The following is a 123,691-nucleotide window of genomic DNA, read 5'->3' on the forward strand; positions in this document are numbered from 1 at the left end:
TTGGGAAAACTGGACAGCTAAGGTAAAAGGATCATCCTGGACTACTTTCTTACACCATATAAAAAAGCAAACTCAAAATGGATTAACAACTTAAATTAATCCATAAAATGCCTAGAAGAAAACATAGGCAGTACATCATTTGACATGGGTCTTAGCATAATTTTTTTGGATATGTCTCCTCAGGGAAGGGGAAAGAAAGCAAAAACAACTGGGACTACATCAAACTAAAAAGCTTTTTCAAAGGAAAAGAAACTATCACCCAAACAAAAAGGCCACCTACTGAATGGGAGAAGATATTTGCAAATGATATACCTGATAAAAGGTTAATACAAAAAATATACAAAGAACACATACAACTCAATAGAAGAACAACAAAGAACCCAATTAAAAAATGGGCAGAGGACCTGAATAGACATTTTTCCAAAGAAGACATACAGATGGTCAACAGGTACATGAAATCTGCTCAACATCACTAATTATCAGGGAAATGAAAATCCAAACCAGAATGAGATATCACCTCACAACTATTTGAATGGCTATTATCCAAAAAAGAACAGATAACAAGTGTTGATGAGGAAGTGGAGAAAAGGGAACCCTCATGCACTGTTAGTGAGACAGTAAATTGGTACAGCTACTATGGAAAACAGTATGGAGGATCCTCAAAAAATTAAAAAGAGAACTACCATACAATCCAGCAATTCCACTCCTGAGTATTTATCTGAAGAAAACAAAAATACTAATTCAAAAAGGTATATGTACCCTTATGTTTATTGTAGCATTACTTCACAATAGCCAAGATATGGAAACAACCCAAGTGCCCATAGATAGATGAATGAATAAAGAAGATGTAATGGAATTTTCTCAGCCATAAAAAAAATGAAACCTTGCCATTCATGACAACATGGATGAACCTTGAGGCCATTATGCTAGGTGGAATAAGTCAAACATACAAAGACAAATACTATATGATATCATTCATATTTGGAATCTAAAAAACAAAAGAAACAATAAAAACAGAAACAGAGTCATAGATACAGAGGACAAACAGGTGTTTGCCAGTGGGGAGGTGGGCGAGAGAAGAAGAGAAGTAGGTGAGGGAGATTAAGAGGAACAAACTTCCAGTAACAATAAATGAGTCACTGGGATGAAACAGACAGTGTGGGAATATAGTCAATAATGATGTAATATCTTTGTATGGTGACAGATGGTAAATAAACTTTTCGTGGTGATCATTTTGTAATGCATAGAAATATCAGATCACTGTGCTGTGCACCAGGAACTAACATAATGCTGTAGGTCAATTATACTTCAAACACAAACAAATAAACCAAAACAAACTCACAGAAAAAGAGATCAGATGTGTGGTTACCAGGGGTGGGGGATGGGCAGAGGGGGAATTGGATGAAGGTATCAAAAGGTACAAACTTCCAGTTATAAGACAAATAAGCACTAGGGACGTAATGTACAACATGATTAATATAATGAACACTGCTCTATGTTATATATGAAAGTTGTTAAGACAGTAAATCCTAAGAGTTCTCATCACAAGGAAAACATTTTTTCTTTTTCTTTCTGTCTATGTGAGATGATGGATGTTCACTAAACTTATTGTGGGAATCATTTCATGATTATGTAAGTCAAATCATTATGTTGTACATCTTAAATTTATACAGTGCTACATGTCAATTATATCTCAATAAAACTGGAAGGAGAAAATTTTAAATAATAAAGTAAAAAAGAAATTAATGAGTAGAGAACACAGAAACAGTAGGTCATATTAAAGTCCTTGTTCCTTAGAAAAATAAACAAAAATAAACAAACCACTAGAAAATTCAGTGAAATCACAAAGTATACAAAATAAGAAATTACAAGTTGGAGACAGACTCTTCAATAAGTGGTGCTGGGAAAACTGGACAGGTACATGTAAAAGAATGAAATTAGAACACTTCCTAACACCACATGCAAAAATAAACTCAAAATGGATTAAAGACCTAAGGTAAGGCCAGACACTATAAAACTCTTGGAGGAAAACATAGGCAGAACACTCTATAAGTCACAGAAAGATCCTTTTTGACCCACCTCCTAGAGTAATGGAAATAAAAACAAAAATAAACAAACAGGACCTAATGACACTTAAAAGCTTTTGCACAGCAAAGGAAACCATAAACAAAATGAAAAAACCCTCAGAATGGGAGAAAATACTTGCAAATGATGTGACCAACAAGGGTTTAATTTCCAAAATATACAAACAGCTCATACAGCTCAATATCAAAAATAAAAAAAAAAAAGCCCAATCAAAAAATGGGCAGAAGATCCAAAGAGACATTTCTCCAGAGAAGACATACAGATGGCCAACAAGCAAATGAAATGGTGCTCAACATCCCTAATTACTAGAGAAATGCAAATCAAAACTATAATGAGGTATCACCTCACACTGGTCAGAATGGCCATCATCAAAAAAATCTACAAACAATAAATGCTGGAGAGGGTGTGGAGAAAAGGGAACCCTCCTACACTGTTGGTGGGAATGTAAATTGGAGCAGCCACTATGGAGAACAGTATGGAGGTTCCTTAAAAAACTAAAAATAGAGCTACCATATGATCCAGCAATCCCACTCCTGGGCACATGCAGAGGCAGAACTATAATTCAAAAAGATACTTGCACCCCGATGTTCATTGCAGCACTATTTACAATAGCCAGGACATGGAAGCAACCTAAGTGTCCATCAACAGATGAACAGATAAAGAAGATGTGGTACATTTGTAAAATGGAATACTACTCAGCCATAAAAAAATGAAAAAATGCCATTTGCAGCAACATGGATGGACCTAGAGACTATCATACGAAGTGAAGTAAGACAGAGAAAGACAAATATCATACGCTATCACTTGTATGTGAAATCTAAAAATATGATACAAATGAATTTATTTACCAAACAGAAACAGACCCACAGACATAGAAAAAAAAAGCTTATGGTTACCAAAGGGGAAAGGGGGAGAGCGTTTTGGGATTAAAATATACTCACTACTATATATAAAACAGATAATCAACAAGGAACTACTATATAGCACAGGAACTATACTCAATAGCTTGTAATAACCTATAGTGAAAAAGAATCCAAAAAAGGACATATATATATATTATATATATATATATATAATATATATATATGAATCACTTTGAATTTATACCTGAAACTATCACAACATTGTAAATAAACTATATTTTAATAAAAATTTTTTTAAATAAGGTAAACTTTCATTAGGATAAAAAGAAATCTAACTCTATTTGCAGATGACATGATAGTATGCATGGAAAATCCTGTAGAATGAGTGATAAAATGAACTTAAACAATAAAGGAATTAGTAAGGTAGTAGGATATAAGATTAATATGTAAAAATCAGTAGCATTCATATGCACAAATAATAACGAGCTAGAAGATATAATTAATGAACAAAACCATTCACAAGGTAACAAAAAAGATAAAATTTTAGGATCAAACTTCATAAGAAATGCTCAGACCTTACATGAAGAAAACTGTAAAACACTTCTGTAAGACACAAAAAAGAAAAAATGGAAAGACATTTCTTATTCTTTATTAGCGTGTCTCAGCATCGTCAAGATGTCGGTTCTCCCTAAGTTAATTTAAGAATATAATCTGATTCCAATAACAATTCCAACAGGGTTTTTTATAAACCTAGATACACTGGTCTTAAATTTCATATGCAAAATAAAGACAACAGGGTCAGAGAGATGCAGGGGAAGAGGGAGCAGAGGAGAGCTGAGATGGAAGGGAAGGGCTGAGAGATTCAAAGCATGACAATGGCTGAGCTGCCATTGCTGTCTGGAGGATGGAGAAGGGGGGTTACTGGCAAAGGAACAGAGAGAGATCTTAGCAGCTGAGAACCACCACCAGCCTATGGCCAGCGAGGAGGTGAGGAACTCAGTCCTGCGACCACCTGCAACTAAAGTCCTATAAACAGAATGGATGGTCTTGGAAGCCAGTTCATACACAGAGCCTCCAAAAAAGAATGCAGACTTGGTGTCATCTTGATGTCAACCTTGAGAAACCAGGGCAGAGAACAAGCCAAGCCAACCACAGGTCTGACCTACAGAAACAGGCAAGTATTATACGCAGACCAGCGTGAAGAAAATGACCAAGTCTGCTGAGGAACATGAATGAAATGAACAAATGGGGTTACTTCGGGACAAAAAATTTTATTACATTACACTAAAGTTCATCTATTATAAAGCATAGGTGAGAAGAGTCAAGAAGATTTCGAAAGAAGTATATTGTGGGAGACTCGTCTTACCCAGATATGGAAATTTTTTTAAAGCTACAATAATTAAAATGCAATAGTACTATCTCAAAAATAGACAAATATAATAATGAAATAGAAAAGAAAGCCTGCATTCAAAACTGTGTGTATGATAAAGATCATTATAAAGCAATAGAGAAAGAATAAATTACCTAATAAATAGTGCTAGAAAAATTGGTTAACAGAAAAAAAAAAAAGGTAGCTCATATTGTATAGTAAAATAAATTGTAGCTGGATTAGAGAGTTGAATATTTCTTAAAAGCCAAACAGGTGAATATTTGTATGATCTGAAGGTGAGAGGAAACCTTCCAAGAATTAAGCAATTTTTAAAAACCCACAAGATGAAGGACCAATATAAGTAAAGATAATTAAGACCTTACATATAAAAATATGCCAAAAATATGAAAAATAATAATTGGATGAAACATCCACAAGACTTATAACAGTGAGAGTATAAATAGTCATAATATGTGAAATATTTTAATAGAAAAACAGGAAAATATATCAAAGGATAGTTCACAAAAGAGGACATAAAAATGACTGGTAAAATGCTTAAAAGCTTCAACAGCAATAATAATCACAAAAGTTTCTAGAATGAAAGTTCTCTATCATTGAGGGCAATCTCTTCTGACTGAAAGGTTAAGCCTTCATGAGATGGTCCATTGGCTTATCATAGCCACAGGAAATTGAGTAAAGTGATGTGATATGTCTCTTGAGATACATTTTTTAAAGCTTTGGACTATGTCAGTGGAGTATAAAATTCTATTGATCAACAATTATATGTGATTGGCCTAAAGATTACAAAACTTTTTCCACAATTAATGGAAAGAATGGCTGCCTTTTAGGAAATCCTATTGGGAATATAATTTTTAATGTTAGTTTATGCCAGAAACAAAAGAAACTATACTATGATGATGAACATAAGATTTATAGGGTCCAGAATTTTAAGAGCTAATGGACCCTCATGGACCACTGATGTCAGCAGTTATGATCTTTTGAATCACAGATGTGAAGCAGGTGAAATTGACCTTAGTTTAGCTTATTGTAATGTGAATTAATGTGAATTACCGTGATGAAATCAAGGTTGGTTAGTCTCTGGCCTTCTCTGGGGCTCTTCAGTATAGACCCAAACCCAAGCAATGGACTACAATTGTCTTGAGTTTATTTTAGGGCCATAGATATACAATTGAGGGTTCTCTTAATCCTAAGAGTGTTGAGCTAAAAGCTTGTTTTCAATTGCAAATTCCAGGTCTATGAAGCAGAACACGGTGGTGGCCTGGTTTTCCTTTCCCTGGGTAGGGTGAGGGATTGGTGAGAGATGAAGAGTAGGAGGAATGAGGGAGTATTAGGAATAAGGCAATAAAATAAACCTGTTCAAGGAGGTGTTACACTGCAATCATTTCCTTCTCTACTCAACTCCTATAGACATTAAATAGGTGAAGTATTTTTCACAGTCAGGAATAAAATGGCTATTACTCCCCCTTGTTTGCAAAAGCAGCTCCCACAATCCAAGATTAGTATGACTTATTAATGATGATATAGTGAAAGCCACCTTTGTGTTGAAGAAATGTTTAGTTTTATTAAAAACTAACACAGGGTTGCAAGTCAATTATACTTCAGAAACAAATAAAAACAAACAAACTCTAAGGAAACGACAGAAAATTTGTGGTCACCTGAGGCGGGGTATGGGGAGATGGAAAATTGGATGAAGGGGGTGAAAAGGTGCAAACTTCCAGTTATAAGATAAATAAGTGCTAGGGATGTCATTTACAACATGATACATATAATGAACACTGCTGTGTGTTACATATGGAAGTGGTTAGGAGACTAACTCCTAAGACTTCTCCTCACAGGGAAAAATTCTTCTTTTTATTTAATGTTGTATCTGTGTGGGATGATGGGTGCTCACTGAATTTAGCGTGTTCATCATTTCATGATGTGCGTAAGTCAGATCACTGTGCTGCACACCTTAAACTCATACGGTGCTGTGTGTCAATTATATCTCAATAAAACTGGAAGGAAAAAATAAATAATCTCCCTCAGTTTAAAAGAAAAAAAAAAAAAAGAGTGGTCCAACCACTAGGGAGCAGAATTTGAGAATGTCTAATCAACTACATGTAGCTAAACCTCAACACAGAATTCCCTCCATGAATTTATCCTGAACACATATCCCCAACAATATGAAAACACGTACTGCCCACACAAAGTTACTCAGAGAATGTTGTTCGTCACTGTCTAAGTATAGGAAGCCAGTTGAATAAACCATGGTACCTACACACAACAGAGTGCCATGAGGGGAGGAGAGAGAGGAGGAAAGGGGAATCTAATAATTTATAAACACAACATTCCACTGTGTACCCTCAGTCTTGGGGTAGAGGGGGAGAGAGAATGTCAAACAAATTCCAAATTCTTCTTAGTAGGTTGTTTATAGTAACGGCATGTGCAAAGCAATTCTGGAAGCATTGAACAAATGAGTAAGTGTGTTGATGTTGAAGCTAGAGTTTTCACTACAGAAAGAAGGACATACAAATATGGGATGCTGAGAGGCAGAAGAGAACCCTTTGGCAGCGGGTTAGAACTGGAGGTATTGGTGTGAACTCAAGACTTCATATATACCTATGTACACGTATATTTACATGCACTGACATGCATATGTATGTGATGATACTGGTACGCAGGTATATGTATAGATAGATGATAGATAGATAGATTTTGATTTAGATTTAGATTTCTTAGGTCTCTTTAACGAAAAGAGCGTAACAAACCTAGCACCCAGACCTCCCAGGAGAAATCTCTGACTCCAAGCCTGGCTCCTAAGTAGACGGGCTGCCTGAGACACCCACACTTGTGCGCCTCTGTTCTCCAAATCCCACGATTTCTTCCATCTACCATTGATAGGATTTTCGGTCCATCTTCCTGGACCGCCGTGAAGTTTATAATAATCCCCAGGACCTTAAAGAACTTGTGCCAATCCCAAATTGTCACTGATTTTTATTCTGTGTTCCTGCCAACATTTCTTTAAAGGTCGTATCAAACTTGGATGTTATTTGGCATCATGGTAAACTTCCCTTATTTGCCCCTGATCCCACATTTCTATGCCCGCACTTTTTGTCTGACATTATGGGTCTAAAAGTCTCGCCAGAACACAAGGGTCGGAAAGATCGGCCACAGCAAGTTAAAACACATTAAATTGTAGAAGGCATTCAGTAGAGTATGGATTTTTTTTTAAAGGGGAAAAAAGAAACACCTCATTGGCTGAGAGGGTTTGCAGTGCTCAAAACTTGTTGACCGCGGATGTACCCACAGGCCCACCGGCTGACAACACAGCTGTGAGAGCCTGGGGGAAGGTATGTCAGAGACTCATCGCATCATCATAAAGTAGTGCTTTATCATGTCTCAGGTACCCGCCCAGCCCATTTACCACCGGCAGATTGGATTGGTGACGCAGCTCTGTCCGCAGCTGAGACTCCGTGTCCTAGGATGCAGGGCAGCCCAACTGAGGGAGACCCAGGGAGGCACAGGTCGCCCTCTTACCCAAACTGCGGTCCCCAAGACGGGCCTTCCACCTACCGGAGGTGATCTGTGCTCCGATCCGGATGCCCTGACTTGGGGGAGCAGGTAAGAGCCGTCACCACCCAGACAGGCCATGTCTCATTCCTTGGAGAAGAGTTGGTCATTCTTCCAGGGCTTCAGGAAAGGCCAGAGGGTCTAACTGACCGGCCCCAGAAGGACCTGTGTCTTAACGGCAAACTCAGGGGCTGTGGTTTTGTTACGTGTGAGCTCACTATTCCTGGGCGGGCCGCTCTTGCTTCTGCTCCAGTTTTCCTTTTCTGCATGTGTTCTTACGGCTGCTTTTGCTGATTAATTCTGGCACACAAGGGAGCTCAAATGGCTGTGTTTTTAAGTGTGCGGCTCATCCAATGCTAATCTCAGTTCCAGGCACCCCATTGTCCTCAGTTTTGAGGTTTGCTTAATTTGCTTTTCTCTGGATGAAAAGAAAAGGGAGGAAACATAGATTTTCTTCTTTGCAAAGGAAACATAGATTTTCTTCTTTTCCCCTTTTATCCCTGAACTGCCTCATACAGTCCTTTCAAGTGGCTTATGCAAAGGATTAAAAGTACAGGGTGAAAACGACAAATAGAAGCTGGTTCTTTGTCAGCCTGTGAAGTTCCACGAACAAACTGAAAGTTCAGCTGAGGTCTATGAAAATGTTAGCAGATGCCGGAATGCTGGCAGCCAGGATCTGTGTCTTTGTGCAGGAACTGAATAGCTACCAACAGCTAGAAAATTTTTAAAACCTTGGCAGTGATGGAATAGTCCTACGAAAAAGACAGTGAGAAAGAGAGAAACATTCTTAAATGATTCGATTTATGGACTTATAAAAGAATGTTCTCTACAGATCCTAAGCCTCTAAGCATGTAGATAACTGAAATACTAAGACTTGGAGACATTTATTTTTTAATGATGCTATTAGTAATAGTGGTTGGAAAGAATATGACTTCACTTGAAAATTTTTGTGAAGGGATATGCATAATTATTAGTCAAGATTTAAGTCTGCAACAAGCAAAAATGTAAAGTTCTAAGATAATTCTATTTTTAAGTTATTCAGAATGCTAATCACATGACATCTTAAAAAGAAGGAGTTTTTTTCCCCAGTAGCAAGCTTAATTAATTACATTAATATGATCATGATTAGCCCTTCTTAATTATTTTATGCTTCTGAATATTTAAATTGGAAATATATCTACTGGATTCATCTTTTTAAAAAGACATTAGTCAACCTAGCGAAACATTTAGGCTGCATAAAATGAATTGAAGCCAATATCAAAAGTTGAAAGTTCTCTTTATAAAGTAGCATTTGCATTTTTAAGATAAAATATAAGTGACAAAAATATAATGAAGGCAAATAATTGGGAATTTATTTACTAATCAAGTTATAAAAGGTGTAAATACTTCAAAAATGCTTAGTCAAGGATAATTTCCTTTTTTATAAGTATAATAGTTTTAATTTAGCTTTATCAGAAATTAATTTTTTGCTTTTATTTCTTTAAGAACAACTTTTCTATTTAATCAAGTCTTAATAGATATTTGGCTGTAATGATGGAAAAGAAACAGTAGAGGGCACTTTAATTCTCTAACAAAATAAAACCATCCTAAAACCTTGTATAAATCAGTAAAACAGACAATGGGGAGATTTGAACTACTGATATCTGGTAAAGGTTAAACAAAAACCTGAAGCAAGTTCCTCTGCTTCACGTAGCCTGATAAAAGATAACTCAGATAAATGGTGATTTCTTTCTTTAATCCATCGGTAAATAAACTGGATAACATGAAAAACAAGTGTTCTCAGATCTGCAAATTCACGAGTCCATCAATTCAAGAGTATTTCATTTAAAAATCTCACGTTTATTTGGAAATCGCCTGATCTATTAAATGTACTGATTGCAATCAGTAAATTCGCGTTATCCAGGATTTTTTTTTTTTTTTTTTTGTGGTACGCGGGCCTCTCACCGTTGTGGCTTCTCCTGTTGCGGAGCACAGGCTCCGGACGCGCAGGCTCAGCGGCCATGGCTCACGGGCTCAGCCGCTCCGCGGCATGTGGGATCTTCCCAGACCGGGGCACGAACCCGCGTCCCCTGCATCGGCAGGCGGACTCTCAACCACTGCGCCACCAGGGAAGCCTTATCCAGGATTTTTAAGAGGTAGCCTGAGTGCTCTCGATATGTTAGAAGCAGCACTGTGTAACTGTCTATTTCCTGTCCTATACCCACTAACAATTAGATTCAGTTTCCTCCAAAGTTATCTTTATCATCATCATCATCATCATTTCAAAGCAAGGTCCCTGCTTTCAAGTTGCTTCCACTCTATTCTAGCTGAAAAAGGTAAAATTAACATGCGAAACAGCAAACAACAGAGAAGACAAGGCATGATTAAATCTAAATTGTGTTGTTTAGTGTGTAAGTGACCCCAAGCAAGTCATTATCAACCCCAGGGCCTCAGTTTTTACATTTGATAATGCGGTTCTGTACTTGATGATCTGACTAAAACACTATCATCCGTTCTTATTTTGTATACTGGTCTATCAAATTTGATCAACCAGTGCCTAAGCTCTCAACCGCTTTATGGTGGTTCTGAACCTTTTGGGGTGTCAAGACCCACTTGACAATCGCACAGGAGGGGTGGAACTTATCCCCCCGAAAAATGCTCTGAGGTATGTCTTACTCTTTCAGGAGATTCAAGGACCTTCAGAAATCAATCCACAGGCTCCCTTGTGGACTGTTGGGCATAACAGTTCTTACCTGTGTCAAGAATCTGTAAAGGAACACAAATTATACAGCTCCCACATATTTGGGGGTCATTCCTAGACACTTTACACGTTGTCGTTGGGTGAAGATGGGGGATTAGGCTGGAAGTGCAGGGTGCGCCACGCCAAGCAAGGTCTGACTCTATCCCATAGGCAACAGGAAGTACAGGAGTGCTGCAACAGAGAGGTGGGAGATGCGCCTTCTTAACAGCAAAATCGGAGAGAAGGATGCAACATAAACAGAAGAAAGACAGAAAGTGGGAGATCCTCAGTGACTCTGCCGGCACAGTCATCTGGGAGGCTTAGTGAGAGCCTGTTTGGGACCTAGAGATGATCATACTAAGTGAAGTAAGTCAGACAGAGAAAGGCAAATACCACGTGATATCGCTTACATGAGGAATCTAAAAAAATGAACTTATCTATGAAAGAAAAAACAGACTCATAGACTTAAAAAACAAACTTACAGTTACCAAAGGGAAAGGGGGAGAGGGCTAAATCAGGAGTGTGGGATTAACGTATACACACTACTATATATAAAGTAGATAACCAACAAGGACCTACTGTACAGCACGGGGAACTACATTCAATATCTTGTAATAACCTATAATGGAAAAGAATCTGAAAAAGAATGGATTATACATATGTGTATAACTGAATCACTTTGCTGTACACCTGAAACTGACCCAACATTGTAAATCAACTATACTTCAATGAAAAATGTAAATAAAGTAAAATAAAATAAAACCTTCCCCAAATTAGGGATGCCCCCTTTTCTAAGATAGGCCTAGTGTGATTCTGTGTCATAAATAACAAGATAAATTTGCAAACCCCAAGGGACATGATGAAAACAGATAAAGGGCCGGCCTCCAGCTCCGTTTATTTTCTACGCAGGGCAAGAGTGGACCCTAGCAGCCTGCTTTTGAGTTTTTCTGTCAACGTGGGGGACTTCAATGGCCCAGGGTCCACTGAGGGGACGTGGCACCTGCCTCCAGAACAGGCAAGACCAGAGGGCTTTGCTTCCCACCCACATCCAGGCCAAGTGACAGGTGTTCTGTCTCTCCTCATTCCATCCTTCAGGGCAGAGATGATGTGCTACTCATGCTGTTGCTTGAGGCTGGGCCCACATGGAAACACCTCTGCATTCTGTAGCAGCCAGAACAAGCAAGTAAAGTTTCTGCACAGGGAGCCTCCTCGCAGGACCTTAGTGAAAATTTAACGAAAATTCATATTTCATTAGGTACATGTGTAATGGATACATTTATATATTCATTTATTTATGAATTTAATATATATTTAATTTCATTAAATTATAGGTGTAGATCGATAGATTGTCTTCAGGGAAGTTCGCACAAGGATCCTGGCACCGCCACCTGTTGCCAAACCTTGTTTCCCGTAAGAGAGGGAAAAGATCGTGAATTTAAAGGGAAGAATTGGATACGGAGATGTTCTTATTCTTATAAATTTGGGATTTGGCCAACCGCCCCCAAGAATAGAGCCAGAAATCAGACAGGGTCTTGGAATTGGAGAAACAGGGTGGATTCAAGCGTCGGTCTGTTGATTCTACTCAGAAGGTGGTGTAGAGCTAGATGTAGGACACGACACAAGCAAGTCCAAACCATCTACAGGACAAACACTCCCCCTCCTTGGAGGTACCTCGTGGTCTGGCCCAGCCCACCTTCCCTCCTCCCGCCCCCAGCCACCCACCACACAGCCTGTGCTCAGTGACACCAACACCGCCAGGTCCCCGTGAGATTGTGCATTTCTCACCCCCACTATGACTCTCCACCCGGTGAAGTCCTGACCATCCCCAAGTCCCAGCCCCAGAGCCACCCTGTCCGTTAAGCCCTCACTAACCCCCTCTGCCCACGTCCTGCAAACTAAACAAATGCCGCTCCCTCTGGGCCACTGAGGACCATGCTCACCATGTGAAGCTCCCAGAGCATCAGTCACGCCCTTCCTTCCCCTGCACAGGCGGGCCCTCCAGCGAGGAACCTGGTCTAATTCCTCTGGTTTCCCAAGACTCTAGCACAATATTGAAACATAATAGGAAATAGATGAGTATTTCTTAAAGAAAGAAAGGGAGAGAGAGAAAGGAATTCCAGTGAAAGGCCTTTATAATCAGAATCCAGTGAAAGTCTCATGTGAGCCTGAATAGGAAAGTGGCATTAGGAATGGAAATTATGAAGAGATTGGGTGACTGAATGTAGGGAATGAGAGAGAAGGACCTGAAGATGATTTGACCACGTTTTCTGACCTAAGAGATGAGAGAACATAAACAGGATATTGATTGAAAACACAGGAAGAGTAGGAATGGGGTAGGAGGTGATTTCTCTTTCAGACGCTACACTTGATATCCAGGGGACCATCCACGGGGAGATGCTTCACAGACAGGTGTGTATTCAGAGCTGATGCCTTTGAAAAGTTCAGAGCTCAAAGCACAGCAGTGGAAACGACAGAGTGGGTCCTATAAAGAGAAAAGGACCAACGACTGAGTTTGCTGTTCTGTCTCTAAGAACGAGAAAAAGAAGAGGAGGCGGGAAAAGAATCCGGTAAAAGCCAGATGAAGGTATCCAAGAAAACACAGTGTCGCAGGAGCCCAGGAAGGAGCGCGATTCTACGAGAGCAGGAGGCCAAAGGTACAGGACGCTGAGGATGAGCCCGAGGAGGACCGATGGAGACACTCAGGGTAACCCCAGAGACGGCACCCTCACCAGACAGGGCGAAGATGGAGCCGTGGCCATTATAGCCCCAGGGACGGCAGCCTCACTAGATAGGATGAAGATGGAGCCGGTGGAGGGAGGGAGGGAGGACATTCGATGCAACCTGCTCTTCAAAACGTTATGTTTAGTCATAGCAGGGGTGAGGGCTGTTTCCATTCATTCCGTAAATTATTTCTAATTGTGACCTCCTTTGGCCTTTAATTGAATATTGACTTAAGTATCATTAAAGTTTCAATTGCCCACAACTACTAAGATAATTTTTGCTTTTTTTAATTGAAGCAGTTAAAAATAGAATCTATGTAGAGGTCTGAAGTTGGAGTGAAAAAGTATTGATAGTTTGATGATTCATTTATACTCTCTTTTAAAATATATCATTTAATTCTAAAATGAAGCAACTGTTTTAGTTTTTTGCTAAAAAGATGAACCCAGAAGAACTTAAAGAGACCCTTCCGAGAGAGAGAGAGAGAGAGAAGGAAGGAAGGAAGGGAGGGAGGAAGGAAGGGAGGGAGGAAGGAAGGAAGGAAGGAAGGAAGGAAGGAAGGAAGGAAGGAAGGAAGGAAGGAAGGAAAAGAGAAATAAAGAAAGAAAAGAAAAGAAAAAAGGAAAGGAAAGAGGCTTCCATTAAATCCAGCAGGTGTGGTATCCACCTAACTGCTCTGGAACTGGACCCTGAAATGGGGTCAGGGTTGCGTTGTGAGTCCTACACTCTTGAAGCCATCATTTCTCACTTGGCTTTCTCCTTCTGTCACTCTGGATTGCAGGCTGTATTGTTTAATGTAGCAAAGGGAGGATTGAAATGTCTGCCTTCCTTGCAATTTAAGTACTTTTTGTCTCATTGCGTAGTTATTATAGAGGAGATCATAGGTTTAGATGGATTTTAGATCATAATCAGGGGGACTCAGGGCCATCCGTATCCAGTCCATGCCCATCTTGGTAGGTTTATTCTCCTGAATTTACAGTGAAGACCTGGGTGTTTTAATTTGGGTTTAGCCAATTATATTTTCAATACACTTGCTGAACTGATCTGGGGAAACTTATTAAGATCTGGTTAAAAAACAGGCTTTTCAGAGATCAAAGATATTAACTAAATAATATATTCAGGGTCATCTCACTCTGTCAGTGACTTCCTGGAAATTACACTTGATGAATTTTTACAAAGGAAGTATTTCCTTCCCAGGGAAAGAAACAGGCAGCCAAGATGAAAGACGCTAAAAGGAGCTAAGAAAACAGAGGGAAAGGACTTCTGCTTCTGCTAATTCCTGCTAAAAGCCAATTTTAAGAAAAGCTGTATTCTATATGTAACATATTTACTTAGATATATAATTTACTGGTAGATTTTGTTTATTGCTTACGTACACGTTAGTGTCTCCCCAATAGAATGTAGGCTACAAAAGGGCAGGAATGTTCATTTAGTTCGTTGATGGGTCCCTAGTACCCAGCAGGGTCTGGCACATACGAACTGCCCCACAGCTGTAGCATGTGTAAATGAATAATCGACAAATGCCCGAGTCCCGGGAGTGTTTCACTTTCCTACCACAGGGGGGCCCTCTTCAGCATCCCCCATCCCGGCTACCTTCCCCTCTAAGAACCCCTCTCTTCTCCCAGGCAGCACACATCTGAAGCATCTCATTCGCCAGAGAATAGAGTCCTGGGGAGAGTGGTCCATCTTCTGCTCTACCATTTAGGAGAGGGCATCCCCCACCTGCCTTTTGTGGAGGTGAGAGAAAGGAGGCGAGAGCCCACAGGGTCTTGGTTGAGGCAGGGAGGGAGATAAAAAAAAAAAAAAGCAAACACCTGGACACCAGTCTTACGACGTAATTCCACTGAGACCACAAGCTGAGAGACACTGGGTATATTAGCCTAGTTTCTGTTGCTGAGTATTCTGGGCTCTACACTTAAACAGCAGGCTGTCATTTTGATGATGACGTTGTCGATTGCCCCAAGACAAAAGGTAAAGGTTATGGTAAAAAGCCATGTATTTAACCTCTGTGGATAATGTTCACTCCACCCAACCCCCTTACTGAACAATTGAAGTGGCTACAGTATTATAGGGAGACAGGAAACTAAGCCACACATTTACGATATCGTATTACCTGTCCCTGTGTGACGCTTGGGTGGGGCAGAGTCACACTGGCCAAAGAGTAGCAGCTCTCAAAACGTGAGGAAGCAGGAGAAAACAGGAGGACGTGCACTTTGGCACCAACAAAGACCCTCTTATCCCAGCGTGGTGGCCGTGGAGACCACCGCTTAGATCCCCTTCCAAGAAACCCTGCCTGGGGAACGTGTTTGACTGACAGCCTCCAGCATCTTGGAATCTGCCCCAGCACTCGTGGCTATCTGTATCCAGGCGAAGGTGGGGCAGGCGGGATTCCTAGAGGTCACCCAGCCTCCTGCTCAGCGTAGAGCTCCTCTAACACAGAGCCTTCGCTCCAGGACTCCATTGGGCTGGCTGACACTTTCTAGAAAGCACTGCAGTGTAGACTTCCTGTCCAAGCCTTCCTTCCCTCTCTGCTTTCAAAGGCATCAGATCCGCTTCCAGGTCTGAAGGTTCACCTGCCCCCTCCTGCCCCCTTCTGGTTTCTCCTTCACGGGCACTCCTCCAGTGACTCTCTTGCACGTCTAACCCTGTCTTGGCATTAGTTTCTCGGAAGATTTGAACTAGTATACCTCCAACTGCCAGTAGATCCTGCTAAGCACACAGTCCTTGATTATCAATGTTAAAGAAAGTTACTATGGGTGAAGATAGCTTCTAAAAGCCTTATTGGGGATAATGCACCCCCAAATGTAGGTGGCAAACACCATCTCTGGTTATGTAATGGAACCAGTCAAGGAAGGTCTTGACCTGGGCTGCAAGGTGACTTCAGGAGGTCCTAGACCCGTTAAGTATATGTGTATTATGTTGAGTGTGTGTCCAGTTCTGCCTGAAGACCTATAGGTTTCATCACATTCATCTACAGAATTATCAACAGAGGCAACTAATTGTCAGTGAACTCAGCAGCTGTTAACATGAAACCTGTATCATGAACTAACTTATTTTATACAAAGTTATAAAACTTTTCACCCCAAACTAAAGGGGCTTTAGTCATTGTTAGATCCCTGCAAACTAAGCCTCTCATACAAAGGTAATCAGTACTGCATCTTCATCTGATACTGAACTTTAAAAAGCCATGCTCTAATTTAAGGAGTTATTCCATGAAAGAAGTAAGTCATCGAACAAGCAATAGGTTTATTTTTTCATACCAGGGGGCCAAATCTCCTGGTGGATGCTCCAACTCTCAGCCCAGATGATGCTTCCAGTTAATCCACCGGAAGATTGTGGAAAAGTACCTCTAGCAGCTGTTCTCAAGGAGAAGGTTTATGTCAGCACCACTTACATCAGCTGAGCTCAGAACTTTTGTGTCAGCAGCATAAATGCTGGCATGTCAGCATCTCTATTTTATACCCCCCAAAATGTGTATAGTTTAATTAGACCAAAGACAGGAAAGGGTTTGTTGAGAGCTCAACCTGGATGTAATGTCTTCCTAAGGAGACATTCCCATCCCGCCTGGGGGACCATCGAATATGTCAGTAAAAAGCCAAACCCTCATGACTTGCCCTTTACAGGAAACTATTCTCAGAAAGGGAAAACTTTACCCCTGAATCCAGTGGAGTATTTATGGTGAGTTGGGATAATTTGTCCACACACCCCCAGACATCTGTGCTCTGCCATCACCAACTTCAGCCCTGCACTCTGAATTCTTCCCTCGGCAGGTGGATCTTGTTTCCAGGCTCAATTTAAATGTGAAAAAGGCTTCTTCGTAGAGAACCAGCAGATCAATCCACAGACCAGCCCTCCAGCCCGCTGTCACGCTGGAACAGGCTGGTCCTTCCAAGGTAAAGCAAGTTCCCGGGAAGGAAGGGTAGACTCGTGAACAGCAGACGGCTTAAGGACACATACGGAACTCTCTCCCTCTGCCGGTAAATGTCCTTTGAATGTACTTGCCTCTTACTCTGATGGAAAAACTCACGCTCAGTGCTCAGCTTCTCAGTCACTGGTAGCACCGTACGATCATTTTAGGAAGCAGCTCAAGTGCATCCTTGGGACACTTGGAGAAGAGATTTTTGTTGGGGGCTGGGGAGGGCAACAGACGCACAGGCTGCTGTCTATTCAGCCACCAAGGGGAGAATGAAATCCAGTAAGCTTTAGAAAATATTAGATCATTTGAAACCCTTTCTATGGAGAGCCGGGTAGCGGTAATAAGCAACAGAGAGTGAAAAGCTGTGCTCAGACTTTTGAAGTAGAAACCAGAGATTTCTACCGTTAGCTCCTAGCAAAGTTCCTTTCTGGCCACCTGAGTTCCTTACTTATATTTCTTCCTTTTTCTAAAAGGAGCAGTCACCTGCATTCTGAATGACGGCGTCTGTTCTGAAACACACGCGTGCGCGCACACGCGCACACGCTCTCCCAGCAATATTATTCGCTGTAGCAGCTAATGGGGTAGATCCTGATGGTCACTGTAATGATCTCGGCCAAGTGAGGGCTCTGGTCTTGGGTTTTACACTAAGAAATCTGTTTGCTGAGAAACCAGGACAGCGACCCCAGAGAGGGTTACAGAATTCGCAGCTTGGAGCTGCCAATATCCTCAACCAATTGCAGTTAATGCTCCCCAAATGCCCATGGGCGTCACCCCCACTGACTCTAATTTTTTTTTAAAGCATAAAAATCTTTTCTTCCAGTTTGACCAATGTCTCTTGCACATTTAAAAACTTTTACTTTTATACACATAATCCTGCAGAAGCCAGAGCCATGGGCATGAGGATCCGAGTAAAATATATTAGGTGTCATATGTAATTCTGTTAACACAGAGTCATGACTTTTACTTGTACTGCATCTTTTTTTTTTTTTTTTTTTTTTTTTTTGCGGTACGCGGGCCTCTCACTGCTGTGGCCTCTCCCGTTGCAGAGCACAGGCTCCGGACGTGCAGGCTCAGCGGCCACGGCTCACGGGCCCAGCTGCTCCGCGGCACGTGGGATCTTCCGGGACCGGGGCACGAACCCGTGTCCCCTGCATCGGCAGGCGGACTCTCAACCACTGCACCACCAGGGAAGCCCCTGTACTGCATCTTTTTGAAGGACCACAAATTGCTGTACTGTTGTCACTACAGAGCCACTATGCTAGATTTCTGAGGAATATAAAGGACACACAAAAAACCCTCTGAGGATGAAAGAAGGGAAATTCTGTCCCTATCACAGGAAATTAGAGACAGCTGGACTTATGTGTGTACCAGAGTGAATGATCAAACAAGCCATTACAATACTGTGCATGTAGCTGTGAACATAACTTTTTGGAGGACATCATACTAAGTAGGATTTTGTAGGGGTGCTTTTTTAATGACATGAACAAAGCAGTGTTAATACCAGTAAGGTTTCTGGGTCCACTGTGTTGAGCAAGCAATATGGAACTGTGGATCTAGCCGTGGATCTGGCCCTTCCACGGACAGCCCACGACGCTCTGAGTGAGTCACCCATCCTTTTGTCTCTTGGATTCTCCTCCAGCAAAACCAGGTAATACTTCCTACTTGTCAATACACCCTGGAGAGCCCTTGAGAAGCTTAGCCCTGGGATCCAAAATCCCAAGGATCTTCGTATTTCTCATGGATGCCGCCTGGGGTGGCTGCCTAGCTCGCAGGCTCCCCAAACTAGCCCCTGTGATGCAGGAAGTTTGTCATAGAAAATGGTCATTTCTGGACTGCAGGAGGCTAAGCGCTTATCCACAGCTGATTAGTACAGGCATAGACACTTCATTCAAACTGGGCTGACTAAATTCTTCTCCCCGGACACCAAACGGAAAGACGGAAAGGCACACAGAGATTGGAAACTGTCCATCTAGAGAGTCGGAAGACGTTTCTTTAAAACTCTCAGCTCCTCCCCACACACATTGGAGGGGATTCCTCACCGGGCCTACAACCATCACAGCCGGGGCCTGCGGTGGACCACAGGGACCCATCCCCCCCCCATCCCTTTGGGGGGCTGCATTCGGCAGCCCTCCACCCCACCGAGGGTCGATCACATGCCCCCAAGACTCATGCCTCTGGGTAACCCAGGAGCCCCATGGCCGGACCCTGGTTCTGGAAGTCGGCCTGGTGTGGGAATTACTCTTGCCTGCACAGCATCTCTTTTGTGGGACTGTAAGAGACTGAGCTGCCGGGATGCTGCTGACACACTGATTTGGGAGCCCTACACACGCTATCCGTCCCTGTCAGAGAGCATCTCCAGTGGTAAGAATAAAGTTTGTTTTGTGAGACTTTTGTTTCATATGTATGTCTATAGGATTTGTATATATATTTATATAAATATTATTGATATTATACAAGTATTTATATAATATATAGAGATGTTTATGTGAATTTGTTTGTTATAAATTTATATTTATATATATTGGTATATAATAAATATCTTATTGTGGGTCATAGTAAAAACGAATGCCCTTGCTGAACTACCCCATTCACCTGAAAATAGATTAATATCTGTAAAACCAGTGTTGGTAAGCAGGCAGTAGCAACACGTGCTACAATGTAAAGTTTATCTCCATCAAAACAACTTAGGAGAGGTAGAAACAAAGGAGAAACATCTAGAGCAAGATGTTTATTTACAATTCCATTCACACCATTCCATTCACAATCCATTCATCATGAGTCAAACAAACAAAATAGATACGTCCTTTCTTTTGTAACTGGGCAGAGCTGGACACCCTTAGCTCAAAAGGGACAAGTGGTAAATGCAGACAGGTTGGACTTCCCTGGTGGCGCAGTGGTTAAGAGTCCGCCTGCCAATGCAGGGGACATGGGTTGGAGCCCCGGTCCGGGAAGATCCCACATGCCGCGGAGCAACTAAGCCCACGCGCCACAACTACTGAACCTGTGCTCTAGAGCCCGAGAGCCACAACTACTGAAGCCTGCGTGCCTAGAGCCCGTGCTCCGCAACAAAGAGTAGCCCCCGCTCGCCGCAACTAGAGAAAGCCCGTGCACAGCAACAAAGACACAACGCAGCCAAAAAATAAATAAAATTTAAAAAAATAAATAAAAGATAAAATAATCTGTTGTTTCCGTTTTTAAAAAATGCAGACAGGTCACACAGGCCTTGGTTCACAACTGCCTCTCTTAAACAAAGCCAAACAGAGTATCACCTCTAAGCCCATTCAGACATCTGAGTCTGTCATTAACACAAAGATCTCAAAGTATGACCTTCACATGTCATTGCCTCTACCCCATCTACCATCTTGCCTGGCTTTTAAAATCCTATCATGTTACTGATTAATAATTGAAATGTAAAATCCTATAACTGAGTTATTTCTATTAGATTTTTTCATTCCTATGGAAAATAAAATTAGTCAAGATAAGTAAAAAAAATCAAAATTCCAAACAATTTTACATTTGCATGACTCCTAGAAATGTCAAGTCTATTTTTCAATCTTCCTTAATCCATTCAGTCATTCACGTTGAGAGTCAACATGTTAGCACTGTCAGTGCCTGGTCAGGCCTGAAAGAAACAGACTGTATGAGTCGAGGCTGAAAGGAAAGTTCTAGTGCACGGAAAGCTGTCAAGTACCTCATGATTTCTTCCAGTTTATGGGTGCTCATGATAACAGCATCCATCCCTCTTAAAAATCTATCCATGACTGTCAGATATTCTTCCTTCAATTAAAGGTTATTCTCCCTGATAATGTTTCCAAAAGGATGCTCCTCTTTTCTTTAAAAAGTGTGGACAGAGGGGCTTCCCTGGTGGCGCAGTGGTTGGGAGTCCGCCTGCCGATGCAGGGGACGCGGGTTCGATCCCCGGTCTGGGAGGATCCCACATGTCGCGGGGCAGCTGGACCAGTGCGCCATGACTGCCATGACTGACGGGCCTGCTCTCTGGAGCCCGCGAGCTGTGACTGCTGAAGCCCACATGCCTATGGCCTGTGCTCTGCGGCAGGAGAGGCCACCGCAATGAGAAGCCCGCGCACGCAACGAAGATCCAATGCAGCCAAAAATAAATAAATAAAACAAATAAATTAAAAAAAATTTTTTTAAAAAAGTAACTCAGGAATATACAATAAAAAAAAAGAAAGTGTGGACAGAGAAAACAGATTTGATCATCACATTCTCTGACAGCTAGCATCACCCAGCCCACTATTTTCTTCTTTGAGACACCACGGTCTTTTTATGTTGGTGCTGTCTCTGTGTTTACGACATCTGTCACCACGTACCTGTTAGGGTAAAGCTATGACACCACAGGGAGAGGCATCGCCGGCCAAATCCCTTGTAGGTTATGTCAGGGTGAGTGACGGTGGTGGAAGCGTGGAGAACAGCAGAAACTGGGAGATTCTAGGATGCTTTATCGAGATCAGAATTTGTGCAAAGCTCAAGTGTTGAGTGTTTCCTTCAACATTTTTCATATTCAACCTAAGCCAAAATTTTATCTTTAAGCCCAGATCATTCCACAAACCAAGTGACTCAACTAAGGGTATTTTTCAGTATTTCGTTATCCAGTCTGATGGGTCCACAGTAATTCAGTATTTAATTCTGAACCCACTTGAGATTTTTAGGAGAGGATCACAGCCTTATAAAGAAAAGGATATAAAGAAAGGGAAAATGCAACGATTGGTCTGTGACGGCTAAGCGCTCTTTTCAGAGAGGGGAACTCTTACCTGAAAGCGCCACGCTCCTCGTGCAATTAGAGGGCCTAGAGGAGCGCCCTCTAATTATGGTGGAACATCAATAACCATGTCAAAGCTGGGTTGTGGGGATTCTCTCCAAATGACACTATACACAGAGTCACAGAAATACACCGATAGCGTATTCGTCATTCAACTCTTGGTCACGCAATTTTAAACATGCCCCATTTGCTGGCCCATTGGGCCTGGGTGACTTTTAAAAATAAATCCTGTGATCTCCAGTGAATAGCACTTTTTGTGGGTGTGGGTGTTCATGGTTTTGTTAAATGTAAGCATTCAAAATAGCTCACAATTTTCATGAATTTGTTTTGGCATTTCCTCAATTTTTAAAAATCTGGGACCTTCAATAGTTGGACGTGGCCGCAAGCTCTCTGCTGTCCTTTCACACACCCCAACCCTAATCCTGCTTTGGTCCTCGCTGTTCCTTTCTCCCTTTGCTGTTCCTAAAGAAGCAGGTCCAACTGACCTGCCCCCCTCACCGCAGAAGTAGCGATCCCCTCCCCTTTGCTCTTTATTAAGATGCCGTCACAGTCTGCGCCGCATGTTTCATATGAGCGTGTCTGTCCCTCCATTTGCTGCGAGGACTCAAAGGCAGGGATGTTACCTTTGTCAAACTCAACAGTGTTCTTCATTCCCCTCCTCAGATCTGCTGGTACCCAGGGCCCGCTATGCACTGTGGCTGCCTGGCGCTGCTCACAATGTTTACTCCCTTGTCGCCCCTTCTGTGTTGTATACTAATCAAGAGTCAGTTTCTTTTATTCCCACCAGACTTACAGTTATTGTAAGTATGTGATTTCTTTCAACACTAAGCAAATATAAAATGAGTGCAGCAGAAATGAAACATTTATTTTTGTGAAATGTATCCTGAAAGTTTGGGGGAAAAGTAGATGAAGGTGAATCACACACAGAGCTGTCAAATAAATAATGAGAGATACCACTATACACAGCCGAGGGGAACTCCAACACCTAGAAGGATTCTGTCCTCCGACTGACTGTAGGCATCTTTAAGTCTTTGCTCCGTCTTAAAGAAATCACTGTTGAACAGGATAATGCATGAAGGTCTGGTTTCTTTCGAGAACAGGATAGAGATCCAGACTGGAAAAAAAAAAGTCTTGGTTTTCCATCAAAAGATCGGCAAATTAATTCAAGTTAAAAGGAAATGTTTCAGAAATGTCCTCTAAAGTTTTCCCTTCTTTAACCTGCTTTTAAACATGAACTGACGAATTCCTGATAAAAGGTCTTCTACTGAACCTTGCGCTGCCCCTGTGAGTTTGGGTAAAAACTGAGCCGGACTAAAGCTAAGGAGGTTGTCCCTCCCTGATGGTGAACCTGAAATGTGACCTGAGGTGCTGCCAGGGGCCCTGAGTCTCCTCTTGGAGGACGCGGAACAAATCAGGGATGAGGGATGGAGATAGGAAGCCTGTGGATCTGGGTCCCTGAGTATTTCTCCCGAGGCCAGGCCTCCACCCTCCATCCCACGACTGGTGACATGACGGCATCTTTTCCTTCTGCTTAAGTTCACTCAAGTTGGGGTTTTTTTCACACGTAAACAAAGAGTCTGATCAAACAAAAAATAAAAGACACCATTACTTTATATACTGTCATTACTACAGAAGTTGTCAGTTGACTCAACAGATATTACTGGACATCCCCTCTGTGCCAGGCTCTGAGCTTGTGAACAAACCAGACCAAAGGCTAGACTCTCACGGAACTCATAGGCTAGTGCCCTGACGGCCGGCATGCATTGCAACTGTTCATTTTTATTTAGCCCACACTAATATTTGTATCATAATATAGATGTGTTTATTATGCATTAACGACTGGTAGGTCCAACATGGACATTAAAGAAAGAATATTTTCAAGGGAGAAGCCATAGCCCTGTAGTACATATTGTAGTATATAGTTGAATAGCAGAGAGAATAACTACACGCTCTAAATCATATCCCCGGGCAACTGTCCAATGCAGAATTTGGTGTTGGAAGAACCGTGAGATTTAATAAGCATGGAAATTCCTTACACTAGCCTGATATAAATATACACAGGCCTCGTTTGGCTTGATCACTGCTACCACAATGCCTGCAGAGTTGTTAATCCGGGAGATGCCTACAAATAAGGAAAGTAGAACCCAGAGAAATCAGTGATCCATTCATGGTCAGCCAGACTGCCCGGGGCGCAGATCCCAGCAGGGTGAAGATACCTGGTAGATCACCATCGGTTGGAGCTGTGTCACTGAAGTTTGTCACCAGTAACACACAACAGGGACACCTGGCTGGCGAGAGAGAAGGGTGTCAGCCTGTTCCCTGCCAGTGAGCGGGGAATCCTGCGCCCCCCGGCACAGCCTGGAGAAGGGCTGTGCCCGTCAATATCATAAGTCAGGCGTCTCCTGTCACTGGGGCCCCAAAGCTGACAATCACGTGAGCTGGTGGAAAAGCCAGGACTCGCCCCTGCGTCCTGAGGCTTTTCTGAGAGTTTCGTCTTTTAATCAACTTATGAAAAACGATAGGATAGACTCTCGATCTTTAAACATGGGGAAAGAAGAAAATGTAACTCATAGTTATGCGTGGCCCAAGGGCAATAAAGCCGTATCACACGGAGCTCAGTCTGTGGTGTCTGCAGACCCCGTTCTGCCTCTGTTCCTCAAAGAGTAATCGTACTGACCTGGAGGGAATTTTATTTTTCTTCTTTCTTACTTAACTTCTGCTGTGGCTGAGGAGGTTAGTATCCTAGCTAAACTTGGACCTCGTAACGTGATACCGGAACAGGCCAACTAACGTCTTATTCAAAAACCTAGGATGGGGCTTCCCTGGTGGCACAGTGGTTGAGAGTCCTCCTGCCGATGCAGGGGACGCGGGTTCGTGCCCCGGTCCGGGAGGATCCCACATGCCGCGGAGCGGCTGGGCCCGTGAGCCATGGCCGCTGAGCCTGCGCGTCCGGAGCCTGTGCTCCGCAACGGGAGAGGCCACAGCAGTGAGAGGCCCGCGTACCGCAAAAAAAAAAAAACAAAAAAAAAACCTAGGATGAAACAAACATCACTGACTTGGGCCTGCTCCTGTAAACCTCAATTTCCAAAGCTTTCGGTGTCAATAACCTCCCCAACAAAGCCGTGTGCTGGCCTGACAACACTCACAGCGTCGGATCATCGCGGGTCTGTTTATACTTCCCAGCAAAATCTAATTTCTTGTAGTTACCGCTGAGACTCAGGCTGTCTTAATCAACTGAATTCCGAAAGAAAATGAGCATCTCAGAAGTAAACCTGAACTTATTAAAACAAGCTTCCAATCAAAATTCCGGCAGCAACGGGGCTTCCTAACTCAGTGCATGCAAGACATGCTACTCAGCAGTTTTAAGGAGACGTTTTCTAGAACACAGTGGGACCTCTCCCCATTAGAGGGGGAGAAATGGGATAGAATACAATTCATAGGATATTAAGAACTCGCTCTACTTTACAACTTAGTAATAAAGTTACTTATCCCGCCAGAGGCGTTTCGTGACATTAGCAGTGGAAGGATAGCAGAAGGCAGGTGGACCGGGCCTGCACGTTTACAAATGGCAGTGCTGTGGCTGCCCTGCTAGGTGCAGAGCAGGCCTGCGGCCAAGGTGCCGAGCTGGGACAACACCTGTACGCCAGCACACGGAAGGAGAGACAGACTCTAAACCAATCTCCAGCCTAGCTTCTGGGACGCATTCATAGCAAAAGTTATCATTTAGATTACTTAGCCTGGACGTATATCATCTAGCTGCCACACACAAATTCATCTCTTTCCCAGGTCAAATGTATTCTTTCAAGATTGGTTTTTTTTTTATTGAATTATAGTTAATTTGCCACGTTGTGGTCGTTTCAAGTGTACAGCAAAGTGATTCAGTTACACGTATACATTCAATATATATTCTCTTTCAGATTCTTTTCCATTATAGGTTATTGCAAGATATTGAGTAGAGTTCCCGGTGCTGCACAGTAGGCCCTTGCTGGTTATCTATTTTATAGAGAGTAGTGTGAAATATACTCTTTCAAGACTTAATTACACATTACACCTAGCTCCTGTTACATTCGCACAAGTTAAGCTCTCAATCCTGCTGCCGCCATGCACGTATATTTTTATCTTAGATTATGCACTGTTTGATATTACATTATATTATCACCACGTTATATATTTATTGTGTATTATGTTTCTCAGATCCAATTCTCAGCACCCAGGAAGCAGCAATCACATCGCATCCTGTGTCTCTCTGTCTCTCACAGTACCCCACTGCAGTAGTGAATCAAAGACCAACGCTGCAGAGGTGTTTGTCAATAAAGAAATGCAGTGCCAAAGTGCTGTCCGACATAAATGGCTCTCACAGAGTCATTTTCCACGATCAGGTCTAGGACGTGCAGACGGAAGGAAGTGGTGACAGAAATAATTCAATCACTCAATCTTCAATAATTCAATATTAAGGCTGGCCACCGCTTTACAGAATAGCCCATTAGAGACCAGCCGACAAATGAGGAGTGGTGTGCTGTGGTGAGGGAAAACGTGAACGGGGCATGGGAAACATCTGTCGTATTTTGTCTACCCAGCTTCCTTATAGCATCCTAATGTCCTCCTGCGTAATTATGTCCCTTCTCACGTGCAATCCTGCAGGGAAACTGAATCCGGGCATCACTGGAAGCTCCTTCAACTAACTTCCTGGTAAAACTTCCTGGCACAGCTAAGGGCTGGTACCTCTATTACACCTGGCCAATCAGTTCCTCTTTTCAAGAACTTTGAATTTCAGGCTATGTTATGCACAGGCGGAAAAGAAAAAGAACATTCCAGGGCTGGCACATACATGGAGTGTCCTTTGGCTTCTGCTTCTGAGACCCTCTGGAGGGTATCTGGAGACGCGTAGGTCCCGTAAGTTCCAAACAGGGCTGTTGTGATCTACCCATAGTTTCTAATGAATTCATTTTAAATAGAACTTAATAATCTGTTGTTTATGAGCAACACACTCTAACAACCATGTCAGGCCAATGCTTCCCCAAGAAATGTAGAAATGGAAAACCAGGACACAGTATACTGTCTGCGAGGGTCGAGTCTGAGAGGATGCCATGAGTTAGAAAAGGGCTCAGAGGAGGCACAGAAGCGAAGGAAGGCTGATTATGCCCTGGTCAGAGACAAGGAGGGGCAGAGGAAGCTGACTCACGGGGTAAGTACAAGGACTTATCACAGAATCACAAAAAGGAGCAGATATGCCACAAAGGTCCATGACTCTGACACCTTTGAGTTGGCCTGGCTCCCAGTGGGGGCCCAACTCCCAACCCTTTGTCCCAGGAGAGTCCACTGACTACTTCCCTGGAATGTCCTCGTTTTAATAAGCCCCTCTGTGCTCTTCCAGAGCTTTCAAAAGGGAAGAACAGTGGTTAAGGTGTGAGTTATAGGGTCTGCCTTCGTTCCACCTCTCACTCTTTACATTTCCCCAACCATAAATTCAGGTGCAAATTAGCTACGTCAGAGGGTTTGATGAGCTCTCAGTTAGATAATCCAGGAACGGTGCTCAGCCCAATGTTATTCCGATGCATCAGTCACAAATCTGATGAACCGCTCAGACTCTCCCTACCACACAGCCTGCTTTGCCGGGAAGGCAGGGCCCACCCTGCCAGCTCGCCACCCCAGGCAGCTGCACCTGAGCAGTTGCTGAAGATGCCTCCTGACAGCCTGCAAAAGAGAGAGTCAGCGCCCCAGGGGACAGACTCCGATCAGCGGCAAAGGATGTGTGAGCCAGGCACACACAAAGCCCTCCTTCCTGCATCCTGGACCCTCAGAGGTGCAGCTTCTCCGTTGGACCTGTCTGCGGGCGGAGGGTGGGGGGCGTCCCTAGAAGACCTGCTGTGTCTGTCGGGCTCCCACGAAGCAGGAGCCACGGTGCAGTGTTTCACATCCCACCCTTCGTCATTCTCCGCAGAGCTTCCTTCTTCCCCACTCTGGTGCCCCTGGGGTTGCACCTCCCAAATCAACTTCAGGTTTTAAAATTCCTGCTTGCTTCAGTCTGTAGACAACTCGGTCTAAGACAGCTACTATTCATTATTAATTGAACTAGCTTGATTGGGTCTCCATTACTTGAAACAATGGGACCCAGAATCAAACAATGAGGCAGAGTACATGTTGTAAGTTCAAACTAGATACTAAGAAATAGGTGAAGTACTCTATGGCTCAGAGCTCAGACCTAAAGATTTGTTTTGAAGTTTGAAGGTAATTTTGAAGAATTAAAGTAAATAATTCCTTTTTTTTTTTTTACATGAGATAGTTAATACTTTATTATAAAATAGGCTTTAGGGACTTCCCTGGTGGTGCAGTGGTTAAGAATCCACCTGCCAATGCAGGGGACACGGGTTCGAGCCCTGGTCTGGGAAGATCCCACGTGCCGCGGAGCAACAAAGCCTGTGTGCCACAACTACTGAGCCTGCACTCTAGAGCCCACGAGCCACAACTACTGAGTCTGCGTGCCACAACTGCTGCAGCCGCATGCCACAACTACTGCAGCCCACACACCTAGAGCCCATGCTCCGCAACAAGGAGACGCCAATGCAATGAGAAGCCCGCGCACTGCAACAGAGTAGCCCCCGCTCGCTCGCCGCAACTAGAGAAAGCCCTCGCACAGCAACAAAGACCCAATGCAGCCAAAAAAAACAAATAAATAAATTTATTAAAAAAAATAAAAAATAAAATAGGCTTTATGTTAAGATGATTTTGCCCAGCTGTGAGTTAATGTACGTATTCTGAGCATGTTTAAGGTAGGCTAGGCTGGGGGCTTCCCTGGAGGTCCAGTGGTCAGGACTCCAAGCTTCCACTACAGGGGGTGTGGGCTCAACCCCTGGTAGGGGAACTAAGATCCTACATGCCATATACACACTACCATATACAAAATAGACAACCAACAAGAACCTGCTGTACAGCACAGGGAACCCTACTCAATACTCTGCAATGGCCTAGGTGGGAAAAGAATCTTAAAAAAAAAAGAGTGGATATGATATATGCATATGTATAACTGATTCACTTTGCTGTACACCTGAAACTAACACAACACTGTAAATCTTAAAATAGTTTGCTAATACATAATGTACAAGATGCTTAAAAATCACAGATTTTTCAAATGTCTGTATATATATTTGAGTGAATCTTAGAGAAACACACATTTAATCAGGGAAACAAAACATTTATTTGTTCTCCCCCGCTACTCCTGCCCTTAAGGAAACTTTCTTAGGCCGTTTACCTATTTCTCCCCCAAACACTGTGGCTCAAAATTCTTATTCTCTTGAAAAGAAACATTTGAAAGATGATGGTTTGCATGGAAGATGTTATGAAGAGTGTTTAATAATGCTCTGAAAATGGTTGACAGGAAAGATCATAAGATTATATGTCACAGGCCTGTTTTAAAAGGCAGAAATGCATCTTAAGGCTGAAAGGAAGTAAATAAAAATGTTGACAATGGCAGTTGGTGGTTGGTAAGTGAAAAGTAACCTTAGAGTGGAGACAGGTACGGACCCCAGAACCAGGCAGAACAGGCTCAGACCCCGCTCACGGCTTTCTAATTACAGGTCCTGGGCCAAGTTACCTTCCAGCCCTCAGGTTTAATTTTCCTCTCTGTGTTGTAATCGCTATAGGAATATTATAGGATAGATAGGGGTTAGATATAGAGATACATTGAGATCTAGGATGGGGTAAACTGGGATTAGGTAGGATAACAGAACCCACCACAAAGGGCCACTGTAGGGAACAAAGGGTGTTTTTCTCATCTCTGGAATCTTGCTGTTACTCACCTCGCTGCTCATCCTTGGTTTCACTCTGTTCGCGCCTTCCATCCCTCACCTCCCACATGTGACCCATCACAATTCCTGTGGGCTCGCCCTCCACAGAGTATCCTGCATCCCTCTCTCCTCCACCTCTACTGCTAAAACCCAATCCCCCATCAACCCTCTCCCCATTATACACCACACCCCCAGACGCCCCATTATCCACCACGCCCCCAGACACCCCATTATCCACCACGCCCCCAGATGCCCCATTTTACACCAGGTCCCCAGACGCCCCATTATGCACCACGCCCCCAGACGCCCCATTATACACCACGCCCCGAGACGCCCCATTTTACACCCACCCACCAGATGCCCCATTATCCACCACGCCCCCAGACACCCCATTATCCACCAAGCCCCCAGAGGCCCATTATGCACCACGCCCCTTGATGCCCCATTATACACCACGCCTCCAGAGGCCCATTATACACCACGCCCCCAGATGCCCCATTATCCACCACGCCCCCAGAGGCCCATTATACACCACGCCCCCAGATGCCCCATTATCCACCACGCCCCCAGAGGCCCCATTATCCACCACGCCCCCAGATGCCCCATTATACACCATACCAAGTGACCCTCTACAGCACGACGCGCCACGTCACCCCCTGCTCAAACTCCCCGGAGGCCTCTAATCGCCACCGTCCACGGGCACTCATGACCTTGGTCTGCCTTTCCCATCTCCTCCTCGCCCCCAGCTCACGTCTAGACTCTAACACACTGGCCTCCTTCTGCCCTTCGAAGACCTCAGGTCCATTCCTACCTCAGGCTCCTCCTGCCTGCTCTTCCCCTGCCTGGAATGATCTGGCCCGGGGTCCTTGCATGGCTCACGCCTTCTTATCATTCAGGTCTCTGAGTGCTGCCTTCTCACACTTCACCTCTTTCCTTAGCAGAGCCCACACCATCACTCTTTATTCCTTAACGGTGTATAATTTCGTCAACTGACTTACTGTTGACAGCCCTCTGTTAGTTTGTTCCCTCTTTACTGCATTAGAATACAGGACCCAGGAGAGCAGAGACATTGCCTAACTTGTTTTCTGCTCTCCTCCCAGTGGGGAACGAATGAGTGAGTGAGTGAGTGACCATGTGCTGTGCTGACTGTAGTACCATTTTCCCCCAGCATCTCCCGAGATTTCTACAGAGATCGTGAACTGCTTTTAGAATGACAAAAAAAAAAAAAAAAAAAAAAGCTACTTTTTCATTAACCAGGAAATGTTATTCCTTTAAAAAAAAATTCATCTGTCCTAATACTAAGTCTTTGGAAAATTTCTTTCTCTATTGTTCTTTTATGGAATCTTTGGATTTCAAAATGAGACCTAGTTTCTAAAATACCATACTGTAAGCGAGACAAAGTTGCGTGCCCAGAGTCTAGGCAGAGTGCACAGAGCACACAGCAGGTCAGCTGGCTGTGGTGGACAGCATCAGGGTGGTGTCCAGAGGGGAAGGTCACAGAGACCAGATGTCAGCAGACAAGGAGCTGGCCTCCAGCCTGAGAGCCGTGGACAGTGGGAAGAGCCTTATGCTGACGATGCAGGTACAGTGCTTTGTAAATGAGGACAGCGTTCTTTAAACTCAGAAGGAAGAAGGAAGTCACCTGAGTCAGCAAGGCGGGCTGGAGGCCAGCGCCCTCGCAGGCAAGCCTCCCCTGTGCGAGATGAGTTAAGTCAGCTGCTCTAAAAATAAGCCAAGAAGTGACTGAGAGAAGTGACTTTTCCAGAAGGTGGTCTGGATGTGATGTCCCACATTGAAATTGTTGCTGTCAATTCTTTGGGTAACACCCAACTAAGGGCATTAGGTGATGCTAGGCCAGGTGAGTCCAGACCTTCTCGGGGTTATTACTCAGGCCCCCGTGGGCTCACTGTGGGTGCCCTGGACAGGCTTCTTGTATCCCTTTATGAGTGTCGCCTTTGCCAGCAATCAGGGTCCCTTGCCCTGGACTCCGGGTCAGGATTGGAGAAAGAAAGTAAGCTGGAGGTTGCCATGAGGTCCAACCTCAGTACTCATGGTCAAGGAACCAGGTTCACTCAGCTAGGGCTCCACCAGAGAATGAGGCTAGTGTGAGATCTGCAGTCATTCTCTAAGTAACTGAAATAACTCCCCAGCCTGAGCATGAGAGATCTGAAAAAGTCCATGGGAGACCCATAAGTAAAGAGAGAAAGCTGGTTGTCTGCCAGGAAACACTGAGCTTTGCTCCCAGACACCGTCCACGCCACCCACCGCCGGCTGCCTGGTGGACTGTGGTCCCAGTGGTGCAAACCCCAGCATGGTCCAGATCCTGCCAAGGCAATTAACTTACATCAAAGAAGTGGACTCAAAATGAAAACAAAGGGATTTCAAAAGTTCAGCTGTGAGTTAAAAAGTGCACAGCTAGGGTTCCCTGGTGGCGCAGTGGTTAAGAATCCGCCTGCCGATGCAGGGGACACGGGTTCGGGCCCTGGTCCAGGAAGATCCCACATGCCGCAGAGCAACTGAGCCCGTGTGCCACAACTACTGAGCCTACGTGCCACAACTACTGAAGCCCATGTGCCTAGACCCCGTGCTCCATAAGAGAAGCCACCGCAATGAGAAGCCTGAGCACCGCAACGAAGAGTAGCCCCCACTCGACACAACTAGAGAAAGCGGACGTGCAGCAACGAAGACCCAATGCAGCCAAAAATAAATTTTAAAAGGAGGGGAAAAAAGCGCACAGCTGCTGGTACTAAGTGGGTAAGCTGCTTTGAAAATTGGTGTTGGGCTCATAATGGGACTTGATTATTTCCACATGTACTTAACAGGCTCATGAAATTCCTCTAATAGGAAAGAAATGTATTTTAAATGTTGGCTGACAGGGAAAATAATACTTTAAATTACTAAAAAATGCAAAAAGATATAGTACGGCAACTTAAGTATATTATATTGATTTTAAACTGTTCAAATAAGACAGAATTGCTTAAGTGACTTTTTGCTATTAATACGTATCTAGTTGATTAGCATGGAGCCTTTTTTGTTTCTAAGAAACTATTTTAGACTTTGAAATAAACTTCAATTATATTTGAAACTGTTGACCTGAAACAAATAAACTGCCAGGTATTTCTCCAGCGAACATGGGTTTACTCAGGATCCGCAGAGAATTGCAATTCGGGGTCTGCAACCGTGGTGAGCCACGTGGAAGTCCCCACACGGTAAGGGAAGGAGAAGGCTTTTATAGAGGGGAAAGGACGGTAGGAGGGCTGTAGTAAACAAAACATCTACGGCTTTTCATTGGCTGAGTCCTTGTCAGGAAAGAAGGGGACTCTTTTCTCCCTCCTGTTGGGCTCTGCCATCATCAAAGGGTGCGAGAGCGCCCCCTGCTGGCCTCCGCACTCTAATTTAGGTTTCTGTTTATTAATTTTTTTACAAAACCTTCCAGCAAAACGTTCACCAAAGATTTCCCAGACTCCTTGAGCTAGACATCCTTTGCTGTCTGGATTAATGTCTAACATCTGGACACTTCTGCCTCTGAATTGTGGCTGGGCCATTCTGCTCTGTTTGGACTTGTTGACATACACATGAACAAGTAGCCATCTTACGACAAGTAAGATGTTGCTAACATCTTAAATCCTGGAGTCAGACTCTCTTGGTTCAGATCCTAGGCCCCTTATTAGCTGTGTAACACTGAGCAAATTACTCAACCTTTCTGTGACTTTTTCTCCTCTGTGAAATACAATACTACCTAACGTTGGGAACCAAAACAAGCAAACAAAAACAAAGACCCCATCGACAGGGTCATCCAACTAAAGCAAAATGTATCTAAGATTTGCACTGATAAACATCCTAGGCCTCCTCGCAGACCACTAGCTCCTAGTAATTGGTACCAGCTTCCCCTTCTTCCAATCTGCTCTGCTCTGACCAATGACTGGCACAAAACACTCGATAAATGTGGACAAACATTAGCTGCTCATCTAGAGTCCTTAAAAGCAAATTCATTACAGCATACCACGCCTGGGGCCCCAAGACACACTGGAACTAGTGACAGGGCCAAGGCCTCAGGTACAGGTGGGCAACAGCAATGAGACATGTCTTGGGAAATGTGTGCCTCTCTGCTTGGACCACATAGCTACAGCCCTTAGAAACAGAGACAGCTCCACTTTCTGAGAGCTACTGTATGCAAGGCACCATGCTTATCATTAATACGATCTCGTTTCGTCTTTGCCTTTATCTTTGCATTGCTGTGGGAGAAACAAAATTGTCAGCCAACCTCTGATGCTGACTCTTTAAGAACAGATAATTCCATTTCCCAAGTTCCTCCACTAATTTTTCCGTTCTTTGTGTCAGGGGCTGATGGGCACAAAATGACTCTGTATTCAATTCTGCTCCCACTCAGCATTTTTATCAGAACTACTGTCTTATTTTAAAAGCCAGTATGTAAAGTACAGCAAAGTTTAAATCCATTTTTTTCTGGTTTTACCTTTTATTTGAAGTGTGAGAAACATAAGAAAAAAATGCACACATAATAACTATACAGCTTGCTGTATTTTCACAAACTGTAAACAGCACCCAGATAAAGAAACAGAACGTGGACAACATTGTGCACTTTCTTCCTGTCACCAGCCATTCCACGACGGTAACCGCCATCCCAACCTGCAGCCCCACTGACATGGTTTTGCCTGTATTTGTCTCTGTGGGATAGAGTCCCAGAGGATAAAGTCTTTTGCATCTGACTTATTTCACTCAACTTTCTGTTTGTGAGAATCAGCTCTACTGCCACGTACAGTTGTAAACAGCCCTGATGATTACTATATAGAATCCCATTCTTAAATACACTACAATTTATTTACAACTTTTAAAGGCAGTTCGATGGGCAGTCTGGCTGTTATGAACAGTCTATGTCCTTTGGTGCACATATGTGCACTTCCATTGGGCATCCACCTAGGAGTTCAAGGGCTGGGCCACAGGGTGTACATATGTTCTGCTTCAGCAGCTACTGTCAAATGGTTTTCCAAAGTGGTTACACCAGTTTACATCCTCCTGTTTGTGAAGGAGCATTCCAGTTCTTCCACAGCCAAACCAACACTTGACATTTCCCATTTTGTAAACTGTAGCCATTCTCATAAGGGGATTTTATCTCGTCTCTGCCTTACTCTTAAACCCACACTTGCCTCCGTGGCTGCAAGGTACAGCATGTTCCCTGGCGATAGTACAGGATCACCACCTGCCCAACTGCACTAGGCCACCTGGAAGACAAGTGACATGGCCTAAAAATGACAAATCCCACCCCAAAGGCCTGGAAAAGCAACAAGACCTCCACCTAGTCTCTTGAGAAGGAGGCAGAGAATCAGGAGACACAATGCACAGCAGGATGTCCTGCAGGAACACTCAGCACCGCCCCTCCCAAGCCCCCGCTGTCAAGCCCTTCTTCCTCAGGACCCCACCTCTGCTCTCCTCCCTGCTGGGCTCTTCCTGCCCTTCTCCCGTCCTTTACGACTTCGGGGCTCTCTCCCCCTCCTCCTCACCGAGGACAGCACCCCTCGGAGTCCACGACACACCGTGTGGCCAAAACCCGGTCCCTCCTCCCTCGAGGTGGACATATACCTGGACATTGCCCCGTATTACCTGTGTGGTGGGGATTCAACGTGCTGCACTCTTAGCTTCCCCCTGTCCCCTGTTCCAAGCTGGTGGCCTGTCCTGGTAACCACTTTCCATGACGACTTGGGGGAGGAGGCGGGAGGAGGGGGAGGGGTGGGAGGGAAGGGGCGGGAGGAGGAGGCGGGGTGGGAGGAGGGGGAAGAGCAGGAGGGGGAGGGGCGGGGGGAGGAGGGGGAAGAGCAGGAGGGGGAGGGGGAGGGGAGGGGAGGGGCGGGAGGAGGCGGAAGTGCAGGAGGATGCAAGGTCGGGAGGAGGAAGTGCAGCTAGTCGGCACCAGAAGACTTTTTCCAGCGGGAAAAGCCTTGGCTCCACCTCCCATTTCCAGCCCCACTCCCTCCCCAACCCCCCCAAAGATGTGGGCAGAAAGGAAGAGGCTTCTGAGCAGACCTGCCTCTGTCCAGCCCACGCCCAGTCGGGGCCTGGTGAGCATGCGGGCCCTGCGCCCCTCGCCCTCCCTCCAGCCTTCTGTGCAGATGGACACGAAGCGCACCACTGCCCAGTGCCCCAGGAAGATGCAGCGAGATCTGGGGATGGTCACTGATCACCGAGGGAGGAGGCACCCCGGGTGCTGGCCCCCCTGCCCCACTGCTGTGGAGTGGCGCCCGGAACATTCAAGGCAGCTCCGGATTTGAAGGTTAACTAGGATATGTCAGCTGGGACCACGATGGCCTGGCAACTAGAGGCCCTTTCCTGACCCCGCTCCCTGTGACCCCTGGATGCTGATTTGATCTGAGGAGCATCTGGGATGCCGACACTGACTGAGATGGGGTTCCTGGAGTCTGATACGGTTGGAGTCAGTCTTTTTCATTTGACTTAAAGGCAGTAAGAACTGGGATATTTCTTGTACACCTGAGTTTACTTCCCATACCTGTGACACATGAAGTTCCTTTTCCAAATAAACCTATTTTGATTAGTGAAACTATAAAATTGAACTTGCGGAATGACAGTGAGATAACTCCTGTGTAGGTCTAAACAAGAAGATTTTTATTTAGCCCATGTGAACATTCGAATACAATCAAATTTGAATGTAATCCCGTACATTTTTATATGATAATTGTTCTTAACAATAGGCTATAATTCTCATCACATAAAACATGGGGAATTCAAGATCATAATGAGTAAAGATCTGACATTTCCAAGTATTCACGTGCTTATTTAAGAAGATTACTTGTCAATCAATGGTTTCTCTTCCACTGCTTTTTAGATTGCTGTTTTTCTTTTTTTCGTGAGAAACAGAAACACCTGAAAGAAATACAACTGCTGTCACATTAGCACCTACTCTGAACTCTCTGCAAGTGTCTGCAACTGAAATGTTTATTTTTGAACACACAGCACTAAAGTGTTTTCATGACACTGAAGAGTGGTAGTTGAATAATATACAGCCTGATTTTGAGAGACCCAAATTAATTATGATTGAAAATGAGAATTAACTTCAAAGTTATTGTGAGGCACTACAGTCACAATCAGAAACATCCAGAAACACAAAGAAGAATTGTTAATGTTATTCTCATTTAACCTAGAATAAGTATGATTTTCTAATAGCTTTTCCTTATGAATAAAAGTCTGGGTAATAAAACAAATATTTATTAAAAACTTGCAATACATTTTTCTTATAAATTTTTCATAGAAATGACTCGGAGAAGGATTATTTTACATTATGATAGTGAATAAAATCATAATAGATAGTAAGAGTGACAAAAATCTGATACCTCAATTATGCTGTGGATTTTTAGGTGCCGTTCCTTTGAAAAGTTTGAAGTAGTTGAAAATGGATTATCTTAAGATAGTCTAATTTTAGGAGGATGAAAAGGCAATATGACTATCCCCAGTGCATAAACACACTGGAGCACAAAAATTTAATATATTCCTCAAGACCACAGTCAGCCATTAAATTATTCATGTACATGTATACTTTAATGCGTCTATGTTTTTCTTTTATCATAGGATTTTTTCCCTTATTCTCTGTCCTTCAAAATGCTTTCTAAAATCTAAGACCAAACTGAAATATCACCCCTTCCATCAAGCCCTCGCTGACCCTCAGACAGAAATAACTGACAAGGCTGGGTGTTATTCACCAATTCCATTCGCCTTAACAACTGAATCTCATCCCTTTGGATTTTGAAGAGTCTTCTTAAATTATGCCTAAATACAAGCCAAAAAGGAAGAGTAACTACGCCAGAATTGTTAGCCATGATTATGTGTGGGACTTGTACCGTGCCTAACTTTTAACTTTATATTTTCCGAATTTTCTCTAAAGGCCCTATAGTTTATAATCAGAAAAAGCAAAACAAAACAAACGGGGAGAAGTTTTATGAGCCATCGCTTTAATTCACAGCTAGGAGAAGGCAATGCTTCAAGGCAAGAATATAGAGGAGACGTCGAGGAGAGGGCAGAGGCCTTTGGATGGAGGAGCAACGAAAAAGGGCCCCCCCCCCAGATTTTACCTGCTTCACATGTTCTGTCCAGATGTGACCCCGTTCCTCAGGCAGCTGGGGAGACATGAGAACAGCCCCTGGGAATCCGTGCATCTGTTTCAAGAAAGTGTGAGACAAAAGGCCAAATGGACACGTGGTGTCTGAGGACACTAGTCTGTCTTCCTTAAGTAAAATGAATAGAGAGGAAGAAGAGAGAGAAGTAAGAGGTGGTGACAGGACATCTCAGAAGGCTGAAGCCCAGCTGCAGTTTCCTTGTGAAGTGATTCTGAGGACGGGCAGCAAGTCTGCTCGCGTGCTGGTTGGGAAAATGGCCACCGAGGTGAGGGGTCTGGTCTGTGGGCAGCTCCAGACCCTCATCGAGCCACGTCTTTCCTTCCATAGAGTGTCCATTGCAGGGCGGGAGTTAGAAAACTGCAGGCCTGTGTGCCAAATCCGGCCCGCCACCTGTTTTGTAAAGAACATTTTATTAGAATCCAGCCATGCCTATCTGTGTATATGCCGTCTTTGGGTGCTTTCACAACACGAGGCAAAGACTGGCCGCAAAGCTGGAAATATTTACTGTTCACCCCTTGACAGAAGATGTTTCCCACCTCTGCTCTGGGGTGTGGACCTGGCTGTGTCATGGAAGCTGGGTCGTGGGCGTGTGGAAGTTCCAGCTTGTGAAAGGCAGCACACGCCCAAGTACAAGGTCACGCCCCACGCCCCACACCCACCCAGAGTAGCACCGTCCCTGCTGGACTCACGGGGTGGTAAAGAGTCTGAGACATGACACTCTGGCTGAACCGTGGGTCCAGCTACCACTTGCTGCCAGTGGAACAAAGGGAGAAGAAGTTTCGAGGACAGCCAACAGCCTCCATCACATACGGTGTTTGTTTCGTCCATTTGCCTTAACGTTAATCATTTAAAAGTAGCATCTATCCACGTGTGTCACGTCATAGGCAAATGACCACATTTTATCCACACAGGAAATGCATTTTTACTACAACCAAGCCTATACACTTTCTGGTATCGATTGTCAGATAGAAGGTTGATGAGGTACAATTTGGTGCAAGGTAGGGGAGCTCTAGGGAATGTAGAGCCAAAGCCAAGACAGAGTTTCTACTGGGACATGCAAGGGCGTGAGCAAGCTGGTCAGGACGGAACATGGCTCTTCCCAGACAGCATCGTGGTGTCAAAGGGCGGCCTTGGGAGTGTGCCAGTGAGTCTGCAGGTGGAAAAGGTGCCATGCAAAATTCTGTGTTGTGAAACCATTCCTTAAACACAGAAGATTTTGAGGCCCATTTAAAAGATACCACGGGCTTCCCTGGTGGCGCAGTGGTCGAGAGTCCGCCTGCCGATTCAGGGGACGCGGGTTCGTGTCCCGGTCCGGGAGGATCCCACAGGCCGCGGAGCGGCTGGGCCCGTGAGCCATGGCCACTGAGCCTGCGTTTCCGGAGCCTGTGCTCCGCAACGGGAGAGGCCACAGCAGTGAGAGGCCCGCGTACCGCAAAAAAAAAAAAAATGCAGACCACGTGCAAAATATTCTATAAGTCTCCAACCAAGCTCCATTTAAAAAGAAAACAAAAAGTGTATATAAAAAGATCTAATGAATAGTCACAATTCCCATAGGGGACTTCACAGTCCATGTGTTCCACCACCTTATGAGATTAGAAGAAGAAAAGGCCTCTAAGCTAATCTTTCTGCTAGGATGGCTCCCTGAGAAAGTTCCACTACCTTCTCGGATTCAATTCTGAATGTCTGGAGCAATGCACTCTCCTCGTCCTTGTCCTGGAGGCAATTCAAAGTCCTGTGGAGGATTTTCCCAACACCCCTGGTGTAAAAAGTAATAGAGTGAGGAACAGGGGGATAGAAGTCTGGTCTTCACTCTTCTGCTTCTCAACCACCAGCGCCTGCATGATTCTTTCCTCATATTCATTCAATCCTACTGGATCGATGTCAGAGACAGAGCCCCAGCCTCTGAGAGTTTATAATCAAACACAGGAGAGGCTGCAGCAGGAAGGAAAATGCTGTGGCAGGTGCAGCCACATCCGCTGTGAGTGATGGTGGAGGTGACCTGCCAGCTGGCATGGAAGGTTGGTGAGAGGTGGAAAGGCCAGGTCAGAGGCAAAGCATCCCACGTGGAAAGAGGACATAAGCAAAGGGGTAGGGAGGAAAGAATGTAACGAAGGAATGCCTGGGTGTCAGGCTCGGCTAGAATATGGCGCTCACAGGGGAGCAGTGAGAGGTTAGTCGGGAAAGATAGTAAGGACTCAGACTGGGAAAACAAATTAGTCTGCTGTTAATCAGTAAGCAAAGTGAGGGGTCCAGAGAAGGGGGGTGATTTGATCAAGGACAGACTTCAGAAGGATTACTCACACGGTGATTTGTAGACTGGAGCACGGGTAGAGAGACTAGTTAGAAACTAGTTAGAAAGCTAGGACAACAAGACAGATGTGGGAGAGATTACCAATAAAGAACAAATCCAAGGAATTCTTTTCCCTGTGCTGAACATGATCCAATCACTTATATTGGAGATGCCATTCATGAAAAAATGATGAAGCGACAAAATATAACACTTAAGTTGACAGAACAAAGAACATTTGAAAATGAGGGGACTTCCTGGTGGCCCAGTGGCTAAGACTTGGCGCTTTCACTGCAGGGGGCGCGGGTTCGATCCCTGGTCGGGGAACTAAGATCCTGCGAGCCTCTCAGGGCACAGCCGAAAACAAAAAATGAAATTGAAAATGACTAGAAATGCATTTGAATTTTAGCCATTCGATTTGATGTTTATAAAGACGTTTAACTATTCTGTAAGCTGCAACAGGCAGTAACCTGAAACCCTGAAAAGGGTGAAGGAGCCTCCTGCTTACGAAGAGAGAGAATTACTGTCCTCCTCAGTCCTTCACACTTATTCCAAGTTAGAGGGACCGTCCAGGCACTACTGTTCCTGATTTTAAATGGGGAGGTAGTCTATTTCATTTATTTATTTATTTTACTTTATCAAACTATATCCTGCATATAATAAAATGCACCTATTTAAAATGTACAGTTTGATACGTCTGGCAATGTATACATCTATATAGCCATCACCATAATTAAGTTACAGAACATTCCTTGGACTTCCCTGGTGGCGCAGTGGTTAAGAATCTGCCTGCCAATGCGGGGGACATGGGTTAGAGCCATGGTCTGGGAAGATCCCACATGCCGTGGAGCAAGTAAGCCCGTGCTCCACAGCTACTGAGCCTGTGCTCTAGAGCCCGCGAACCACAACTACTGAGCCTGTGTGCCACAACTACTGAAGCCCACGTGCCTAGAGCCCGTGCTCTGCAACAAAAGAAGCCACTGCAATGACAAGCCTCCACAGCGCAACGAAGACTCAATGCAGCCAAAAATAAATAATTGATTTTTTAAAAAAAGATACAGAACACTCCTCTCACCACCTGGCCCCCAAATTCCCTCCTAATTCTGCAACTGACTCCAACCCATCCTCAGGCAACTGCTGACCTGACTCCTGATGGATTTAGTTTCGCCTGTTCTAGGACTTCATGAAAATATTATACAATCATACACACACGTTCTTTTGTGTCTGGCTTTTGCTCAGAATGTTTTTGACATTCATGAATGATGCTACATATATAGTTTCTTCTTTGTAAATTACTGGATACATTGTATGAATATTCCACAAATTGTTTATCCATTCATCTGTAACTGGATGTTTGGGTTAATTCCATTTTGGGGCTATTATGAATAAAGCTGTTATGAACATTAGTGTACAGACTCTTTATGGACATAGGTTTTCATTTCTCTTAAGGAAATACCTAAGCTTGAGTCATATGGAAATTTACGTTTGATTTGATAGGAAACTGATGAAAAGTTTTCTGAACTATTATAGTATTTTACATTCCCAACAGCAGTGTAGGAGAGTTCTGGTTGCTCCACATCCTTTCCAACACTTGCTATCGTCAATCTTTTTCAATTTTAACATTCTGGTAGGTTTGTAGTAGTGTCTCATTGTGGTTCTAATTTGCATTTCACTAATGATTAATGATGTGTTCATGTCTTTATTTTCCTGTCCTCACCATATATATATATATATATATATATATATATATGGTGTGTATGTGTGTTTGTGTGTGTCTGTGTGTGTGAAGTGTCTGTTCAAACCTTGTGTGTGTGTGAAGTTTCTGTTCAAACCTTTTGCCCACTTTTTATTGTCACTTGTCTTATTTTTGGGTTGTGAGAGTTCTTTACATAGTCTGGGTATGTCCTTTTTCAGACATATGTATTGCAGATATTTTCTTCTGATCTGTGCCTGCTTTTTCATTCAGTTTCTTAGTGGTATCTTTGGAAGTGCAGAAGGTTTTAATTTTAACAAAGTCCAATTTATAAATTTTTACAGATAGGGTTATGTTCTCTTTACAACATCTTTGCCTGCCCCCAAATCTTGAAAAATTCCTATGTTGTCCTCTAGAGGTTTTATATGCTTAGAGTTTGTTCTAGGTCTCTGACCCACTTTGACTTTATTTTTGTGCACAGTATGAGTAACATCCAACGTTCACTTTTTTTTTTTCTATTTCAATGTCCAGATGTCCTAGCACTACCTACTGACAGTACTATTATTTCCTCATCAAATTACCTTGGCACGTTTGTCAAAGATCAATTGACGCTGTAAATGGTGGTCTATTTCTGAACCCCTTTTTGCATTCCATTGACCTATTTGTTTATCCTTCCACTGAGGCCACAGTCTTGATTCTTGAGCTCTGAAGTAAAGCTTTAGAATCAGGAAATGGAAGTCCTCCAAATTTATTTTTGTTTTTAAGCATTATTTTGGCAATTCTAGGTCCTTTATATTTCCATATATGCATTAGAATCAGTTTGCCAGTTTCTACAAAGACGTCCTGGGGCTTCCATTGTATTTATAGATCAGTTTGGGGAGAAATGACATCTTAACAATGAGTTTTCTAGTCCCAGAATATCTTTCCTTTATATTGTCTTTTAAAATTTCTCTGAACAATCTTTTGTAGTTTTCAAAGTACGTATCTTGCACGTGTTTTGTTAAATTTATCCCTCAGTACTCCAAACAGCCTGCCTTAGAAGTTGTCTACTGCAGAAAGCAATCTTCCATTATTTATTAGTTTTATTAGTTTAATTCCCAGAATAACGATTTCTTCAAATTGATGGCAGAGGAGGGGTGGTAATGGGGGAAGGGTCATTCCCAGTGGGAAGCATTTCCAGTTACAAGATAATTCCCTGCTGTATTAGAAAAAGGTATCTCTGGATAAACACTCACTCCACCCCACTCAAGGGAGACTGCAGACGTGAACAAGTCTCGCTGGTATCAACAACGAAGCTACTTACTAAGACAATTAGATCTTTAAAGTTGAAAGCAGCTCTTTCATGGATTCCTCCATCTATAGATCTATGTGGAGTTACCACTCAAAAATTATCTAATTTATGATGGTAATGGGCACTTAGAAATTTTTTTCCTAGGTCTAGATATTTCTTTTCGCAGAATTCCCGTACTTTAGTTTGAATCGGCAATAGCATTTGTGCAATTACGGAGCACTTGTAGGAGGCTATAGATTAAGAGAAATGTTCATCAGCAGAGTTTTACCTAGATGCAAAAAATTCTCTTGAAAACACTTTTGGGAAGTGTAACTACCCACTGATCTTTTTGCTTTGCACACAAAAATGTTGATGATAAAGAGGAAACTAACTTTCTGAACCATCAGATATTATATTATTTATTCCTCTCACCAAATCCCCTGATGGGTAGTTTATAGATTTTCCTTCATTTAAAAAGTAGATTATTCAAGATTCCTGAAAGAATTATATTCCAAATATAATAATAACACATTAACTTACACAATGCTTCTTCCGTGATATCAATTTTTTCCTCTTAACCATCAAATTAGATAAAGAAGGATCAGGTGTAATCTAATCAGGAACCCAACCCTAAAGACAAAGCAAAGAACAATCTAAAATGTTATACAGAGCTCTGGTTCTGTGTTTTTCTTTATTCCCTTTCTTCTTTACCTCCATCTTTCTCTCTTTTAAATTTTGGCCTTTCAAAGAAAAACTCAGATACCACAAATATTTAAGAAATACCAACAACAATTATAGTTTATTAACTGCTCTGTGCCATGAAAACACAATGCAATTCTATAACTTTCCGTTTCCTCCAAGGTGAATATTTTTGTCCCCACTTTACAGACAAAGAAGTTGGAGCTCATGGAGTATCAGTGACCTTCCCCAAGGCCACATGGCCCACCGTGGAGACGGGATTCAAATCACAGAACCCAACGTTTATCACACAGATGACTCCAAAACTAAAATATTTACTTACTTAATTCAACCAAAGGGTGAATAAAAAGGGAGACTTTAGCATTTAGTTTAACAGATCTTCCAACCTGCATCTATTTAGGAAAATACACATACAGAAAAGGTGACACCACATCACGGAAAGAGCACAGAGCTAGGGGCTGGGAGCTAGATTCAAGCTAAACCAAAGAGCAAATTGTCACAAAATTGAAGAAACTCTTTAAACGTGTTTCTTCATGAGCAGATGCCAACGTCGGACTTCATGCTTTCGAAAGTCTGTTCCAACTCTAGAGTCTACCAAACACCACCACCACCACCAACTTTGTGTCTATTATTACAGGGATAATATTCCTTTCTCTTTTGAGGTTTACATAGGTGATCTCTGCAACTCAGACTGGAGCCTTTAGAAACACCATAGACTTCTAAGGAGGCTGGAGTCATCGGGGCAGGTGCCCCACTTTCCTGGACAACCTCTGTGGGCTGAAGCCTCCGGGAGACGCTGCTTAGCAGCTGCTTCCACCACAGCCCGGAGCCCAGAGCTGAGATGACCGCGGACAGGAAACCGAGCCCGTATGTATCAGTACTTCTGGTTTCCCGGTGACCACGAGGGCCCGGGGGAGCCGACGTGTCCGTGACCCACGGAGGCTTGGGGTCTAAATGGTGTGCCTGCTGCTCTACACCGAAGGCTGTCAGCTCCATCACCGGCACCACTGGCCTCAGTTCCAATCGCCAGCTGAGACCTTGAACTTCAGCAGTTACCACCTTAGCAGCAGCCTAGCCCAGCCACTCCACAGGCCTGCCCAGAGGACACCCCGGGCATCTTCTCACCTGTTCTCCTCTGCTGCCACAAATGTGCAGCGAGACCACGTCAATGCCCACAGATACCTTCCTGAAGAAAAGAGAGGGGGGTGTAAAATCCTAATGACTAGTCCCTTTACCAAAAGAAACAGGGTCATTCCAAGGAGGCTGTCACTCCAGCCACGACCCAGAATTTGAACAGTCTGGATGTTTAACCCAAAAGTAGAAATAGGAACAAGAGTGACAGAGATAGTTCCCGTTGACAAGCCTAAGAGGTCCCCATCGATCAGCAGGGTGGGACTCATGAGGAAGATGCGATGAGCTACTGCGAAACAGATGCTCCATTTTCTCTACATATCTCATGTCACTGTGACTGGTTTTGTGACCTCAAACAATTTTAGCATTTGAGTTCATTACCATAAGCGAAAGAAGGACAAACAAAATGAGGAACCGCCCTCTTCACAAAGTCATGTTCGGCTTGAGTGTTTTTCTAAGTATGTAGCACACTCAAGCCTTTCTTAGGAGGGCCTGTATAAAATGTTCATGGAGGTTAAAGGAATTTGGGCAACCATTTACTCCATCCATGAAAACTTCCATAGGGTTTCCATTCAATGAAACCTTAAGATAAGCGAGTTCTGAGTTTCAATTGGTTGTCAACGTGTAGGAAAAAGAAAAGCTCACATCAAAGAAGCAATACAACTGGAAAATTAAACATTAAGGTGAAAAGCCATTTCTTGAAGTGTAGTCTTTACTGTCAATCAGAATTTGGTCTAAAGTGTGAAACCAGAAGGGAAAAGTCAGCTCCGCTGTGAACTGCCAAGGAATTGCCTTTATTCTGCCAAAGCTCCAGATGCTTCTCTTACAGAAACACTTCTGTCTCATGCTCTCACTTGTTTATTTCCACGCGCACAACGCAGCCATGCACGGAAACAGGTACTCTGTCAATCCACCAAATGTGATGTTTAAATTACTTCATCTTATTTCAGATTTCAAACCAGGCAGGAAAAGTAGGACCGTGTACTCCCCTTTCTTTTTTTTACCTCGGATTTGAAACTTCCGAGGTTAAAAAAACTTTGAACTGTTTTAAACTTAAATCAGTTTAAAAGCGATTGATGACATCTGTTACTATGTGACCCCAAATCAGGAAGAAAGTATGATCCAAGTTTGTCAAACGAAGCATTAAATACTTAGGAAATGCTTCAATATAAATCTTTGTACAGTCATACAAATAATTCACTTTGAAAGCTCTTTGTCTTGTGGAAGACATCTAATTTCAGAAATGGATCCAGAAATAGCTGTCCATATATTCATGCTTGTTTCAAGATATCACTGCTAAACATCTTTTTTAATTCAGTGGCTGTTGACTGCTTATTATATGCTGGACCCTAGGTTAGGCACCCGAGATACAAGACACACTGTGGCGTCTTGGGAAGGCTGCATTCTCTCTGAAGGCAGAGGGAAATTTAGGAGTCTTTACACGAGATAAAAGCCTACAGAGGCAGCAGGGGTGCCAACGAGGGGGTGGATTGCAGACAAACTCCAGAAGTAGAATCAAAGAACTTGTTGCCAAACCGGATGAGTTGACAAATGAACGTTCCCACGTAGCTCCCTGGCTTCCAGGTCCTTCGGGGGATCAGGTGATGCCATTCGATGAGCTTGGAAACGTCGGGGGCTCAGCCCAGCCAGCTCCGTGTCATCCCAGAGGTGAGCTTGTGCAGAAAGGCACACGTGGGAGGTGACGACAAAGTCCACTGGCAGAGCCCCGGTGGGTTCTTCCCCAGTGGAAATGTTTGAACCAACTTGAGAGCCTGTCGACGTGAACACTGGCCAGTAGAAAATGCTCGGGGCGGTGAGAAAGCCACTCTCACGGACAGGACTCTAGTCTTGGGTGACACCGCTGCACGGGCCAGCCCCCTGTCTAAGCTGATGCTTTTGAACCCTTCCAGTTCTCCGACAGTGCTCAAGGGTTACAGGGCAAACACAGTGAACTGGGAGCCCGGGCTCCGGTGCCACCTCGAGCTCTTGCATCTGCAGCATTTGAGGGAGGACAGTTGTGTCCCCTCTCTTCATTTTCTAGGACATTAGGATTCACACTGTCAACTACGGAAGTCTATAATATCCCTTCCCATTTCTGGACAGGGAAACAGGTAAAACGAGGGGGAATTGGTCGAAGTGAATGCCAGAGGGAAAAGAAAATATTCAGCTTCTATGGGCGTCAATGAGAATTTATTTCCTCTCTTATTGATAGTGTTGTGTGGCGCATTCCGAAACGATTTACGGTTGAACGAGACAGCGGCCCAGGAACTCTGGTGACCCCAAATTTAATTTAATTTAATTTCCCCATTTAACCTGAAGATACTTACAGGTTAGAATTTTGAAAGATGAATATTTATTTAGCAGAAGATTATTCATCCTCCTGGTTCTGGTTGTTAGAAAACAATGGCAAGAAGGCCACCAAGTTCATAGAATTGATCGCACACACGTTTTTAAACAGTGTTAACTGTTAAGTGGCCTTCTACTAACGTATGACGTAAATGTCTATTTGGAGGGTTTTAAGTTAAAATTTCCTGCTTCCCATAAGAATCAATGCTGATGGTGTCCTAAAATAAACCAAGATCATCTTCTGATCCTGATCAAAAGGCTTCAGCTCTGTCCCACACTCCAGCTCTTTCTTGGCAGAGAAGGGAAACCAGTTCAACAAATTATTCAGGAAGTAATAAAGGGCTATTTCGTACATTCATTACATTCACAATGAGGGAAATTTTCTAGCCTGTGAATATCAGTGTGTCTAATATAAAATCATCCACTTTATACCTGGTAGCTTTTCTAGTGAGAACTACATTAAAATAATAAACAAAGCTTAAGATGTTTATTTTGATCTATAAACCCTGTAAACATAGATTAGGCGAGATTGACTTTCATTGAGACAAATGCTGCACAATGTCTGTGGCGACCAAACATCTAGATTTTCTCTAGAATGCTAGCAACCACTATACAGAAGTGTCTTGAATATGTCCCTGGCATTTCACCCACACTCTAATTCTCCCAAAAAACTCACAAAGTAGACACTGTTGCCAACAGGAGACCAGAGACCCTGAGAACTTACGTGACTCACCCAAAGCCACACAGCCAACTGTAAGTGACCATGTTGCCACATGGACCCAAGTCCACCTGGCCTCCAAGCCAGCTCTCCCCGCTTAGACAAAACCCTTCTTTGCCCTTACTTTTTCCTCCTTCAGGGATTTTTCTTGAAACTCTCTTCCTGACAACAGTGAAATCATCCACTCGGGGATCTCAGACACCCTCTGGGTCCTAAGGTCGGCCACCAGGGCCCCCTTGGTTCACATCAACCACCACTTCTCTGTTTATTCTTTCCTCCTCTACGCTCTTCCTTTTCTCAAGCTGAGAGTAGAACAAACAAGCTATTTCAATCACAACAAAATATGTTACACACCATTTGAGAAGAACATATTTGTATATTCCTCGGTAGTGCTGAACATACATTAAGGTTATAAAAATAGTGGAACGCTAACTATTATAGCAAAATTAGTAAACCCAGCCTTCCTGAGTAAAGTCAGATCGGCGCTGGCTCTCTAATCTCTCTTGTGAATAACCTATTTTTAAAACGCTCTTCCAATTAATCCCACATATTCACGGGGATAATCCCAAGGGGAAGGATCATCCTTACACGTTCCCTGTAATCAGCCCAGCTCCTTAGTCAGTCACAATCACGGAGCCTAAACTCACCCACGAGAGGCCACCCTGACCGCTGACACTTCTCTCCAGGCTGGGATTTCCTGCCATCCCTGGAACACCAGCTGGCCTTCTCTGCATCCACTGGAGGCTTAAAATAAGGAGCGTGTTTTAAATCTCTTCTGCGAACTGTCTCCCGTATTATTTAGATTTTACAAAAGAAATGTAGACTCAGTCCTGCTTTTGTCACTCTACTGAGAATCTCCATCTTTTTAAGACCTTAGGTTGCCTTCTGACATTTGACCCTTGGGGAAAAGCAAACATCTCTATTTTCTGTTACCAGAATGTGTCCGTTCTTCCCTTAGGACGATAATTGCTTGTGTGCGTTGCCCTCTCCCTAAACAGCTCATCCCAAAGGCTGCAGTTAAAATCATGTTTGCTCGCCACCATGGCTGTGGTTTGCTCCCTCTCTCTCTCTGAGTTTCTCAATTATGCACAATGTGATTTCCTTCTGACTCTTCCTAGTTTGTTCTTAGTTCTTTCATACGCTCTTTTCCCACCTCTACAGGTCAGCGCAGGCAAGCTCCAACGCGATGCTTTTCCTCACCTTCATCCCCGCTGTCCTGCGGCATCTCGAGCAACGTCCTCAATTGCATCTCACAGCTGCATTTTTCTTAATCAAAAAATTGTTGTTAGAAGACTAGCTCTATTACGTGAAAAAAAATCTGTCCCCTCCATGAGTTATTCATTTTCAGTCATCTATATTAAATATACTTTTAAAACTTTGCATTAGAGAAAAGTGAAAAAAAGAGAGAACAGTAAACATCCAGGTACTTACACGTGTGATCTGCCCTCCAAAATCTCCCGACAAAAATAACTGCCTGTGTAAATAAGATTTCACTCTTCAAAATACAATATTTATTTTAGGGGATAAAAGGGAAATAATGTTGATCTCATACCATAACCATAAAAAAAGTCTAATCATAGCAAAACAGCAAAGTCATTTGTTCCAGCTCTTTAAAAATATTTTAATCATGCAAAATCAGCATAATGCTAAAATGTTAAGTAAGATGAAGTGGCTTTTGGTCGTTTTACAGGATGTATATTTGGCAATAGTTATTAAAAATAACAGAACTCTAAATATATAGTTTTCAGAAACGATATTTTTAAATACAGCAGTAAACAACAGACACTACTGCACTTTATACATTTTCTGGCATAACACTGCCATACAGTTACAGGACTATAAAATAAGTGTTTCATAGTACCATACAGATCCAGAAACTGGTTACAGCTCCTACCACATACACATGGTATTGGTGTGCACAGACGTGCACGGCGTTCTGTAATTCATCCTGCAGGAGATGACAGAGCACAGAGAAGGCCCACGGCTGCTGGAGAGTCAGCGCTCATGCAGGAAGGAAAGCACACATCTTTCTAAGAATCTACCCATTTTCCTGAAATACTCAAAATACAAAGGACACAATAGTTTCCCAGCTGAAGCGGTGACTGGACCCAGTTAGCCGTCTAGCTTCTTAGGTAACACGGAAGAGGAGTGGACAGCTCACTTGGGAAACACGGAAACAACCTTCTTATAAAAAGGACAGGGCTTCCCTGGTGGCGCAGTGGTTGAGAGTCCGCCTGCCGATGCAGGCGGCGCGGGTCCGTGCCCCGGTCTGGGAAGATCCCACATGCCACGGAGCGACTAAGCCCGTGAGCCACGGCCGCTGAGCCTGCGCGTCCGGAGCCTGTGCTCCGCAACGGGAGAGGCCACAGCAGTGAGAGGCCCGCGTACCGCAAAACAAAAACAAGCAAAAAAGGACAAAGAACAAAACGCTTGTCAAACCCTTGCTCTGGTTTGTTGCTCTTAACGGTGGTGCCACACGAGGAAGACGCCATCGCTCTCGCCGGCGTGGGGTACAGTCACATCGTTAGAAACAGCCTAGCGCGGGACCTCCTTCCCGTCTCTGCAGCCACTGCCTCCACTTAACTTCCTGTCAGTAGAACCACGGGCAGAGGAATTCAACCTGGTGGCGCATCACGTGATTATTTCTCTCAGTCTGTGAAAGGTTTCCATCTACCGTGGAGTAAGCGGAATCCAGGCTGAAAATGCGAGCATGAACGGCATTGCTTCCCACTCACACCAGTCCAGATCTCCCTGGCACGGATAACACCGAGCACGTTCCCACCGTAAAGCTTCTGCATCCTCATCTGTTCCTCATTCCAGTAAATTCTGGCACTCCACAAACCTACAGTCAGTTACATCTTTATTTCTATAGTGAGTTTCTAGTGACGGTTTCTAATTTTTTGTCTCGATTGTTATTTTCCTCTTCTCCACATGAAACTAAACCCACCAGCACTGAAAAAGGTGTTCATCTGACCAATGACTGCAGACCTTGGACACTTCTTAGGACCAAAGCTTATTACACAACGAATCTCTCTAGTTAATGTAACTGTTCCACAAACTCCATTATAATTTAAAAACAAAAATATGATAAACTTTATAGCTTCAACATATTTTTCATATTAAAATATATAAGGTTTCTGATTTGTCTAAAAAAGGTCTCTCAGCGTAACAAGTGCGCACCGGTGCCTTTTCCCTTTCACTTCGTCTTTACACTAAATCATTTTATGGAGAATTTTATATAGAGACCTCTGAAAGAACAACCCCAAATAATTTTTGATGGAAATCAGAAGTTCTGAACTGGCGAGAGGGGTAGGCAGAACTGGTATTTCAATGTTTCCTGAGATAGAAAGATTCAGCTGTAATTTACACAGCAGGTGTCCAACTGCTCACAATTTCATAAACAACTGCAAAATGGTGACGAATGAATTATAACAGGTATTTTATGAAAATTGATACCCAGTGAAACTGTGCATGAAGTCCAAGGTGGCCCACCTTCCTCAGAAGACAGTGATCACGGGGTCCGACACCCTCGGCATCCAGGGGAGGCTCCGGAGACCCCTCCTCTACTGGAGAGGATGCAGCCCAGTGTACGTGCCCCTTCACCAAGACGCCCACTCTGGTTCTCAGCCACCTCCCCATCTCTGAACTCAACCTCCAGGCAAGAGTTTGGGCCATAAAACGAAGCAGTTAATTGTATCCTCCACGTGAACACTTTAATTCAAGGAAACAAACATATTAAGAAGTTATTTCCCACAAGTAACTAAAACAATAAACTTCTCAACAGATGAGGGAAAAAGCAGAAGATGACAAAAAACATTCTAATCTAGGGAAAAAGCAAGAACAAGTACTGTTTAAATGTTTCTAATAAAACTACAGCATAAAAGTCCAAATTAATTTCAGATTCCTCCAACTATCTACTGGAATTAAACTTTTAAATCATTTCTCTAATAGAATTCCATTCTCTACATCCCTCTGTATCTAAAAGCAAAAGTAAAACACAGATTAATATTACTTGTAGTAACTGAGAGATGTTTACAATGAAAATTACAGGGTGTAGCAAAATTAGGCAGAAGCATAAATAAATGTAACAATGAAGTTAATCTTTCTGCTGTAAGATCTTACTCCTTTCTCAAATGTAACACATTTTTGAACACTGTGGCTAGTACACTTCCTTTTGAACTGATGTTACTGATACAAATGGAAATGTCTCCAAAATGAAAAAGCACGAAAGTAAATTTCATTAAATTAACTGATCTTCACGGTTTGGAATGTTTCTTATGGCAAGATTTTATAATGAAGTAAAAATGTAAACTTCTGAATGAAAAGCATTCACATTAGTTAAGGCACATCTGGACACCTCCAGGCATTCATATTTATAACGATATTATTCTATTATTAACTTCAGTAATAAGGAATTTCTAAAACATGGTCTGTCCCTAAGCACAGTCTGCTGGGTGGGCTGGAACAGGCAAAGAGGCAGGGTGTACTCACTGTCACCCTAGAGATTACTCAACAAATATGCCCATGGAATAAACACTAAAGAATTCTAAATTGAAAGAAGTCAACCCTTTGTACACCCCTAATTTTCCAGATCCAACTGACCCAGGCCATCATTTTCTACAACTGCACCTACATTTGAAATGATTCTTGCTTGTCTAACTTCAGCCTACCTTACACTTAATGGATATACCCCAAAGGAAAAAAAAAATTGGAACTTTTTAAGTGGGAAACAAAATAGAAATCTTCAAAACTACTCCTATAACAAAGAGTCCCCACTCACCCCAAATAAACTTGAGAGACCCACAGATGCAATTACAATCAAGCAAGATCAAGAACGCCCTTCCTTTCTCAGGTTAGAAAATAAAGCTTTTAGAAGAGCCTCAATTATAGAAAGACAAAGAAACTGGCTTGATTTAGTTACCCAGTAGATTATACACTCAACCATAACTCTACTATAAACCTGGGAAATTTAACTTTAAACAATTAAACAAATATTCCCTCTCCATCAGTTCAACCAGTTTTTGACAACTTGATAAGGAAGTTTACTTTCTAAAATGATTTTTTAGAGAGTAACTCAAATGTAATACTGTACTACAATATTTTTCCTTTTTCACCAGAGCATTCCTTCTGTCAGGTTAAAGTGTAAAAACTAGAAACAAAGTAGGTAATTTTTAAACACAATCTTTATATTTTTAATACTTAGCAAAAAATCTTGGAACTTCTCTGGTAACTCCAGAGTCACACGTTTTGTTTTCTCCTTGAAACTGAAAAAGGTTGTTTCTCAAAACTAAAATCCAAAATAAAACTATACCAAATAATTTTTGAACTGAGAACTGGACGTGACTTAGAGAAAGCAGACATATTTTCAGTTCTGTCATGATTCTTTTCAGTTTCTTATGAGATTGAGCATGAGGATGTATAATGGTACAATACTCTTAATATAATAAACTTTTTCTCTACAGAAATATATCTTGTCATTATATATCACTTTACAGTATTTCAAAATATTTTCACATATATCGTCTCCTTTGGGATATGAAAGCACAAAATATTAGAAATATACTAGACTAACCAAGCGGTGTAACATCTATTTGCCTGAAATGCAAATTAGTATTTTATCAATAGCCAATACTTAGTATATTCACAGTCCATGGTACAATGATAAAGTCTATATATTCACAAAAATTCAATAAAGTTTCTAGTCATTTGGCCATGCTCCACTGCATTTTGATAACAGCTTCTTAGTTTCTGCAAGCACATGGTAGTTCTTAAAAATACAAAACATCACAGTCAAACCCAGAGGGCTGTTTCATGTCGTAACACACACACCTAAAGACACACCTACAGATCTTATTGTAAAACTATTGAATGTACAGAGCATTCTTAATAGAAAAAAACTCTAGACGTTCATAATTTTTATCTGCAAAAGGAATGCCATCCTCTCACTTGTTTCCACTGAAGAATTCTCTCATAAGTTATTTACAGATTAAGCGTAGGAATCATACTGTTTCACGTGAGTATGCATTTCAAAACAACATGGTAGAAAAAGGCCACTGTTTTAAGTGGAAGCCAGGCAGTTTTCCCTTGAGACTAAATATTCTCAAATTAAACAGTACAATCTAATCAAACCCCTAATTAGGAATACGCTGAAAGTTAAATTATTGAATGAAACATTTTTACTTCTAAGGGTTCTGATACACTATTAGTTTCTAAGTGATTTAGATTATATCCATTTCTTTTAGTATCTGTCCACTTATTAATATTTTAATATCTGGTCACAAAATTTTAACATTATGCACTTAGAAAGTGGTGTGAACACTTTATCAGGTATGCAAAATTGGTAAGGTATTTCAAATGAATCGTATTCCTACAATTCAGCCCAATGTGACAACCTACTCTCATGCGCTAAGCTGTAGAACTGTTTATTGAGCTCGATGGGGCCATTAGAGGGTCCATGTGAAAAAAACAAAGAAATTGAAATGCAAAAGCAGAATGGTTTCCCCAAATCCTAATGCTCACTTCACAAAACAGTAGAAAGCAAAAACTGTCATATTATGAGAAATGATAGTGAAAAAATATTCTATATTTATTGGAATACAATATATAACATGAGCGTTACTAACATTCATATAAAATAAGTCAGATTTGAGCAACAATGCTGTTTCATGTAAACTTCAAGGCAATGTAACCCTTCTAAAGCATACTACTTGTGTGTCTATTTTCTAGAAATCCTCTGCTAAAAATCCTCTGGTCAATAAAGGTAACAGAAGATGACATAATGTGATTTAAAAATAGGACATAGTAAAAATTCTCTGAGGGTTAAAGTGAATAGAACTTCCCTTAAGGGCCTAAGAAACACACAAAAGCCAATTCCTTTCTAAATGAAATGAAGTGAAAAAAAAATTTTTTCTGTGAATTGCTTTCACTATATGTGTACGTATGCTCTGAAGTTCTCACCACAGTGTTTGACTGTTTCCGAATGTGTAATAATTAGTAATAATAGTATAAGCAAGAAAAGTTATTTGCTCTTACCCAATATTAACACATTCAGTGCTTACTAAAACTGGATATATGGGATGTCCAGTCTGTTCTCAATTTCGAGCTTTGACAACTTAGAGATGCAGCAGATTGTATTTTTTCTAACGATATACTGTGGACGAAGCCATACTAATGTCATAGTCTACATAACACTGAGATATTCACGGTTTTAGGGACCACTGCCTTGTTGCCAGTGCCAGATGTGTGCCTTTTGAAAACGAATAATTTCCTTTCTTATTTTTTAATCCTTTAGTCATTTGCATTCAGAAACAAGCACCAAATTTGTACAGAACAGCCACAGAAGGCAAAATTCTCTTCTTGGACTTTTGCATCAAAATTTGTTTTTAAGCACTTAACACAGAAAACCATTTTTATTATTTTAAACAAATTCTTGAACTAATACAGCCGACAGTTCCCTCTACGCCACGTAAATGTCACTGTAGTAGATCATCCGAATGTACACTAGAAATGCGCGTGCCCGCCGACACAAGTGGCCAACGAGGGAGAGAATGGAGAGGGGAAGAGGAAAAACAGCAGGACCGACAAACGGGGAGGGGCAAGGATATCTCCCCAAGAACATCCATCCCACTTACCAGAAACTAAAAATAAGCATGCTGAGGTGCTGTAATGAAAAGACTCCCAATTTCTTCCGAACACATCTGAGAAGACCAAATTCTTTCTCGCAGCTTAAAAACAAGGGAATCCATAAAACGGGCAAAGGGGTGGCAACCTAACGAAATTATCCACTTGATTTTCTTCATGTAGAGCGGAGTCTCTCCAAAGAATTTATTTGCTGTATCGAAGACTACATGGTTATTTCCAGATACACTGAAAATAATTTAAAAGTAATTGTTGTGTACTGGATTCGAAAACTCACGTCCCCCAAGTGTTACAGAATGCATTCATGAATTGGGTCCTGTCTTCAGACTTCTGGTTAAATATTAAATTCACTGTCATCCAAAATCAAAACCAAGTGACAACTGAACGCTTACAACAGAGATCACCAACAGCCGGCTACCCTCCGAAACGTGGCCTCTGCTCCTCACGCACACGGGTCTGTGGGCTTCCTGATAACTCACTGTAGGAGTGCGTCATCGTGGGAACCTGTCTCTCCGGGACTCTCACAGTCCTTGTTACGGTTTTCACGCTCTTCATCTTTTTCAGAGGGAGACGCACTCTCCTTTTTCTCCAGCGCATGCGCAACTGTCTCTTCTGGTTGAGGACTGGAATCGTCGGCATCACCCTCTCTCTCTGGGTCTCCTGACCCGGCAGCCTCGCTGCCGGCCTCTGAGCTGGGCCAGTCTGTCTCCTCCTCCGGCTCCCTAGGTGTCACTTTTTTGTCTTCGGCAGCTTTGCTATTTACACGCCCAGCTGCAGAGGGATTTTTGGAGTCCTTGGGTTTTTTGTGCATAGACGTCTGGCTGTGATGCCCCGAGGTGGGCGGGGCGGGGGTCTTCGGGGCTTTGCTGCCCTCGGGCTGTTCCCTCCTGGGTGGTCCCCAGATAAAATTCTCCGAGGGCGTGTAATGTTTCTGGGCGAAGCGCAGGAGTCTTCTCCTTTCCCTTCTGTCTCTAATTGTGTACACGAAATACTCCAGGGCGCTCTGTTTAATATTGGGGATGGTATTTTCCACAAGAGCCTCATGAAGGATAAATTTTACAAGAGGAGATTTAAAACTTTCATATCCAAGCTCGCCGAGGCTTTTCAGAATACGAGTGATCCTTAAATAGTTGTGCTGAGACCTGGAAGAGGATTGAACACAACGAAGGAGGAAAATTAGGTGGCGGAAAGCAGGGGCATAAAAACCACTGGGAAACTATTTCTGATGGAAGAGTAAGCTGGGAAAACATGCCTTGTAATGACCTGGCTAAAAGTCGTAGCAGACACCGCTAAGAAGAATAAAACAAGATGTGAAACCCCTGTACCTCAGTGTAACGCCAATCTATGTAAAACTCCAATGCATAAAAGAAATTCTCCTTTTTCCTTTAGTTCTTTGCACTTGAAAAACATTTAGATTTTCAATGTATTCCCATGGATGTCGAATGGCTGTTTGTTTGTTAAATACACTGAGGATGACTATCTACTACACAAACGTATCGTACCTGTCACAGGTAAACAGTGCCGAGCATTGGTTACCAGCCGAATGTACGACTTACAGGGTCAGCGGGCCAGCAGAACCCACCATATCAACCAACTCAGAAGGAAAGCAGCAGAAACCGTTCTACCTTGCTGGAACAATTCCGACAAAGGAGGCAGAAGTGACTTATTTAGCAGAGCAAAGAGTATAGGCTTTGGAGGCAGAACCGAATTCACACCCTAGCCGTGCCACCAACAGCTACATGAAATCACGGCACCTCTAAGGCTCAAGTACCCTCATGTTTAACGTGGGGGAAAGGGCCCACACCTCACTGCACTTGTAAGCATCAAATTAGCTGACATATATGCAGAGCATGTGGAACTCAATAAATTTCAGGCACTATTTAACATCAATATAATTATTGGTATTGGTATTATTCAGATTTGGTACTAAGGACTACCTTATGTGTACCTATCCCACCTTAATCACCTCATTCTCTTCCGTCTGTGGCCTCTCTCTCACCTCCTCTTTCCCTATCACAGAATTTTAATTTTTACTTCTAATGGCATTGACTGCAAAGACTCCTCTTTCCCCAGATTGCACTAACATCTTTCTTTTCTTGTCCCAAAACTAAAGCCATTAGCAGATGAAAACTTTCCAAACGTATTTTGTCACGATTCATAATCTTGCCCCCCTACCTCACTCAGCCCAAGAGTTGCTTTATTACAAATACCTGGCTGCATCCTAAGGGAACCTTCAGGTCCATGTATTAATCATGTGTGTCATCACCAGCCCGGGTTAGTTACTCACCCAATATTGCACCACTTATTCCTCACTTCCCCAAACCTGTCTATACCTCAGACACTGAACTTTAGACAAGCATCGCATACACCTGCCTTGGCTTCCACAAGTGCTTGGTATTCACTTAGGAATAACTAGCAACTTATTTGGGAAGCATGGAAGAAGATACTTAATTATTTGAGGGATGGAAGGGCGTGGCTCCATGGCCTTATATTTTAAGAAGAGAGTTAGTTTGGACAAAACTAAACCCTTAATGATGTGGGCTCACCAGACGCTAGAAATGACAAGTCCAGCAGTTTTCATTATCTCCAGCCTCCTGGATGTTTACCAAAATAGTGTTCTCTTACTATTCGATTCTTTGAAGGCCAAAGGGTACAATGTAGCACAGATACATTTCAGTCTTATGAATCTGTATTTTTTAATAGTTAGGAAGTACCAGTCTTTTGAGACAATACAAATTTGAGTGAAGTTAAGACAATGTCTTTATTAGCAAGACTGATCCAATGTAGAGTTTGCATACTCTAAAAACTTGGTGGTAAAAATCCCAACATCTGCTTCATAAGTCTATGAGAAAGAGAGATATGGAAAAGCAGAAGAATGTTTTCCTTTAAAAATCCCAAAGAAGAGTTACACAACACAACAAAATTTACTATATTTGCAAGCAGCTCAGTTTCACATATCCAGTCCAGGATGAATGACCAAGATAAAATTTCTGTGCACACTTATCTGTATCAACACGTTCTCCAATTAAAAAGTTTACATAACAGTAGAAAAGGACAAACACTTGGGTTAAAGAGAATGGAGATCAGGATTATAGAACAAAATTATACAAGAAAGAAATCGGGTGTTTCAGTATGATTTGAAATAAATGTCACAAAGAAATACAAAAAAACACCCCACACTCCTAGAGTTGTGAGTAGACTTTGAGGTCGCGTAGCAGATCAAAGAGAGAAGCTGGGCTTCCAGACAGCGGTAAGGGTAGTAAGAAGGGCTGAAGCTGTCAGGAAGAGCAGGTTAGCGAGGAAAGGACACACAAAAGCCAAGAACCAGGAGACAGAAAGTAAAAGTGAGAGGGGATTCCAGCGTCCAAAATACAGCTCCGTAATCCAAGGTGATTACAAATAAAATTGGAAATCCATATTCATGGTTGGTCTATATGTCTGCACTCTCGTGTTTGAAAACGTTTTACCTCTTTTAGTCATGGTCACTTGTTCACTAAACTTTATTTCACTTGATTTTCATTCAATAGTTTTTATCCGCTAGGCTACGATAAATGTACTGAGTTCCCTGCTTACTGTGAAAAACTCAAGATGTCATACAGCTTAAAACACAAGTAAAAGCTGTAAGCAATACCCACGGAAAGGAAAAATGATGGTGGAAAGGGAGCAGCATGGGGCAGTAGGGGTCAGGTTCCCCTCCCCACACCAAGCTAGGACATCACTCAACGACAGCCTTCGGAAGGGCGGCTTCCAGCTACTAATCTGAGGATCTGACAATAAAACCCCAAGGAGGATTTAGGCAGACAAACCTGTTTTGTTCCTCATTATTCATTCAACAAACATTTACTAAGTATGATTGCTATTCCCCAAAACAAAACCAGGTGGAAATTCTCTAAAACGATAGTCGTGGGTACATGGAAGATGAGATGCTGCCAGATCCTCTTCAAAGGCTGCCTTCTGCCAGCCTTCAGGTCAACAGGCTGCTTGCACACAGCTTTCTGTGACAGTCTGACATAAGTGCTTAGAGACTCTGTCCAGAGATAGCTACCTGCATTGCCTAGGCAGAGGCATATATACTTCTGCTATAAGTGCTCTACAGAAATCAAAGTGAACTTGACTTATGAGTTAACGGGTCTTCTCGTCAAGATCATAATGCTTTATGCCCATTATCCTGGGTGTTTTAGTGCAAGCTACCATTTTAACAGCGTTGATTATAACTAATAAAGTAAATGGAAGGCTTAAACAATATTGTACTCATACTCATTTTACACAAGCAAGATAAAAGTTCTAGGAAAGGACAAAAAATTTAGTTAAGCAATGCAAAAAATTCTGTTTGGGGCAAAGAAAAATTTCTTAGGTTAGTTTTAATTTTTTTTTCTCTTAGTACTTGCCCAGTTCAGCTATTACAATGTGCTAAAAATGTTTAAAGTTGGTTTTATAGTCCAGTGCTCATAAGTCACCCTATAATTAAAAAGAAAAAAAAGCCAGTTTGCATGCAAAGAAAATAATAATAAAAAAAACCCAACTTTGGGCATATGTGTTAATGAAAGTTATAAATATCCAAGCAAAAGAATATAGCAGGGCTTCCCTGGTGGCGCAGTGGTTGGGAGTCCGCCTGCCGATGCAGGGGACACAGGTTCGTGCCCCGGTCCGGGGGGAACCCACATGCCGTGGAGTGGCTGGGCCCGTGAGCCATGGCCGCTGAGCCTGCACGTCCGGAGCCTGTGCTCCGCAAGGGGAGAGGCCACAACAGTGAGAGGCCCGCGTACCACAAAAAAAAAAAAAGAATATAGCAAATCAATTCCAAATAAACTGGTAAAATTTTCTTCCAGGTGTTTGGCTTTATTAACCAAAAATGGGCTTCTGTTTTTGACCTAAATGGCGAAGATTCTAATTTTCCCTCTTTCTGAGTAAAATGTACGAGTACCTGTCAGTCTTATGATTTTTATATGTCATAGGCTTAATTCATGGATTTAATCTAAGAAAGCACTGTGCCTGAGAAGCGTGCTGAGCTAGCAGAATCTCACAACCTAGGGGATGGGTCTGGAAAAGTGTACACAAACAACAACCGCAAAGGTCAAGCAACGTGGGGTAAAGAGGGGGCGAGGCCACACTTGGCTGGGGGCAGCGGAGATGCTTCAGGAAGAAACAGCTCTGAAACCGAGCAGCTGCGTTTCTACCTGGAATGTCATTCTGTTTTGGCTGCTACTTTGTTTTGCTTTAGAATACAGAACAGGAATGAAGTGCATTTCAGACGAGCTTTTTTTTTTTTTTTTTTTTTTTGCGGTACGTGGGCCTCTCACTGTTGTGGCCTCTCCCGTTGCGGAGCACAGGCTCCGGACGCGCAGGCCCAGCGGCCATGGCCCACGGGCCCAGCCGCTCCGCGGCACGCGGGATCCTCCCGGACCGGGGCACGAACCCACGTCCCCTGCATCGGCAGGCGGACTCCCAACCACTGCGCCACCAGGGAAGCCCTCAGACGAGCTTTTGAATGCAAATTCCCGAGCCCATCTGTTGCTTGTTCTACGAGCCACAGAGAATTCCAACCCGGGGAAAACACCACGCCAGCCCGGGGTTGCACTGCGGGGCTTTACTTACTCGTTCAGGTGCTGAAACCTTTCCTGCCAGTTAACAGCCCGAGCGACATTTCCAGTTTTATCTATCAGTTTTATTCCAAAAAATTCCAGCATCATTTTATAAGCCAAGAGGAATCTTCTAATGGCCTCTTTTGTTTTCTTGAATTCCTAATGAAAAAAGAAAAGTCAGCTGGGTGACTCGGACTTATCAGGGCCATCGAATGGCAATAATAATTTGGCTAATCCACACCAAATGAAATGAGCTGGCCTTACCTCAATTTCATACGTAGTTAGTTCTTTAGCGTAAAAGTTCAAGCCTTGTTCTCTCAGGGGGAAAAGCCTACGTTTTAGAAAAATAATATTTTATATTAATGTTGCCTGGGAGACACACATGATGAAACAGGTGCGAGACAGAGCACACGACTGACCATTGGATGTAGGTGTGGCTGTATTCCAGCTTCTCGTAATCTCCTTTCCACTTACTGAGAACTTCTTCAATGTAAACACCTAAAGAGTAAAGATTTAGAACACGAACCAGACGTGTAAAACATTGTTGGAGGCATTTTAAGACTGAATCGCTTAAGCCTTATGTTAAAACTTTAACGACAGCACACAACAACAATGCTTGTGTAAGATGAATACCCTATGCCATATACTCTGCTATGTAATAAGTCTAATTCTAAAAACAAATTTATGGCACCTCAGATCGGAGAAAGCACTACTGGACAGTTACTCTAAAGCAGAGGCTGGCAACCTATGGCCTGCCATCTGTTTTATAAATAAAGCTTTATTGGAACACAGCCAGGCACATCCATTCACGTATTTTCTATCATAACAGGGGAGTTGAGTAGTTGCAACAGAGATTGCGTGGCTGCAAAGCTGAGGATATTTACTCTCTGGCTCTGTACAGAGAAAGTTGGCCAACCCCTGCCCTGGAGGGCCATAGAGTTCTTGAAATACTAGAGCAAATAAAAATGAAATGTATGCCAGGCAAAAAGAAAGGAAGGAGACAAAGATGGGAAGAAGAGAAAGGAGAGAAGCAGGGAAAAGGAGGAAATGGAGGAGAGAAAAGGGAAAGGAAATGGTGGTGAGCGCCTCCTAGCGGCGGGGGCCGGGATTACACAGGGTGTAGCCAGCCCGCTGAATCCACCCAGCACTGTCTCAAACCAGCGTCACCAGCCCCGCTTTACCACTGAGGACATGGTGTGATTTGCTCAGTCACACATTAACAAAACCAGGAGTAGAACACAGGTCTTTCTGGTTCTGAAACGTAAGCCCTCTTCTTCACCACGTCCAGTTCTTCTCCTATAGGAACTTATCACGGCAAAATCCTCTGCTTCCCAAATCTGTCTAGTCACAACTAACTGTGCGGCCACTTAGTCAATTTTATAGGAAAAGACACAACAACCTAATATCTTTCTAAACGTAACTCATCTCCTTCTCGTTTCCTCCAGAGATCACCAGTTTGTACTAGAGGTCCACACTCAGGGTTTTTGGTAAAAGGCTGTTTTTTAATCATCAGCATGTTGAAGCCATTTGCCTCCATAATTTCCCATTTGTTTCCCCTTCCATCTATCCCTCCTCCTACTTAATAAGTAACATACATCATTGCAGCCTTATGCTTACTGACAAGCGTGGTGTGTGTGTCTGTGTGTGTGTGTGTGTGTGTGTGTGCGCGTGTTCACACATAGTGGGAAGGAAAGTGAGAGTTGATGTAATTTATATAATAAACTAGAATAACATTTTATGTGACCTTAGCTAAAACTTCTGACCTCCACCAGTCTTACAAGACTTCCAAATAACTTTTGTGATAAAGATTACAAAAAATGAATGCATTGCTTTAAGTTATCGCTCTAAATTACCACCTCAAAAATAAATTCACTGTTAGAAACATAAAAATAATTGAGTTAAATATGTCATTATCTCTATGTTCAATGTTTTTAATATTTTGAAGGCATTCCTTTGGGAAAAATTTTTTAAATTCACATCAGAATCAGATTACCTATCTATCATTGCATTTCTTCAAAAGGTTTTCTTACTCCACGTCCTAAAAAACTAACTAATTTAATTAATACTATTTCAACTAGTAAATAAAGCAGTACCTTTCTACCGTTAGTCAATACAACAGGGCATTTTTATCCAGAGGGCTCCTTCCAAAACAGGGCAGACTTCTGGGACACGAGAAATCAACTAAAGATAAGGGGATCTGGCCATTGCAGCAATGTTCTTACATCCTCATTTCCAACTGGTGCGTCTGCCAGTGCACAAATATAGGGAATTCCTTAGATATTCTTCAGCCAGTTAGCTCATCAAAGAATGCAAGGTCCTGCCACTCGGAGAGCTTTGCAATCCATGACCCTCGTCCCCTGACTCACGCTGCTGGGGATTTGGCTGGGTTTCCACTGAGAGTGAAGAGCAGCGGCCAGGGCCATCTGGTCATCTCACAGAGATAAGGGCTCTACGGACGGGGAGCAGCCAGCTTTCTGGTTTGACCTGGATAAAATGAGGACGCCCACCGCGAACCACGGCCTGGTGCCTGGGTGAGTCATGCGTATCACCACGGAGACTGCACCCTCTCACTAAAGGTCTAGGAAAGATCCTGGGAGGGCAACTGTAGAGTGTGGAGGAGGGCCAGTATATCTGACAGAGCTGCGTGGAGATCTACAGTGTGTGCAGTTCCCTCCCTGGGATGCTGGAACGCTGAACTGGGGCTGCTCTAGCTCCTTGACCTTGAATCTGAAAATCGACAGGAAAGATTATTCTAATAGAAAAACCACCACCTTTCAATTATGTTCCAAAGATTTTCCGGGTTTGGCACAGTGAAAAGAACACCGAACTCGGGAGCCCAGATCCAAGTCTATGATCAAGTCTATGATCAAGTCGGTCATCAAGACCCAGCAACTTCATCTTTAAAATGAGGAAACTGAATTTGATCTCCCTTATGGGTCCTTAATAATCTAATATTCTATGGTTCTCAAAATCTCTTTTCCTCTCACAAAAATGGCCCCCACTACCTTTCAGATAGTAGTCGCCACTGTAAACAGGTGGTGGGAAGGATGGCTAATCCTCAAGTTACTCCCCCAGAACCTGCTGAGCAGATGCTCACAGCTCAAGGGTCTAGGACTCTGGGGACACAGTGGACAGCAGGGCAGAGGAAAGCCAGTCAATGAACAGTGAATGCACTGATTATGGAATGAACAAAGAATGACTAGCGGTACTACTATTTAAAGTTTGCTTTTTACCAAGGGAGCGGATTACTCACCATCAGGCTTAAATGGAATCTTATTCTTATAAAAACGAAGGTTGCTCAAGTCATTTTGATATCGGATATCTTTGAAGTTCTGCTAAAGGAAAAAATAAGTCAATCTCCAGCATATGGACATACAAAAAAAGGCACAGGGGCTTCCCTGGTGGCGCAGTGGTTGAGAGTCCGCCTGCCGATGCAGGGGACGGGGGTTCGTGCCCCGGTCCGGGAAGATCCCACATGCTGCGGAGCGGCTGGGTCCGTGAGCCATGGCCGCTGGGCCTGCGCATCTGGAGCCTGTGCTCCGCAACGGGAGAGGCCACAACAGTGAGAGGCCCGCGTATCGCAAAAAAAAAAAGGTACCAGGACCTTCCTTGCACATTTGCTCACTGGCACCACAAAGTAACAAAAACAGAAGGGAAATATTTTACATTTTAGAAAAAAAAAATTCTATAGTCTTACTGGGTACTGGTGTCGGTATTTGTACAAATCCCTCGCAGCATAAAAACTTCTCTTTGGTTTGGCAGATACTTCAGTGGAATCAGCCTCCTAAAATAAAAAGTGAAATTCCATTTACGTGTTGAAGCAAGATAATTTCACCAAGAAGTTTCCAGAACAAACTTAAAATAATGAACATCCATAAAGAAAGCCTGAAAAGTGTCAAGATGTCCAGATAAATGAAGGATATTATAAATGTCCTCTTAAAAATGTTTACAAGCAACATTTGTTGGCATTCTCATTTCCTGAGTGGAAGCCAATAACATTTGTCCTAAGGTGTTTCACTAAATAAAAAACTTTATTATTCGCCAAAAGCCTACAGAGGCCAAATGTTATGGATCGGTATCCAGTAGAAACCTTAAAACCTTAGAATTCTTAAAATGAATTCGAGACCTATATTTTACCAGAGGTTACACAAGTGATTCTTTGACCAAACTTATTTTAGAATACTTTACATAACACTAAAAAAAAAAGTGTTAAGATAATAAATCAATTCCTCAAAGAAAACTGTCATTAATTTTCCAATGTTTAGCTGTACTTGGAAGTCAAGTAATATTAATGCAAGGAAAGGGGGCTTTTGACACAAACTAAATAGCTTTCTAAATTCCACCCTTTAGAGCACCATAACAAGCACACAAAGGTATGAATAACCTTCCATTAATTCAGTGATAATACAATGTGATTAAAGCTAGAAAATTTCAAATATATACACACAAAGCAATAAAAGCTCTCAATTGGAATGCACTTCACATTACATTGTAGTAACTTATATGTGGTAGTTTACTCACACTATTTAAATCCTAAACCAAACTCCCAGCCCCATGACATAATTTTGAAAATATAAGATACAGGTCAATCTAATCAGTTCGCATTCTCTAACTCCATGTATCAATACTATTATAACGTGCAGGAACGTGCTTTGGGTCCAGTGTCACGCAGAAGGGCAACAAGACTGGTGACAATGATGAAACAGATGACAAAGTTTAGGTCTGAATATTCATTAAGAGCTTTGCCCCTACCCTTTTCTCCTCAGTCCCCACCCCCATCTGTGCTGACAGACTGGCATCCTCTAGGCAGTTTTCACACGTTTCTGAAGTGGCATGATTCTCACTATTACTACAAGTACAGAGATACTTACCAAACTCGCTGGTGTTTAACACTGGCTACTCTGTCACGTTACATAAGCGAGGCAAAGCTTACGTTCCGGTCCTTGCCACACGTTTCAAAATAGCTCTGCCTAGCAGGTTTCTGAATCTATTTAGCCTGAGCTACAACCCCATGACTCATCATCCGACATGTGTATAGAAAGCACTTTTCCATGTACAAAGCACATATATTATTTCCTTTGATTCTTATAACACACCTGGCAGGCGGTTAGGAGTGCTTCCATCTTAGAAACAAGGTAACGCTGGCTCGGAGAATTTCACCAACACCCAGAGGCCAGCGACAGCGGGAGAATGAGAACCCCAGGCTCTGGGCTCCAAGTCTAACTAATTAGGTCTGAATCAGTTTCAGCTCCACCAAATGCGAAGGATCATTATAGAAACCGTGGTGTCATTTCAACAGCCCCAAACTGGGAGTCAGGATACTTGGGCTGAGTCTTCACTCTGCTGCTGCTTTGTGAAGCTTTTAACTGAATCCTAGTTTGATCATCTTTGAAATGAGGAGAATGACTCACACCCTGCCTATTTCCCAGGATTATCACGGGAACGCCCACCTCCTCCATCCTCTAAATGTGCCAACCTGCAGGCAGTGTCCCTGCTCCCCCCCCCCACTTCCCGCTCCTTTGGTCTCTCTATCCCACCCCCTTTCACCTGCTCAGCCACCGATTTTGTTCCTTAACATATTATTCCTAGTTCCTGTGTCACCAAAATGTCCCTGTCTTTTTTTTTTTTTTGGTTTTATTTGTGGTACGCACGCCTCTCACTGCTGTGGCCTCTCCCATTGCGGAGCACAGGCTCCGGACGCGCAGGCTCAGCGGCCATGGCTCACGGGCCCAGCCGCTCCGCGGCACGTGGGATCTTCCCGGACCGGGGCACAAACCCGTGTCCCCTGCATCGGCAGGCAGACCCTCAACCACTGCGCCACCAGGGAAGCCCTGTCCCTGTCTTCTGGGTCATTTCCTTCAGCAAACATGCTGTAGTATCTCTCATCTTAAAACAAACATACAGGGCTTCCCTGGTGGCGCAGTGGTTGGGGGTCCGCCTGCCGATGCAAGGGGCGCGGGTTCGTGCCCTGGTCCAGGAGGATCCCGCATGCCACGGAGTGGCTGGGTCCGTGGGCTGTGGCCGCTGGGGCTGTGCGTCCGCGGCCTGTGCTCCGCGGCGGGAGGGGCCGCAGCGGTGAGGGGCCCGCGTACAGCAAAAAAACAAACAAACAAAAAACCTACACGAATTGGAACTGACCCAAACCCCATCTGAATGACAGATCCATAGCTCTGCTCCCTTTTACAGTAAAGCCTCACCGGAGAGTTGCCCAGAGTCCCCTTCCATCTCCTCTTCTCCCATTTACCACCCCAACCAGGCTTCCATCCACAACCAAACGACTCTTGTGAATGTCACCTAACAAATTTCCATCTCACCAAGCATCCTTCTTGGTGCTCAACTCAGGCAACCTCCCAGCAGCATGGGGCCAGCTAAGCCCTGTCCTTCCTGAAACACTGTCACCTGCCACTGCTGCCCTGGTTTCCGTCCCATCTCATCGGTCGCCCCTGGTCAGCCTCATCTCTGGTTCCCCCTCCTCACGTGCTCTCAGTGGAGGAGTGCCCAGGGCTTGACCACATTTCTCATGCTCCTTGACGACCCCGTATCTTCCCAGGATTTTCAATACCTCCACTCGTACATGCTGATGACTCCAGTCCTGGACTGAGGCTCCACTCGTAATTACCTACTCACCAGCTCCACTTGGATGTCTCATAAGATATTAAACCCAAGAGCATTCTTGACCTAACCTCAGATGCCGCTTTCCCCCTAGACTTCCCCATCTCAGTGAATGGCACTGTCGTTTGTCAGCTATTCAGTTGGACTAGGAATACAGCAATGGAGCTGGTAAGAAGTAGTCGGTCTGGGATAGACTTTAAAGGTAGCTCCAGTAGTTCTTGCAAATGACTGTGGGGTGTAGGGAACAGAAGAGGTGGACAGTCAAAAGCAGCATTAAAAAGTAGAAGTTACATCAAAAAACAAACAAACAAACAAAAAGTAGAAGTTACATGGTGATACAGAGAAGAAAAATTAATCATTCAAGGGGAAAAGGAAGGGTTGGCGCCATTTACCATTTACTGGGGTTGCAATTAACTGATAGAAACATTAATTATAAAACTGTTTTATATAGATGGACCCGGTGAGTGGGACTGAATCTGAGCGGGTGTTTTTTGACATCCCAAACTTCTTCAGAAGGTTTCTTCATTTGGAGACAAGTGGGAGAGAAAAACACTGGAATACAGTGTCTCATACTTCCCTGAGGTTGAGCTCCCAAGGCAAGATGACCCAGCAGCAAGGGGCAGAGTTACATTCACGACTCCAGCACGTCCGAAGTTCTGATGCTGGTGACAGGCATACTTGGGTTTGCACCTCTCTCTCCCTGGATGATCTTGGGCAGGCTTCTACTAAGCCTCAGTTTTCTCTAAAGTGGGGACTCAAAACAGGAACTCCCACCGCACCCCACCCCTAAAACTGCAGTTGATGGAAATGACCTGGATAGCACAGAGCTTGCACTAAGACTGTTTCCTCCTGACCCAAAAAGAAATGAACGTCAAGATGTAGAAGGCAGCCTTTCTATAAAATATACCGCTGATTCCTCTCCTCAACCCAAGAGCCCATGGTTACATCAGATTTGGGGCTCCACTTCCCACCCTCATCCCCCCATGGCTGATGGGAAGGAGGGCCTGACCCGGGACCACCAGCCTGTCAGAGCTCCGCCAGGCACACTTCTTCAGAGGCTTGGCCACGCAGCTCCTCCTTCTGAAGTTTTCTGGATTATTTTCAGTCCATCAGAGGTTAAAAGGGATATTTATCTCGTTACTAACCCCTCCTCCGAATTGTAGTGGGCAAATGACTTCAGCACAGCTGGATCAACAAGTCTTCTGGGTGAAACAGGAATTTTGAAGCGTGCCCTGAACTCCTGGGTTGGAAGGCCTGACTTGGAATAGGAACCCTGGTGTTTTAACGTTGGATGGGGACTCCCGCCGTAGGGAGACAGCTCTCTGCTCCATCGTAGTCCCACCTCATTCCGGGTTGTTTTTTTTTTTTTTTTTTTTTAACCAATAACACGCACTAGATGGGTTTTCACAATCCTCTGTTCTGAGGCAGGTTCCTCCCACCCCGCCTTCCATCACCCGTCTGCGGAGGCAGAGAAGACACCCCTCCAAGTTGGGTTCTGCCCGGAGGGACCGCCTCGTCGCGCCCGCGCTCAGGCCCCAGGCCGGCAGCGGACGGCTCCGGGCGACCGCCGCGCGCAGGCCTGGGTCCCGGGGCAGCGGGACGGCGGGGGGAGGACGAGGCGCCCTGCTCAGCCCCCGCCCAGGCCCCGCGCGCGGGGAGTCGCCCGGGGCCGCCCCCTTCCCGGCAACGTCCCCCCCATCCCGGCCCGAGGCCCCCCCGGCCGCGTACCTGCTCGGCGCCCGCCGCCTCGGCGTCCCGTTCGGGCGCGGGGCTGGCGCGGGGCCGGCCGCCGGCTCGCTCCGGGGGCTCCGGGGGCTCCGGGGGCTGCGCGGGCTCCCGCCCCGGGCCCTCGCCGCCGCCCGGCCCCGGTTCCTCGGGCTCGGGCTCCGAGTCCGTCTGCCAGGTGGAGTCGCAGTCCTCCACGGTGGTGGGCTCGCGCACGCCGACCCCGCCGAGCAGGTTGCCCATCGGAGAGACGGGCGCGGGCGGGAGCGGGGCTCCGGACTCCGGCTGCGGCGGCGCTAGGGCCCGGGCAGGGCCGCGGCCAGGGCGCTGGGCGGCACTTCGGCGCCCAGCCCGCTCTGCCTGCGCGCGGCGAGCGGCGGGCGCAGGGCGGGGAGGAGCCCGCGGCCCCGGGACCGCCGCCCGCGCCCGAGCCCGCCCATCGCTCCCGCCTCCCCGGCCCCGCGCGCCGCGCCCGCCGCTCTGCCCCCCGGAAGGCCCGCCTCCCTCGGCCTCGGACGTGCCCGGGGGGCGGATCGGGGTCCGAGGGGGCGTCGCCGTCTGCGGGCGAGTCCCGTCCACATCCTCTCCCTCTCTCCCGGCTGGTCCGGGAGGAAGACGGATTGGCCGCGGTAGAAGACAAAGCTGGTGGTGACCGGGCAGCACATCAATAGAAGCCCCGAGCTACCGAGACTGCATCTGGGCAGCCACCCAGAGTCCCCGCGGACCACAGAGTCAAAGCTGTCTGCTACCTCATCCAAAGAGCAAAAGCAGCAATAACCATCAGACTTTCACCTGCATCCGTGGATGGTTTCACTAACACCCACTCCGCGTCTGTGCTCGGAGGAAAAACTCAGAATCCTCGGCCCCTTGGTCTATTCTGTAAATGGAAGGACAGCCGGGGAAAACGTGTTTTAGAAGTACCTAAAGGTGAAACAGCACGATGGAACAAGTGACTCCTGTAAACTTTGCATTGTGGCCTCCGGCTACAGGAGGCCACGCCTGCACGTGCGCAGCCCGGCGGGTGCTCAGCTCACATCTACAGACTGTGGGCTGAGTAGACAGGTTCGACGTACACGTCTAAAGCTTCTTTCTAAATGTTTCGTGGTGAAATAGGAGACCACAACAGGGACGATGGGCTGTTTCTAGGGCGAGGATAGGTGAACAGGATGCCCATTCCACGGGTAAATCAGGACTTCCCGTCTTCAAGCACTATGGCTGTGGCTCTGCCCCTAATCAGTTTCTGGCCTTGGACAGGTCACACAGCTACTTTAAACCTAAATTTCCTATCAAATAGGACCCGATTTTCTCTTCCACGTCCCTTGCAGCCCTGACTTACTATGATCCACGAATGATCTAAAACTAATAAGTAACAGACACACAAATAGACCTGACACACAAAAAAGACTTGTTGGTCATAACGGCTTAGTGAAGAAAACATGGGGCAGGAGTAGGCCACACGAATCTAGCTGGTCCGATCTGGGAGTTTGGAGTCATCATCCCATGGCAGTGGACCAGAACACGTTGCAGAAGTAAATGCTGTCCGTCTAGCCGTAAGCATCCCAGAAAAGAAAGTCTAGTGATAGTTGCTGTGCCCTTGTGCTCCTGGTCTGGCTGTGTGTAGATTACAATTGGCCTCATGTTCTTTGCTCACCTCCCCTTGAGAGGTACAGTCTAACTCCCTACCCTTTGAATCAAGGCTGACCACAGGGGCTTGCTTTGGAAATCAGACTGCGGAGGATTTTCCAGAATATCTGGAATTTGCAAGGTAAAGCCTATAAGGAATCTTGCCTCTTCTCCTGAGGTCTCAGGAACGTACTATTGTGTAGCCCTGAGCTGCCATATAAGAAGTTCCACTCCCCAGAGACTGCGGGAAAGGCCGCTGTGTCTGTCTTTTGGTCGCCAGTCCCAGCGAGGTCCTGCCTTCCAGCATCCCCTTCCAGCATCCTGCTGGGTTTTATTGGATACTCCAGACCAGCCCATCTGCCCGCTGAATACCTCTCAGTGACCTCCACTGTTGCCATACGGAACAAAAGAGCCACCCAGCAGAGCCCTGCTCAATTTCCTGACCCTCAAAATACTGAAAACAATAAAATGGCTACTGTTTTAAGTCACTAAATTGTGCAGTAGTTACACAAACGATGGCACAATGAAAAATGTCTGTGAAAGCCTATATGTATTTGTATGTATAACTGCTGCAATTGAATCTTTACCTTTTCCACCACCTTTTGGCAAATGTATCCGTTTTTATAGGGCAATAGGATTTTGTGCCAAGTTGTGCAATATGTTTTCTAAAGAATATAATTTTACATGAAGTATTACCAAAAACCTTAAGTAGTGATTTTTAAAAGTAAGTTTGGAGCAATAATTAATCACGCTGTGTCCAATCTATGTTAAGAAAGTTAATCCTGGAGGTCTCTCATCTCCAGGTTCTGTATAGGAGTTACCCTACCGGAAAACCTAAATTTCTTCATTATCCCTACATTTGAGAGCATTTAACATTCCCTCATTGACACTAAAGAAGTATGTCTTTGCTTCAAATAAAAAATCCAACACTTAGGGCCATGCACATATTAATTTATCAATACATATTAACTCTAATCATTATTCACCAGTATATCTTCAAAGAATATTGAACTCAGCAATTAAATAGATATACATGGAACGAGGAGAAACTACTATCATAATGTCCTATTACAAAGTATAACTTCTGACTCCCTGTACCCAGAATCTACCCTAAGCTCTCCAGATACTATAGCCATGCTCCAGTGTAACTGTTTCAACTTTGTCATGGTTTCAACCATGTCCTTGAAGGGTAAGGCCATGGTCAGGAGGACATGGTACTTCAGGAACTAAACTTTTTTGGCTAGAATCCAAGATACATGTGACATAAATTTTTTTATAGTGAATTGTGTTTTAGGGACTTTAAGAAAGAAGGTTTATTGTTATAGAATTTCCTTTGAGAGCCTTTCATATAAAAGGAAAAGGTAGATCAAAGGCCATTTCATCCAACCTCAGGAGTTAACTTCTCAGTAGCTCCCGGGAATTTTAGACCCATGGAGAAAGAAAGAAAAAAAAAGTTATAAAAAAAAAATCACCCTCTTTTATCAAAAGCAGCTCTATTTCCATTACTTCCGAGGGGACACTTTTTGTTTTATCATTTTGTATTAAGAGGAAAAGTGCAGGGAGTAGATAAATGACATCCTCAACAGAAGTAGGGAGTCGGAGCTGCCCTGGCGGTGTCCATCACGTGTTCTCTGCAGCCCTTTCCAGGTCACTGGAGTATTTGGCTAAAACCCCAAGTATGAACGTACCATATTCAAGGAACCTAAGAAGCAAATGATTCTAAGATGCATCTTATTCCAGAGATATTTAAATGTGGAAAACTGTACGTTCTACAATTCATGCAATATGGCGGTTTGCTACAAGAGAGGTTTAACATTTTTAAAGGACTCATTTATTTCTAAGAAATAGTTTACAATTCGGAGGCCAACTCTCGATTCATATCCAATACTGAGTATTTTCACCGATTAAAGCCCTTTTTTCCCAATCGCATGAAAATTATTGACAAAGCAAAGGTAAAATGCTCGTAGAATTTATGAGTGTTGAATTAGTGGATAATAAGATATCAGTGGAGGTTAGCTGAAATTAATGTGATAAGAATTTGGTAATAAATCATCATTTGCATAACGAAACAAATAAATTCAGCCTGTAGACTAAAATTAGAGCCATGTTTAAAAAGTAATAACATTTGTTCAATAACAATGTTTGGAGTCCTTAGTTGAACAATTCAGCAGCATTTAGACCCATATGCTGGATTTTGACTTAAGATGCTGTGCTGAAAATAGAAACTGAAAAGATCTTTTCTAGCCATACTTTAAGCAAAACATTCAGAATTTTTAAAGAAAATTAGTATAAAAGCTATTAAATATAGGAATTTTGATGTCAATCAAAAAAGGAAAAGAAATGTTGCCTATCACCTCCAAAATTATTACTTATTTTCCATGAATAAAAATAGATATGTATCCCCACATTCCCTTTTTCCAATTATTACCATTAAGTATTTGTTATTATTTTATACAATTCTTTAAGTTGTGTGGCCCTTTAAATTTATCTGATCACTTAAAAGCATTTCAGTAACTGAATAAGAAGTGGATATGTAAACACATTCTGGACTTTTCCCCAGCTCAGAAGGGTGCTTGTTATTAAATTTACAGCCAAGGAATATGTGATTCTTGTGCATTCCTCCAGTCCTCCTCGGAGTTTCTGCCCTTCTCATTTACAGTTACTCTTAACCTTGTGAAAAGACTCCCCGAGGCATGTTGTAGGAATGGATCTCTTCCAGGCTTCTCAGAGCACAGGCGCCCCTATGAGGACACATCAGAAGCAGCAGACATGCTGTCACTGAGCCCAGGGACATGCCAGAGAGGATGCAGAGAGACCCAAAGGCAAGCATTCGCAGCTCTAGCCCAGGACTTAATGGCGCCTCAATATAGCAGAGGAAACGAGTCTTGCTTCTGCCCAAAGACAAGTATAGGCTGGCTAAGCCTCAATCAACCCCGGACTCTGGTCTGGCCTTCCATGAGATGGCTGTGCCGTTTGGGAGGTTAAAGCGTCATTTCTCATAGACTGTCAGCAACTCCATTGGGAGAGAACTTGGGCCTGGGTGTTGGTGACAAGGCACACTCCATCCAGATGGCCATCTCTTCACAGAGAGGCACCGTCCTATTTGGCAACAACTGTTTCTTCCAGGCTTCAGAGCTCACAACCACCTTTAGATGAATGCCAAGGGATAGCTTTGTCTCAGTTTGAAACTTTGTTTTCTGATGGCTAATCATCTATTCTACCCCGTTTCCGAGATAGCTCTAATCATCCCCATTTCTTGATATTCGTGCCCTTGCAAAGTCCCTTCCCACACTGGATGAGGACTGACCCTGGGTGGGCAATAAAATATGGCGGACAGGATAGCACGTGACTCCTGAGGCTAGGTCACAAGAGGCATTGGGGCTTCCACCTTGATCCAGATCGCTTGCTCTGGGGGAAGCCAGCCGCCATGTCCTAAGGATGCTCAAGCAGCCCTATGGAGAGACCCACGAGGAGAGGAACAGAGACCCAGCCAACAGGCAGCACAGACGTGTCACCATGTGAGTGAGCCCCTTGGACATGGGTCGTCCAGCCCAGCCATGCCTTCAGATTCCTGCAGCTCCAGCTGGGCGCTGACAATGACCACTTGAAAGCTGTGGCCAGATGCCAGCTGAGGCTTCCCTCCAACAATGAGAATGATCCAGCCTAGCTCTTCCCAAATTCTTGGCAAAACAGAAACCGTGAGAAAAACCATGAGTGATTATTGTTTTAAGTCACTACATCTTGGGGTGATTTATTACAAATCCCTGGGGTAACTGGAGCACCATCACCGAGTCAACACCAGTCCCCAGCTTCATTTATGCCACAAACTTTTACTGAGCATCTACTATATGCCAGGCCCTGGGCTAGGCTAGGATACACTGGATGCTCTCAATCCCTTGGGAGTACAGATGAGTAAATACAAATGGCCACAGAAGATCTTATAACAAAATCCTAAGAGAGTCCAAAAAAGGGGGTGATTTTCTTTCGTTCGTCAATAAGAACTATTCTTTCTTTCAATAAAATGTATTGCATGCATTCTGGGAACCAGTCACTGTGATCTGTGATAGACACTGGTGAAAACGCTCACTCCTACTCTCAAGGCCAGCATCACAGGCTGAGGAGATAACATAGGAAAGGAAAGTGAAGACGGGGTAGCTGAGTTTGGCACACTGTGACCTTAGTGAGAGCAGTTTCTGCAGAATGCTGAAAATAGATAATAAATTAGAATAGAAAGAGGAAGCTGAGCCTGCTTGGGGTAGAATTTTTTCTTCAAAAATGTTAGTGGCTGAGGAGGACAGTAAGGTCAAATGCTTGGTTCTCCTTCCCGCCTGTACCCTGGGTTCCGCCAGCCCTACTCGTTTCACCCCATGCTGGTCACTGCCTCTTCTTCATGGTCAGCAGACTGAGATCATTGGAAACGCTGGCTAGCTTTTACTCTGAGAACTTCCTGGGTGGCACAGGCAATGTCTGCAGGGCTGAGAGGCCATCCCAGCCACGCAGGCCCAGGATCTCTAACTTGTCAGCATCACCCAGTTGACCTAAGGACTGAGACAGCATGACATCAGGGCAGGGGACACTAGGTACTAGGGTCAAAGCCCACTGCTTCCTCTCATATGTGATGGGGACAGAGCCGGGCACCCTCTAATCCAGGCACCGTTCTTTTAGCCCCCTTGTGCCTCTTAGACACTGGTTCTATCTGAAGACCCATCAGGGATCAAACGATCCAGGTGGATTATTCAGGGAGGATATTCCAAGTCTCTGAGAACCCATCCAACACGGGCTGTAGCCAGGCTGAACGCCCGCAGGAGGGCTGGAGGGTCCGCCAGCTGCTGGCTTGTGGGAGCTCCAGGGCAGCTGGGAGAGGGCCCTGGGTAGGGCCAGGGGTGGATCGTGACAACATGACAGCTGCGGGACGGTTTCAATTTCCAGCTACGGTCAGGCTGACTGTCAATCTCCCTCGATTATGTGAACACCTTGGTGGGGGACAGGCTCCCTTGGAAGTCCTTCTCTTTACGGTAATCGCTCATTTCAACCCAAGTCCATTTAATGCTGAGTCAGAATTTTGTTCTGTGTGTTCCTTTAAACTGACATCTATGACTTTCATCAAAATCTGTTAACGAACAGAGTATTAACACAAAGTTAACTCACCGAGCTCCTTGTCATTGGGAGCTCTTAGCAGTGCACAGATTTCAACTACAACACATTCACTCACTGATTGTAATGACATGATATCTCTAGCTGTCTTTGCCATTACGAAAACACAGAAAGGGGTGATTTTTGTTTTGAGTTTCAAAAGTGTAACAAAAAATAAATGAGACAAACATTTCATTGTGTCTGTGCTATAGGTTCAATCATTCAGAAATCCTTGGGGGGATCACAGACACAGCCCAGTCTGATCCCAAGTACAGGAACCACAACTGCCAAATATAAAAAAATAGATGCATTTTTTAACTTCAAAATAATTGTCAAGTCATCTTGTCATTTTTCCTCCCAAAGTAATGGCATGACTCGCTGGTTGCGACCAGCTCTTCTATTCACGTAATGCTGCATCTAGCAATCCAGTTAAGTGGAAACTTTCCCCTCTAATTTCTTCTTTTATATTTTGTCAAATAGAAGGAACAAAAAACTCAGAGTCTAATAGATTTCTGGGCTTGCACTTGGGAGTCGTGGGAATCTATATGGAATAATTCCCAAGAGGGCATTTTCAAGGTCCTACCTTAAGAAGTAAAATGCCATTCCTAGGAATTTATAGTAGAAACCAATCAGCCGCACTGTCTTTAATCCCTGATACGAAGGGAGTTTCTCAAGGGATATTAATTGATGGTGACTGAGAATATTACGTGGAATGTTTTGAGGTGAGGAGAAGCGAACCTGGGTAAATTCAATAGAGGAAATTGATCGAGAAGCATTAATTCCACTTCAGAAGAATATAAATACTCCAACGGTTGTACAGTTTGGTTACAAATCCAGAGGTGAAGACTGAGGGGGAAAATAGAATTTTGCAACCTCCCTCCAGCCAAGACCTAAGGGACCTTGCTATAATTTCTCCTGCTCTTCTTCCAACACTGTCAACCTCTCCCTCTTTACTGGCTTACATACACGCCCACACACACACACACACAAGCCCCCACACACATGCACACACGCACATGCACACACGCACACTCACGCACACACACACGCACACGCACACACACAGATCTTCCCCAGCTTAAAAAACAGTAACCTTGACCAGATACTGCTACAGCTACTATCCTAGTTTTTACCTTCCACTCATTACCAAACCTCTCCACAAATGACAAATGATCTACGTGCTTCCACATCTTCATGATTCACTCCCTCCAAAACTGCATTCCATTCCCCACCACTCCACGGAAACTGGAAGAAGTTACTGCCTAAGCTTCATAATTTCTGTGGCGTGTCACTCTGCTCGCTGTATTTACCTCTTGGGTGACCTGCTCCATCTTTAACCCTGTTCCGGATCCCACCCCATTCCGGCTCTCCTCATACCACCTCCCAGTCTTGCCTTAGTTCTCATTTCCTTGGATACCCACTTATTTCTCTCTGTACTGACTCCTTTGAAAAAGTCATCCGTTGTGACAATATCAACTCTCAAAATCTAACCTCTCTGCTGATGGGCACCATTCTATACCTTCAGTCTCATCCTCTCATGGGGGTTCTATTGTTGGCCCAAAAGTCTGGAAATAAATCTTGTTACTTAATGTTTTCACAGGTTGAACTCTCTTGATCACTTCTTGAGTAAGTTAAAGGTTTGTTAGTGAAAACCAGGGACACAAATCTTCCAGGGAAATGTATGACATGCGTACGTGCATTGATGGAAATGCTGCATTTTGTGCAACATTCACTGCCATTTTGCATGCAACATGCACTGCTCAGAAGGAGCAATACAATGAATACATCATTAAATGCTACTGTATGTATTACAATACCCTAAATGATTTATTATGCACATTTGCGTATGTTTACAGACCTTATGGCCATCCTATACTGTACCTTTGAACGATTACGATATAATTCCTGTGGGTTACTTCTCACCATCTCAAAGTCTCAATGACATTTATTTGAAGAACAAGCATTGGGTAGCAGGTGCTGGGCCAAGGGCTGGGACCCAAAGATGAATGACCCAAACCCATGAATGAGTTTGATACTGACCTTTCTCTTCTGAAACCAGAGGCTTTCCTAACTTCTCTGCCATTCTCTTAATCACCCAAGTTGGGGACTTCCCTGATGGTCCCATGGTACAGAATCTGCCTTCCAATTCAAGGGATGCGGGTTCAATCCCTGGTCAGGGAAGTGAGATCCCACATGCCACGGGGCAACAAAGCCCACGTGCCACAACTACTGAGCTAGAGTGCCTCAATGAGAGAGATCACATGCAGCAAACTACAGAGCCCACGCGCCCTGGAGCCCACACGCCACAACTAGAGAGAGAAAACCACACGCATCACAACTAGAGAGAAGCCCGCGCACTACAATGAAGAGCCCGTGCACTGCAACTAAGACCTGACACAGCCAAATAAGTAAATAAATAAATATTTTTTTAAAAAATCACCCAAGTTAAAAATCTTGGCATTGTCCTTGATTAGTTCTTCCTGTTTATTTCTCATATTGGTAAATCTTCAATATTGGGTTCATTTCTTTTTTTTTCTTTATAGTGGTTGTCCTAACTGTTCCTTTATGTTTCCATGGCCCATTGTCACAATGCTAGTTTAAGCTCCTGACACTGCAAACCTGAATTACTTTGATAGTGTCCCAATTGCTCTTTTTTTTTTTTTTTTTTTTTTTTTTTTAATGCGGGCCTTTCACTGTTGTGGCCTCTCCCGTTGCGGAGCACAGGCTCCGGACGCGCAGGCTCAGCGGCCATGGCTCACGGACCCAGCCGCTCCGCAGCATGTGGGATCTTCCCGGACCGGGGCACGAACCCGCGTCCCCTGAATCGGCAGGCGGACTCTCAACCACTGCACCACCAGGGAAGCCCCCAATTGCTCTTTGTGGTTCTACCCTCTCCCCTTCTTCTAACCCATGGAGTATATCATTGCCAGGATTAGCATCCATAAGAGTCCATTTAGGGCTTCCCTGGTGGCGCAGTGGTTGAGAGTCCGCCTGCCAATTCAGGGGACACAGGTTCGATCCCTGGTCCGGGAAGATCCCACATGCCACGGGGCAACTAAGCCCATGGGCCACAACTACTGAACCCCACGTGCCTAGAGCCCGTGCTCCACAACAAGAGAAGCCACTGCAATGAGAAGCCTGTGCACCGCAATAGAGAGTAGACCCTGCTCGCCGCAAAAGCCCGCGCGCAGCAGCAAAGACCCAACGCAGCCAAAAAGACCCATGAAATTAATCCTAATGAATGTGTTTAGTAAAAACTATTCTTACAGCAGTTAAAAATCTTATAGTCCTCTCTTAAAGGATAGTTTCTTTGTAAATATATTTAGTGCCTTTTATATTGAGATAAGGAATGCAAATGTTCAATAAACACTTTCTGAGTAACTACAAAAATACAGCAAATGATATCTGTAATATTTATTTGCAAAATGCAAATACTTATGAGGTTTTTTTGATATTTATGAGTTTAAAATGATAATTATGAGACAGAAACAACGTGCATAGTACTAGGTAATAAAAATAATTATGATAGTGGTTATAATAGCTATGAATTAACAGATCAATTGTAGGTATAAAGACCACCATAATAGTTAATTTAAAATGTTATGTTAAATGTTCAGTGAGGATACAGACTGTAAAGAAAACCTGTACATGTTTGAGGATGTACCACTGTGGAGAAATGCCAGGTGACACAGGTAGCAGAAAAATCTCTATGAATTTGCTTATACAGGTCTTCCCAACACAGAGGCTTGCACAGAGTTGAAAATCACAGAAGATCAACCTTGATCCCCAAAAAGAAGATATCAAGTTTTTCATAAAAACTCAATATACACTTTATATCTCTAATATGCCTTACTCTCTGTAAGACATTCAATATGTCTTTATTGAATACATTTGAATTAATCTACTGCAGCAAATATAAAACTAAGTAAACAATGCAAATTGAATTTGTGAGAAAAAAAAAAAGAAGCCCTGATGTGTAGGGAGATAGGACATCACCATGGTGACTGCATTCTAGATGCCAAGAACCTTCCACAGTCTTCCTGGTCTGCATGTAAAAGAGACATGGATATGACTCTTCTTCAGGACAGTCCAGGGAAACTACAACCAAACCTGCCTGCTCTGAACTGGACATGTGACTGACGGAAGCCAATTACGAGTCTGCTCGCCAACAGCAGCAATGAGCTGGGTTTGTGGAGTCTGCGTGTGCATGCAGTGTGTGTGTATGCAGCTGAAGTTCTTTTGTTAGTACAACTGTTACAAATCAAAGATTTGGCTCAGGGATGTAGAGGACTTAAAAGAATGTCACTTCTTCATCGCTCATGACAAAAAACTGTCAAAATGGCCGCAAGTCCATCATTTTTCTTGAACTCATCAGAGAGCTGAGGTTGCAGGACAACCAACCAGCCCCTGATCTAGGGAGAGACAGGTTTCTGCAGGGAGGGACGAGCCATGACCGCCTGCTTCCCCAGGGCAGACACAACAGACCCTCAGCCAGACTAGTTAACAAACAGGCAGAGGCTGAACATGGGGTAGTGAGAGACGTGGAGCCCCTGAAAACTGGTGGACGGCGTGCGCCTTTGCTCTCCACGTGTGCTTTTCTCCACGAACCCCACCCAGAGGGGACTGAGAACGTGCCCCTGGCTGCCAGAAGAGCAGTCTCTCCTGGAGGGGTCAGACCACCCCACCCGGACGCTTCTTCCTCATCTCACCTGTGCAGCAAAAGCCTTAAGGTCTAAGAGAGGCAGGGAACAAAGGCTGTCCCCCTTAGGACATGGGTGGAAACCTGTTGCAGCTGAGAAAGGGAACAGAAAATAATCCTTGCACCCCTAGTTTCAGTTCGCTTGGACAGACTGGGGACTTTCAGCACTGAAACCGGGGAAGTCCCTGCAAACTGGGAGGAGGCAGTTACGCTAAGCCCGGCAAGGCTCTAGAACCCCTCTTGGGTGAAGGACCACAGTGTGACTGAGGGCAGGACAGGAGCACAGCAAAGACCACAGCCCCAGACACGGTGCCTGCCTGACACGGAGGCTTCACAACACCCTTCCCACCCTCTCCCACCCCCAGGCTCACAACCCGAGTGACAGGCGACGGGGATGCTGCTGGAAGAGGGTCTGCAGCTGCAGACAGACCCTTCCAGAGGTGCAGTGCAAAGGGGGAAGCTACAGCAGAGGGTGGAGCAGACATCGAGAAAAAGTACCAGCAGACTCGCCCCCAGCTGAAACACAAGGAGTCCTGAAGGGATCTGATGCGTGCAGCACACCAAAGAGGAAAGCTCAGACTCCTCCAATCCCAACTCGAATTCACACACTGAAATTCTAGTTGAAGGACGGGTGTGTGCATTCCGAGGCATAAAAACGATGCTTCTCACCTCTAGTGTCCTCAACACGGTGTCTGGCTTTCAACAAAAAATTATGAGGCATGGAAAAAGGTGAGAAAACACGACACACTGTCAAAACATAAAGCAATCAACAGAAGCAGATTCAGATATGCAGAAAGGTGAGAACTACCTGACAGGGGATTTAAAATAACTGAGTAACTTGATCAAGCTCTAGTGGAAGAGGACAGTATGCAAGACCAGAGGGGTAATTTCAGCAGAGAGATGAGAATTATAAGAAAGAATCAGGGCTTCCCTGGTGGCACAGTGGTTGAGAGTCCGCCTGCCGATGCAGGGGACATGGGTTCGTGCCCCGGTCCGGGAAGATCCCACATGCCGCGGATCGTCTGGGCCCGTGAGCCATGGCCGCTGAGCCTGCGCGTCTGGAGCCTGTGCTCCACAACGGGAGAGGCCGCGACGGTGAGAGGCCCGCGTACCGCAAAAAAAAAAAAAAAAAAGAAAGAAAGAATCAATCCAACTGAAATGCACAACAAAACCACAGTAACAGAGGAAAAGAATGCCTTCAATGGGCTCTCAGCAAACTTAACAGAAAACCAGTGAACCTGATGAGTGGTTAGTAGAAATTACCTAAACTGAAACACAAAGAGGGAAATACATGTTGAATCTCCTAGGTATTTACCCGGGAGAGTTGGAAACTTGTGTCCACACCAACACCTATCCTATCCGTATTCATAATCACCCCAAATAATTTCCAGTCCGTGAACAGAAGAACAAGGCGTGGTACACCCACGTTCTGGAAACCTGCTCAGCAATTAAAAGGACTGAACTATTCACATTGGCACCAACACCGATGACTCTCACATATATGTGCCAAGTGAAAGGAACCAGACCCCAAAGGCCATACAGTATATGACTCTACTTAAGTAACTGGAAATAGCCCAAATAGAGACAGAAAATAGAAGCATGGCTGCCAGGCACTGGAGTGGTTGTCTGCAAATAGGTAGCCCGAGGGGACTTTGCGGAAGAGAATTACGCTGCCTCACGGCTGCGGTGGTGGGTACATGGATCGAAGCATTTGTCAAAACCCAGAGAATTCTATACCACGACGAGTGAATTTTACTCTAAACCAAAAGAGACCAGGATGTGGGAGGGTACCCTCAATTGGAATACAAACTCTAACAAATGCTGCTCTCCTAACCTATGAATATGTCACATCACCACCTAACACAGGGGGGGAAGGAAAGACCCAACCCAATAGCTTTGGAAAGCAGTATTTTGATTGATGCTATTAAGGCTAAAGACAAAAACGGTTGTACAGATTTGCCATACTCTAGTTAGTAAATGTGCTCCTCACAGAAGTATGAGTTAGCAACTCTGCACATCCTTGTGTGAGCTAGACTGAACAAAAAAGTAAATATCCTGTAAACCCTGAGAGCGAGGTTTCCAAATGTCAGGGAAAGAATAAACCCCAGCGTACTGGTATTGGATTGAAATTGGATTGGAAATGTAGAAAGATCGATAGATCAATCGATAGATAGATAGATAGATGATAGATAGACTGATATATTATATACAGGCCAATAAAGATATAAATATAAATGTGTTTATTTACACGTGCATAAATGTGTATCTTCATTATAAGTGTGCATGTGGGGTTAATATTATACATATTATGTATATACACACGTATATATGTACCTACATATTATCTATTTTTTGTTGATTCAAATTCATGTGTCTCTTTAACGCCAGCTCAGTGCCACCTTCTCCATGAAGCTTCCCAGTTATAACTTTGTAGATTCCATGCACTTTATAGCTCTTACACTGATCAGATATGTCTGATCAGATATGTCTATCAGATTTTGTTCATATCTTACATGTCCTTCCAGAGAGCAAACTCTGAAAGGTCTTGCTGGACTTTTGTCTTTTATGACACCCATGATCTCTTAAATGATACAGGTCCTCAGAAAATTTCCTGAACGGAATTCAACGCAGAGATGTCTATATGCCAATCTGAATGTCTAGGAATCAACGTGCCCTTGGGGTAATAGTTCTCTTTAAGCTAGACTGCCCAGGGCCTTAGAAAGTCCAAAGATACTCTCTAGGCTTCAGTCCTGGGCCCTCAACTCTGCCCATTCTCTTCAGTACCATCTGGTGCCGATGGCCATGGGAATGAAAAGGCAAACCTGGTGACCCTGAATGTACACAGCCAGCCTTAACTTCTCCCCCTCCTCCTGTGCTCCCTCCCCATCCCTTGGTCCTCACCCACCTCCACGCCACCAGGAGGGCCTTGCCAGCTCTCTTCCAGTTCTCGCCAGGGACACCTTCTTGCTCACCACTGCCGGAGTCTTTCTCTGAAACTTCTGAAGGCTTTGGGGCTGATCATACTGTCATACACTCTTTATTTCATTTCAACTCATTCTGTATGAAGCAGTTACAAGGATTATTTAAAATCTAAATCATATCACGCATTGGCTGACAATTCTTCAGTAGCTTCCCATCATGCTTAGAGTAAAATCCAGTCACTTTATTTGTTTGTTTGTTTATTTATTTTTTGTCCTCAAGTTTCTGCACACAACTACATGCCCAGTCCAGAGCCCCCTGTCAGTTCTCAAACTCAGCTGCCTCTTCCCTTCCTTAGGGCTTCTGCATCCTCAGTACTTCTGCTAGAGCACAGCTTCTTAAATGGTCTGCAGTAAAAGATCAGATCTCTCCCCCGCCCTCAGTCTATCACGGAATTATACCTTGTAAAATATGGTAAAAATCAAATACCAGAAAAAAAATTTAAAGACGTTTTATTTTTAGGTTGAACAGACGTCAGGGTAGTCTATCAAATTACTATAAATGTTTGCAAATGGTTATTCTCAATTTCTGTACAGATCTCACTAGGGTTCAAGAACAGTTTGCTGACGTGGGCTACTGAGTCACTCTGTGTATGACTGGTCCCATCTTCTCTTTAAGGTCATGGCTTAAATGTCACTTCCTCCAAGAATCTGCCCTGACCATGCTGTCTAACTAGGCCCACCTCCCTCTATAACATTTTCTATCACTGCATCCTATTTGTTTCATTCATAACACTTATCTAAATTACACATACACACACACACGTTTCTCTGCTTACTTTTCCCCCTGCCTCTTCCTCGTAAACTCCATATGGCAGGGACTGTGACATTCTTTTTTCACGAATGCATACCAACTGCAAAGTCAAAAATGTCGAATTCTATTGGAGACTAATGAATTTCTCGGAGACTTTACTGTGCTAACATGAACTGTGCAATTCCAAGAGAGGGTTATAAAGTACAGTTTCCCAAACTCATCTGACCAATAGACCCTTTCTTAAGATGTGTTCTATAGAGTACATTGTAGAAAACAGTGACCTAAAGAAACACCCAGAAATGTTGTATACGCTGACACTGCTTTCACCAGGTTATAAAGTTTAAGTCGCACTGATATTTAAACTTAATCTGCCATCATTATTTCGTGGGTGGAGAGAGTAGAGAATTGCAATCATACCACAGACTTGGGGGGATAGGGGGGTGGGACCCTCATTGGCCCATTTTGCTCTCAGCTTCCCTTCTACCTTTTCGTATTCTGGGGCTGAAACACTTATAATTAAATTTCCCAGACTTCTCAGCTAGATGACTTCTCTGGATGGGCTCTTCCAAAAAGAGGAGCTAGAAGGAGACTGGGAAAGCTGAAGGAAAAGGAAGCTTCTTTTAATCCTGTTTCTGACAGCAGTGGGTGGCCTCAGGCTTCCCTTGCCCTGTGAATGACGGCTGGTGGCTGCAGCTCGGGCACAGTCCACAGGTCCAGCAGCACAAATCAGCCAGCCAGCTCTGCCCTCCTCAGCCTTCTGCAGCTGCGGCAGCAGCGACAACGGGTTTTGCGGTGGCGTGGCTTCTGGGCTTCAGCAGTGTCTGCTGCGAGCATCCTGCCGGGTCTGGCAGCACTGCTCCCTCCCTTGTGTCCCCCCAGCCAGGGCCGGGAGTGACTTGTGTCGTCACTGACTCTTCATTAGCCTCTGCCTTCGGCCTCTGCTCCATCAGACCTTCCAACACTGTTGACACCGATACCCTGTGTGAAATCCCCTCCATTTGAAACACCTAGAGTGAGTTCTAACACTGACTGATATGGGGTCAGAATGGGAAAAGGTGATTCTATCTTCCAAACTGTTGGGAAGCAAATATCTTGAATAATATCCCCCAAACTGAGAAAGAACTTTAAGTCTGAAAATGAAGCAGGCAACCCCATGAAGTGCAATTATGAAGTTTATCATGGAGAACTACATAGGGGCAGGATTGGGCAGACGATGACCCAGAGGCATTTGCAGCTGCAGTCCCTGCACCTCCAAAAAGGGGGACAGGGGGACTTAAAGGGACCAAAGTTAAAATCAGAATCTGTCTACTTGGGAGAAGTTCCCGTGTCTGCACCAACGGGAAGAGGGGCTTTTCCTCTTCCTGGGGGTTCTCATGATTATTAACCACCTGAGTCAGCAAAAGGCACTCCTCCAGTTTTCATATCAGATGAGGGCAGAGGTAAAGGTTGATGGGGAACTTATCTGGCTTTGCTCGATCCCTCGCGAGTTAGGCTAAAGCTCAGTCATGCAGAGGGGGTGCGGGTGTGACTGGGGGCTAAGATGGAGCTGACAAAATGCAGTCAGTGTGGCTCTGCCACACACAAACAGATGGCATGAGGGTAGAGAAGTGTCACCTGTTCTGCCTGATGTCAGTATGAGTCAGGAAGTAAACATTATGAGAAACTTCCAGAGCAAAACTGAACAATGAATCATGGGAACAAAACCATGAGTGGAGACAGAAGCCCAGGATTCTATCCCCATCAATCACGGCGTGACTTTTGCAGTCACTTCTCCGTTCTCCCAGCTTGTTCCAACACCAAGGGGTGTACAGAGGCCCGTAGCCACGCGCCCACCATCTCTATCAAGCCCCCCCAGAGCCACGCCAGATAAGCGATCTAAGTAAAGGCCACGTGTTCACCCTGCCAATGCAGCTGCAGGACAGGGCTCCTAGCTCCCAACTCTCTCTCCAACCGGACTATCGCCCCAAAGCGCAAGTAGAAAAGCTGGAGTTGCCTCTATTCAACATCTATTAAGTCCTTCTTTTGTGAAGCACTGGGCAGGGATACAACTCACATAATGATATGTGGGAGACAACGATGTGTACAAACAACAGGAAAGCTCTGAGTGAAACAAGACCTATCACTATCGTAGAGGGAAGAATAAAGGCAACAAGGACTGGCAAGAGGGAGCAATGAATTCTGTGGGGATCCTTCCAAAGGCTTCACAGACAATTCATTGCATGCAGTGGAGCACAGGGGTCACGGGCCAGAAAGGGGGAGGGGGAGTCCGACTGAGTGGGACCATCAGAGGCCAGACCCACAGTACCATCCTTTATGGCACTAGGAAGCTACGTGAGGTTTTTAAACTGAAAAGGAAAAGAAAAAAAAAGACTAAAAGACTAAAAAGGGATGTGAAAGAGTTTTAAAACTTGAAATATATAAATATAGTAATAATGTTACTTGAAGAAGAAAATACTGAGCATTTAATGCTATTCTTAAGCATCTGCTACACTGAAGAGTATACGTATGGTATCCCACCAGTAGGATGCCCGAGACATAATCAGCAAAAGGATTGTCCCATAGCAATGACACAACCAGGTCAACTGACATGTTGTTGGAAAGAAATCATTATGCTGAAAGACTAAAAATGCAGTTGCAAGAATTTAATGTCTTTTTGAACAATCTAGAATGAAAACAATATTTTTTAATCTTCCAGATGTTACTGATTTCGAAGGACACTGAGAAATGATAATAGTTTATGGATGTAAAGAAGCTGGAAATGTGATTCAGTATTGCATAATAAGGAGCAAATTACAGAAATATATTCCGAACTGATTGAATTCCTGCATGTTCCATGACCAGGTAAGAAACGGTAATGGCACAGAGACTTAGAATGCCATTACATGGGAAATTAGTTATGAGCTTTCAAAGGGAAATGGTAGAAACACTGATAAAGTCAGCACTCTTCTGAGCTATATATAAATGAGGATGTAAATGAGGAACTCTAATCTAGGTGAGGAAATTCTAAACCCTCTCAAACAACCTTAGGATAAACTGCGCCCAAAATATCTCATTTACCTTTGATTAGCACTTTATCAAGAAGATGGAGACAAGCTGAATGGGGAACTAAGAAAAGCAGCTTAGTACTGAGGAAATTGATTTATGAAAAATATTATAGGAACAAAATATGTGCAACTTTGCAAAAAGATGACTAAGGAATTACGACAGTCTATAAATATTTGAAAAGTATAAACATCCAGTAGGGGAGGAATTATTTAGCATGTTATAAAGAGCTATAATTACGGTTTATGGAATGAAATTAGACAACCAAGATTTAAAGCATTTGAAGTCAGCTTCCTTGGGATACTGGAGAGGTGTATTTGAAAAGGTAAATAGTGTGGCCTTTTGGGACATCTGAATGCTTTTGTCTGCTTTGGTTGTTTCTATTTTAAAAAATATATAATTGGGGCTTCCCTGGTGGCGCAGTGGTTGAGAGTCCGCCTGCCGATGCAGGGGACACATGTTCGTGCCCCGGTCCGGGAAGATCCCACATGCCGCGGAGCGGCTGGGCCCGTGAGCCATGGCCGCTGAGCCTGCGCGTCCGGAGCCTGTGCTCCGCAATGGGAGAGGCCACAACAGTGAGAGGCCCGCGTACCGCAAAAAAAAAAAAAAAAAAAAAAAAAAATATATATATATATATATATATATATATATATATAATCAATGTCATGAAGAGAGATAGGCATAAATCTCTCCGTAAGTGTATTTTATTATTTTATTTTGCACACTCCCTTGTTCTAAAAGAAGATCAGGTGGCTCACTCAACTGTTTGGCAATAGAATACAGAAGACATAAACAGAATCCACTAACTTCTTCCCCAATCAAATGTTAATCCTTTCCACTAGACCTACTTACTAGCAATGAACAAAACTCACTAACTGGAACTTTGCCTAAACATTACTAAGGGATTGTAAAATCGCTGATCTGGACCAATTGGAGTTATGTACATAATTGAGGTAAAGACAAATGCCCACTCCTTTACGTTGAAAAGAATGAAGACTTGATTCACGCTTGACACTGATTACCGCCTCTTTCTTGAATTGTTCCCGTCCCTGTGAAAGACCTAAATATGCAGCCACAACGACTTTGCAGTGCCAGGTTCCATATCTTACCCTGGACGTCCTGCGGTCTCCTCCCACTCAACAGGCTCCAGATCAAATTCATTTGACAAACAAAATTAAATGTACTGCTCACTTTGTGTGTGCTGGCCCTGTGGTGCCCAGTGAGAGATAAAACCATGACCGTGAAAGAATCCCTAGGGGAGGACGCCTGGATCTTATCCCCCCGCATCATGAGCCATTTCCCAGTTTTAACCTACATCGTTCTGTTATAAACACTATCTAAGGCTGGGTTCCCAAAAAGTACATGATTTGCTGAGACTGTGGTTCATGATTTATTGAGACAGCATCTTTGGATAAAAGGAGTAAGTGAGATACGGCGGATGAAGGAGCTATTCGATAAGGCTGTGGTACCAGGTGGAGCCCAGCTGCGGCCTGATCTGTGGGGAGCTCTGGAGCATTAATTGTACCAGTGAGTTGATCCCACCCTGAGGCCACAAGAACTGAGTTTTGGATGTGCACGTCAGTTATCACTGACCATGGGCTGCTGTCTCCCTGTGAGCACAGCATGCCCCCCTCAACGTTTATACTCCCTTTCTTTTAGCAGATGGCAATCTTCTGGAGAAGAAGGCAACTGCGAGTAGTTATAGCCAGCTCTCAGAGCAACTGGGCACGGATGTATTGATATTATCTGATGTAGGACACCTCACTGGCCACCAGCCATGCCCACTATAAACATCACCACTGTCCAGCCACTTAGGGTCACAACTGCTATTCCTATCAAGCCATACTGGAGTAGTCACTGAATCTTGAAAAGTCTTCCTGTGCACTTTGTTTCCCGTGTTCTTCCCTTCTTGTTTTTTTCCCAGCCACCACTCAAAGCCATCCAAGTTCTTATGGACTCACACTTAAGCTTCAATCACATTTTCCTACTAGTCTCTAGACTTCCAGAGGCAAAAAGGTATCATTGGTGGGCAGAGCCATGAAGTGGGGATGAGGTATCCTGGAAAGCACAAGCTCTGATGAAGTCATAGCCATCAGTCAGCTCCAGACGTGGGCAACTGCACCCAGCACTGCAGATCTTCTGATATTTTAAGTCAGAAACCCAAAATTTTCGTGAAGTCTTCTAAATTTCATATGGGGTAAGTGATCTCAAGTTGTTTTGTTTTTACGTTGTATGTGAGGTAACAAAGAAAAAACATATCTGCAGGTCAAATGGACCCACCATAGCCCTTTTGCAAATTCTGGCCAAAAGCCCAGGAGAAGAGATGACATTTAAGTTGACAACTATAGTTCAAAGTGAAGGGAGACAAACATTTCAAAGGAGACCCAGGTAAAGTACTGTAGAGGTCCAGGAGAAAGGAACCAGACCCTGAGCCTTCCTGAATAAGGATCTTGTCTTTATTAGGGTTTCCATCTCTGGTTTCCAGCACAGTGCATGGAAAAAATCCTAAACAAATGTTGAGGTGAATAGATGAACGAAGGAGCAAACAAGGGAACGCATATCTCTGTATGTCCTTGAGAGGGAAAGGAGCAATGCTACAGTCCATGACCAAGGAGCCATCACAGCACCCGCCAAGCACCATGCTGACACTGTCACAAAGTCCTCTGGCAGTTCCGTCACCCGGGGTCACTTAGAACCCCCCAAACTCTCCTCCTCCTCTCAGCCTCACTTCTAGAACAGAAAGCACAGGTCAGTGAAGTGTTGCTGCTCCGAGCCTGCCAGCAACAGCAGCAAACAAAGAAGACTCTGGAATTCGTCTCCAATCGTAGACTTGGGTCAGGTCCATTTGTGGCGCACAGCAGCGGCACCCACCACTGCTCACCTCTGTCTCCACAGAAGTGCCCTGCATCTCCCAGCACACCCCAGCATGGGGAGCCCTTGGTTTTCCTGCCTGAGAACCCTGACTCCAGACCTTCAGAGGACCTGAGTCAAGAGCAGCTCTGGGAGCCACTGCAAACGGACGGTGACTTTGGACCGAAGTTCAGCATCACCTCTCCTCCTGAGTGAGCACCATCCTCTAAGTCCCCCAGACGCCTGAGGAAGGGACCTGAGCTGCCAAACGCCCTCCTAGAAAAGCTGAGCGGAGCTGAAGCCAGGAAAGCACTGTGCCCAGTTGGCCGCTTCCAGTAATCTCAAGCCCTTTTCCAGAACAATCCACGTTCTCATGCATCTTTCCCATCACAGTGGGGCAGTTCCACAGCAGTGTTCAGTCCAATGTTTCTCTGCCCAAACTGGCATCTACGCATGAGGCTTCTTCATCCAGTGGGCCCATCTCTTTGTTGTCTGGACCTACTTCCCTAGAATGCTTCTCTACTGCCTGCTAAGACTGAGTTTACATAGGAGAGAATCCCTACATTCTGGAATCCTCAATTGCCCCAGCTTTAGAAGGGGGCATTCGGGGCTTTCCTCTAGCCCCGAGTTAGATTAATAAATCCTGAAGTGTCATTCAAAATGCAGCTTACAACCCTCTTGCCTCTTGCTTTGCATTAAAAAAATAATAGGTTTAGTTCATTATATAATTGAAATTCTTTTCACTATTTACAGAAGTAGCTTTTGACGAATTAGTCTTCTACTAATTGGCCTGCCTCTGCCTTCCACCCTTTGCGCTCCCAGAAAATACCTATTCACCTTTTGCACCACCTGGAGAAAAACCCCATCTTGGGGAAAAGAATTTGAAAAAGAATAGATACATGTATATGTATAACTGAATCACTTTGCTGTACACCCGAAACTAACACAACCTTGTTAATCAATTATACTCCAATATAGAATAAAAAAATTAAAAAAAAAATAAACCCATCTTGGATGAAGCCAACCCTCCACCTGCCTGGCCTCTGCCTGGATTGCTGAGCGCTGAAAAAAAAAGTCACGCAACAGAAACAAACCGAGTGCCAGAGCGCTTGCTTCTTCTCTTTCCACAGACAGCGGCAGGCCTCTTCCTTCCTTCACAGGAATGAGAAGCTGTCAGTCAGGCACTTCCCCAAATTCCTGCCCCAACGCAGCCAAGGGTAAGTACATCACCTGCCCCCTCCTTCCTCCTGCTGTGTCAGGGGAAATACCCTCTTCTGCGGAATCATTCCCTGCTCTCTGGAGTCTTCCTTTCCACATCCTTCCTCTCCAACTGCTCCCTCGTCACGGCCACCTTCCCATCAGTCTTTGAACACGAACACATCCTCCTCGCTCTATACCTGAGCACTACAAAAGGGACCTTTGATCTGGTGTCACTGTTGGGTTGTTACCCACCTACTTTCCTCTCCTTCACCCCCAACTTCGGCATTCCCCAAGCCTGCTGCCACTGTGCCTCACCTCCCTAGTCCACACACTGCTCTCTGGCTCCAGCCCCCATCAACCTCTGTGTCACCAGACCCAGTGGGAGCATCCATCCCCACCGGGCTTGCTTAACCTCTGCAGCATCGGATACAGCTGCTCTCATGCTGGCCCTATGGCTTCCTGGTAACAAACGCTTTCCTCTTTTGCCCTCCTGTGCCCCTTTTTGCGCCTTCCTTTTAACTTTTGATTTGCCTCGGGATCCTATCCTGGTATCTCTCTTCACTTTTCACTGCACTTTATCTCAAAGTAACTTAATGAATTCTTGTGATTTAATTTGCCATAGGTATGCTGATAGCTTTTGAAATACTTTTGTATTTATTTTTTCTAACAGTGAGACATGCACAGGAAATCAAACAGTTCTGAAAGTTTACGAAAATTCTCTGCTCTCTTTCATGACTCTCACCTAGAGCCCCACAGATCAGAAGCACCCTCTTTATTTATGTTGATTATCTCCATCACTCTAAGTAGTATCATTTTATTCCTAAGTCATGATTTATCACATTTAGACAATTTCCCAACGTGAAAGGTGAAAATAAGGCTCACTGCACCCTCATTTCTTTCTCCTCTTCACTTTTGTATCCATCATTTTTAATCACTTTTTTCTATCGGTTATCCTTGTAGCTTTAAGTATTAAGAATTAAATCTCTAAATTTTTTCCATCAAACTTCAACGGTATTTCTTAACTTCCCATTCTGTAAGATCAGAAGATGAGTGATCCTGTCTTCCCTTCTCCCCTTCCACCTCCCATCTTGCACCAACTACACTGGACTACACGTTTTAACCTTTCCACCATAACCAAATCTCTTGCTTCATTTATAGCTTCATGCTAAAGGATGGAGACCGAAAAACAAACATTATATTACCATTACTCTGTAAATATTGTTCACAGTTGAGCCAAATGGTGGGCTGGAATTTTACTTCCTTCTCCAATTTCATGACCCCTCTGCCACTGCTGGACAGTCCCAAGCACCAAGGTCAGATGGATTACTGACCCCAATTACTTAAAAGTATGCAACATTAGGTGACTAGACCTTTGGGGGTGATCCCTTTGTAGTGTATACTGATGTCGAATTAATGTTGTACACCTGAAATTTATATAATTATTACCTAGCAATTTTACCTCAATTGAAAAAATTATGCAACATTCTAATTTCCTTCATTTTTAAATAATGACTTTCCTATATATCTTTGCCTAAAATTTTGAATTGCTTTCTTGATTCCTTGCATCACTTGCCTTGATCGTCTCCTTCACATTTTCAGACTCGACCTCCTATTAGTCCACGCACTCCCGTTGTCCCCAGACCTCCACTCTCCTGCTCAGATCTGGCCGGCTTTGTCTTTAGTCTCCTGCATACCTGTTATCCCAGAACTTCGCTTTCTTGTCCTTCCGTGAAATCAGTCTCCCAAGCCTGTCTTCCTTTTTCTTGGTTATGCCTTTGTTTTCCTGAAGTATACATTCTCAGGTAACTTCTTTCAAAAAGGTATGTATGGGGCAAATGATCTGATTCTCTCCTTGTCGGAATGTCTGGTTTGGTTTGCTCTGCTTTCGCCCTTGCCTGGGAGTGTGCCTGAGTGTCATCTGCGAAGGCATCCCTCCTCTGCCTTCTAGCCTCTGGGGCTGCGGATGTCAGACGGATTCTCGCTCCTTTCTAAGAGAATTTTTCCCAAATGAAGCTCTTATAATCTTTCTTTATCTGGTGCTTCGAAGTTTCATGCTGATATGTCTAAAGAACCGTCTTCTTCGTTCATTTTCCAGCAGGTCCTGGAAGGCTCCTGGGGCTGCAGATGGCTCAGTTCACTCCCGGCGCTGGCCCGGTGGGCCAGAGCCATTCCCCCACACCAGTCTGATCCTCCTCCCAAGAGGCGCCGCCGCTCTGTGACCCGGAGGAGGAGCGAGCCACAGGCGGTGTGCCTGATGGGTGGTGTGACCACGCTCCTGACAGAGGTGCTGGAACCGGGAATCACGCCGGGAGCACTAGTACTTCTCATCCTGGGCGCCACTTGGCCCCGCGATCCTGCGAGAACTCCCGCGGTACCACGAGAACTCCCACGATCCCGCGAGATCTGGCTTCTCTCGGGGAGAGTGGTCCTGCTGCCGCCACAGCGCTGACACAGGTTTCCACTGAAGTCTCCTGTCTTGGACTGGATTTCCCAGGACACGGCACCTAGGTAAAAGTTTACTGCTAGGCAGTGTTTTGCCAGAGAAGAAGGGAAAGAAGACGGCGTGTGGCGAGCAAGTTGGGGGAGCATGACTGAGAAGGCTGCAGCCACTCGCAAAGCTGACGACTGGGACCTACGGGGCATCTGCACCAAAGAAGCGTGAAGCTGTGCATCTCCGCAGGGTCCCTCTGGAGGGTGCGTGTATTGCCCAGTCCCAGCTCCTCTTGGTCAAGGATGGTCCCATGGGGTAGCTCCTCCACCATGGCAGGTCACGTATTTATTGGTGCCGAGGAGTCCCTTGGCAACTACAAGGAATCCCTGGGGTCGGGGGCAGGGTGCAATCAACTGTGCCCGTGGGGGACCTGAGGGGCCTGGGTGACAGCGGGCCCATCTGTAGTAGCAGCAGCAGCAGCGACCTGATTCCATAACCATGGGACAGCGCCAGTCGCCCTGGGGGTGGTGCATAAGCCAGTTTCCATGCAACTACTATTTTGGTAACTAGGATATTGTGGTCTGGTCCTTTAATTGTTTGGTTTTTCTCATTCAAATTTTTAACAGCTAAGAGCGCTTTCCAGGTCTCTGTTTCCACTTTTCTCAGAGCATCCTTTTCTTGTTTTAAGGCAGTAATACTTTCTCAAGATCCGTGAGAATATTCGTTAGATCTTTAAAGTTTTCTGCTGTGGGGAGCAATCTGCATAGTGGTTAAGAGGATGGACTCTAGAACCAGACACACTGGGTTTGAATCTCAGCTCTGTTATGACTTTGTGGACTTGGGGAACTTTCTGTCTTAGGTTTTTTTTCTTTTTCATTTTCTTTCTTTTTCTTTTTTTTCTCTTCAAACAAATAGATAATGCTTGTTATACAAAAGTTCACTAATTGCCAAGCTACCAGTTAGTTAAACTTAGAAAAAGTGTTAACTTATTTTACAACTCTAAAAGGAGAACTTTACATTCCTATGACTCAAGCTAACTGACATCCGGTTCTAAAAGTTGTGAATCAGGGGTTTAAAAAATGTCACTCTAACATTGTCCCAATTAATTTTGATATGCCATAAACTAAACCTTCTAAATGTTTTGTGCATTCAGTGAAATAATGTTTCTAACATAAACTTATTTAAATAGCTTTGACATCAGTAATAGACCAACCTGTAAACTAACTGCCCTCTTAGTATAAACAGGAAATAATAACGGCAGTGTCAGTGTGGAATGTAATATCTCCCAATTCACATGCAATTGTAATGAATAATCAATCGGTTAGGCTAGTGATATTTAAAGAACGTAGTTGTCACTGTGTTTCCCAGAATAACTGAATATTAACATTCTCATCAACTGTATGCCAAGTTCATTATCTCATATTCTTCTCTAGTCTCTTTCTCTGCGGATTGGAATAGCCCCATGTGGAATATGAAGCAGTGGCCCAGAACTTGATGATCCTACATCTTTGGGCCATTCTTTCCAACCTTTGGTAAAAGTTTTGTAAAGCCTAGAGGGATCTACTAACATTTTTTCACTCTTTTCTTGCTTTTCTTGTAATTTTTCCAGTCTTTTTTGTTCTACCTTTACCTTTTCCTTTGCCTGTCTATCTAGAATTTTCAGTTCAAGTTTATGTAAATCTCTTTCTTGAAACCTGAAAATTGCATCGGCAACAGTTTTCCTTTTTCTGCCTTGTCTAACTTTTCACTTATTTCTTTTTCAAGCCTCACAAGTTCTTCCTCTTTTTAATTCTTCTTCTCGATGTAACGTAATAATAGTAATCTTAGTCTAAACTGGCATTGGTGCTCTCCTGCTACTTTTGCTCTTCCTTTTCTTCTTCTTTTAACTTCTCTTAAATATGAGAAACATATCTCATTGACATTTAGATGCTTTTCTATTCTTCCCAAGCTTCAACTGACAATTTATGATTCTTCTTTGTTCCTGTTTTTCCTTTCATCATCTTCTTGTTTATTGTGAAAAAGCATAGTTATATTCTGTTTCTTTAACTTGACCATTTTCTCTTTTTTTTTTTGCTGCTTTTAGCGTTCCAATTCTGAATAGATTCTTTCTTTTTTCTACAGTCAGAAATTTTTGTATAATTTCTCATGTTGTTGCACTTAATGCTGTGTTCTTTCAGGATAAGGTTCTAGAATTTCTCCCATAAATATTGTCTTCTCTTTATGTTTGTTTCTCACTTTTACAAAGATCTGATGATCCAAGTCATCCAGTGCCCTTGTTGCCCTCCTGTTTGCTGAAAGAATTTTTCAAAATCTACCATTTCTGCTAGAAGAGTATGTGATGGTACTTTGTCTACATGAACCTTACTTGACATTGTTCTGAAAGCTCTCTGCATTTCTGAGTGACCCAAAGTCCACATGTCAATTTTTCTGGATACGGTAATCAACTCAGTTTTACTTGTTTTCTTTAATAAGCTCTTCATATATCAGTCTCTGCTCTTATCTAAAAGTGCTTATTGCATTTTCCATTTTTTCTATTATTTCTCTGAGCTTTCGGCAAAATGAGGTCTAAGTGTCACTTGTTTTAACTGATGGTGAAGTCTCTTTACATCATTATGTATTTTGGCCAATTGTTGCTGGACTCTTGCTTTTTCAATTTTTCCTGCTGATAATTTATTTAAAATTTTTCCACTACACTATGCTCAATAATGAAGTCTTTTTTTTTTTTTTTGGTGGTAGAGATAACCGTTTACCTTTTTCTATTAATAACTTGATTTTTTACATTTTCTGCTGCATGTATGTTTTTTGCTTTTTAGTCCAACTAGATTTCTGCTTTCAGATTTGAAGCTGAAAAGGTTGAATTCCATCCAAAGTACTAAAACATCCATCATTCTGTGTCATGACTACCGTGAGTGTGGCCATCTTTCTGGTAGAGTAACTGGGGCCACAGAGGGCCCACCACCTAGGGTGTCATACAGGGGGCAGTACAGAGCCAGAAGATAGTTCCCTGCATGCAGACATGGGACTGTGGATGTGCCAGAGGGAGAGGGAGAGCTGTGCCTTAGTTTCTTCATTCATAAAGAGGAGCAGGAAGACACTGAGCCCACCTCCTCCCACAGGCACAGAAAAACTGCAATGACATACAGAGCAACTGTTGATGAGAACGACCTGAAGACTTTCCATGACTAAAAGTTTAAAGAAGGCACCACAGCGAGATGGCTAAGAGAGGAGGAGACACTATATATGGTCAAGACCCACACTCCCAGGTAGGTGATTCACAAATGAGAGGATAACCACAATTTCAGAGGTTCTCCCCAAGGAGCAAGGGGTACACCCCACCCCAGCCCCCCCAGAACGTCTGGCTTTGAAGACCAGAAGGACTTGTATATGGCAGAGCCAGAGGGCTGTGAGAAACAGACTCCTCTCTTAAAGGGCGCACACAAAATCTCACATGCTTTCAGGGAAGAAGCAGTAATTTTAAATTAAGTAAGTGGCCTGGGTCAGACCCACTTGCTGTTTTTGGAAAGCATCACAGAGAAGCAGGAGACAAGTGTGACCCCCCTGGGGATAGAGACATGGCCACAGCCGTATTTGGGAGCTTGTTCTACCATGAGGAAGCTGGTACTACCAAGTAACATTTGGAGTCCTCTCTTAGTCTATTAGTGCTAGGGACTTGCCCACCCACCAGTAGGTGACAATAGCTCTGGCATGCCCCAGGCCACACAGCCCACTGCACCAGGACCTGGCACCACCAACCAGCAAGCTGGCATCAACCCTGGGTGCAGTACACCAGGACCTGGTCATACTTACCAGTGGACTGTCACCAGCCCTGGGGCCCCCTGAGCCTCGCAGCCAGTTGCTCCAGGACCTGGCCCTGCCTATCAGTGGCTTGGAAGCCACTGCACAAGGCAGAACCTGGTAGTAAACTGGGCAAGAGGCCAGCCGTGCATTACCAGCACATCCAAAATAGTTGGCTCCACCGCAGTCGAAGGGCCCACACAGGGGCACCCTAGAGCATATAGCTCTGGTGACCAGAGGGAAGTGTGCTGCCAGGCATCATAAGATGACTCATACCTAAGGACTTTTCTCAAGGATTGGAAGCATAACCAATATATGTAATACACAGAAATAAACAGAGAATTAGGCAAAATGACAAGACAAAGGAATATGTTCCAAACAAAGGAACAAGACAGAATCTCAGAAAAAGAACTAAATGAAGTTGAGATAAGCAGTCTACCAATAAAGAGTTCAAGGTAAGAATCATAAAGATGCTCAATGAACTTGGGACACAGAAGTTTAACAAAGGGTTGGATACATAAAGAACCAAACAGAGCTGAAGAATATAATAACTGAAATAAAAAATACACTGCAAGGAATCAACAGTAGATTAGATGATACAAAAAATCAGATAAGCAGTCTGGAACACAGAGTAGTGGAAATCTACCAGGTAGAACAGAAAAAAAGAATTTAAAAAAATGAAGATGGTTTAAGGAACCTCTGGGATAACATCAAGCATACAAACATTTGCATGTAGGAGTTCCAGAAGGAAAACCGAGATAGAAGAGCAGAGAAATTATTTCAAGACATAGTAGGTGAAAACTTCCCTAACCTGGGAAAGGGAACAGACATCCAGGTCCAGGAAGCACAGAGAGTCCCAAACAAAATGAATTCAAAGACATCCACACCAAGACATACTATAATTAAAATGGCAAAAATTAAAGGTACAGAGTCGTAAAAGAAGCAAAAGAAAACAACTAGTCACTTACAAGGCAAATCCCATAATACAGTCAGCTGACATTTCAGCAGAAACTGTAGACCAGAAGGAGTAGCACAATATTTTTAAGGCGATGAAAGGAAAAAGAATAATAGAACCAAGAATATTCTACCTGGCAAGCTGTTATTCAGATTTGAAGGGACAGATAAAGAGTTCTATAGACAAGGAAAAGCTAAGAATTCAGCACCACTAAACTGACTTTATAAGGAATATTAAAGGGACTTCTCTAAGTGGAAAATAAAAGACTACAACTAGAAATATTAAAATTACAAAAGGAAAATCTCATTGGTAAAGGTGAACATACAGCAAAGGAGTAGTACAACGACTTGTAAAGCTAGTAGGAAGGTTAAAAGACCTTTATAGGTGAAATAGTGAATAGTGAAATGATCTGAATTTGTATCCCAAATAAATAGTTAAGGGATAATACAAAACAAAAAGATATAAAATATGATGTAAAATACATTAAACATGGCTGGAGGGGGCAGGGAGTAAAAGTGCAGGGTTGTTAGAATGTGTTTGAACTTAAGAGCTCATCAATTGAAAATAATCATTCATATTTATACAGTAAGTCCCCTACATATGAGTTGCAAACTTTCAAAGATGCAAACCTGTGTTCACATGTCCAATCACATAAGCTAGTTGACATGCCTGGTGTACATTGTCATGGGTGTGCATCCTCTACAAGTGGCTGTGCTTTTGTGTACTTTATAGAACTGTACAGAGTACAGTAGTACAGTATTTCAAGCCCAGAATGTCTGGAAGCAAGCGTAAAAGCAGCAGTGATGTCACTGGTACTGAACGTCAGTCATGAGTGAAAGTGCAGCTTGCCCTCCATCTGCTATTGCTGACATCCTTCAGCTCTATCTCCCACCTCCTCTCCCTCCTCCAGTCAGTAACTCTTCTTGCCTGTTCACTTGATGCCAGCCCCTGTATGCCAGCTGTTGTACTGTACTACTGTAGTTTTCAAGGTACTCTAAGATTAAAAATGTTTTCTTTATTTTTTGTCTTTGTTTTTTATGTATTATTTGTGTGAAAAGTATTATAAACCTATTATAGTACAGTACTACGTAGCCGACTGTGTTAGTTGGGTACCTAGGCTAACCTTTTTGGAATTATGAACAAATTGGACTTACGAATGTGGTCTTAGAGCAGAAATCATTCGTATGTAGGGGGCTTGTTGTATATGAACCTCATGGTAATCACAAATCAAAAACATATAATCAATACAAACAAAGAGAAAAGACTCCAAACATAACACTAAAGATACTCATCGAGTCAGGAGGAAAGAGCAAAAGAAGGAACAAAACACTACCAAAACAACCAAAAACAATTAACATTTTAGCAATAAGTACATACCTATCAGTGATTACTTTAAATGCAAATGGGCTAAATGCTCTGATAAAAAGACATACAGTGGCTGAATGGATACAAAAACAAGACCCATATATATGCTGCCTATAAGAGACTCCACATCTAAAAGCATACGCAGACTGAAAGTGTGGGGATGGGAAAAGGTATTCCAGGCAAATGGAAATGAGAAGAAAGCTGGAATAGCAACACTTATATTTGATAAGATAAACTTTAAAACAAAGACTGTAATAAGAGACAAAGAAGGACATTACATCAAGATAAAGGGATCGATCCAACAAAACATAACAATTGTAAATATGTATGCACCCAAATTGTATCACCTATGTAGATAAAGCAAATATTAACAGACGTGAAGGGAGAAATTGACAGTAACAAAATAATATTAGGAGGCTTTAACACTCTATTTACATCAATGGACAGATCATCTGGAAAATCAAAAAGGAAACACTGGCCTTAAATGACACATTAGACCAAGTTAAATTAATAGATATATATAGAACATTTCACCCCAAAACAGAATAATACATTCTTTTAAAGTGCACATGGAACATTCTCCAGGATAAATCACATGCTAGGCCACAAAACAAGCTTCAGTAAATTTAAGAAAATTGGAATTATATAGGGATCTTTTCCAACCACAACTCTTAAGAGACTAGAAATCAACTACAAGAAAAAAACTGCAAAGAACACAAACGTGGAGGCTAAACAATATGCTACTAAAATGGATCACTGAAGAAATTTTTAAAAATACCTGGAGACAAATGAAAATGAAAACACAATGATCCAAAATCTGGGACAGAGTAAAAGCAGTTCTACGAAGTTTATAGTGATAAAAACCTACCTCAGGAAATAAGAAAAATCTCAAATAAACAACCTAACCTTACATCTAAAGGAACTAGAAAAATAAACAAAACCCAAAGTTAGTAGAAGGAAAGAAATAATAAAGATTAGAGCAGAAATAAATGAAAGAAACTAAAAAGACAATAGAAAAAAATTAATGAAAGTATGAGCTGGCTCTTTGAAAAGATAAAGTATTGATCATTGATAAAACTTTAGCCAGGTTCATGAAGAAAAGAAATGAGAGGGCTCAAATAAATAAATTCAGAAATGGAAGAGAAGGCATTACAACTGACAACACAGAAATACAAAGGATTATAAGAGATTACCATAAAAAATGGTATACCAGTAAAATGGACACTCTAGAAGAAATGGACAAATTCCTAGAAGTGTACAAACTCTTAAGACTGAATCAGGAACAATTAGAAAATATGAGCAGACTGATTTCTAGTAAAGAAATTGAATCAGTAATTTAAAAAAAAAACCCTCCCACTCCCAACAAACAAAAGCCCAGGACCAGATAGCTTCACAGGTAAATTCTACCAAACATTTAAAGTATTCCAAAATATTAAAGCGAAAGGAACACTTTCAAACTCATCCTACAAGGCCAGCATTACCCTGGTACCAAAACCAGACAAAAAGACACCACAAAAAAAGAAAATTATAGGCCAATATCCCTGATGAACATAGATACAAAAATGCTCAACAAAATATTAGCAAGCTAATTTCAATAATATATTAAAAGGATCATACTCCATGATCAAGTGAAATTTATCTCAGGGATGCAAGGATTTTTCATATCCACAAATCAATCAATGAGATACACCACATTAACAAATTGAAGAATAAAAATCATATGATCATCTCAATAGATGCAGAACAAGCTTTTCACAAAATTCAACATCCATTTATATTTAATAACAAACCTACAGCCAACATCATATTCAGTGGTGAAAAGCTGAAAGCATTTCCTCTAAGATCAGGAATAAGACAAAGATGCCTACTTTCACCACTTTTATTCAACACAGTATTGGAAGTCCTAGCCACAGAAATTAGTCAAGAAAAAGAAAAGGAATCCAAATTGGAAAGGAAGAAATAAAACTGTCACTTTTTGCAGAGTGACATGATATTATATACAGAAAATTCCTAAAATGCCACCAAAAAAGTATTAGAACTATTAATAAATCAATTCAGTAAAGTTGCTTTATACAAAATTAATATACTTAAATCAGTTGCAATTCTTTACAGTAACAATGAATCAGAAAGAGAAATTTTTAAAATTCCCACTTACAATTGTATCAGAAAGAATAAAATACCTGGGAATATACCTAACTAAGGCATTAAAGACTTGGACCTGGAAAACTGTGAGACTCTGAAGAAAGAAATTGAAGACAGCACAAATAAATGGAAAGATATACTGTGTTCGTGGACTGGGAGAATTAATATTGTTAAAATGACCATACTACCCAAGGCAATCTACATGCAGTGCAATCCCTATCAAAGTACCAATGGCATTTTTCATAGAACTAGAACAAATAATCCTAAAATTTGTATAGAAACACAAAAGACTCCAAATAGCCAAAACAATCTTAAGAAAGGACAGAGCTGGAGGTATCATATTCCCTAATTTCAAACTATACTACAAAGCTACATTAACCAAAACTGAATGGTACTGGCACAAAAACAGACACATAGGTCGATGGAACAGAATAGAGATCCCAGAAATAAACTCATGCTGATATGGGCAATTAATCTATGACAAAGGAGGCAAGAATATACAGTGGAGAAAAGACAGTCACTTCAATAAGTGGTGTTGGGAAAACTGGAGCGCTATATGCAAAAGAATTAAACTACACTGCTTTCTCACACCATATACAAATATAAACTCAAAATGGATTAAAGACTTTAAATGTAAGACCTGAAACCATAAAACCCCTAGAAGAAAATATAGGCAGTACACTCTTTGACATCAGTCTTAGCAGTATTTTTTTTTTTTGGATATGTCTCTTCAGGCGGGGGAAACAAAAGCAAAAATTAACAGATGGTACTACATTAAATCTAAAAGCTTTTGTACAGCAAAGGAAACTATCAACAAAACAAAAAAGCAGGCTGTGAATGGGAGAAGATATTTGTAAATGATATATCCAGTGAGGGGTTAGTGTCCAAAATATACAAAGAACTCATAAAATTCAACATCAAAAAAAGAACCCAAACAACCCATCAAGAAAAACAACAACAACAAAATGGGCAGGGGACCTGAATAGACTTTTTTCCAAGGGAGACATAGATGGCGAACAGACATATAAATAGATGCTCATCATCACTAATCATTAGTGAAATACAAATCAAAACCACAATGAGATATCAGCTCACACCTGCCAGAATGTCTATCATCAAAAAGACCACAAATAATAAGCATTGGCAAGAATGAAAGAGAACCCTCATGCACTGTTGGGATTGTTAATTGGTGCGGCTGATATGAAAAACAGTATGGAATCTCCTCTAAATATTAAAAATACAACTGCCATATGATTCAGCAATTTCACTTCTGGATATTTATGGAAAGAAAACAAAACACTAATTTGAAAAGATATATACACTCCAGTATTCATAGCAGCACTGTTTACAGTAGCCAAGATATGGAAGCAACCTAGGTGTTCACTAATAGACAAATGGATAAAGAAGGTGTGGTATATATAGCCAAAAAAAAAAAAATTCCTGCCATTTGCGACAACATAGAAGGACCTAGAGTCTATTATGCTAAGTGAAATATTTCAAACAGAAAAAGACAAATACTGTTTTATTTCACTTATATGTGAAACCTAAAAACTTACTAACAAACAAAACGAAATGAAAACAGTCATAGAGACAGAGAACAAACAGGTGGTTGCCAGAGGGGAGGATCTTGGGGGAGGGAGAAATAGGTGAAGGGGATTAAGAGGTGCAAACCTCCAGTTACATGACAAATAAGAGGGGGATGTAATATACAGAATAAGGAATATGGTCAATAATATTGTAGTAACTTTATATGGGGACAGATGACTGTTAGGCTTATGGTGTTAATTTCATAATGTATGCAAATATCGAATCATTATGTAGTGCACCTGAAACTAACATAATATAGTGCGTCAATTACAGCTCGATAAAAATAAATAAAAATAAAATACAACAAAATGGGGTAATACAGTGCCTACCTCATAAGCTGTATAATGATTGAACTTATACGTAAACTTAGAATAGTTTATTCGAAGTGTATATTTCTAGTTATTATTATCTGTAGCTCCTCATGTCAGTTTTTCTGCATATTCGCCTTGCTTATTCTTTTTAATGCTGCTGGTATTTCTCACATGCCTCCTCATCCTTGGATGTCTACTCACTAGAGTTTCTTCTGCTCTTGTATGAATGGGATGAGAAGAGTTCTGACCCAGACCTGCATGCACATGAGTGACAGGGCACATCCACAGAGCCTTCACTTTAGGGGCTGGTGAACAGGAGAGGAATGTCAGGCTCTGGATCCCCAAATACGATTGGCTTTCATACACATCATATCCCTTTCATAGATTTTCAATTAATATGGCATTAAAGGGGCATGGTAATAATATCCTAAAGTGGTGGATATTGTGAGCAGAAAGTACAAATAAAATCTTTACAGAAGTCCTGCGCTTAGGTGAAAGAGAAGAATCAATGGCTTAACTACACATGAAGTGTTTTTTTTTTTTTAATCACTTCGAAATAACGTCCTAAGATTTTTGGAAAGTGACTTGCAATTTGACTCTCTAGAATGCAGGGTAATTATAGAATCGCTGTGATTTTTTTCTAGCATTCTAAGATCACTTGGAATTTATTGTAGATTCTGTAATTTTGTTGATTCAAAAACAGGACAATAGCTTTTTAAAGTTTTTTCCCTAAGGTAATGGTGTGTGTCTGGGCCACTTGCAAACTGTGGAAGCCAGGAGAGGAGGATGAGGAAAAATAGAGGAAATATTCTTCAGTAAACAAGCCTCATGACCCAAATGTGGAGTAAGAAGTTTGTGTCCCAGTCTTAGGATGTGGTCAGTAGATTTGCATACTTCTGTACTGAGTTAGGTTTCACAACTTCCTGGGATGTCATTTGTTTTCTCCCCCCCAGCTTGAATTAAGACTTCCCTTCCAGGCTCTGACGAGCCAGTTTCCTTTAGACCAATTTGTAATCAAGTATTTCTACTAAAGGTTCGTGAAAAGAGCACTGAATTCAAAACAAGGATAGGTTTCTAAGTCCAACTTTCCTTCTTACTGTCTGACCTTAGGGACCAGTGTTCACACCAAGCCCTTATTTCCTGAACAATTCATATTCTTGGAAGGGGGAAAGAGCTTTCTTACAAGTAATGAGTTTCCTGTCACAGAAAGTGTCCAGAAGATGCTCAAAAAACCACTTCTTAAACTCTTGTGAATGTTTATGTAATAAGAAGATTGGACTTAATTGTCCTGAAAAATCCTCTGAACCCTTCTGAAACTTAGTAATTTTCTGCTCCAGTTCTAGGAAAAGAAAGGAGGTGGGGAGGGAATGAGGAAGGGAAGTAGCATATTTATCCACATCGCGTGGATTTCAGCCTTGGCGTCTGGAGTCACTCCAGGCTGCCCGTTCTGACTTGGATGAACACTTCCTTGATGTCTGTTCGTTCTCTTCCAGCAAGTCCCTGGAAGAATGTGTAAGTCAAGGCAGGCCGATGTATACCATCCGTCAGAGGGGTGGCCACATCAGTGCAAACATAAGATTTCTTTGCATTCTTACTCTTCACTTTAAAGAATCTATGGAAATTTAAAACTATGTCATATATCTGTTTCTGTTTTAATATAAAATAGTATTTTAAATTATCAATCACTGGGAATGAGGGGGAGGGTAAAGAACTTGACTCTCCATCTAGGAACACGTTCCTCAGTTTCTTCGTATACAACTGTTCTCCTGGTTAGGAAGCTCAGGTCAAATCACTGGACCCGCTGTCTGGATTCAAGTTGTTATCCATGATCTTCCCACAGCCCTGGGAACCTACCCCCTCCAACACACCAGGAGAGCCCAACTGTGATTTCAACAGCCCCTCTCGGTTCACTCATGCTTCTCTTTTCACTTGGCTCTGTCTACAATGACATATTTTAGTAGAATTATTTCAGAACCTGCCTTAACTCAACCTGAATGTGCCTCACTGACTGATAAAACCCTTGCCCCTGAAAAAGGGTATTACATTTTGCTACAATTCATGATACGTCTTTGGAGAAGGATTGTGCATTTTATACAATTTGTCAAGGACAGAGTCAAAATGTGTAACATCATCAGTCTCACTGACAGCATCTCTAATGGTTTCACTCTGTAGTCAGAGTTTTGCCAAATGCAAGCCAACATGCAGACCATCACATACCTGCTCCCTACCTATGGTTTCAGATGTGTTATCTACTGGAAAGACAACCAAGTTTAGGGAAAGAATTCATCCTTGAAGCATTTCTTTCCTAATTAAGACAACAGATGTTGCTTGAAGTCTCTACCTGGGGAATTGATGACTTTGGTTTTAAAAAGTAAGAGGAATTCACAGATCTGCATTCATAATAATAGGTTTTTCTTAATCAATGTAGCCAGCCTGGTGGTGACTTACAGTAGTCAAGAATTAGTGATGGTTGTCATTTTCAACAATTTAATGGCATTTTCTAAAAGTGCTTTTACTTGAGTTATTATTTAGACTTGTTTGCTCCCCAGCTGGGTTTCTGATCTCCCTCTTGTGGCAGGAGGCTGGACAGAGCTGGCCTGGCTCAAAGAAGCTCTAGGGACCAGGGCAGCTGGCAGGAGTGGCTCTTATGGCCTCTGGGGTTACATGGAGGCAAAGAGCAAACAGCAGGGTGAAAGGTCACAGTCAGAAATGCACGGCTAAACCAATCGACAAGGCAAGAAGAGTCTGAGGTGGGCAACAGACTCACCTCAGGTGGGTTAACTGGTGCAGCCTGTAGGTCAGAGTCAGTGAAAGTGAGAACCAAGACCCTTCACTAGGAAGAGGCGCTCAAGACCATAACCCCGGTGAACAGCCGAGAGCTGAGCTGGCGCCCTCCTGTGAAGTGTAAGGCCAGGCCACAGGGCACCCAGGGACCCACTGAGGCTTCAGTTTCTTTACCTGTGTACTACTCTCCCTGCTTATAAGGATGTGGCAAAGATTAATTCAGTCCTGTATGTGAAGACTAACTGTCATTATTAGTTGTTAAAATTATATGATATGTGATATAATTGAGAAATATATGGACAGATAACCTAAAAAAACTCAAAAAATAAAAATAAAAAACCAGCTGCATGGTGAGAATATTTTCTTTTTTGTGGCAGAACAAAATAGAACAGAGCACTTTGGGGTGTTATGTTCTTTAAATTTAGTCTGCCCTTGTGAGTTTTTAACCAAAGTGTTTAATTAGCATCTGATTGCCAAACATTTGCGATAGTTATAATCTGTGAACAAATTATTGATTCTTACTGTGGCGAGTTTGGGTAAACTCACATATCAAAATTTATATACAAGGAAAAATCCCAACATGAAAGAATTAGATTTTTTTAAACACCAGGTCTCAAATTTTCCAGCTACTTTGACAGTTTTAGTGCCTTGACTAAATATTTTATGATGATACTACTTTTAAGATAAAACATAAAAGTTAATCTATAGTGACGTCTCTTTATGTAAGAGGTTCCCAAGCTGATTTATTACCAGGTTGAAGCATGTCAGTGAACACAACCGTCCCTTAAAGTAAAGAGACTTCACAATTTTCTCCCACACTCCTAGTCAAACAATTTATATGAAAAACGAGGTCTTTAATTTTACAAGACTCCACTTCATTTTCCTCTAATATCTCCTTTAGTTTCATTCTTCAATTCAATTTAGTACCTGCTATGTTCTGTACTAATAAGTTTGGAACACTGTGCCCAATTATAATTCACTTTAATATCTGCACATTTGAGGAAACTTAATGCTGAAGATTCAGACTTAGTTCTTCTCAGACTTGATTATTCACTTATCATCCTCTACTCACCAGAAAAGTAGTTCATCACCTGCCAAATTGACATTATGTTTTTCAGTTTTCTAATTGCCTCTCACCATCCCAGTTTTGTCTTCTAAATTTATTACATTACATCATCCTGAAAGGACTTCGGGGAAAATACACACCTATATAATTACTTAACCATATTTTTGGTTGGGGTGGACGGGTTTAAGGGACTACTTCTAATGCTTTATTTACAGTTACGTACCGCTATTCGCCAATACAATTAATAAAATAAAGCATACAAGGATGATCTATAAATTCAGAACATTTGTGTAGTGATAGATGAGTATTATTCCTGAGGCTTAAGAGGATTTTTATAAGTAAATGGATTTCAAGGATTATTAAAGAGGGGAAACAAATAACATGGGATTTTATATTGGGAGTAGTTTTCCAGGAATATTGGAACAAAAATAAATAAATTGTAAAATAAAGAAGTAAATAAATAAATAAATTGTAAAGTAAAGAAGTTGAAGAGGATGCTATAAACAGGACAAAGAAGAGACAGCAGAGCTGGGCAGCGGCTGGAGGAGCCCTTGCTCGTGGCGCATCGCAAGTTCCTGCGGGGCAGCACGTGATGCAGAAGGCGGCAGCAGCAGCAGTACCACAGGAAAGAAAGACATCTTTGGTGGCAGCGTTTTGGTGGGAGGGAAAATATTAAGGACAGAGAGACCAGATGGTGATAGCATGGGCCCCGAAACCAAAATGTCACGGACTCAAATCTGAGCTGTAAAGACCTAGTAGAATGGAAAAATAACACCACAAATAGAAAAAAAAAAGGATTTATCTACATCCATTTAATGTACTTACATTTTATTTCATGTAGAAGGTATTTGAGATGAATTCTCCAAAAAGAGAAGGAGGAGATATTTACAATAAGATTCATAAAACAACCAAAAGAGGGAGGGAGAAGCATACGCCAACCATTAGGGTCAACAGAGTGGCCGCGTTTGAGCAGAAAACCTGGAGCTTCCTCCCAGCCATGATGAAGAGGGAGACTGTATACATTACGAAATCTTAATTAACTACTGTCATCTGAAATAATCGCCTTCAAATATTTGGGGGATAAAATTAAAAATGGTTAGAGACATGGCTCCTGGGTGACAATAGAATAAGATATAATCAATAAGAACCTCAGTATTGGCTTCACACCAAATAGATAAATTTGCCTGACTAGTTTTGAGAGCAGCCTAAGATAAAAACGCATGGCCAGCAACTGAGAGACAGTTCTACAGAAGCAGTGACAAAAATGGCATGGTCCAAATGGGTAGCCTCCTTGCGATATGGTTGATCCAATGACATTGGTTCATACTTGACGCTGGGTCCTAGGACACATCTGTGAACAAAATAGCCATAGTCCTTGCCTTCAAGAGGCTTACGTTTTGGCAGGGGACCTGCAGTGCAGACATTCTGTACGGCTAATTAAGGAGATTTCAACGAGCTGGTGATTAGGTTAATATCCTATTATAAAAATTAATAAGCTTAACCAATGTTTTAGCTCAAGTGAAGTTTAGAGACATGCTATGGACTGAATTGTATTCCCCACCCCATTTCATATTTGAAGCCCAAACCCCCAAGGTGACGATATTTGGATATGTGCCTTTTGGTAGGTAATTAGGTGTAGATGAGGTCATGAGAGTCAGGACACAGTGAGAAGGTAGTCATGCGCAAACCAGGAGAAGGGCTCTCACCAGAATTAGGGAATGGAGTCAGCCAGCACCTGGCGCCTTGATCCTTGACTTCCCAGCCTCCAGGACTGTGAGAAATACATTCCTGTTGTTTGAGCAGCCCAGTCTGTGATGCTTTGTTATGGCAGCCAGAGCTGACTCACACAAAGATGGGGCTGAAGAAACAGTAGGATTTAGAGAGGAGAGTCATAAGGTAGGAAAGAAATACAGAAATGTGCTCCAGATACTTGTTCTAAGTCCTGATTATGCTGCAGACAAAAGTGGAGTGAGTCCAAGTCGCTCTCTCACACTCAGAGGGATTCTCTGGGTCTCAGAAGGGACTCCAAGCTGCCCTGCACCGAGCAGCCTGATTCTCACAAGCCCCCAGACTGGCCAAAGGGTCCTGTCGCCCCCTATTGAGGGGTCATCTCACCCCCACCCCCACATACGAGGAGCCAACAGTTCTCGTTAGTTCGTAACACAATATGGTACCATTTTAATTGGTTCCTTCTTATTGAAAAGAATTTTTTTGCATAAAAAATTAAGTGAAAACAAATGTACAGTGTAAAGTAATTCTTCTGCCAATCCCAGTCCCAAAGTCTCCAACCTCCTTCTCCAAAGGCTACCAATGGTAAATGGTTTTTTATGTATAATTCAAGATACACTTAAGGCACACACAAGTACCAATATTTGTATTATATTTACACACACATTTAAATCCAAATGGCAGAACTGTACAAATAATATCCTATGCCACCTTCTCTTCCAATCAGCATGTATCTTGGAGGTCATACAGTGCATTTTATCTTAATTTATTTAACCTGTTCCTCCATCTATATTTGTGTTCCCAATCTTTGCTATTATTAACAATGATGACGTGAACATCCTGTGTAAATACTTTGGTGCACATGTGTGCGTATATCTTGAGGATAAATTCCTAAACCAAAACAGCTGGGTCAAAATAGATATGCATTTTAGACTTTGAAATTTAGAATTTTTAATTTTCCCATACATTTCTCAAATCTATCACTAATTCTAACAATTATAATAATATTGGTATATCAGACTTCACATTTAAGCAATTGCCAGATTGCCTTCCAAAGAGGGAACATCCATTTATACTCTCACCAATGACATGAAATGCCTCTGTGTCCAACTATGCTGTGAATGTGTTGCTTCAATAACTCATAACAACCTTAGGAGGAGGTGTGAGAATTATTCCCAATTTAAAACGGAGCTAATTGAGGCACAAGGTGAAGCAACTCGACAAAAGTCACACAGAATTAAGTGACTAAAGTGAGAGCTGTGTTCCCCCGACCCCTCTCTTACCCGTTATGCTCTATGGCCTTCCAGAGTTTCAGCCCGCGCTCACACTTGAAGATGATGACCTCAGGCAAGTTATTTACCTCCCATCCATGATTTCTGTATATGTAAGAGGGAGATAAAATTGATACAAAATAAAATAAGACAGTGTAAGGGAAATTCCACGAACAAGGGGCTTTAACATAAGTTCTCCTCCTCCCTGTTGAGATAATATATGAATCTGGGGGAAGAGTAAACCATGGCTAGTAAACCCTAGCTAATCCTGTTCAATGACATGGAAATTAAAGAAGCAGCTGTGACCCTTTTCAATGTTAATGGTACAGCAACAAAGTCCACGGAAATGAGGCTTTGTGGCGTACCTCCCTCCCTCCCTGTCTTTCTTATTCAGTATTTAATTCTGACTGGTGTCTTGGCCCAGCTTATGCACAGTGTTACATATGATTTCTAGCCCCTAGAAACCAGACATTCGAACCTCCTAGAACTGGTCTTTCCACCTATTCAGGGAATTTCTCAAAGTTCTGTTTGCTAGCAACAGTCTTTGGCTAATGATAAACTGAGAGCAGTGTAAGCTATGAAGAGGAATGAAGGGAACACATTTCTGTTCGGCTACAGAGTAGGCTGTGGCTTAGAGCCTACAATTCAGAGGAAACTTTGTACTGCTGAGTGAGCCTGCCCATCAAAATATTGTCACACCCCCTATTGTTAAATTTTGGGTTTTTTAATATGATAAGGCAATTGAGTCAGTATTGAGTGAGCAGCTCTTTTCTTGGGAGTGAGTCTTAAGAATAAGCAATCCAAAGAAAGGTCCTTGTTTCCCACAGGCCAGTTTAGAAAGGGTGGCGCCCCTGCTCTCAGGCACAGGGGCTGAGATGGGAGCAGAGCATAGGCTGGGCTGCAGTGACTCGGCCATAGTCATTCTGTCTGGTTGATTCCCTCAGATCCAGCCTTATTTCCTTGTTTCTCCTCTAGGGGCTTGGGTGGGAGAAGGATTGGTAAAGCTGAATTGCCTGAAACTGCTAACCACCCATTCCAAGACAGCCCTGAATGGACCTTCTCTTCAGGACCCACAGTCCAGAGACCACACTCAGGGCAATGACTCATGCACTCTTTCCTCCATGCCAGTTCCTTGTACACTGTGCAGGATGTCCACATATAACCTCACGCTGTGGCCTCTCTCTCCTCACCTCTGAGTGATGAGCAGAGCTCAGTAAAGTAGGCTCAAAATGGGAGGCAGCATGTTTAGACATGGCTGAGTTGACATAATGGTTTTAATGTGACTCAGGAAACTCACCACCACATAAAAATGTCAAAATCAAAAAAATCACTGTTTTTTACAACCAGGTTATAAAACAACCAACACCCTGACAATTACACTAACTGTATCCTTCACCTTCACTCCGCACTCTCACCTGATCCATTACCCTGTGTCTGAGCCCCAAGGTTGTTCTGTCCTTACCCTGTCCCACCCCCAGCATGCTCCCTGACCCTTTCCCTCTGCTCCAGCGGTGCCAACCAGCAGTGGGTGAGGCTCAGACACTTATCCAGATATTTTGGCCACAAATATTTGCTAAGAGCCAGGCACTATTCAAAGCACTGCAGTGAATGTGCTCTTTCTTCCTCACTTTCTTTTTTTCTGTCTTTTTTTGGGGGGGCGGGGGGAGGTTGTGTTTGGTTTTTCTGCACATTACAACTTTTTTTGTGTGTGGCAAATTCAATCTTTTGTCTTTTTTAACTGAGTGAAATATGTCTAATTTCAAAATAGACAAGTCACAATATCATATAACAACAAAAAGTGCTTCAGCTCAGGAAAAGATTTCTATATGATGTAATTTAGGAAAAATAAATAATTGCAGATAGGTAAATAATATTTTAAATGACCATATGGACAAAAGTATCTGTTCTCATTAGTACCACCACTATTGTACATTTTAAAAAGTGTTTCAGGGACTTGTACAAAAAAAATCTGTCTCTGAATGTCCTACAAAATTTGGTAAATCTGGATATCTTACGATCACCTGTTTTAGCTTAAGAACAAATACAATTTACTTATTCACTTATAAATTTTATGTACTCTGGTCAAAATAGAACAGTTAGTTCATGCTTTAATATGCTTCCCCTGATCTAATACATAGCAAAAGTATAAAAATATAAGAGGAAAAACCCAAAACACATGTCTGGGTTCAAAGCCTATTAAGCATCCTTGTGCACCAGGAACAGAGGAGAAACAGCTGAGCAGAAATGAGGCTGCAGCCGTGCTGGGCTCGAGTCGTGAAGACGGCAGAGGCAGCTGGAATTCAAGGGAAGGAAAACTGAGGGTGTCCTGTGGAAATCAGAGGACTGCAGCCAGCTTGTAAACAGGGGCTAGGTGGGTCTCCTTCTGGTGAAAAGAGGGTGAAAATCTGCACCCACCCACTGCTGGGGCCGTGACATTGTAGATGCTTCACAAGCAACAGGACAAACCACACCTTGCACCCGAGGAGCTGCACCAAATGCCCCTCACCTGGGACCTGATGTCATATCTCTGCTCAGACAGTGAGCAGGTGCTCTGCAATCCATAAAATATCTGGGTTCAGGAAGTTGAGAGACTGAAGCTGCAAATCCACTAGACAGAGAAGTGTGAAGAAAAAGAAAGAAGGGGAAATCTTTCATTCAAAATGAGGCTGCAAAACAAAATTTCAGAAAGCATGGAGAATTCTAACGCTGTGAAAGGGATCCAGCCAAAAAGCAACAATTGCAACATAATTTCATCACAGGTGAAATTTTAGGAAACTGTCTAGCCAGAATTTTAGAATAAGGATGCTTTCAATGCTTAAGGATAAAAATGAAAACAATTACATAAATTTTTTTAGAAAACAAAAAATATGAAAAATGAAACAAATCAAGTAAATCAAAAGCAGAATGACTAGATAACCTAGAAATTAAAAATCTATTGATTGAAATAAAACATTCAAAAGATGGAGTAAATTTTGGAACAGAGAAAATAATAAATTGGAAAATATTACTGAGGTTTTCACCAGGTTCACAGCATAGGGAATAAATTATGAGAGAATGTTAGGTAGAGAGATCATACACCCCAGTATATCTGGGAGAGTTCCAGTTTACATCTGTGTCCTGACGTCATTATTAGTGGCACTCCTTTTAACTCCCAAATATGTCCCAGCTTAGACAATAAATTATATGGACATCCAAGTGTTAAAAATATCTAGGACAGACGGAAAGACAAATAAGACTGCCAGAATGAAAAAACAGAGAGAATCACAGACAAGTAATATTTGAAGGAAAAAGAGTTGTGAATTTTCCAAAACTTAATGAAGACGTGTGTCCTCAAATTGAAAGTGAACTATAAGAGCCAAGAAGGATCTATTAAAATATATTCACACCTAGACTCATCACAGTGAAACTGGAAGACATCAAGGATTAAGAGACACTCTTACCAGCTACCAGGAAAAAGAGAGATTACCAACACAAATGGTAATTAAACATTAAACCAAGCAGGATTCTCACAAACAACATTAGATTCCATAAAACAACAGGGAAATATATTCAACATAATGAGGGGAACTGTCAATTTAGAATATCATACCCATTTAACTAGGCAACAAAAACAAGACTCTGGAAAATAGATATTCAACCTATAATTGACATTCTTAGTTTTTTCAGTTTGAGAGGAGGATAATTCTAGATAACTTCACATATTTTTAGAAAAAAATTATAGTTTACTTATAATTAATTAATTTTACCCATTAATTTATAGCTTGTATGTTGAAAACTTTAAGCTATTTTATGGAAATTAACAAATAGGATCTAATTTATCTATACATGGAAATGTAAAGGACAAAGACCAGCCAAGATCATTTTAAAGAATAAAGAATTAAAGAACTTGCTCTGAGAGTTATCAAGATATATTGGCAAAGCTACAATACATAAGACAGTGTGGTATGAGCATAAGAATAGACAAATAGACACATGGAACAGAATAGAAACACATATGACCATTTGTTTGATGATAAAGTATAAGACAAATGAGAAAAGAACTGTTGTTGTTTTTTTTTTAATAATGATGCTGGGTCAACTGATTATATGGGGAAAATAATCTTGATATCCTACTTCACATAACACACAAAAACCAGTTCCAGAGCAGAAGGCAGATATATGTCCACGTGAAAGGTAATAATAAAACATCAGGAAAATAACAGAGAATATCTTGACTTCGGGATAGGCAAATAATTTTAAAATACTAATAAATGAGACATAATTAAAATTGAGAACATCTGTTTATCAAAAGACCCCAGTAAAAGAGTGAAAGAGAAAGCCAAAAACTGGAGAAGATAATTTCAATATTTTATCTGACAAAAGATTATTATACAAAATATGTAAAATGTTCCTGTGAAGTAATATAAAATAGCCCATAGAAAAATGGGCAAAAATTTGAACACCGAACAGCTAACTCATGAAAGAGATTAGATAAAATGGATAATAAGCATATGAAATACTCAACATTATTGTTCGTCAGGGGATTGAAGATTGTGCACATATTCATGCACTGTGTATGGGACTATAAATTGGTACAACCACTTCAGAAAACTCTTTGGTGGTAGCTACTAAAGCTGAACATATGCGTAGCCTACAACCCAGCAATTCCAGTAATTCACTCCTACAGGTTTACCCCACATAAATGTGAATGAAAGACAGAGACAAGCACATTCAAAACAGCATTATTCATAATCCCCAAACACTGGAAACAGTGTAAATAGCCAGTACTTGCAGGATGGATACCTAAACTGTGATGTGTTCATACAGCGGGATGCTCCGCAACAGTGAGGTGAGTCGGTGGTACATCCAACAGTATAGATGAGCTGAGCAACATGGCATGGAGCAATAGGCGTCAGACACAGAGTTCATATTTTACTGTTCCATTTGTATAAAGTTCAAAACAGGCAAAGCTAATCTATGGTAAGGAAGACACAGCAGTGATTAACCTTAGGAAGGGGAGAGGAGAGACGGGGAGGGAACATGAGGGGAGCGTTTGGTGCTGGTAATGTTCTACTTTTTTTTTTTTTTTTTTGCGGTACACGGGCCTCTCACTGTTGTGGACCCTTCCGTTGCAGAGCACAGGCTCCGGACGCGCAGGCTCAGTGGCCATGGCTCACAGGCCCAGCCGCTCCGCGGCACATGGGATCCTCCCAGACCAGGCCACGAACCCGCGTCCCCTGCATCGGCAGGCGGACTCTCAACCACTGCGCCACTGGGGAAGCCCTGATGTTCTACTTCTTGATCTGCGTTGTTGCACAGGTGTATTTACTTTGTGAAAACTTATTAACATACACTTATGCGTATAAATATGCTCATTTCTGTATATTTGCTATACATAAAAGAGGGGAAAGGCAAACCCCAGGTAACCAATATAGAAGTAGAAATCATCTTGATACCTTCCAAACCACTAGATGAATCCAAAGGAGGACAAAATAAAAGGATTTGGAGGAGGAGAAGGAAGAAGAGGAGGGGGGAAATAAAGAAGAAAAAGAAAAATACTAAACCCTTTATCAATGCAACAGAAGGTAGGATAGCAGGGGCGAAAGAGAAAATGGATGGTACACAGAAAACACAAGGAGGTGGTAGAAATAAGCCCAAAGAGTGAATGTATTGATAAATAAATAAAATTCACCTATTAAAATACAGAGATTATCAGACAGAATAACAATAATATAAATTCAGCTATGAAAGGCATACTTAACAGCAAGTCCAAAAGAAAATTTGAACATTAGGTTTTGAAAAACTAACTAGCTTTTATAGTAAGATGCATTACAAAAAATAGACAATAATCCCCAAGACAATAAAACAATTTTGCACCTAATGTAACATTACATGAGACAGAGCACGCTGACAGGATTACAAAGTACAATTGACAAATCCAGAACTATCGTCGGAAGTGCCAAACCCTTCAATAAGAAATATAAGCTCAAGTAGAAAAAGCTATGAAGAACATAGAATATTTTAACAGCTAGGCTGTACCCAGTCCCAGCTTAGCTCGCTCCCTGCCCCTACCCATTTCCCAAACCTTCAGGCCACTGAGAAGTGGGTAGAATTCCATAACCAGCTCTCAAGCTCTATCTTGTAAGGAAAGATTCTCAGATTCAGAGAGTGTGAGAAGGGACTTAAGGAGAATTCACCCAGAATAACAGAAACAAAGTCTAGATATAGGACGCATTGGGAACATGATGTTGGTGAGAAATAACAACATGAGAATTATGCAACTGGAACAAAAAGTAATTATGAAAGAAATGCTACAGCAACCAGAGTCTAAAGAACACAGGAAAACATCTCACCAGTGTTTCATACTATAGAAAAGCTTACGAAGAATGCGAATTGCATAAATAAGAGCTTAAGTGTAAGATGATAACAACAGAATGAAATAAAAATGGAAATTGAAAATATAAGGAAATTGAAATGCAAATAACACCATTATAGAACTAATAAATTACATACAGAAAGGAGTTGAATGGATATGGCTGAAAATACACAAAGGAAAGGCTTGAGATAAGCACAGTAACATCAAAGGAAAAAGACTAATGGAAATAGAAGTTAATGGCTATGGAGGAGTGACAAAGATGACATTACACAGGATAAGGGTGTGTGAACTGAAGAACTCAATGGATGAATCAGAACAATAGAAAATAGAAAAATAATCCTGAAATACAGGAACAGGAATACTGAAAACTTCATGTCATATTCCAAGACAAATACATTTAACACTATCAATTCTAAATCATTTTCTTGTTGTTATTAAATTTTGAGGATGAGAAAAAAATCCTTCAGACATTCAGACGCAAATATTGTCTCTTATAATTGAGAACAAAAACAGACTGGCCTCAGTCTTCTCCAGAGTAGGACTCCAGAATGGAGGCATTGGGAGCAACACCTACCAAACTCTAAAGGAAAAAATGTGATAAAAAATACTGTGTCCAACCAAGATTCCATTCAAGTATAAAGACCAGAAACAGATATTCTAAATAGGAAATAATACAAGGGTTACAGCATACACCAGCTTTCTGGAGGAGCAGAAAAGGACTAGGTGATAGAATCTAGCTAATCAAGAGCTGATAAGAGACCCATGGTAAGAGGTGTTCCACCATGTTGAATTCCACAGCATCCTGGAGCAAGTAAGTGTGACCAACGTGTTCTGTAACCTGCCAAGTGGTTCTTCAGGTAGAAAGGCAATAGGCACATGTCTGCTCTAGCATGAAAGAACTCAGGGAATACTGTTACAGTATTTTTTAAAATAAACTCCTTGAAATAAAATCCATCCAGTAAGAGGAGAATCAAAATGTGGAGCTTAGGAATGAAGATGTAGGGGGAAAGAATGGTGAGATTTATGGTTACGAAGCATAAGCATAATATGTCATAAAACTTTTTTTTTTTGCGGTACGCGGGCCTCTCACTGTTGTGGCCTCTCCCGTTGCGGAGCACAGGCTCTGGACGCGCAGGCTCAGCGGCCATGGCTCACGGGCCCAGCCGCTCCGCGGCATGTGGGATCTTCCCGGACCGGGGCACGAACCCGCGTCCCCTGCATCGGCAGGCGGACTCTCAACCACTGAGCCACTGGGGAAGCCCTACTGATGCCTCTTTTAAGGAAACAGCTTAAACATAATTTCCAGTCCAGTTTTCCATTATTCTAAAGCAATGAACAACTACAAATTATGTGACACGTGAGGGAAAATGGTTAAAGAATAAGACCAAGATAAATGTGATAAACTACCTCAGAGAAACAAACATAATTTAAGAAATGAAAAAGAACTTTTAAAATATTCTAATCAATATACTAGAAATATAAGAGAAGATTTTGCATGCATATAGGAAGAATAGAATCTAGGAAAAAGGAACAGTGAAACAGCAAAAAAGAACACTTAGAAAATTAATATATGGCTATTGAAAACAGTGAGACCAGGGAGAAGAAAACTATCAAAACTGTAATGGTCAGGAACGCCCCACAGCTGAGGATAGGTGTAGGACAGGACCAAGGAAACGTCCAACACAAGTAAAATAAACATCCATTCCTAAATATAATATCGAGAGATTTGAGAACTAGATTCAAGAAAAGATCCTAGGAGTTTTCAGAGAGAAAAGATAGCAACACTGGCCACAATCATGCCAGGCGCACTGCCTACAAAATTCCAATGAAAGCCAATGTTGAACTTAAAAGTCCTGAGCTACCCAAATTATTAATCGAGTATGATGACAGAATAAAAGTATTTTCAAATATCTAAGAACTCAAAACATTTATCTCCCATGCATCCTTTTTCACAAGGTTCCTTAGGCTGGGTCAGAAAATGAGAAAATCAGGAAGAACGAGAAAAGATGCAGGAAACAATGATTCTAACCTGGGACAGGATTGAGGAGAAGCCCTCAGATGGTCAGTGGGCGGCAGCATTGGTCCCCAAGTGGGCTCTAGAAATAGGGATGCAGTTAAAAAAAAAAAAAAAAAGGAGGGGGAATGTTCCATGGACTTGACAGTATCCTTCAAACTGGAAGAACAAACCTAAAGACTGCATAAAGAAAAAGAAGAAATGAAATTAGAAATTACATGTTATCATGTAATCGGTAATCACTGCTTGTAACGAGCCCCACTGACATAGTTATGATCATGTGAAGCAATACTTGTCAAGTTTTCAACTTTTAAAATCTAAACAAAGGCCAAGCATGGAAAACTTCACTGTAGTTATAGAACAGAAGGCAATTTTTTCAGTCTTGCCAATATAAAAGTAGAAACAAAGCTTGCAAAAGTCAGGGTCTGGAAGTGGGGGAGGGATGGAGGACCCCACCTCACAGGGTAAGGAGTCAGGATTGAGTCTCTCTCACTAATGGAACAGACAGAGAGGGAAAGTATACAGTATTGGAGGTACCAACGTGATTAAAAGAGAAACTAAGAGTAGTGAAATAGTTACTGTGTCAGGAGGGAGCGAGGGAAGTGTAAGTGAGCTAAATCCTCATTTGCCGTGGCCAGAAGTCAGTAGACAATGTTTAAAATAATCCAAAAAATCATGACTGATCATTTAGTATTTTAAACATCCAAAAATAAAAGTATATGATCCTATTAAACAGTATCTCTTTTTATAAAATAATTTCTGCTATCTTTTAACCTGTCTAAAGAAATGTATCAAGATATTTACAATAATATTCATCTAATATTTCCAAATGGTGGGACTTGAGAGAGTTTTTACATCGCTATTGGTATCTTTCTGTATTCTGTGGATACTTTGTACCTTTATATCACTTTCATAACAGTGACATCATTATTTTATACTCTGGATGCTGGGAGGGTAATTGGTTATAAAAGGATAAAAGTGGAAGCAGGGAGCCCACCTGAGAAAATGTAGTGGCGTGTACTAGGTGCTTACACTGGAAACAGAGAAAGCGGCCTGATTCCTGACGTAGTTTTAGAGGGAGAATAAACAGGCCTCACTGGCTCGAACATTGATGGTAGGCAGATGGGGAATCAAGGGTGATGCTGAGGTTTCTCACTCTAGCTCCTGAGAGCTTGGAGGTCACAGAGAGATGGAAACGGAGTGTGTTCTGTGTCCGCGTTGAGAGAGGTGGAGAGGAGTCCAGAGTTCGGCTTTATAGGACCTAACCTTGAATATCTGAGAAACATACAAGTAGTAATCATGCAGTTGGTTTCTTACACAAATTGGAGCTCAGATAAGTCCATGCTGGGCATATAAATTTGGAATTTGTCAGCAAATAGGTGGGATGTAAAGCTACGAGAAATTCGTATGAAATCTCTTAGATATAGGGATTGAAAAAAATAGAATAGGACCTTGGACCAAGCCCTGAAGCCTCCCCAAAATGACAGGTCGGAGGGAGAAGGGAACCCTGGAAAGGAATTGAGAGGAGAAAAAGAACAATTTGTAGATTACGTTCCAGGAGTGTGTGGCTTCGGGGATGCTGAGGGAAGAGGCTGTAAGCCTTGAAGTCCTTGAGAATGTGAGTAAGATGGGGCTACAAACCCAAGTAAAGAGGGTTGCTTTTCACTGGAGAAGGGACACCGTGTACACTGTAACAAGAGGAAAGAAGAAAAGGTTGCAGGTATCTTTTGCAGTTTCAGCCAGTGAGAGGATGGGGTCTGATGGGGCTCTCTCTCTCTCTCTCTCTCTCTCTCTCTCTCTCTCTCTCTCTCTCACACACACACACACACACACACACACACACACACACACACGCTCCCTGCATTTAAAAAAATATCAGAAAGGGCTTATCAGACTCTACTGATTTCAAGTAAAATCCTGGTCTTTGTCAGTTTCTTTCGGCTGGAATATGAGAATATATTGCAATATTGCATGTGCCGTGCTTCAGGAGACTTGTGTAATTTGTAAATGTAAAGAAGAAAACTCTATTGAATGTATTGTGAAAGATAAGAATCTTTTCATTGCCTATATTACTGAACGATTCATCTTTTTTTATGTTGGCAATTATGATCTTAGATACATAGTATATCGTCTCCCCTAATTCCAATACCTTTGTAAATTTCTACACAGAAAAATTTCCAAGAGGAGGGGAAAATTGTTCCCCACTTGTATTTTTGTCATTTGATTAATTTTTTCAGGTTGCATCCGAATGATTCTCCTTGTTTTTCACACTCCAACAGACAGCCACCTGCCACCTCCTTCATACAGAAAATATCCCATCAGATTTTTGACTCTACATAAATTACTTCTGTCCTAGGAGGAGGGGAAATGCACAGAGTGTTATTTACCCTTATTTTTTACAAGTATTTCCCTTGGACTTTGTAGTGTTGTGCTAACCTAGTTCTGCCTTTGTCATCGTATTTAATCCCTCCCATTTTTCTCTGAGATCGTAATGAATCCCTTCTACTTAATTTTATGTTGGATAGTAAATTTTATTCATTTTGAAAGTGTTCTTTGAAATGTTTTTCTGTACACTTATAAAGCACCCAAGTGGTTTTGTAATTAAAATTTTCTGAACAATGTTCTGTTAGGCCCTATAACCACTACGTACCCCCCAATTCTTGCTCATTTCACTCATCCCTACCTCTGCAAGTGGGCCAACTTAAGGAAAGGTACGGTAACAGAATAGCAAAAGTATCTTTTCCTCTTACTCTTACGGAACTGTGCATGGCGTGGGGTGGCTAGAGAGGGCCACAAAGCATGGTTCCTGTATCCCTGGCTGCTCAGCAGATCTTACTGAAGACTTGGGAAAGGACCATTTTGTATTGCAGTGACAGCCAGAGATGGGTGTACCGCGAAAATAATGAAGACTAACCCCTAGTAATGTGTTCACGTGGTGACATGCTTTAGAAAAATTTGCAAATGTAAAAGCTATTTGTATTATAATCAGTTAAGACTATTGTCATTTTCTACCTCAGTGTCCCCTGCATCATACACTCCCTCCTGGCAGGAGGTCCTAGAGCCGCTGTGGAAGGTGTCGGGTTCAGGGGATAGACTTCCTTGGCCCACGGTCAACTCCATGCCCAGTCACCACCAGCTACCCTGCCGAGGACTTGCTTCCGGAAAAGCATTTCCTGTAACAACTCACAAAGGTGCCCACAACTCCTAGTCCAGAACTGGGTGGGTAGTGAAGGAGAAATAAGGTTTGAGACATCTGGAAACACAAATTAGTCTGAGGAAGATTCTTCCAATAACAAGATGCAATAAAACTATAAGTGAGGGGTTGGCTTTTATTAAACCTCAGTCAAAACACAAGTTCTCTCCTATCCAAAGGGTACTCAATAATGATCTAATATCTTACAATTCATACATAAGAGAAACTTGGTAGAGATGTTTCCAAGCTTGACAGCAATCTTAAAACTTAAGGACATTATCAATAACAAGTTGTGGAAGCAGGACATTTTTGAGAAATTGAATTATATGAATTTAGATCAGCAGTGCTTAAGGAAAGACTGAATTCAACTTTCTATTATCTTTGTAGAAAATATTCCAAAATTGATGTTCCATGAAAAGACGATTGAAAGATTACAGCCAAAGAATAAAAATATGCAGTATGCAGTTGACTAATAAAAATATTATTTTCAGGATTTTTCCTATTGTTGGTACTAGTTAGCTCTTTTTTTTTAATTTTCCATTTCTTTCTTTATATAAATTTATTTATTTATTTTTGGTTGTGTTGCATCTTTGTTGCTGTGCACGGACTTTCTCTAGTTGCAGTGAGAGGGAGCTACTCTTTGCTGCAGTGCGCAGACTTCTCACTGCGGTGGCTTCTCTTGTTGTGGAGCACGGGCTCTAGGTGCGTGGGCTCAGTAGTTGTGGCTCGCGGGCTCTAGAGCGCAGGCTCAGTAGTCGTGGTGCACAGG

The 123,691-nt window shown here is 42.8% G+C and overlaps 1 protein-coding gene and 1 pseudogene across 2 annotated transcripts; both read right to left on the reverse strand.

Moving 5' to 3' along the window:
• Positions 1-54,765: 54,765 nt before the first annotated feature.
• OGFRL1 (opioid growth factor receptor like 1) lies at positions 54,766-69,889 on the reverse strand (the record flags this gene model as incomplete). The annotated part of the gene is made up of 7 exons (XM_082855398.1): positions 54,766-56,869; positions 61,323-61,468; positions 61,574-61,640; positions 61,729-61,807; positions 64,563-64,641; positions 65,007-65,093; positions 69,650-69,889. The coding sequence occupies 7 exons, from the start codon at positions 69,887-69,889 to the stop codon at positions 56,203-56,205; spliced, it is 1,365 nt and encodes a 454-aa protein (XP_082711524.1). The 3' UTR covers positions 54,766-56,202.
• Positions 69,890-96,477: 26,588 nt separating this feature from the next.
• Positions 96,478-97,275, reverse strand: LOC309972328 (coiled-coil domain-containing protein 112-like; annotated as a pseudogene). The gene has a single exon. The product of its transcript is annotated as a coiled-coil domain-containing protein 112-like (transcript).
• Positions 97,276-123,691: the final 26,416 nt, after the last annotated feature.

Source organism: Leucopleurus acutus (assembly GCF_964270905.1).
Source record: "Leucopleurus acutus genome assembly, chromosome: 15".
NCBI classification, from domain to species: Eukaryota; Metazoa; Chordata; class Mammalia; order Artiodactyla; family Delphinidae; genus Leucopleurus; species Leucopleurus acutus.